At 53.6% G+C, this 138,186-nt stretch overlaps 5 protein-coding genes and 3 long non-coding RNA genes across 26 annotated transcripts in view; 3 read left to right on the top strand and 5 right to left on the bottom strand.

Annotated features, from left to right (window-relative positions):
* DDX24 (DEAD-box helicase 24) overlaps window positions 1-14,645 on the top strand; it is a 20,657-nt gene extending 6,012 nt beyond the window's left edge. Inside the window, 7 exon segments of the mRNA XM_038545607.1 lie at window positions 3,626-4,135; window positions 5,225-5,378; window positions 5,654-6,169; window positions 7,559-7,634; window positions 10,180-10,368; window positions 11,884-12,013; window positions 14,093-14,645. Of these exon segments, the coding sequence (XP_038401535.1) occupies window positions 3,626-4,135; window positions 5,225-5,378; window positions 5,654-6,169; window positions 7,559-7,634; window positions 10,180-10,368; window positions 11,884-12,013; window positions 14,093-14,364 (1,847 nt within the window). The 3' untranslated portion in view covers window positions 14,365-14,645.
* Window positions 14,646-18,968: 4,323 nt separating this feature from the next.
* On the bottom strand, window positions 18,969-35,604 carry OTUB2 (OTU deubiquitinase, ubiquitin aldehyde binding 2). 2 transcript variants are annotated; one of them, XM_038545617.1, is made up of 7 exons: window positions 35,579-35,604; window positions 26,891-26,981; window positions 26,390-26,485; window positions 24,871-24,989; window positions 21,012-21,096; window positions 20,206-20,400; window positions 18,969-19,228 (listed from the first exon to the last, which is right to left on the bottom strand). In XM_038545617.1, the coding sequence occupies exons 1-7, from the start codon at window positions 35,587-35,589 to the stop codon at window positions 19,022-19,024; spliced, it is 804 nt and encodes a 267-aa protein (XP_038401545.1). In that variant the 5' UTR covers window positions 35,590-35,604; the 3' UTR covers window positions 18,969-19,021. The 2 variants fall into 2 exon arrangements, with proteins under 2 accessions (XP_038401545.1, XP_038401546.1); XM_038545618.1 differs by lacking the exons at window positions 26,891-26,981; window positions 35,579-35,604 and adding an exon at window positions 34,988-35,155.
* A 2,313-nt stretch (window positions 35,605-37,917) lies between these two features.
* Window positions 37,918-56,073, bottom strand: CCDC197 (coiled-coil domain containing 197). Of its 9 annotated transcripts, none has more exons than XR_005363716.1 (9): window positions 55,734-56,073; window positions 55,096-55,345; window positions 53,819-53,901; window positions 52,012-52,190; window positions 49,950-50,060; window positions 49,002-49,121; window positions 48,623-48,739; window positions 40,960-41,117; window positions 37,918-39,641 (listed from the first exon to the last, which is right to left on the bottom strand). XR_005363716.1 is itself a non-coding variant. In XM_038545610.1 (9 exons), exons 2-9 carry the CDS (start codon window positions 55,188-55,190, stop codon window positions 42,696-42,698), a joined length of 888 nt encoding a protein of 295 aa, XP_038401538.1. In that variant the 5' UTR covers window positions 55,191-55,345; window positions 55,734-56,073; the 3' UTR covers window positions 42,171-42,695. The 9 variants fall into 9 exon arrangements, 8 of the variants coding, with proteins under 8 accessions (XP_038401543.1, XP_038401538.1, XP_038401541.1 ...); XM_038545610.1 differs by lacking the exons at window positions 37,918-39,641; window positions 40,960-41,117 and adding exons at window positions 42,171-42,793; window positions 47,867-47,951; XM_038545615.1 differs by lacking the exon at window positions 37,918-39,641 and having other exon boundaries at window positions 40,660-41,117.
* A 67-nt stretch (window positions 56,074-56,140) lies between these two features.
* On the top strand, window positions 56,141-66,800 carry LOC102152467. 7 transcript variants are annotated; one of them, XR_005363719.1, is made up of 8 exons: window positions 56,143-56,298; window positions 57,330-57,370; window positions 57,670-57,782; window positions 62,086-62,179; window positions 62,635-62,864; window positions 63,295-63,434; window positions 63,793-64,001; window positions 64,542-66,800. It is a non-coding gene; the product is annotated as an uncharacterized LOC102152467 (long non-coding RNA). The 7 variants fall into 7 exon arrangements; XR_005363723.1 differs by lacking the exon at window positions 57,670-57,782; XR_005363720.1 differs by lacking the exon at window positions 62,635-62,864 and having other exon boundaries at window positions 56,144-56,298.
* Window positions 66,801-74,407: 7,607 nt separating this feature from the next.
* Window positions 74,408-78,661, bottom strand: LOC106559134. Its single transcript, XR_005363714.1, has 4 exons — window positions 78,387-78,661; window positions 76,312-76,545; window positions 75,021-75,094; window positions 74,408-74,734 (listed from the first exon to the last, which is right to left on the bottom strand). It is a non-coding gene; the product is annotated as an uncharacterized LOC106559134 (long non-coding RNA).
* On the top strand, window positions 78,633-121,987 carry ASB2 (ankyrin repeat and SOCS box containing 2). 2 transcript variants are annotated; one of them, XM_038545603.1, is made up of 10 exons: window positions 78,633-78,772; window positions 91,073-91,366; window positions 99,261-99,350; window positions 102,389-102,555; window positions 103,351-103,506; window positions 105,510-105,755; window positions 108,892-109,063; window positions 117,150-117,714; window positions 118,733-118,882; window positions 121,314-121,987. In XM_038545603.1, the coding sequence occupies exons 2-10, from the start codon at window positions 91,161-91,163 to the stop codon at window positions 121,353-121,355; spliced, it is 1,794 nt and encodes a 597-aa protein (XP_038401531.1). In that variant the 5' UTR covers window positions 78,633-78,772; window positions 91,073-91,160; the 3' UTR covers window positions 121,356-121,987. The 2 variants fall into 2 exon arrangements, with proteins under 2 accessions (XP_038401531.1, XP_038401530.1); XM_038545602.1 differs by having other exon boundaries at window positions 118,733-118,886.
* LOC111097146 lies at window positions 99,754-100,816 on the bottom strand. The gene is made up of 2 exons (XR_005363715.1): window positions 100,499-100,816; window positions 99,754-99,929 (listed from the first exon to the last, which is right to left on the bottom strand). It is a non-coding gene; the product is annotated as an uncharacterized LOC111097146 (long non-coding RNA).
* A 4,145-nt stretch (window positions 121,988-126,132) lies between the features above and the next one.
* On the bottom strand, window positions 126,133-134,255 carry FAM181A (family with sequence similarity 181 member A). 3 transcript variants are annotated; one of them, XM_038545604.1, is made up of 3 exons: window positions 134,112-134,255; window positions 132,940-133,093; window positions 126,133-127,514 (listed from the first exon to the last, which is right to left on the bottom strand). In XM_038545604.1, exons 2-3 carry the CDS (start codon window positions 132,982-132,984, stop codon window positions 126,549-126,551), a joined length of 1,011 nt encoding a protein of 336 aa, XP_038401532.1. In that variant the 5' UTR covers window positions 132,985-133,093; window positions 134,112-134,255; the 3' UTR covers window positions 126,133-126,548. The 3 variants fall into 3 exon arrangements, with proteins under 3 accessions (XP_038401532.1, XP_038401534.1, XP_038401533.1); XM_038545606.1 differs by lacking the exons at window positions 132,940-133,093; window positions 134,112-134,255 and adding an exon at window positions 131,762-132,494; XM_038545605.1 differs by lacking the exons at window positions 132,940-133,093; window positions 134,112-134,255 and adding an exon at window positions 128,256-129,440.
* Between the last annotated feature and the right edge of the window lie 3,931 nt (window positions 134,256-138,186).

The following is a 138,186-nucleotide window of genomic DNA, read 5'->3' as shown; positions in this document are numbered from 1 at the left end:
AGCATCTGGGTGGCTTAACGTTGAGCATCTGCCTTTGGCCCAGGGCGCAATCCTGGAGTCCCAGGATTAAGTCCTGTGTCGGGCTCCCGGCGTGGAGCCTGCTTCTCCCTCTGCCTCTCTCTCTCCTCTCTATCATGTGAATAAATAAATAAATAAATCTTTTTTTTAAAAAATAGAAATGTGATAGCTTTGTATATTGACCTTATTTCCTGCAACTTGGTACCATCAAGTAGGTTTTTTTTTCCTTTTTTTTTAAGATTTTATTTATTCATCCATTTTAGAGAGAGAAAAAATGCAAGGACAGGAGGAGAAAGAGAGAGAGAATCCCAAGCCAACTCTGTGCAACACAGATCTCAATCTCACAACCCTGAGATCATGACCTGCACCAAAATCAAGAGTCAGATGCTTAACCAACTGAACTACCCAGGTGCCTCCCATCTAGTAGTTTCTTAAAGAGTACATCAGATGTTCTATAGTTTTTATCCAGTCTAGATGCCTCTTGTTTTTGTCTTACTGCACTAAAGCCTCCAGTACAATTTTGAATTGAAGTGGTATGGGGACAGGCACCATTATTTTGTTCCTGATCTTTGGGGGACAGTACTTAGTCTTTCATCATTAAGTATAATGTTAATTCTAGGTTTTTCATAGATGACCCTTTATCAGATTGAGAAAATTCTCTTCAGTTCCTAGTTTGCTGAACATTTTTATCAGGAACAGTTGTTGGATTTTTTGAAATGCTCTTTCTGCATTTATTAAGAGAAGTGGTTTTTCATTTAGTCTGTCAATATGGTAAATTACACTGATTTTCAAATACTAAACTTATATTCCTGGGATAAACCATATTTGGTCACAGTGTATTTTTCCACTTATATATTGGATTTGATTTGCTAAAATTTTGTTGATAATTTTTGAGTTTCTGTTCATGGGATATTAGTTTGTAGTTTTCTAGTAATGTCTTTGGTTTTGGAATCAGAGTAATGCAGGCCTTGTAATGACTTTTGAAGTATTCTCGTTTTCTGAAAGAGTTTGTACAGAATTGGTATTTTTTTTTTCTTCCTTAAATATTTGGTAGAATTCATTTGTGCCTGCACAGATGAATTTGTAGGATGGGCTTTAACTACGAATTTAATTGCCTTAATGTATTAGAAATATTTGTATTACTTAATTTTTCTTGCGTGATAGATTTCATTGCAGTTCATTAGTTTTTGTTTCCTGTGTTTTGAAGCTCTGTTATATTTAGGTGTATAAATGTTGAGGACTATTATATCCTGTAAATTAATTTATTCCTTTGATTACTAAATGGCCCTCTTTATCCCCATAGTATTTCTAAAATCTTCTCAATCTGATATTAATGTACCTTTTTTTTAAAGATTTTATTTATTTATTCATGAGAGACAGAGAGGAGCAGAGACACAGGCAGAGGGAGAAGCAGGCTCCATGCAAGGAGCCCAATGTGGGACTCGATCCCAGGACTCCGAAATCACACCCTGAGCTGAAGGCAGATGCTCAAGCACTGAGCCACCCAGGCATCCCCTTAATGTACCTTTTCTAGTATTATTTTGATTAATGTTAGCATGGTGTGTTTTGCATACTTGTATTTTTTCAGATTTTATTTTTAAGTAATCACCACACCCAGCATCGGGCTCGAATTTAACAATCCCAAGATCAGGAGTCACAAGCTCTATCAACTGAGCCTGCTGATGCCACTTATACTTTTAACTTACGTCATTGTATTTAAAGTGGGTTTCTTGAAGCTTCTAGGTTGGTAAACACATCTTTGTGCTGAGAGGGTGGTGTACCCCCAGTTCCACAGGGACAGAAGCCCTTGGGACCTTCCCAGACCTTGTCTTATGTGCCTCTTCATTTGGCTTTTCATTTGTATCCTTTACCATATGCTTTATATTAAACTGAGCCTAGTAAAAAATAAAATAAAATGGTGTTTGTGGAGAGAGCATAGGTTGCGTCTTGCTGTCTCATGATTCTGGCTGTTTATTATTTGTTGAGGTCGTTTCTATTTAATGTGATTATTGATAATAATTGAGTTGTAATTTGTTATTTTGCTATTCTGTTTTTCCTCTTCTTTGGACTGAATGTTTTTTATGATGGAATTTTATTTCCTTTATTGATCTTCTTAGTTGTAACTGTTACATCCTTTTAGTGTTTGCTTTTTAGATTCATAGTACAGATCTTCAACGTGTCATAGTCCATCTTCAAATAGTAATGTGTTATATTACATATAGTACAAGAATCTTACAAGACTATATCTCCCTTCTCCTTTACATTATGCTTTTTGTTCTACACTTTATGTGTTAGAAATCCAAAATACATTTTTATGTTTAATAGTTCCAAGGTTAAAAAAGTTTAAACTTAATAATATATTTAAGAAAAAGACATCTTTCATATTTACCCATGTCACTATTACTGTTTCTGGTACTCTTCCTTTGTACAGACATGGAAGTTCATCCAGTAGCATCCTCTGCTTGGAAGACTTGCTTTAGTACTACTTCTTGTAGTTCAGGTTTGCTGATGATAAGTGATTCAGCTTTTGTGTGGCCCTAAACGTCTTTATTTTGCATTTATTTCGAAAGGAATTTTTTGCTAAGTTTAGAGCTCTAGGTTGTCCAGTTCTTTTTTTATGTCTTCAAATAAAGATACTGTCTTCTAGTTTTGGTTTCTGATGAAAAGTACTGTTTTATCTGAAGTGTTAAGGGCCTTTGATCTTTTTATTTCTTATAATTCTTGTTTATAGTGTCTTGTGGGTTATTTTTTTACTGAGTGCTGCTCATTTTCCTTTGAAAATTACTTGTGAGAATTCTTTTTTCAATAGGTGTTTTGTTTTTTTAAGATTTATTAATTTGGGAGAGCACACACCAGCTAGGGGAGGAGCAGAGAGAGAATACCTCCAGCAGACTGCGCTGAGTGTAGAGTCTGACTTGAGGCTCAATTTCATGACTGAGATCATGACCCAAGCTGAAACCAGGAGTTGAGTCACCCATGTGCCTCTTGTGAGAATTCTTTGAGGCCTATGATAAAGGTTCTTCCACCAGAGATCATTTATTTGCTTTAGCCGGGAGATTATAACTTTGTAACTACTTTAAATTCTCAACTTGAGCTGTCTTGTTTGTATTAACCACCCAGAGGATGTGAATTTGGGCTTCATACACATTCAAAAATCAGTTTGAAAATGTTAAGGCATAGAAAGAAGTGTGGTCATTTTAAATTTTCTCAAAAACTAAGAAAATTGTCTTCTACTCCCATTTTCTCCACCAAAGGTCTTAGGAAACTATACATAGATTTCCATTCCCCACACCCTAATGTGGTGGTGTTTTTTTCAAAATAATGACAAAACTTGTTTAGATTTTTGGTGCTTGGACTTTGTGTATAATGCACATTGGTGACCTCAAGCCTCAGTGTTAGTCTGCTAGACTTTTTCTCAGGCTTTTAATTCCAGATGCCTTCTGCTTGCAGTGCTGTTGGGGAACCTGTGCTGAGTGGAGGAGCTTTGGGTTGGTCATGGTGGCACTTGGCTATCAGGTTCCCTTATTCTGTGTAAAAGAAAGATGCCTAGACAAAAAGTAAGTGTGTTTATCGATTCACACTTTTTTGTTTTTGTTTTACTTCTAAGGAAGTGGAAAAACTCTTGCCTTTGCCATTCCAATGATCCATACAGTACTCCAGTGGCAGGTGAAAAATAAACGTACTCCAGCTGTAAGTAACACAGGAGCATTACCTGGTGAGACCAGAACGGAGGCTAGAACTGAGTCTGAAGTTTTGCCTGATGAGATTGGAATAGAGGGTGAAGCCCTGCCCAGTGAAGCTGGAGTGAAGGCTAGAGCAACACCCAGCAAGGTCAAGACTTCAGCTGCTGTCTCAGACCAGATGCTACCCTTCTGTGATGATGATGCTGGTGAAGGACCTTCTTCCCTAATCAAGAATACCATCCCCAAACAGGATGAAGACAAAGAGGAAAAGCTAGATGAAGAAGAGACTGGAAGGTTGAAGCAAGAGTTGGGTGGCAAAATGACCACTTGTAAAGTACATCCAAAGCGCCCTCTCCTTGGACTGGTTCTGACTCCTACTAGGGAGCTCGCTGTCCAGGTCAAGCAACACATTGATGCTGTGGCCAAGTTTACAGGTGAGGTTTAATTCGATTTAATAAATACTTCCTGAGAGGATCCTAGATGCTGGGGTGGCAAAGATGAATGAGCTGTGGCTCCTCCCTTAAGGGGAAATCTCTCTTACCTGCCAGAGAATTAAGCCTTATAGAAAACTGTTTGAGTGACACTTTCTCCATTCTCCCAAGGATGACACATTTCTGTGCCATTCTAGATGCAAAGAAGTTAGTTCATTGGATGTGGTGGATGCTTAGGGCAGGAGTTGGCAAAGTACCTTTTTTTTTGTAAAGTGCAGCCACACCCATTTATTTACATAGTGTCTATGGCTATTGCATTACGATGGAGGAATGAAGTAAAGTTAGTAGTTCTGACAGGTTTAGCTCACAAGGCCAAAATGCTTACTGTTGACCCTTTAAGAAAAAGTTTGCCGGACATCTGTCTTAGGCACTAACATATATCTTCTCGTGGAATTCCTTCCTGGAAAAGCTGCTCCATAAGAATTTTAACTTTAAAGCAGCAACAGTTGCAACTTTATAGTAAGCAACAGTGACTTACCAAGCTCTTATTATGTGCCAGGCACTTTACTAAGTATTTTGCCTACATGATCCTGTGTTTTCTTTCCTCTTTGGATACCTTAAGAAGTCATCCCAGAGAACAGAACAGAACAGACAATAGGCATTAGAGGAGGCTCATATTAGTTCGAATTGAGGGAGATGGGCAGGACTTTCTAGGGATATGTGTCACAGCTGAGAGTGACATCATTTCCAGCATTGTGGTACACTACTGTTTTCCTGGAACTTTGGATGTATATATGCCTGGGTTCAAATCCAGCTCTTCTATTGTTGATAAAGGGGAGAGAATATAAAGAAATGAAGTTTGGGAACTAGGCAAGGCCTAGACCATAGAAGATTTGATTATGCCTTCTAGGAGTGGTACCAAGAGGCAGGCCAGGCTCGCTCTTTTGGCTCACCATCCCCCACACCTCCCAAAGAGAGGAGAGCTATTCTGGTGATTGATTGTCTCTGTTAATCTGGGGTTGCCTGTGTCAGCCATGGCAGAAAATAGGCAGCCAAACTGAATAACAGGGTCTTATATTTTGTGTACTATAGGAATTAAAACTGCTATTTTGGTTGGTGGAATGTCTACCCAGAAACAGCAGAGGATGCTGAACCGCCAGCCAGAGATTGTAGTCGCCACTCCGGGCCGGCTCTGGGAGCTAATTAAAGAAAAGCACCCTCATTTGAGCAACCTTAGGCAGCTCAGGTAAGTGACAATACCTCCCCTTCTCTTTCACTCCCTTTTCTATTGTGGGCCTGAGGTAACATGATTGTGTATGCACTGCCTTCTCCCTATCACTAAGTGCCATGGTGTAGTACCAGCCAGAGTTTGGCCTTCAGAATACCTTGCATGAGGGAGATTAATTGAGCCCCTGGTGGTGGTGGTGGTGTTTGTGTATTTCTGTGTTGAGGGTGGAGATGGTAGTTAAGTGTGCTATATAAATGACTCCTCAAGTTATGTGGATCTCTCTGGATCTGTAGGTGCCTGGTGGTCGATGAGGCTGATCGGATGGTTGAGAAAGGCCACTTTGCTGAGCTCTCACAGCTGCTAGAGATGCTTGGTGACTCCCAGTACAACCCAAAGAGACAGACGCTTATTTTTTCTGCCACATTGACCCTGGTACATCAAGCTCCTGCTCGAATCCTTCACAAGAAACACACTAAGAAAATTGACAAAACTGCCAAACTTGACCTCTTTGTGCAGAAGATTGGTATGCGGGGCAAGCCCAAGGTCATTGACCTGACCAGAAATGAGGCCACGGTGGAGACACTGACAGAGACCAAGATTCATTGTGAGACTGATGAGAAAGATTTATATCTGTACTACTTCCTGATGCAGTATCCAGGCCGCACCTTAGTGTTTGCCAACAGTATCTCATGTATCAAACGCCTCTCTGGGCTCCTCAAAGTCCTGGATATCATGCCACTGACCCTACATGCCTGCATGCACCAGAAGCAGAGGTTGAGAAACCTGGAGCAGTTTGCTCGTCTGGAAGAGTAAGTCAGGCCTGTACCCAGAACCCAGGTTCTAGCCATTAGGTCAAGGTTGCCAGGATGGTGGTGAGATGGTGGGAAGCTATAGAAGATAGCTCTTTTTTACACATCATGAAGCAGGCTTACTCTCATCTAATGCGTTTGGTTGCTGATAATGCTCAACAGAAACTTTCCTACCTATAAGTAATGATGATAATAGTACCTACTTTTGTGGAACATTTAACAATTGATTGAGTAAGTATCATACTGTCATTTTAGATACAGTACCACATTCATTCAGTTCTAACATCCTTGAGAAGTAAAATAGATTGATGGTTAAGAATACAGATAGGCACCAGACTGCTTAAGATCAGGGCCATGGCTGTGCTACTTCTAGCTGGCCAAATTACCTCAGTGTGTTTCAGTTTCTCATAATTGGCATAATAGTATATTGGTAGAAGCTAATGGAGAGGGTTGTTAGGAAGATTAAAGGAATTTATACATATAAAGCATTTAGAACAGTGTCTGGCCCAAGGTATGTATTTGCTGAATGTTAGCTTTAATACCACTTATCATTTATTGTCATTATTCTCATTTTATAAATTGATAAGCAGATCAGCTTGCCCACAGTTTCTCATCCTGAAAGTGACAGAGCTGGGCCTCAGACAAAGCAGTCAGACCCAGAGCTCATGCTTTGTCCTACCATGCTGTCATTGTGCATCTCCTTTTGGGTCAGACTGATGACCAGGGTCAGTGTGCATGTTTTCAGGATTAGGGCCTGAGAATTGGAGGTTAAGCCTAAGTTGACTTTTGTCCAGTATAATGTCAAGTTACAGGGTGATTAGTTTCTAGAACAAGTATCAGGTTTATCTCCCTGGGAATGTTGCTAGGTAGAAGTTAATGGTTTATGTGGTGTCTAAGTGGGGCATCTGTCTGATTAGGTGGGGGCCCCCAAATGTGGGGCAACAATCGGGGGGAAACCAATGGTGCAGGTGATGAAAGAATTCACCTGAGGGAGAACAAAGGCGATAGGAGTTTATTGAATACACCACAAGGGAGTGGGTGGGCAGGCCAGCAGAGGAGAGGCTGTCTGCAATGAGGCAGTAAGTGGGGATGTTTTTAAAGGGAGATGAGGAAGTATGGCCATCTACGGCATTCTCCCTTTTTCAGTAACTGTGCCTACTTGTAAGTAGTCTGTTGGTCACTTAGAGCCTATGGGTATGTTGGGGTGGGGTCACCTGATAGGTCTGTCTGTATTTAGCCACATGGTAGCGTGGACTCTGTATAGTTCATTTTTCAAGTCTGTTTACCTCTATGTTTTATTTGATCAGGATCAAATACTCAGTAGGTGTTAAGAATCTGATTAATGATAGCTATTAGTTATTATTAACGAGCTTTGTCTCTCTATCACAGTTGTGTTCTTCTGGCAACAGATGTGGCAGCTCGGGGCCTGGATATTCCTAAAGTCCAGCATGTCATTCATTACCAGGTGGGGGCATTAGGGATTTTTTTGCATTGAATGGGAAATGTTTTAAGCAAAGGTTTGGGAAGGGAGGAAAGAGAGGGAGGAGGAATTGTTGGCCTCAAGGCCTAATGCAGCAGAGTACCACTGTCGTCATCTCGTGACTGATTAGCTGCTGTCATTTTTGGAAAGCTCAAGAGATTTATTCTCAAAAAACCCCTTGGCACTTCTGATACCACATAGCCCCTCTCTCTTTGATTTGGGCAAACTAATTGATATTGGCAGGTTAGAGTCTTACTTTCTTTATGGAATGGGCATAGTAGCATGTGAACTGGTTACCCTGGTAGAGAGAAATAGAAGAGTGTGGTGATAGGACCTGCCTAGACTTAAATCCCTGTTGTGTAACCTTGAGCAAGCTGTTTAATCTCTTTCTGCCTCAGTCTTTGTTTAATGGAAGTTATTACAGTGTCTACTTTAAGTTTTTTTTTGTTTTTGTTTTTGTTTTTTTTTTTACAATTTGAGAGAGAGGTTGAGAGTGAGCATGAGCAGGGTGGCGAAAGGCAGAGGGAGAGGGAGAAGCAGACTCCCCAGTGAGCAGGGAGCCCATTGTGGGGCCTGATCTCACGACTCCAAGATCATGATCTGAGCTGAAGGAGACACAACTGATTGAGCCACCCAGGCGTCCCTTTTTAAGTTCTTATTAAGGTAAAATAAGTTAATGGGTGAACAGCTTAGACACCAGGCACATCCTGAGCACTGAGCACTTATTAAATGTTAGCTGCTCTTAATACTGACAATATTAGTGTATGCACCTGGCAAATCCTAACATAGAGTGGTGGTTAGGAGTCTAGGCTTCAGGGCTACCCTTGTAAGGTTCAAATGCTTATAGCCTGCTTCATAGTCTGTTAGCTTGGGCTGGGCTAACATCTTAACCCAGATGTTATGTTACTTAACATCTCTGGTTTCACTTGTCATTATTTGTAAACTGGAAGTGATGATGCAGCCTAACCTCTTGGGTTACCATGAGAATTAAATGAGTTCCTGCTGATGAAACCCCTCGCACAGTGTTAATTACTTAGGAAGTGGTAGCTATTGTGGTGTTATTATTTCTTCCTTCTGATTCTTCATGGTTTAAAAAATCTTTCAGGGTGTATGGGCACCAGGGTACCTCAGTTGGCTGGGCATATGACTCTTGATTTCAGCTCAGGTCATGATCCCATGGATAGTGAGATCAAGCCCTGTGTTGGGCTCTGAGCTCACTGGGGGTCTGCTTGAAGATTCTCTCCCTTTGCTCACTCCCACATGCATGCAGATGCACTCTCTCCTCTTTCTCTCAAATAAAATCTTTCAGGGTGCCAATTCAATTTAGCAGATCTTTCTTCTTCGTTTTTGGGGAAGAGACTGGGCCAGTCTTTGTGGGAAATATCCAGATGAACAAGACACAGTTTTGTCCCCTGAGAAATCTCAGACCCACTAAAGGAGAGGAGATGACTACAACCATAAATTAAGGCAGGAGATACTAGAAGGTTGCAAAATATGGGGGAGAATGGTAGCTTCTAGTTTGGGAAGTTGGAAAGGGCTTTCTAAAAGATGCTTTGCATTTAAGGATGAGGAAGATCTGGGCGTATAGAGGTAGAAGGGAAGGAGAAAGAATGGTGTGGAAGTGGGCAGTTGGCTACAAGTAGGGGTTATGTTGGGGAAAGAAAGTGAAGAATGTCTAAGAAACTGCATTTCTAGCACCATTATGAACAGTTTAGAGCAGTACTTAGAGCTTCATTGGAATTGGTAGTGTTATCTGGGTTCAGTGGAGAAAACTGCTAGATTAGTGGTATTTGCCATGGGTGCACGGGAGGGAGGCATTGTCAGCACCTATATCATATCTGTGAATAATATCCAGTATGTATTAGAGTAGAAGCAATGGAGCCTAGGGGTAAGCATGGTCTTTGGAGCTAGACTGCTTCAGTTCGGATACTGGCTCCAGTATTTAATTCTTCACCTAGGAGGAATTGCTTAACATCTCTGTCAGTTTTCTGGTCTATAATATGGATAGTCATGAAAGTATTTCACGTTCTTGTTTGTGAGGAGTAAGTGGGATAATACATGTAAAGTGCTGGAATTGCTTGGCCCGTTGTAATTACATAGTAAATGTTGGTTATGATTACCATGGTCAATCATTCATGTAGAGTTAATGAAGAATCAGTGGAGTTTCTTTAGTTAGAGTGGGAATTAAGATCAGAGCTTTGACTCAGGAAGATTACAGTGGCAGCTTTGGGCTGGGTCAAGGGGAGTGGGGAGGCCTAGAGACAAAATAAGTGACTCTCATTGTTCTCTTGAGTAGTCATGAGGGCCTGAAGCCAGGACCGGGGGGCGTGGAGGGTAGACCTAGTGACCATAGTGAACAGGCCTGAAACATGAGGGCTAAGGGAAAAGGGTTGGATATGTCCACAGTGCTGGAGAGGTTTCTGGCTACCTGGCAGGGAGGGAGAGAGACCCAGCATTGTGTTGCTGGCCCTAAGGAGAAGAGCAATGCTGGCTGATAACCATGCATTTGATTTCCCTGTTCCTCTGGCAGGTCCCTCGTACTTCAGAGATATATGTCCACCGAAGTGGTCGTACTGCTCGTGCCACCAATGAAGGCCTCAGCCTGATGCTGATTGGGCCTGAGGATGCGATCAACTTTAAGAAGATTTACAAAACCCTCAAGAAAGATGAGGACATCCCACTGTTCCCTGTGCAAACAAAGTACATGGACGCGGTCAAGGTAAAAAGAAAACTTAGAAACCTAGTACTGATGAGGGAAGGAATGTCCGCTGCACTTTTGCCTTGCTGTGAGGCCCTGGCAGCAGGACCCTTGAAAACTAATGATTCTGCCAACAGCTGAATAGGGAGGTCATAAAAACAAGAAAAAGAAAAAAAAAGGAATAGGGGTACTATACATGGCAGAAGGGTAAAGGTTTTTTTGAGTGGCCAAAAACATGAGGAATTTTCTTCCTGAGCCCTTCACTGCCTCCACCACCACCACCATCCTTCCCTCCGCTGGACAAGGACAGTGAGTGTGGCTACCTGGTAGTTGTAGGGAAGTAAGGTCAACTTGTCTTGCTGAGGCAGATACTAAGTTTTGTCACATCTGTAAAGCAAATGCCAGGAATTCCTACCATTGCTGGTTTTATTTTAACTCAGCAAGCATTCAGCGGAATAGGTGCTGCTGACTATGGGCACCGTGTGTTAGGTACCAAAACCAGGTGGATTTTCTCCATGGAGGTCCACTGGCTTGTGATGTAGACCAAGCCCATGCTGAAGTTCAGGTATAAATGGAGCACCATGGGTCTGGTGGGCATTATGGTTATATGGGTAGGAGAGGAGGTTTCTTCCAAGCCTCTTGCATATGGAGTGGTAGAGAGGAAAATAGAATTCCAGGAGTGGGGGAGCAAAAGCACAGAAGAATTCAGGGACTTTTGGCTCCTGTGGCTCAGAAGGAATGTTAGCTGTGTGGGGAAATATGGTGGGAGATGAGCTTGGAAGGATGAAGGTGACAGAATTCCCATTAGGGTTGAGAGCCACTCTTCCCATGGCTCCTTTCCCTCACACTACAAGATCTCTTCCATTTTTTCTGTGTTTACTGTCATTGTGGTCTGACTCCATCACCCATGAGCGGAGTTGAAGTGTTTTTGGCAAGAACAACATGGAAGAAAGGGAAGGCAGTTCTGTGAGTTTGTAGTCCCTCTGATCAGTCACAGTGGGGCCCTAACTCAGGGCTGTTGGAGTGTGTCAGGGTCCCTATGGAAGCTATCTGTGGTATCTGGGGAAGAGTTCCCTTGGGACACCTATAGACTGGCAGTCCAGCCAAGGTGAGCTTCCAACAAGTGGGGGCTCTCCTGATTTGTTGTTAGGAAAGCTAGCTCTTGTGATTTCATTTGTGCATACTCATGTGATGACTGCCCTCTGCTTTTATCAGGAACCAGAACAAATTCATTTTGATGGGAGCTAATCCTTTTTTTTTTTTTTTAAAGATTTTATTTATTTATTCATGAGACACAGAGAGAGAGAGAGGCAGAGACACAGGCAGAGGGAGAAGCAGGCTCCATGCAGGGAGCCTGATGTAGGACTCAATCCCGGGTCTCTAGGATCACGCCCTGGACTGAAGGTGGCGCTAAACCGCTGAGCCACCCGGGTTGCCCTCCAGAGTTTTTTTTTTTAAAGACACAAAGTATATGAGCCCTTGCTTCCCAGAGGCCTGAATGCTCTGTCAAATGAACACTCTATTCCTTTTCCCCAGGAACGAATCCATTTGGCTCGACAGATTGAGAAAGCAGAGTATCGGAACTTCCAGGCTTGTCTACACAACTCTTGGATTGAACAGGCAGCAGCTGCCCTTGAGATTGAGCTGGAAGAAGAGATGTATAAGGGTGAGTGGTGGGCTGGATGGGACTTGAAGAATACATTCAGTATTTGTTTTTTCCTTCAACTTTTGTCCTGTTGGAACTTTGCCACTACCACGGATCCTGTTAAAATCAGCAAGATACCTTTTCTGTTTTTGTGACAGGCTGTAGTCCCAGTTAAGCATACAGCCCTTGGCCTTTGTTCCTTCTGTCTTATTTGTCTGGAGCCTTCAGCTGTCTCCCTCATATGGAAAGGTAGTGACATGAGGGGTAGGCTCTGTGACCACCGTTGGTCCATTCCCTTAACTGGCTGTGTGACTAGCTCAAGACCCTTAACCTCTCTTCTGTACTTAGGGTGTCCTCATCTATAAGGTACGGGTCATAAATTCCTGCCTCATGGGGTTATTGCAAAGATGTATTGATTAATGAGAATAAAGTGCCTGTGCCAGTGCCTAATAATATTTGACACATCTTAAATTGTTATTTATGATCATTATTGTTACTCCTGCACCAGTCATCATCTCATGTGACTTCCGTAGTCTCGTGACATAAACAGAGCAGGAATTACTGTCCTTTTATATATGGAAACCAGAAGCTCACAGAAGAGCAGCAGTTTGCACAGGGAAATGGCTCCATTACCAGCCTTTCCTGAGCCCCTACTCTGAACATAGGCAAAAGCCTAAGGATTCACGGATGAATCTGTGTGGCCCCTGCTCTAAGAAAGCTCTTGAGTCTAAGAAGTGAGAGCCAAATCTAGAACTGACAATACCAGAGTTAGATCCAGTGTTCTTTCCATCCCACAAGTGTGGCATCTGAGTGCCAAAGCCAACAAATTCAGAGGCCAACTTAAGCTGTCTGCTTCTGTCAACACAGAAGCTGGGAACCAGACCAGTGGGCTTGGTGACAGTTAGCTGTTCCTCCTGATAGCTCAGGCTTGGGGCTTGAGCTTCACTTCCTAAGGACCAGCTGGTATGGAGCCCTTATGGGCACACCCACCTCCACAGGTGTAGTCACAGTGCTGGTAGTGAGGTATAGGAGAGCTGGGCTGCCGGATGGTGTTCACAGTCTCCTGGAGGCTTTGTACCTGTCAGGTCACCCTATCTAGCTAGCAAGTAGCAAATGGGTGAATTGTAGGAAGAAAACTGATCTTCAAGTCAGGAACCTTGGGTTTTCATTGCAGTTTGACAGCTAGCTAGCTAGCTAGCTCTGTGACCTTTTAGCAAGTGCTCTTGATGGTAAAATTGAGAGAATTCCTGTCTCAGAGGGTTTTTTTTTTTTTTTTTTTTTTTAATGGAGTGAAGGAGGCGGGTTCCACCCGTGGGGGCCCTGCTGTTCTGAGGACCGGATCCCTCCACGCCATGGCCTCTGGGTGGCCCCTTCGAGAACCACCTGTGTGGCGGGTGGACAAGGCTAATGGGGGCACTGCACTTGGTAGAAGGAGGTGCCCAGCGAGGCCTGGCAAGACTCCGCATATCTCAGCAGGAAAAAGAAGGGGGAGCCAGGCTCTGGGCAGCCAGGGGCTCTGCCCTGCCCTCCGGAGGGCACGGGCTCCCGCTCTGAGGGGATCCCCAGGCCACCCCAGGGGCCCCCACACCTCTGCCTGCCCCAGAAGTGGGGCTCCCAGGGACAACCCGTTATCGGAATTATCGTAGTAACAGCCAGGAGCCCTCCCCCTCCCCGAGCCGCCCTCGTTATCCGTGCCCTTCCTTTCCTCCTTTAAGTTGGCACCGGCTTTATTAATATTTGAATTCTAATGGCTAATGCTTTAAATTAAGGTAGCATTTATAAATACTTTATAGTCCATGAATAATTGACCAAATTTAGTATTGTCATAACTCATAGTAAATTATTGATCCACGGAGTAAATAAATAAATAAAAATAAATAGATAGATAAATAGATAGAGTGAAGGACCCAGTGGCCCCCCCCCCCCAGTATCCCTCTCAAACTGTGCTAGAAGTTAGCCAATACTAGCGTCTTTAGAGAACTTTTGAGCCTTGATTCCCCAAGAGTTCCAAAACATTTTTCATCACAAGTATCCATCAAGGGAAACAAAACATTTCTACAAATCATAGTAAATATGGTCTGTTTTGTATTGTGTTTTAAGGAAGAAAAACTGACCAGCAAGAAGAACGTAGGAGACAAAAGCAGATGAAGGTCCTGAAGAAGGAGCTGCGCCATTTACTTTCCCAGCCATTGTTCAAAGATGACCTGAAAACCAAGTATCCAACTCAGTCTGGCAAGCTGCCCACACTCATGTCTACCCCACGAAATGGTGAGTCTGCTTTGAGCTGCCTCGCTAAACAGAAGAAGAAAAAGAAAAAGAAGCCAAAAGAGCAGCAGCCGGAACAACCGCAGCCAAGTACAAGTGCAAATTAACTGCCCTCCAGGTCAGTCTGTTAGTGACTGCACATTGTTTCTGTGTTCTCTGGTTATACAGGAAATCTTCCCACTTTGCCTTTCACTCCATCATCAACCCTGGTTATAAAAATCTCCCTCTTCCATGCCAGCCCCCATCACAGGAGAGACTTCATGCATATTTGTGTTGTTTTGGAGTAAAATTTCTATGCAGCAGCTTATATATTTCTGTGTCCCAGTGTGTACAGACTTCTAGTATGTTCAGCTTGTTTTCCTCAATTAAAGACAGTAGTCAGAACCAGCATGTTATTCTTGAATTTTTGGCTGGAATGTATAGCTGTCCTAATCCTCCTGCAGGATGCATGTGGGGTGCATCTGATCCCACTGGACAGTGTGGATGGAGTGGTAGGTCTTCACTTGTGGTCCCACTTTTCTCCACAACCCTAATAGCTCTTTATCTCTCTGCTATTCACAGCTTTTGTCTTGTCTGAGCCACACTGCAAGATGGGCAGGGAAGAGATTGCCATCCTTGGGTTCCAAGAGAACACAGGCATCCTTAACATCATACCCACTTGTGGGGAAGCCAGTAACAGTATGCAGAGTCTGGCATTGTGAGGCACTTGGGGTCTGGCACTAGACAATTTCTCCAGCCTTGTCTCCCTTCCCCTCCTCTGTGTGACAGAGTGGTTGTTGCCCACAGTCCCACATGTCCTTGTCCTGAGCCTTTCTATAAGCTTTTCCCTCCGCCTGCTTGCCTTTTCCATCCTTGAGCACAGCTACATGTTCTCTAGGTCCCTGAAGGGGACAGTGTCCTCAGGTAGGCTCCCATAGTAGCTGTGCTTACCAACTCTCCATAACACTTGGCACACTGTATAGTCTCTGCTGAGCTCCTTGACAGCATAGGCTTTTAAATCACCCCTTAACAGCCCTGGAACTTACGTCAGAGCATGATATAAATATGTGCTGAGGGAACCAGTGACCTCTTAGTACACCCACCCCCCAGCTTTGTTTAGGTTAGTCTAGGTGAGTAGCCACAATTTGCCAGAGAAGCATAGATTTCTTCACAGCTAAGTCTGGGCTTCTACAAGGGTATCCCCTTGGCTTCATTGTTGACAAGGTTGGCAGGATGGCAGCAATGTTCTTCAGCCCCTCTGGGTAACCACAACAGGACAGCCTGACTGAACTCAGCGTCGGGTATCCTTGAGTGCTGACCAGATACCCAGCACTGTTAGTCATTTTCATCTATTTTATCATTTAGTTTCTAACAATCCTCTGAGATGCAAGTGCTAATACGTTTTTGTGGTTGAGAAGGCGGACACTTGAGTAGTTAAGACTTAATCAGGATCACAGAGCCACCAAGTGGCAGACCTGGGATTAAAACTGTGGGTATTTCCTTGTGGGCCCAGTGCATGTTCAGAAAACTGTTTCAGTTTTAAAAGGGTAGCATCATTGCCAGGAAGTATCTCCCCAGGGTCACCAGTGAACCAGGGAGAATGCAGTAGAAAACAATCCTAATCTGTGAGATGAGTTCTTGAGTGACAGCTGGTAGAAGATGGCAGGAGACTCACCATTATCCAAATGATACAGTGGAGCTTTGAGCAGCATTAAAGAACCTTAGTACCTGAGTAACGAGAAGCCTGAGGCTGCTGGCTACAGCCCAGACAGACCCACTGATGCCTGCTGACATCCTACCCTTGTCCTCCAGCAGCAAATTCTCTTTTTTGGTGGGGTCATGTGTTAAAGGGATAGGTTTTAAAAGATAAGGTTAGCAAAAATAAAGGAGGTTAGCCTCACAGGCAGTTCTGTGCTCTGACTTGATGAGGTAAAGCTTTGGTCATTCCTCTGGTTTCTTTGGTACCTCCAGCCCATGGGCAGAACTTCCTGAGTACGTAATCTTCCACTAACTGAGAGCCCACTCTCCCCTGCTAATCCATTCACATACATAAGCAGTGTGGGAGAGTGTTGATTTTCAGTGCATACTGGATACCAAATACTAAGAAACCAGGACAGAAGTTGTCATGGAAACCATTTTAATGCTAGGAAAATGTTCCCACCAACTGCTGGGAGAAGCAATGGGGCCTGGCCCCCCCCTTGACCCTGGGCAGCCACCCACTGAGCCATAGCTCCTGTCCCCATTTTGCACAGTGTGAGAATGGTTCTTAGACTTTTCTAACGGCCCCTGATACTTCCCCATGTGGGAAGCTACAGTTTCCTGCCAAGGTGATATTTGCCCATGTTGCAGCAAGTGTTCTGTTTCCCCACATTCAGAGCATTGGGTGTCAGGTCTCAGTACTCAGCCATAAACTTGTTCCACTTTAACCAATGATCCTGTGCTGCATAGGTATTGTCTCCATTTCACTGATGTGGGAATTGGGGCTCAAAGAGGTAAAAAGGTGGGATTCAAACCTAGGCGAGTCTGGCCCCAGAACTCCCTTTTGTGTTTAAAATAGGAACCCAGTCAAAAGCATGGACGGTTTGTTGTCACTAAACAGTCCTATTTATAAAGTTTCCTTTAGAAAGAAAATAATAAACATGCAGGTATAAAGATAGGCTCTAAAAGCATCTCTCCTCCCTGCTTTTGGTCTGGAATGAGATGGGTGGCTTGGTGAGGTGGGTGGAGAATTATCCAGGCAGGAAGTATGCTTGCTACAGCAGCCAGTCCCGCTGGCATTCAGTGACTTCCCCAGAGGACTTGATTTGAACAAGTTCCTGAATTCGGCCACTGCCTTTTCTCCATTTGTGTTTGCCCTCAGATCTGAGGGCAGATATCAGGGCAGAGAGCCATGGCTTGGATTTGACCAGAGATATTGTGGAAAAAAGGGGGAAGCACATAATTTGCCTAAACTGGGGGCCCTCCTCCCAGGAGAGATCCTAGGAGCCCTGGTGAGCTTCAGACCTGGAAGCACAGCAAGGAAGTCTGAGATGGAATTTCTCCAGCTAGTCTGCCAAAGAGAAATCTGCCTTTGTGAACACATGCTGAAAAGTGGCACCTGCTGCCTGTGCAGTGTGTGAGAGCCCAGCTGGAGGCGCAGGCCATCCTGCAGTGCCTTGGAGCAGCCAAGGGCATTCAGCCTCGTGCTGTGTTCATACCCTTCAGTTTGAAAATGGAGATCCTGATACATACTAGTCACATAGTGTTCCCCTCATCCTCCCAGTGTGTTACAGATCCTAGCACTCCTACCCAGAGCAGGGTAGGACGTCACCAATTTAGAAATCAAGGTCGCATTTACATTCCTGTGGAAAAGTGACATAATTATTGTGAGCCATTGGGTTTAAATTCCACCCAAGGCAGTGGGGAAACCTGAGTCTATGCCTGCCATTTAAGCACTCTAATACCTGTCTTCGCAAAGGCAGAAGAGTGATACAAATGTGCTGTGTACAAAGCCTCAGCAGTCTGCTTTCAGTCCCTGTGCATAGTCTGGCTGGCAGCAGACATCGCAGGGTAGATTGTCATAAGTCCCTGCAGAATGGAACCTATGAGAAAACCCCCTGGGTTAGGGAAGTATCCCATGGGCAGTTCCACACTTCTACATTCTCCATTTCCTCCCACAGAGGAAGAGAGCTTGCAAGCAGTACCCCAGATCAGCTGGTGCTCTTTGATGTCCTGGGTCACCAATGTAACAAGGTTATTAAGGGGCACGTTCAGGTGGATGAACAAGGAGGCTGCCAGCTAGGACTCTTGGCTTCCAGGCAGTTTCCAAATTCTCCCCCACTGCCAGTTTGCTTGCCTTGTCTCTGTTCTTTCCCACCTAATTTCCTGCCATCCCACAAAACCAAGCAGAAGTGGGGAAAAGGGAAAGAAGCCACAGACAACCTTGCAAAACTGGTCTGCCCTGCCCATCCATGTCTGTGGCTGCGTGTGCTATGTCTCCACCTGGAGGATTACCTGGGTTCTACTTCCAGGCTGTGTTGGGGATGGTGAGACAGCTTCCTGGTCCCAGGCTTCCTTGAGCCTCTGTTCAGGTGGGGCTAGCAGCAGAATCCTAAAGGGCCTGCCCAAAGGCAAGCAGTTCTGGCCCTGAGAGAGGTAGAGAGGGGCCACAACAACTTGAGCTTCGGTGCTGAAGGCCCCTTTCTAGACTTTGGCATAAAAGTCTCTATTTTGTCCTTAAGTTACGGTAAGAAAACACCCCCATCATCATGAATGTTTAGAACCACGCTGAATGAAGCCCTCACATTCAAGTTGGCCTCAACTGGCCAATGCTTCAGTCAGCCATCCACCAACATCCAGTCTAACAGCTGATTGGACTGGATTCCTTTTTGTAGAACAGGTAAGTCACAGACGACAGCTGACCTTGAGCTTTTCTTCCCCCACAGAGGTTCTGCCCCTGGTGAAAGGAAACCAGAGGGCCTATTTTTTACAGTAGAACGTGAGCACTGGCAAATACTTTTTCCAGATGAAGAAACAGGCCCAGAGAGGGGAGGTGACTTGCCCAGGGCCTCAGGGAACTGGGGGCAGAGCCAGGGGTTCTGGCTTTGTAGCCCTGAGTTAGAAAGCATTTGATCCTCAAATTACCACAGTCCATAATGGGTAGGCCTCATTCCCAGTGACTCTGCCCAAAAGGCTGTACATTTTCTAACTATAGTTTAAGTTGCTTAAAAAATTGAAAAGCCGGAATGTTCCATTTAGAATGCAGTCCCGTTAGGTGACAGGCTCCACTGCATGGCCTAAAATTAATCAACGTTTATCGGCTGCATAAAGGATGTTGTAGTGGGATGTTTTATAGAGCAGGTAAACGGAAGGGGTGGCAGCCTCGGGGAACACGTGGTGGTTCAGCGCTGTGTCCATCTCATCCACATACTCCACCTGCAGGGCGATGTTCAGTGCCTGAGACAGGGCTGTGATCTGGATGTGGTCACACTCCATGGCCATGGGCTCCACTTCCTGCCAAGGCCAGAATAAAAAAAAATCAGTTTAGGGAGGAGGCCTAGCAGAGGACACAGGAGAATCCCAGCTCTGGCTTTCATGGCCCTGGGTCTTTTAAAGCATCTATGTTGGGAAATAGTCTTCACAACAACTCATTAGGTAGATACTTCCATCCCCCTTTCTAGAGGAGGAAACTGAAACCCTGTGAGGAAGGGCAACCAGAAACACAGTAGAACTGCAAGGCTCGATTCGAGATATCTTTGATTCCCGACTCTAACTATATGTAAGAAGAGAACAACACTACTTTCAAAAACGGGGGTGGGGGGGCAGGAATATTTGAGCTTGGACTTATTAATGCACAGAACCAGAGAATCCCAGAATGGAAGAGGACATCAAAAAGGGATTTCAGAGGGCTAGGCGAATGAGTGAGTCCGAGAGCTGAAGAGGCAACAGAGAGATGGTGGCAGGCTGGCATGCGTGTCCCACATAACCAGGGTGCTGCTACTCTGCTCCTGCTGTTTGTTGCCATGCAGGAATAAAGCCCTGAGAGCTGGATCTTCTGAGAGAAATCCAGATAGGAAAGCTACCCAAGGTTTAAATGTTGGCAGCTCCGTTTCAGATAATTACCATACATCATAAAACACATCTTAAGACAGATGTGATTCTGGGGCTGCTACTCTGCAGTTTTGTAAACAGGGCCCTCATTTCTCAGATGGATGTACACCCACAGCCACACAGTTCAGGCAGCTCAAGTAGGATCAGTTTCTGGCTTGCTAATCTTATTCTTCAGATTACAAATGCAGACGTGACCTCAACTTCCCTGGCAAGGGATGATGGTGTTAAAGTCTCCTGAGAGAAGAGGGGCTTTCCTGGCACCTTCCCACGGCCCACACACCATCCTCCCCTGTGTGTACAATCCCAGGAGGTGGGTATTGATACAGCAGATCCCAGGGCTGGGAGCTAAGTCCCCAAAGCTTGAGACTCTGAGGACCTACATGAGTACAGAAGTCTTTGATGTCCATCTCCTCATCAATGAAGTGTCGGAAGAAGTCTGCGCGGTTCTTGATGAAGGCTGAGGTGAGCAGGCGCAAAAACTGCACGATTTGGTCCGAGGAGCTCTGGTCGTTGAACACCTTCAGCAGGCTGGACACTGAGCCATCCTTCTCTACCAGCTCTACCACACTGTAAAACTGCACTCCGCCAGGTGTCAGTCGAGGGAGGCACAGGCAAGACCTTCCCTCCCCTCCCTCCCCTCCTTCCCCTCCCCTTCTCTCCCCTCTCCCATGGGACTCTCTCCACAGGACCCTCCCCTCCATGTGTATTTCCCTTTTAAGTGCTCTAATTGAGGTACCGAAATAAATATCTGGGACCAAAGCTAAGTAGGAGGGTTAGAAATGCTCTGCAATGTGTACCTTAGCCCAGAATCCTGTCTAGGGCACAGCACTTTAGGGTCTCCTTCCATCACTGGTTGTTGGGATTCAGAACTGAATCCTCCAACCCCACCGGCTTCATAAGGGAGGGGAGCAGGGTGGAGAGGAAATGGATGAAGGAAACTAGGGGATGTTTCCAGCCTGAAAGCTGCCCCAAAGGAGGTGCCCCTTCCCAATAGGAGGGCAGGGCCCTGGGGTCCTGTCCCCACGTGCTGGAAGCAGCTGTCCGTCCTTCCCCCAGCTGGGAGGAACAAAAAGGGCATAACAGCAGAACCATGGGCTGTGAGGGGCTCTAGCCAGTGCCCATTCCTGTCTGCTCTGCCAGCATGAAAGGACCTGGACCCTCAGCCACCCTGCCCAGGTTAACTTACAGCATTAAAGAAGTTTCGGAACTTGTGCTCCTCAAAACCAGCAGCCAGGAGGTCATTTGGGGTCTGCAGGACACGTTCTTTGAACCTGAAGGGGAAAGGAAGACTGATGGCTCATGGAGAAATGATGATGGAGCACTGCTGTGACAGTCAGTGTCCTCCCGCTCACACCCACTGCCCCCCACACCTGAGGTTTGTGCCACTACCAGGTGACTGCTCTCCCTTTCAGAGCACTTCCCTGTGGATCACACACGGACTTTTCTATTCCTCCCCAGTGTATACAATCCCAGGAAGGGGGTGTTACACCCAGTTCATAGATTAGGAGGTTGAGGAAATCACTATCCCCTCCCAGACGTTGATTCTACCTTTCAAAGGTTTCTGAACTCTGTTCCTCCTTTTCCCCGTGGTTCTTGCCATGTGATCATCATTTCTGGCCAGGGCCATGCTCAGCCTTCCCATGCTCCCAGTCCCTTCTCCACAAGGACCTCTGGAGTGACCTAGCACAGTCTCCTCCCTCAGGACACAGCTCCTCAGCACAAACATCCAAGGGAGGGCCCCTGCCTAGCTCCCCAATTTCCTCTCCCTTCTCAGCCTCCCTCCCACCCACAGCCACTTACTCCCCGTCTGTGTTTCACTCCTTAGCACCCTGTCCCCTCAACCAGTGCCCTCTACCTATTCACAAGAGCTAATTGTTCAGTTTTCAAGATTTTGCCAGTCAGGGGTTAAACACCATTACTTGAATTATACAACAACACAAAGCTAAATATTTAAAACTCCGTTTCCTAATTATCTTTGCTCTTGAGGTTACATATGTCTGTCATGTGTGATGGTGGAGAGATGACTGGGCTGTAGCATATGTTTATCTCTTCCCTGATCCCTGCTCAGTGACCCCCATGATGGTGGCTTGAAAAACCAATTGTGACAGGAGTATTTAAACCACAGGATGGGCTAACACAAGTCAGGCCTCCCTGTCCCACAGCCGTTAAACCTTGGCCAGCACTGACCTCCTTTCACACCTGGTCCAATGGCCCTTGCTCTTGTCAGTGCTGGCTCAGCCCTATCTGCCTCCATGGCAGGCCCCTAACGGCACAGCTCCCTTCCAAGAGCAGTCATGGTAGTCGGAGGCCCGCAAGGAGTCCTATCAGCCCCTGGCCCCGAGACACAGTTAGCAGCTGACACGAGAGACAGAATAAGTGACTGGTCTGTGGAGGGGAGGGTAAGAGCTGGTGCAAGAAGGACCAAGTAGAGAGGCTCTGGGGGACAGCTGGCACTGGCTGAGTTGCAGTCCCTCCCCTGGGAAGGGAGGCTAGACTCCCAGTGGGGCACAGGCAGAGGGTTTCAACCAGGAACTCTAGGCCAGAGGGGGAGGCTCAGGTGCCTCCTTGCAGGAGAGGGGCCGGTGAGGAGAGGGGTGGTGTATGCGGAGCACAAACATCTAAAGCAGGAGGTGGAAGTTGGCTCTGGCCAGGGCAGGTGTGGGGAACACACCACACCGGCAGTTGGCAGCCCTGCTGTTCGGTTGCTCTCAGACTTTGGGCCCCCTTCTCCTCCCTGGCCTCCTCGGACCTCAGCAGCTGCATTCCCACACTGCTTCCTCCCAGTGACTGCTGACCCCTATACCAGGCGCTGTGGAGCAGCACGCGGGCCCAGCTACGTGAGAGGCAAACGCCTAGGCCAGAACTCTGAGCCGATGAGGCAAGTGAAGGGGAGGAGGATGGTGTTGGGACTTGGGGTAAGGCTCTCTGCTGTATGCCAGCTTTAAAAAAAAAAAAAAAAAAGATTTATTCAAGAGAGGCAGAGACACAGGCTCCCTGCATGGAGACTGACGTGGGACTCAATCCAGGGTCTCCAGGATCACACCCTGGGCTGAAGGTGGCGCTAAACCGCTGAGCCACCCGGGCTGCCCTGTATGCCAGCTTTAGGGTGACCTTGGGCAAGGCTTGTCACCTTCCTGAGGCTCAGTGTACTCAAATTGCAGCATGGGGTAATGCCAACCTCGCCTAACCGTGAATGAGTCCTGTTGATGCCCCCTCTACAGGAATCTGGAATCCAGTCAGTACCCCCACCTGCTCATGGCGGGAGTGGAGGGGTTTTGGTCACTATCCTCTCTCCTTTCCCTGAGCATGTTCCCTGCTCTGCCCACCCCCTCAGTCTGTCCTGTGGAGACCAGCCAGCAGGCCAGGCAATGCTCTGCTCAAACCCTCAGGGGCTCTGTCTCATTCAGGCTGAAATTCAGGGTCTTTATAGCTATAGACCTTACCTCCAACCCCCTACTTAAACACCTGGGGCAACACCTCCTGCCCCAGCCCTGGACAACTTGGCCACCTTCCCTGCCTGGTGTTTCCTACAACACTTATCACCACCTGACACCTCACATACTGTCTTCTCCTGCTAGCATGTCTGCTTCACAGACAGGGGGTTTTGTCTCGTTCTCTGCTGCATCCCTGGGGCCAGTCTGTGTGGTGCCCTGCTGGGTGAGGACTGCAGGCAGGGACACTGCCCTGGAAGGAGTGCAGGAGTGAAGGGAAATGAGCATGCAGGGCTGGTACAGACACATGGGCTGGGCTTTGTGAGCAGCACCCACAACAACACCTTGTGTATGCAAACTCACCCACCTTCCACAGAAACGGAGGCTCAGAGAGGTGGGGTGACTTGCCCAAAGTCACACAGCAAGTAAGCAAGAGAGTGAGGTCAGGCTTAGAGCCCTAGACCTCGACATGGCCCAACTCTGCGGGATACGGGTAGTGGGGAAAAACCCTGCCCAGGATTGTGCGGTCTCGACTCTGCAGAGCTGTGGGGAGATGGGGGAGGATGGTGACTACAGATAGGTGACTCTCCCATCAAAAGAGACTCAGCCCGTTTGTCATTCAGGAATGGTTCCTTCCAAATAAGGAACAGGTGGCCTAATTTCTGTCCCTTTTGAGGGAATCTACATTTTGAACAGGAGATAATGGCCTTAACCTAGCCGTTGTCAACCAGGGTTGACTTGCTCCCCAACCAAGGAGATATACCTGATTGAGTCCGAAGACATTTTTGATTGTCATGACTTGGGGAGAAGGATGCTCCTGGCATCTAGTGCGTGGATGCAAGGGATGCTACTAACCACCCTGTAAGGCCCCAGACAGCCCCACAACAAGAATGTGGGGAGTGCCGCTGTTGAGAAAGCTGCCCTTGCAGAGTAGTTCTGGCACCAGGGTCCAAGGATCAAGCCTGAGGGCTCTGGGAGCTTGGGCTACTCTGCTCTGCTCCCGCATGTGTGGGCGGTGGCCTTCATCAGATCCTCTCAGGGCAGTGAGAGCTCCAAGATCAAGAAGCACATCTCAGCTCCTTGCTGCTCACAGTGTGGTCTGAGACCCGGCAGTGGCGGCATCTCCCAGGAGCTCGGGAGGGACACAAAAGCCTGCCCTGGAACTGAATCGGGACCACCCTCACCAAGATCCAGGCGGTTTGAGCGAAGGGGGACACCAGAGAAGCCCTGGCCTAAGCCCAGATGCAGAGGCCTAAAGGACTGCTCCAGGGAGCAGCGGCTAGAAAGAGAGGAACCTTCGGCATCACGTCAAGACTCAGGTAGATGGGCAGATGCCCAGTTACACACATTCAAGAACAGGGGCAACTGAAATTATTCACAATGGGCAAAGCTTCATTTTTCTCCTTGGAGTGAGTCTTCAAAAAGTCAGCCAAGGCAACCCACCTAGGCGCACTCAGGCCAGGGCAACGGCATCCATGAGGTCACTGGTTCCATCCCCAACCGCCTGGCTGTCCCCTCCCCAGGTTTGGCAGGCTGTGCCTAGGAAACCCCCTCTGGGAGACTCCGCCGCGCCCCCCCCAGCCCACCCGGTGGTCCCACATGCCCCCCACTCACTTGAGGACCTCCCTGCTCTTCCCCAGCAGGGATTCCAGGTAGGAATAGCCCAAGGCCCGGTAGAAGCAGTTCCCATCCCCCTTGGTCTTGCGGATCCCGGTGAACCTTTTGCTGAGTTCCTGTAGGTCAGAGAAGGAAATGTGGATATCCGCAACACCATCACCCCTTAAGTCCTGTAAGGGCCAGGGCCCACCCTTCCCCCAGGTAGCACTTGCTCCCTGCTCTTGGGCCGGCTGACCCTTCACAGTCTCCCAGATATCCTTCATCACACAAATGTAAAACTGTGTCGAGCCTGTCCTTGTGGCAGCACCCAGTGCTGAACAAACAGGTCAAGGCTCACCCTCAGGTAGCCTACAGTCTGGGGAAATGGACCGTTAGACAATTAGGACAAGACGGGAAGCATGGGAGTGCCTTGGAACAGTGGCATCAGAAGTCTAGGAAGGCTTCCAGGAGGAGTAGCACTGAGAGGAGCAAAAGTGATGTGCATGGCGCAGGGGTAGTGGGGCTGAGCAGTGGGCCAGGAGTCTGCAGCCTCTAGAAAAGGACTCCTCAGACATAACCACGTAGTCTGGCCAGTCTTTCAAACATTGCTCAAAAGGTGTGGCCCTCCCCAGGCCACTCACCTCCACTCTGCTCCTAGCTGCCAATCTCTGCAACGCCCTGGAGTCCCCTTGGCTGCCTCATGGGGCTACCGTCAGCGTTCTGAGAGCAGAGCATGGGCATCAGGAAGTCCCTGCTCCCGTCACAGCAATGACAAGGCTTGGAGTTAATGGGGCCCATCTCAGGCCGGCCAACAGGGAAGGTCATGCTCCTTGGGAACCCCATCTTACCTCCTGAGAGGGTTCCAGGGTACACGAGTCCCTATGGCCCAGCCTTTGCTCCTGCCCCAGGAAGTGCTCCCTGTGGCTGCAGGAGATAGTCCTGCCAATGAGCAGAGGAAGCAGAGGTGTGCTGCCCCCAGAGATGGAGAGAGCCCAGGCTCCTCCTGCTGCCCCGGTTCTGTGAGCTGTCCCTGCACCCTTCTGTTACTCCTCTTTTGCATAGCTCAGCTGGAGTGGCTCTTCCCCACTGAGAGATGCCCTAGCACTGTGGTTCTGGATGCAGCTTAGAGATCAGGCTGCCTGTTCCAAACCCCAGCTTGTCCGCTCACTAGCTGTAGGATGGTGGGCCTGCTATTTAGTATCTGTGCCTTGGTGTCCTCAGCTGTAAAATGTGGATATAAAAGTACTGATTTGCAACCTTGTCATGAGATCTCAGTGAGTATATGAAGCATTTAGCATAGTACCTAGCTTTAAAAAAATCCTATATAAATATATAGGTATACATATATTTTTGACAATTAAAAGATTTCTCATTAAGGCAAATACCCAACATGAAAATATTTTGGGATCCCTTTAATTTGCCCGGGAGCCTGGCCCCAATGCTAAGCCACTCTGCCTTCAAAGTGGTACCTTTGACTCCAATCCCAGCTCCAGCACATTTGCTCCAAGATCCTATCCCCTGCAAACCTCCATCTCACCTGGATTTTCCTCTGGTATATCCTGTTTTCAGGATGATCCCGAAGAATTGATAGAATGTCACATTTTTCTGATATTAGGTTGAAAGATGTTTCACTCTGAAAGAAAGGGAAGCAAAGCTGTGTGACAATTTCAAAGCAACTGATGGGCTTCCACCAAGTAGAAAGCCTCTGAACTGCTAGTTACGTGACATAGTGAATGTTACCTATCCACAAAGGTCACACTACCAGTTATCTTGGATGTCATGTTCCCTGGTCAGGATTGGCCCCATCCTTTAGGGATGTCATCCTGTAACTTCCGAATGGACTCACTTTAGGATATAAACCCCTCGAACCTAGTGAGCCTTCATGCTGGAGTATGAGGTATCCCCTTGTCTCCTGCCCTTCCTGTCTCACTCATTCATTCTTTTACTTGCCAACAATACCTAAACTTCCAGCCTGCACAAACCACCTTTTGACAATCTGGAAATAGAGGTTAGAACATCTGGTGGATGTACCACCTACCGGCCAAAGTCCATATTGCAGCCCAGCTGGAGCCTGGATCCATTCCAACCCAGAGATAAGCTTCCTGGCCCAGAGGCAGGGCTCTGGAGGGCTGAGAAGAAATCCACAAGGAGCAGGTCATGGCAGGAGGTGGCTTCGGGGCCAGGGAAAGGGCAGGAGACATCTCTGTTCTAACAGCCAACTCCCTACCAGCCTCCTCTCTGTCTCAAACTGTTCCTGCCCAGTGCCCAGACAAATGGCAGATGCACCCCTGCCTCCAACCCATCCCTAGAACAGCTCTGATCACAGCATGAAAGCAATGGAAGAGAAATTGGCATTAAAGCCACATGTCATTTAGTTTAAGAGAAGTGGCTCTGGTGTCTGCACACAACCCAAGGAGACAGTTATTCAACACTGCACAGCTGTAAGGTTGGTGTTATTTGGGATTTTTATGAATAGAAAAGCTTTCCATCTATTGCTATCATTTTTGACAGAGTTGTCAGAGCTCACCACTTTCAGTTTATGCCTCTGACCACACGGGCCTTTCCTGGGCAGCCTCTCCACCTCCTCACAGACTGAGGGCTAGGGCTGAGGGCTCACAGAGGAGCCTTGATGTTACAAGCTCCTTTCCACCTGGAAAAATGTCTGGATTTTTTATGATTAGATTTCACCAAAGTTCATCACTGGAAGCACAGAGCTGGACCACAAGATCACACAATGAGGTGTAAGTGACTTCTAGGGCTGCCCATCTCTACATTGGACAGACTCAAACTTATATCTGACAATGAGCTTCTTTGCTCCGATTCCTGTGCCCAGCATCCAGGACAGATGAGAGGAGCTTTGACTGGGAAGGGGGCATTTCTGGGGGGTTGGATGCTCCCTGCCATCAATGTCACCAAAGCCATGCTGGCCTCCCTCGGCGCATTACAGCTTGTCACACTACCGTGGCCTTCCATTTACTTGATGCCCCAGGGCCCATTATAAGGCATGGAAGAGAGCAGAGGGTGAGAGATTTGTTAAACAAACAAAAGCCACCATATCCACGAGGACTCCCTGCTTGCCCCACCCCACCCAAGTCAGGCTTGGGCTCTCCCCTGAACTCACACTTTATTCCTTTTCTCCCTTTCTGGTGGCCCCAAACATGCCCTCTCCTGAATTTGGGGGATTCAGGCCAACTTCCCAGAGAAAAACCTGAGTGGAGAAGGATGAATGTATCATCCTAAGAACAGGAGGAAAAGGCTTTCTAAAAGAGGGAACAGGGATGCAAATGCTTGTTGGTGGGGGAAGAGATTCTGGATTTCATTTCTGGAAGCTTCCACTCCATACTCAGCCTTCTCTGCAAAATTAAGTCAGCCTCCTTCCTCACTTCCGCTTGGACATGACAAGAGCAGGGAAAAGTTAACATGTTTTGATCTTTGCTAAATCATGGAGGATTTCCATTATCGTCAGAACAACTGCTGGTGTGCAATTTTGCACTCCTACTACTATGTGCTAGTAAAGCAGTTACCCACAGGACCCCATAAGTTTCATAATAAAAAATCCACTTCTGCTGCTTTGAGGGAAAGGCAAGGGGACACTCAGGTGTGTTTAAACACAGCAGGTGCGCCCGCTCTACAGAACCCTCTAGCTCACATTCACTTCCTTCCAGGGTCCCATTACCCACCTCACTAACAAAAGTCTCGTTTTATAGACAGTGGACTGCAAACGTTGGCTTGGGTCTCTCTAAACATGGATTAAAAAGCAGTACAACTGGTATTTAACGCTGCTTATCCCTGGCCTGCCCCAAACAAAACCCAACCAAACAGTGGGGCGGGAGGACATGTAGTTAGGTATATTCAGTTGCTTCAGAGAGGATATAGTGGAGGCGTGGAAAGGAGTTTAGGGAATTAACCCGAATGATGTAAGGATAAGTACTTATGATAGAAAAGCACCATTAGCAGTCAAAACGAGAATGTTAATAGACAGGGACACCCACCTTGGACCAGGAAAGCCAGTTTAGGTTTTCCACTTGCCATAATACAAACTTGGCATTTGGGGCAAATTTCCTTAGGCTATTAAATTTATAGGAAAAATATTAAAAAGCAGCTCAGGGTGCCTCTCAGCCACTGAGGGTGGCGCTCATCACACTCGGGGTTCGAGAGCCCAGCTGTCAACACTGGCTTCCCTTCATCCCTGTCCCCGTGCCCCACCCTCTATTGGTAGTCCCTGTGGTACATGTTTCAGTGTGTACCTGTCTTTTCATTGAGGTAAAATATAAAATATACTCCCATAGCCACTTGTAAGTGTACAGTCCAGGGGCATTAAGTACACATACAGTTGTGCAACGATCACCCAGCTTCTGTCCCCAGAGCATTTTCATCACTCCACCCGCTAAACATTAACTTTGCATTCCCCACCCCACCCCCAGACCCTGCAACCACCGTTCTATTTTCTCTCTGAATCTGCCTAGCCTAGGGACCTCATGTACGTGGAATGTACTGGTCTTCTTAAAACTACAGAGTTGTTTTACGTATGCACGTGTTTTAAATGCGCATTACATACTATTCTGCAGATATCATGGCCTTTTTATGTTGCTTCACTTAATACTACTTTAAGATTTACCCCTCCTGATAAATGGTTCCCCTGGTTGGCTTCCTCCACCCCAGGTGCCGGCAGTTCCAAGGCCCCCTTAGTGGTGGCAAGTGTACTTATGGGGCTGGGGGAGGGGTGGGGGGGGACAGGATTTCCAGAATGGTCCAAATCAGCTTGAGGTCCCTGTCCTGGTCCCTGTCCCCAGCAGCACAGCCCTGGTCACAGCTCTGGGGGAAAACGAGGGTCTGAAACTCCACGGAGAACCTGGGCACGGCCTCAGTTTACTGGCCCATAAATCAGGTACAAGGCTTTCTGGGTTTGATATTGGCTGACTCTAATTGGTGTTGTTTTATTTTATTTTAATTGTGCCTGAAAATTTCCAGGATGTTATGTTGAAAGGACAAGCCTGACAATGCCCCATTGGCCCTAATCAGGCCACCTGAAAGGATTTTAGTCTTTAATTGCTGGTTTGCAAATAGATGCTAATTAAGTCAGGCAGCTGGCAACTCTGCTTGGAAGGGGCATTTAGCAGGTTAAGTCGAGGCCTATATTTCAAAGTGAGAAAAGGGCCTTTCTTCCATCCCTAGCAATCCTGGGAACTAGCCCCTTGCACTAGCAGGTGGGCTTGGCATTCAGACCAGGTTTGTGTCCTCCTCCTCCTCGCTGGGAGCCTGGACTGCTTTCCTACCACAGCCTCAGAGCCAGGGCAGGAATCAAAGCACTTGGTGTGCTGCAACTGATCCCAACTCGAGTCCACACCCGCTCCAAATGCAGGAGAGTCAGATTCCCAATTTCCTCTGGTAGTCTCTCCAAAGTCTCTCTGCAGACCCGTAACCTGGCCACGTAGCCTCAAGCATTGCTCCACCAGCCTCAGACCCCCAAACGCCAGGCTCACCCAACCCAGATCCTTCTGGCTCCAGGCAGGCAAGACCAGGGCTGGAGCCCCAGGAAGCCTTGGGAAGGGACAGGGACCTTCTGAGAGAAGATGGGAGATTGGCCAGGTTCTGAGCCCTGTCGGTGGGTGACCCCTGGAAGCTCTGGACTCTACCGTGAAGGAGCTGGTAGCCTGAGGTCAGACCACGCGGTGAGTCGTGGCTTCTTGGGTACTGGGCCTGGTTAACGAGGCTGACTCAGCCTGTGGTCAGCCTAGCTGGTGGAGCTGCCTCAGAGGGAGGTAGGCTGGCCGAGGGCTACATTAGGAGAGGATGTATAGAATACAGGGATGGATAGGATGATCAGTTTTTTTTACTGATGAGTGATCAAAATGCTTGGAGGCAAAAGATCTTGAAAAGACCTAGTGCCCTGAACTGGTTTCCTATTGGGGCTATAACAAGTTAGCACACACTCGGTGACTTAAAAACAACACAGATTTGTTACCTTGCATTTCTGGAGGCTCCAGGGGAAAACCCCTTTCCTTACTTTTGTCACTTTCTAGAAGCTACCTGTGCTCTTTATTTCATGATCCTTCTCCTTCCAGGATCACAGCTCCTCACTTTAACCCTCCTGCCTTCTCCTCCTCCTCCTCCTCCCTCTCTTTCTCCACCTCCATCTCTTCCTCCATCACCACCACCACCTGCCCCCCCTCCCTTATAAGGACCTTTGTGATTACATCATTGGGCCCACCTGGGTGATCCAGGGCCCTCATCTCAATAACCCTTAACTTCACCACACCAGTGAAGCCCTTGTTGCCATGTAAGGGACCTTATTCACAGGTTCTGGGGATTAGGTGTGGACATCCTCAGGGAGCTATCAGCCTGCCCCTCCCCACCACATGCCCCTTCTGTGCCGTGCAGCTAAGGAAACCGGGAAGTCCCTGCATCTGGGCTTCCACCCCTTTTGGGTCACAGTTATTGGCTAGTTTTGCAGAGACTCTGAACTCAGATCCCAGCCACCTCTCATTTGATGTCTGGACTCATACAGCATCTTCTAAAGGACCCTCTGATTTTCATCTCTGGCCCTAAAGCTCTCACTTTTAAACAGCCACCGGGATGTCTGCAGCATCCCCCCAACTATTATGCCCCAACTGCTCTCTTGCTCCACACCTGCCTCCTCTCCAGCTGTCTCCAGCTCCCCAAAAGGCCCCTCCATCCAGTCAGAGCTCATGCCAAACGCAGGACCCCTCCTGCACTCCTCTCTTCTCCATTGACTCTGCTCCTGGGTCAGGCCAGAGTCGCCACCCTCTGCCCTCAGGGAGCCTGCAATAGCATCAGCCCAACCCATCTCCTGGCTTCCACCCCTGCCCCCCTTCCTCACCATCCTCCACAGCAGCCAGCACAGGCAGCTTCACATAAGCCAGAGGAAGACACAACTCTTCCATTCCTTCCAGTGGCTCCCCTCACTTAAAGAAAAGACTCAACCTTTTGAAGACAATCTCTCAGGTTCTACGACATCCAGCCTCGCTTACCTTACCCTCCCAGGGCACCAGCCACGATGACCCTCTTTGTGTTCCTCCAACAGGACATGCCCATTTCTACCTCAGGGCCTTTGCACATGCTGCTCCTGCTGCCTGGGATGCTCCTCTTAAGACTCAGGTGGCATCACCTCCTCAGAGACGTCTTCCCCGAGTGCCCTGTGTAAAATTGCCCCTCCCCCACTACCTTGACTTGCTTTATTTCTTCACATGGGCTGCCATGAAGGTTCACTCATTTCCTTGCAATCTCTGTCCCTCTGCTAGACTGTCAACAACATGAGGGCAGGTATTTGTGCATGCCTGTCAAGACCAAATCCCCAGTGCTTGGCACACAGTAATGCTCCAAAAATGCATACTGAGTGGATGGGTGAATGAACAAATGCATGAGCCAGTCTCATCACCCAGCCTGGCCACCTCCAACCCTGTGTCCACCAAACTGCCAGGGAGATCATCCAAGTCAACCACTCCGTACTTGTCAGAAGTCTGTTACAGTCCTTATCCCATCCCCACCGGCAGGATAAAATTCAAAGCCCACAACACAGCATGTTGAAGCCCTTCTCAGCACATCCTGACGCTCCCTACTTTTCTAGACTCATCTCCCCTCCCTCCTCTGAGCTCCCTGCATCCACACAGACCTTTCCCAGAATATTCCATTCTTGACCCTGTTTCCAGGCCTTTAAGCACACTGTCCCACCCTGCCTGGAATGCACCCTTCCTCAAGTCCTTCCTGAATACTCCTACATATGCTTCAAAACCTCATTCAAAAGACTCCCTCATGAAGCCTTCCCTGATACTCCCTGCACCCTCAGCGACTACCAGCTTTCTGCTGTGCTCCCCAAGCCCTCAGTCAGGCCTCTTAGGCCATGATCAGTAGCTCAGGGATTGCTTGCATCCAGCTCTGTCTTGACCAACAGGTATCAAGCTCCTAAGCAAGGTTAGGCCCCTCACCTTTCTCATCACTGCCCATCATGGGGCCTGATGACTAGGGGCTTGTTTGACAAACAAAAGAACAAAGCACGGAAGGGCCCTGTGGTTTCACTATTCACTTCTCACACTCATGTGTTCACCAAATGTTAACTGGATTTTGAGTGAACACTTATTACCTACAGCCCAGCCAGTGGCAGCCCCTGCCCTCCTAGGGGGTCCTGTGCCTTCTCCACAGGCCTCTAGCTTAGCCCAGTGTCTTTGAAATGGAAGAGGAAAGAAGATGGTGTATTTCCCAAGGACGTTCCTCTCCTCTGCTGCCCCCGCACACATAGCCCCATTCACACCACGCAGGAACATAAAAATCGCCACATAGCACAGTGTGTGGCTAACAGTAGGTGCTCAGTAAATGCCAGCAGACCCTGTGCAGCCCTGCCCCACCCCGTGATTCCCAGGCAGACACCCTCCTCAGTGCATTCACCACTTCACCCCTCTCCAAGACCCCCAAGCCTTCCCTGACCCCATCTGCCTTCTGACTTCTGGTCTTGAGAGTCCAGGGCAGTGGGGAAGGTGGAATCAGAGGCCTCACTGTCTAGCACAGAGACCAAAAGTTCAGGTCCTCGTCACCACCGTCCTTGCCCTGTTCTCAGCTTCCCAACGGTGGCCTCCGGCTCCAGGGTGGCGTTTTGAACTCATTATTACCCCAGCTCCTGCCACTCCGTAGTGGGTGATAGATGCAGAAACACGTGGGCCCCCTTCCAGGAGCAGCAGAGCCAGGGAAACCTTGGGGCACTGGGTAGAAGCAGGAAGCTGATGCTTCCAGATGCCCCAGAGGCCCTGGGCCACACCCCAGCAGCCGGCTGCTTTGTCCAGGGCAGCCCTGACTTAGCTGCCCTGGCTGCTCGTGCCACACTCAACGTGCCAGGCCGTGACCAGGCTTTGACCCATGCGCCAGCCCAGCAGCGTCCTGAAGGGATGGACCACCTCCCCGCGCAGACAGGAGAGGGAGGGGACCAAGAAGAACTGGGCATGCGTGTGCACCCACTTCCAGGACCCTGGTACCACAGGAGCAGCCGTAGCTGGTTACCTAGGCCGGGCGCTCCACAGGTGTCACCTCATGTGGCCCTCACAGTGCCTGCTGTGCAGATGCGCCAAGTAGTGCTAGGGGTGGGGGCCAGCCCAACCAAAGCCTCTTGGCTTTCCAAGGGGTGGAGATGGCATCTGAACTCAGAGCTGTATGACTGCAAGCCACCGTAAGGGCCACGAGCCCTTACACTCTACAGGCTCCCTGGAGCAGGGGGCTAAGGATTAAAGGGTTTCAGGCAGTCGCCACACCAGGTTGCTTGGTTGCTCGCAAGGTGCCCGGCCCCTCCCCCTACCACCTGCAAGGTGGTCTGATGTAACACAAGGAGCACTGGACTGGGAGTCCAGAGGCCTGCATTCAAGTCCCAGGTCTACTACCACAACCAGTCCCCGCCCTTTGCTTATCTGGGCCTCAGTTTCCCCTCCCACGCAAGTTCCAGGGTCGTCCTGGCCCAGGGTGGCTCTGGGGCCGTTTCTGCTCCACCCATACTCTGAATCAAGGGTTCCCCTGGCCACCGCCGTGGCCCCCTAACTCATGTGCTTGCAACTTGAGGCGCCTCTCCATGTGCATCCCAACAGCACACACCTCTGTTGATCCGCGGGATGGAGAGGACGTCCCCCCCGCCCCCCCCCCCCCCCCCCCCGGGCTCCTGCACCTCCTGGGTCACTTGCGGGGCTTGGGGAGGAGGCGTGGCGCCGGGAGCTGCCCACTGCGCGGCTACTTAACAAAGACGGCGACCCGCAGCCCCGGGGCCTCTCGGTTCCCGTTCCGTCGAGGGCGCCTACACTGCGCCGTCGGGGCGACACCCTGGGGACACGGGGGCGAGCGCACCACGGACGCGGGGCCCGGAGCCCAGGCTGGGTCCCCGCGCCGGGCGTCCATGGGGCACCGCGGGGCGCGCCTCGGGCCTTGCAGGGCGTCCCCGGGGAGGACGGGGACCCCCCCTCCTCCCAGCACCCGTCGCGGCGACTCCCCGTTCCCAGGGGTCCGAACGCCCGGGACCCGCGCTGGGGGCTGAGCCCGGCGCCCGTGCCCCGACCCGCGAGCGCACAGGCGCCTCGGCGGCGAGCCCGCCCCCCGCGCCCCCCGTCCAGCTCCCCTCCCCCCGCCTCCCTCCACGACCACTGACCATAGTGGCCGCAGCCGTCGGGCCAGGTCCCGCCGCAGCGGGCAGCGATCCGGTGCGGGAGGGCGCCGCGGGAGCCACCGGCTGGCTCCGCCGTTGGGCCGGGCGGCGGGGGCCTCGAGGGCGCGGGGGCGAGCGGAGAATGCACCCGACCGCTCCGCAAACCTCAGGCTAGACCTCCACTGTGTCCCAGCGAGACGCACGCCCCGCGATTGACGTCTGAGGCGGGCAATCAGCAGCTGGGACGCAGGACGTCACAGAAAGTGGGTGGGACTCCACGCGCCTTCAGCCTATGCTTCAGGGTTTATTTGACAGGGCACCGCCCCCTTTTAAAGACACAGAAAGCTTTTAACTAGCAAAGGAGTTAGCCCGACCCAGAAAGGCAGGGCTTCATTTGTAAAGGCTGAAGGGCTTTTGACCAAAACTGCAAATTGAGGCCTCCTGAAAGATTAGTCGGCTCTCATTAATTTCTCAACAAGGCCACGTAAGTATAGTTTGCTCCAGATCAGAGGACAGGTGCTTGGGGAACACGTGCCCAATAACATCAAGTTACCTGCCTGCCCTTGTGTAGCTTCTAAATAATGTTTTACCCACTTCCAGCTCATGAATCAGTCGGTTAGCAGGCACCCAATTAATGGTTGTTGAGTGAATGAATTTCCAGGATTGTTGATGCTGTGCCTCTGGAATCCTAAGGCTGCATACGTGTGGCACAGACGTAAATCAGGTCTGGTGACTCAGCCTGCATACAAGCTCATTATTACGGAACATCAAACACAGGAATATGTATCATTCAAAGATTCATTCACCAGCCCTGCCCCCCTTCCCCAGGAGATGCTTCCAGTGGGGGAGGGAGGGTTTCTGGGGAAGGGGGTGCTCCAGTGCATTGCATGCATCAATTTACAGGTGTCAAAACTCCCAGGTCCGTGTGTTAAGCAATTGCCCATTCCCATGCTCACTGTCCTGCCCCAGGCACCAGGCTTGACTCTTGGATAAACAAACATCTGTGTCTTCCAAGTGCACATCATTTACTAGGTGGAGAATTTAGGCTTTAATCGTGGCTCGAGGAACAAGAACAACAAAGATGAGTTTTTATTGAACACTCACTGTGTACTGGGCGCTGTCCTCAACTCTCAACCTGTATCATCCTACTTAATGTTCTGACAACTAATTTACAGGGATAGGTTGCCTTATTATCATCCCTATGATCCTTGTTTTACAGATGAGGAAACTGAGGCACAGAGACATTTAAGGTACTTGCCCAAATTCGCCCACCATACAGTGGGATTCGATCCCAGGCAGCCTGACTCTGGAGCTGGTTCCAAACTCATTCTGCTGAGGAACCATGCATGTGATGATGAGGGTGTGTACCACCACGCCCCTGTTTGCTTTTGGAGGGCTCTGCTCCTTGTTTTTTTTTATAGCCAAGGGAGTCAGAGAGGTAAGAGAAGCAGCCCAGTGCTGCTCAGCGACAAAGTGGCCTAGCCAGGCTGGTTCCCCAGACTTTTGACTCCTCGTCCGGTGCTTGCTGAAAGCTGTGCTGGGCTTCACTCTGTGTGGGAATACCTGAGCCAGGTGTACTTCCACGGAGAGCGGGTGACAAGTCTTTGCTGGGAAAGGGAGGGCACAGGCTTAGCCCTGATCAAGCTCACAGCTGAGGCATTGAGGGCCTCCGGGAGGAGGACCCCGAGTGGGCTGAGGCTTCTAGGAGCCCTGTGTTGAACCATACTAGACCTCGAACCCTTGGTCCACTTTGCTCCCCTCCCCAGGCCACAGCAGCTCCAAGCTAAGCTGGTATCCCAAGTTTGGAAGGAGCGTCGGGCTGGAATTCCCAGGGAACACTGGGCTCCAGACCGGCTCTAGACTCTGCCACTCACTGCTGCATGGCCTCAGACGACTTCCAGGCCCTCTCTGGGCCTCTGATTCCCCTCTTATTGAGAAGGTTGGACAATTGGAGCAATTTAAAAAAATACTTAAAAAATATTTTTAGTAGTGTGTCTTTTAAACAAACAAACAAAAAATCTTACCCAGAATCTCCATATATGCGTAATGGACTCTATCCTTTACTGCAGCTGGAATGAGCAGGGAAAACTATAATCTCCTGATTCCTAACCCATCTAAGCTCTCCAAGGAAGAAAGAGTCTAGCTGGTTTTCAGGTGGGGTCTGAGTTGAAAATGTGAACAGTCCTTTCAGGGCCTGCCCCATGGAGCCCCTGTCCCTGTCCTTCTATGGTGCTGTTCCCTTGTGGCTGTGACTTGGCCGGGGCAGTAGGACATGATAATTACAGGTGTGGGCAGTGGCATCAAGAGTATTTGTGTCACGATTCCCATGTAATAGCTTTTGAGCAAGCCACACCTCCTTGTGCCTCTGTTTCCTTGTTTGTAAAGTGGGGGTGTTGGTACCTACCTCAAAGGTCGGTTGCAAAGACTCAATGAGCTGACCCTGAAAAGCACTTGACACTGTGCCTGGTATCCAGGAAGTACCCAAAATATGTGGGCTTTGCAGGGGCCTGAGTCTCATTCATCCTTGTGGGATGGAGCCTGAGGGGGACAAGGTAAGAACTCGCATGTGGCAGGGAGGAGTTCCAAGGCTGTTTGTGCCTGTGCACCTGCAAGGGGGGGGGGGGTGTCTGCCTTCTGCTAGATCAGTGAGACAAAGCTGGGACCTCAGGTGACTACACCGTGCCGCCAGGAGCTGGTGGCAGAAGCCCATCTTTCTGCTGCTCTTTACACTGACCACACACTCCCTGCCCCGTGAGCCCCGGCCCCAGCGCTGTGCAGGGGAGACCAGGACGCCGGGCGACCTGTCAAGTGCTTTACTTCCTTGCACAACCCAACGCTGCCCTCCGGGCTGGTGCCACCCCATCGTTATCGTGCAGAGCCTGTAACTTTGAGCTGGAAAGCTTGAGGTGCAAACCTGTGTGTTGTTTCCCTAATGGGGGAGATCAGGAAATATCAGAGCTGGACTTAGTCCCGTCCCCTCCCCCACGCCTGTCCCCTGGGAGTTGCCGGCCAGCCCTGGAGGTAGTGGGTTGCCCTGGTTCCCACTCCCAGGGGCAGGAATGAGGAGGAACCATTTATTTTTCAGAAAAGGCATTTCTAAGAAAAACAATGAAAGTTGGGAGAGTTGAGAATGGGTAGGCAGGTCTGACTGAATAGGGAGAGAACATTCTGGAATCTGGGAAGCGGTGGAAACAGGTGTCCAGAACAAGGGGCGCTCTTCACTCTCCTGTCACCTGTTGGCACCGCCCAAGGGAACACAGGATCCCGACCTGGCAAAGATCCTTTCTGTGCCCTCCTTCAAAGCACTGTGTATGTTAGGTCGGGGGCAAGGGAGGGTGCAGGACCCAAGGCCATTCATTCAACACTCAGCAAAAATTTACTGCACATCTGACAGGCAGATGCGTGACTGGCACCGACTATGCACATCTGTGCACAAAAATGACAAAACTTGCTGCCCTCACTCAGCCTCCATTCTCACGGGGACGTCACCACCAATGACTCTGCACTGAACCAGTTGCGCAGGACCACACAACCGCCAAAGGGTTGGCGGAGGATGGAGAGGGAACCCCGCAAATGTTCGAGATTTAACTTTCCACCAGGCAGCCCGGGGAGAGGGGACCCACGGTGAGAGCTAACTCGAGTTAGACCACAAAAAGCATGTGGCCTCTCTTGGACCCTGCAGGAGGGTTCCAGGGAGCCAGTCCCACGACGGGCTGGTCTGCCTTCCCAAATGTGAGACAAGGAAATCTAGAAGAGAAATCCTTTTGTGAGGCTGGGTTCCCCCAAGTCTCTGCTCACTGTTCAGATTAAACACGGCCTGCAGCCCCCGGAGAGGAGTAGATGGGCCAGGTTTCCAGCCAGCTGCCCACCGTGTGCTTCCCCAGGCCTGGGCTCTGAAAGCTAACATGTCTTCAGCTCAGACAGCAAGTGTTGTACCCCCGCAGCCTCGGGGGGCTGGGTGGGAAGGGCTCCCTGCTGCCATGGGAGGAGAAAGCAGTGGGTATGGTTCACAGGAAGCTGAGGCCAGGGCAGGGTGGGGGCCCTGGGCTTGGTGGGCGCTGCTGGTCCCAGCCCTGTCCTCACCATCCTCGGAGGGGGCAGAGAGCCCACCTCCTGGACGTGTCCTAGTTAGGAGACCTGTGGCAGGTCTGTGACCTCTGTGAGAGGCAGCCTCTAACGGCCTCCAGCAACCTGCCTCTTGTGTTCACACCACTGTGACCCTCTCCCCTCAAGCGTGGGCTCGACTTCAGTGGCCAGTTGCCACCTCTGAGAGTAGGACTGTGGCTTCTGTCCTGCTTGCTCCCCCTTCTCTGTCATCGGCCACCTGGTGGTCCAACAGCCAGCAGCCAGTGAAGAGCTCAGGCCCCCAGTCCCACAGCCTGTGAGGAACTTTTCCCAATGGCTACTTGCATGAGCCTGGAAGCTGAGTCTCTTCTGGTCAAGCCTTCAGACGAAGCCACAGGTCTGGCTGACAGCTGGACTGAAGCTTAGTGGAGAGACTGGAGCCAGAGGACACAACCCCGCCCAGATGCTTGACCCCAGGAATAATAAGGAGGTAATAAATGTTCATTATCTTCAGCAGAGTTTGGGGGTGACTTGTTACGCAGCCTCTGATGACTAATACAGCTTCTCTTGCTCTTAGCCACAGTTCACTTTTCTATGAAATGAGATTAATGATACTTGTATCTCTGGGGAACCGTGTGGGTGACCCCCCCATCACTTCCTCAGACCCCCGTTGGAGGCCCAGTGAGGCTTCCACCCCACCGTCTTCTCTATTGCTTTAGCCACACAAGACAATGTCTAATTGCAAACTCTGGCAAGTGCTGGAAAGAAAGAGGATAGCGTACGGTGGGAGCAGGTAACTGAGGGCTCTGGCCTTGTCTGGAGGTGAGTTTTGAGCTGAAATCTAAAGGATGGGTTGGAGGAGGTGTCATTTGTCCTCTTCCCTGCCCCCAGCATTAGTCTCTTTCTCAGCACTTCATGACTCCCGGCCCACCCTTGATCACAGGGCATGACTCCTCCTGTGTGCCTGCCTTGGGTAAGGTCCCAGAGGGCAGGGACCAGGTGACCACAGTACACTGAGCAGGGGGCTCGTGGCAGGTGTTGCTGTGGTCCTCCGGGCCGGAGACGAGCGTGCAGGGACTAGGGCAGGGCCCATAGAGCAGGGAAGTGTGCAGTGTCGGGAGAAGGCCGTATGGACAGGACCTGGTGGCGGGCTGGGTGTAGAATGGCAGGAGGGAGGGTCCAGGGTGACGCGAGGTCTGCTGGCCCAGGGGACAGGTGGGAGAGCCGGCAGGAGACAGCACGGGCTGTTAGCAGAGCTCGGTGCCCGAACAAATCCCATGAATCCCATCTCCCAGGACGTGAAAAATGGAAAAGTTCAGGGCTCTGTGATCCCTGGAAACTCCTTAGGCCTCTGGGGAGCCTGTGCTTACAGATAATGGAGGTGGTATGGGGTAAGTGCTGGCTCCCCCACTCTCCCGGCCCCTCCCCCCCCAGAGCTCCATCAGCCAGAACTGGAAGGACAGCAAACACACAGAACAGCTCCCTGGAGCATCTGCTGTCCTCAAAGATATGTTGTAGGTAGAAAACATGATTATATATATATGAATAACGTATTATGAAACACAATGCGAATCAGCTTTTAAAAATTTTTCAGATGAAACAAAAGTGCATAGCTGCTCTGTTCCCCTCAGGCCTGAGCACCAGGTTCCCGAAAGTCTGGGTTCACTCTCCTCTGCCGTTAGAGGAATTTGGGGGAAAGTTCTAGAAACTTGAGTTAGGAAAAGTGCCCTAGCTTTGAGGTCAGCCAGGCTTGGGTTCCGCCACTTGTTTGCTGTGTGACCTGGAGCCAGTTACTGCACCTCTCTGAGTTAAAGTATTCATTTCGGTTGTCTTAGAAAAACCCTGTCCCTCCCAGAAGGACTTTGAGGACATGTTCCTCTCGGACCGGCTTTCCGACTCATGATTCTTACCTTCTTACTACTTGCTGAAGGAGAATGAAAACTCGTTCATCTTCTAGGTGGCAGCTCCATTTGGAGCCCGTGGACTGGGGCTAATGTCCCCGCTCCTCCACTGAGCGGCTGTGTCGCCTTGGGCCAGCCACTTAACCGCGGAGCTGCAGCCTCCCCTTCTGTAACATGGAGCCAGAAAACTAAGGCTAGAGACCAGTGGAAACTAATTCAGAGCCAGAGTCCCCAAACGCGGACGAAAGGCAATAGTCAGGGGGCTGAGAACACTGGCTTCAGTCCTGAAGATGGTCCTGCAGGTGAATAAATTGGCAGGTAGCCTTTTTCTCAGGGACACCAAAGGGAGGATCTGTGAGATGCCAAGAAGAGTTAGTTTCCAATTAATCTTCCCAACTTTTCAATAAAGCTTTCTTTTTCCAGTTATAAAAGTGCACCATGCTCACTGCAGAAACTCCAGAGAATACACCAAAGTGTAGGGATACACCAAAGTGGGGGGCTCAGCGGTTGAGCGTCTGCCTTGGGCTCAGGGTGTGACCCCAGTGTCCTGGAATCGAGTCCCACATCAGGCTCCCCGCAGCGAGCCTGCTTCTCCCTCTGCCTGTGTCTCTGCCTCTTTCTCTCTGTGTCTTTCATGAATAAATAAATAAAAGCTTTAAAAAAATTATATTGGAATTTGAAAAATTATATAAAAGAGTGGAAGGATATGCACTAAACCAGTGCTTATCGGTGAGAGGATCATGATCCTCGGGAGGAGGCAGGTGTTAATAGCCACCTAGTGCAGCAGATTGAATCAGGGGTCCCAAGTTTTCACTGTCCCGCGGTGGTGTCCACTTCCACGCACTTACCGGAGGCTCTTGGTGGGCATCTCTCTCTCTCTCTCTCTCTCTTTTTTTTTTAAGGTTTTATTTCTTCATGAGAGACAGAGAGAGAGATGGAGAGAGAGAGGCAGAGACACGGGCAGAGGGAGAAGCAGGCTCCGTGCAGGGAGCCCAATGCGGGACTTGATCCCAGGTCTCCAGGGTCATGCCCTGGACTGAAGGCGGCGCTAAACCACTGAGCCACCCAGGCTGCCTTCCTCTCCATCTCTTGATGATGGGTTGGCCATGTGAATTGCTTTGGCCAATAGGATATTAGTAGGTTATGACATAATCAGAGGCTTAAAACATGATCTCCCCTGGCACCCCCCACCCCCCGCCACGGGTTTATCATCAGTGAGCTCTGCTATGGAGGGAACGTACCCCTAAGAACCCCTTGATTCTGGAGGGATAAGAAAAAAAATTTTGTGGCTTTCATGCTTCCAAAGTGCTTCCTGACCGAAGAGCAGGGCAACATAGACCAGGTTTTCTTCTTTTTGGGCATTTGCATACCCGGTATTTCTCACCCTATGCTGGGAGAGCCATCTCATTGGAACTGCCCAGTTCCTGCCTGGAACCACCTGGAACTGCCATAGCAACTGCCTGGCTATGAATGCAAATTTCTGGGCCCCACCTCAGAACCAGCACTTTCCAGAATAGGTTCCAGGCATCTCCGTGGTTAGCGACTGTCGTAGTAGTTTCAATGATGTGGAAGTTGGAAAGCAACCACTCAAAGGAACTGGAACGTCCCACTGTGTATAGTCTAGAAAGAGGACGTAATTTTATTTTCCCACCAAATGTCCAAGCTTTTCAGCACCAACCATTTGCCAATAAACCAACTTTCCCAGGATGGTGTGGAGGAAGAATTTTTCTCACACTTGAAGTTACTTAAAGCTGGAATCCGTTGGCAGGTAATGAGCTCACTGTGTCACAAAGTGTCCAAGCCCTGGACCACCTGGTGTCTTGGGGTCTTGGGGTCTCAGGATCTGATCGGGCAATCAGATGAGATGACATTTCATCAGGTACCTGACCCCTGCTTTTTTCTCCAAATGCACTTGAAGGCCTTTCTCCAGCTAACATGAAACCCAAGAAAAAGCACTTTAAAGGTACAGGGTTGGGGCTGAGATAGCTTTCTGTTTGACCACAAAGACCAGAAAGGATAAACCCCGGCGTTCTAGTACCTGCCTGCAGCAGCATCGCCAAGCCCAGCACCCTATCCGTCTATTTCATGACCCAAGCCCCTCTCAGTGGAGGCTGGGAGCTCCTGAAAGACCTGGCTGCCCATTGCAAATGTAGATTGGTGGCCAGGCCACTGCCACCCCAGGCACCTGTTCTGATCATCCTCTTCCCTCCCTGAGGAGTGTGACAAAATACCTGAAGTAGACCTCCAAATGCACACCCAGTGCCCAGCGTGCGGATGGCAGGGGGCAGGAGGACAACAGCCCCCCCACCCCAGGTGTCCTCACACCTGGAACAGCCAGGAAGCCAGAGAACCATGCCCTGGGCCTATAAAAAGGTATATGTCCCCTGCCACCCGGGAGGTTAGACAGGGTGGGGATGGTGCTCCCATGCTGCCAGGTCCAGTCTTGTCATGCAGATGGGACACTGAAGTCCAGTCAGGGGGAGGAGCAGAGCTGGCTTAGGCATTTGGGATTTGCTATTCCTCCAAAGCAGCAGTTCCCAAAGTGATCCCAGCACCTACAGCATCAGCATCTCTTGGGAATCACATTAGAAATGCAAATCCTCAGGCCTCTAAGACCCCAGGTTGTTCGATCAGAAGCACCTGGAGTAGGGCCACGCTCTGTGTTTTCGCAAGTCTTCCCAATGAATGTTGGAATCGAAGAACCATTGACCTAGCACATGCCCGCATCACAGGGGATTGATGGGATGCCTTAGATCTCTTTGGTGAGCAGACTGTCGTGGCAGAGGGAGAACCGGGAAAGGTTAAGAAGGTGGGAGCCTCCCTGCGAGGGACTGAGTACTCGAGTCCTCCCATCCCAAATCCACGTGATGAAATCCCAACCTCTGGTGTGTTAGGAGGTGGAGCCTTTGGGAGGTAAGTAGGTCCTGCAGGTGGAGCCCCCATGAGTGGGATTAGTGCCCTGCTAAGAAAGACCCCGTAGAGCGCCTCGACCCTGCCACCACGTGAAGACACAAGAATACGGCCATCTGAGAACAGGGAGTGGGCCCTCGCCATGCAACCAACCCACCAGTGCCTTGGTCTGGGACTTCCAGTCTCCATAAGTATGAGAAGTAAATGTCTGTGGTGTGAAGCCCTGGTCTACGGGCTTCTGGGATAGCAGCCCGAGTGGACCAAGGCACCCCTACATGTGGCCTCCAGACCCAAGCCCCAACCTTGGAGCCCGGTCCATGGACCCCATGAGGGGTCTACAGTCCACCTTCTCAGACCACCAGTCAGGCTCTTCATGCTCTGGCCAAACTGGAAGACCCTCCCCATTGTGTTCGCTTGACCTTCAGAGCCGTCCCACCACCTTGGCCTTCTCAAACCTGACTGGAGCCCGACCTGAGACGTTCACTTTACCCCAAAGGCCTGTGAGGTCAGAACTCAAAGCAATGGTCCCTCCTCGGCTCTCCTTTGGTGAAGCTGCACGTAGAGACCTGGCCACACTCAGTCTTATTATACGTACGTAGCTTCCCTGATTGACTTGGCAGCTACAACCCATTCAAGCTCCCACCTTCCCTCCCTCAGAGCTTCCTGACCCCTCTCCCAGCAACCCCTGAGAAACAGAGACCTTCTGTGTTTGTTGACTGCATAGCAGCATCTTTTCTGAAACTCTTCTTTGAAAGTCAATTTGCTGACCACTGTGGCAGCTCATCAGTTGCTCGTAACTGGCCCCTTTTACCCAAACCGATAAACCAACGCAGACTTCCAGAGCTAACTTCTTTCCAGGGCTGCAGGTGCTGCTAGGAGGATTTTACACCAGTGACACAGTAAAACCAAACCAGTGCCTTCCATGCAGACCCAGCTCTTCTGACACTGACCTAAAAATGCAGACTGGGGAGAGGGACTCCCTTAGACACTCTCTCACCCAATCCTACAGGTGGCAAAACCAGCCTGGGGAAGGGCTTTGCCTGGCCAACGTCTACCTGAGAGCAGCATTCACTTTAGGCAGCTCTGGAACTCTCAGGAAGGCAGCAGATCTGACTCAGGTATTCAGCTTCTGAGAACCAGTGATGAGATACCCCGAGCAGAAAATTCAGTCCCCCATCTACTGTGCTCCCCAGGCTGCTGTGGGCAAGGCCAGCTCCCATGCATCCTACGGCACTGGGTGGCTCTGTATGAGAGTGTCTGTGATTTGGATATCCCTAAAATCTGGGCATCTATCTACAACTCTTCTTAGACCCACTGATCACTGTGAGCATGTGACCTTAGCCCCCAGGAGTAGACCTCCCACCTGGCTGCTGGGTCCAACCGGGGAACACCCCCCCCCACACACACACACACCCCTTCCTCATTCCCAGCCTCCATGCCTGCTAATCCCTCAGGACAGGGAACAGCACCCACCCCCACCCCCAAGGCTGACTCCTGCCCACTTGGAGGTGCTGTGATGAGAAAAGAAGGTTGGACAGGTAAGAAGATGGTCATGATGCTGGCAGGGCTTGCATGGCCACTAGCTGGGTCAGTGCAGGCTGGAGCAGTCTGAAGTCTGGGTGCCTGGAAAAGGGGTTCTGGGAACTGAGTCTTGATCCCTTGGGCATTTCCCGAAGGATCTGGGGTATCTTCTGGGGTCCTTGAGACTGTCCCCTGACCAGCATACTCTGGGTTCCATGAGCAGTGAGATAAATCTTATTGTCTCCATTTTGTCCAACATAAATTCCTGGGAGGAAAACGAGATCTCTCTCACCTGCTGGTGCTTTGACACCCCTTCCCAAGGACCAAAGCACCATCAGAGGTGACCTACACCTTGGTTAACTTTCACAAGCATCCTGCAAAGGGTATGGTATCAGTGACACTTGGCCAATGGGCAAATTGAAGCTCAGTGAGGTTAAGCGACTTACCTGGAGCAGCACAGCCCACGGGTGGCCAAGCTGGATGGCGGAGTCCAAGTTCTGGTGTGGTTTCCTGAATGTGGTTGCTTGCCTCTTTTCACTGCTTCCTCCAGGAAGCCCACCCTGACTGCCCTCAGCTTCCCTCTCTGAGAGACATTCTTTTCATAAGGACCTTCCATCTCTGACTCTTTACCTAGCACAATGCTGAGCGACTCAATACGTCTTAGTTGCGTGATTGTTGCAGGAGACCCAGGGCACCCCTTGACATCACCGTGTAATTTCTTCCCTTTTCTTGGGAGGAAGATGAAATTAATGCACTGTGACTACTTAGACAAATGTGCCCCTATTGAAAACTACATCATTCATATCACAATGTGAATATGAATAACATGAGTTGTGCCCCAGGGGATGCCAACGATGTGAATGGTGTCCCCTGGAACCATGCCGCGGAGCAGCCCTGGTGCTGTCTGAGAGCTCGTGAGAAGTCCTTCTCAACAGAGATGCAGGCTTGCTGACTGTTGGCTGTTGCTATGACAACCCTGGGGCAGGGACACAGCCCCGCGTGTTCCAGAGGAACCGAACATCCTGTGTTTGAACATCAACACTGAGCCTGTGTCAAGTAAGGAGAGCAAATTGAGACCTAGAATGTGAAGCCAATATTGAAGTCCACCAACAGCAGAGTATGGAGAGGATGAGTCCCAGGCCAGCCAGTGAGCCTGGGTCACACCATGCCTGAAACCCACCCAGCCACTGAGCTTCTGCTTATGATGCAAACATACCTTAATAGAAGAGTTGAACCACCTCAAAAAAAAAAAAAAAAAAAAGAACAAAGTTGGAGGACTCACATCTCCCAATTTCAAGATTTACTACAAGGCTCCAGTAATCAAGACAGTGTGGTATTGGCATAGGATAAACATTTAGACCTATGCAATAGAATTAAGAGTCCAGAAATCTACCTTCACATTGGCAGTCAATTAATTTTAGACAAGGCAGCAGAGATAATTCAAGGGATAAAGGATAGTTTTTTTTCAGCAGTTGGTATGGGGTCAACTGAGTATCTTTATGCAAAAGAATGAAATCCAACCCCTATCCCATACCACAAACAAGTTAAGATGGATTGTAAACCTAAATATTGAAGCAAGAACTATAAATTTCTTATTAGAAAACTTAGGCGTATAGCTTCACGACTTTGGATTATAGCTTTTGCAATGGTTTCTTAGATGCAATGCCTAAAGACAAGTAGCCAAAGGATAAAACAGCTCAACTGGATTTCATCGAAATTAAAACCTCTTGTTCTACAAAGGGCACCAAATGAAAGGACAACCCACAGAAAGGGAGGAAATATTTGAAAACACATATATCTGATAATATTTATATCTAGAATATATCTTAGCACTCAACAATTAAAAAAAAACAATCCAATTTAAAAATGAGCAAAGGATTTGAACAGACATTTCTTCAAAGAAGAGATACAAATAACCAATCAGCACATAAAAGATGCTCAACTAAAAAAAAAAAAAAAAAAAAAAAAAAAAAAAAAAAAGATGCTCAACAACATTAGTCACCAGGGAAATGCAAAGCGAAATCACAGTGAGATATAACCTCACACCTCCTAGGATGGCTGAATTACAAAAGACGGATGATACCCCGCGTGGACAGGATGTAGAGAAACTGGAACCCTCACTTCATCATGGGATTGTGAAATCGTGCAGCCACTCTGGAAAACAGTTTGGCAGTTCCTCAACATGTTTAATATACAGTTACCATACGATTCAGCAATTCTACTCCTGGGTATCTAGCCAAGACCACTGAACTCCTATGTCCACACTAAAACCTGGGCACAAACATCACAGCAGCATTACTCACAATAGCCAAACACCCCCAAACAACCCAAACGTCCATCAACTCATGGATAAAGGAAATGTGGTGTTTCCATACAGTGGAATATTATCCAGCCCCCAAAGGGAATGAAGTATTGATTCATACTATGACATGGATCGACCTTGAAAACATTATGCCAAGTGAGAGAAACCAGATGCAGAATGTACCTTTTTGGGGTGAAGAAATGTTCTGGGTAGTAGTGATGGTTGCCGGGTTCTGACTGAACCAAAAACGCAAACGTGGAGGTTTATGCTTTAAAGGGAAAATGAAAAAAATAAAAATAAAAAATAAAAGGGAAAATGGTATGGCATGTGGATTGTATCCCAGTAAAGACATTATTAAAGAGAAAAGAAAGACATGCTCTGTGGTCAGTGGAAGCCAGTGTGACAACATGTCCCCTGTACCAAAGCATCGATACAGGGCAGGTGGGGGCCTGGTCCTGGGGGGCAGTGAGACGGGGAAGCCCAGGGAACTCAACCGAGAGTCTGAGCCTTCAACTGAGGACCCTGCAAGAGAGAGGCTCCCTCAGTCACAGAACTGCGGTCCTCCCAGAGCACACATGGGAGTGTAAATGTGGGGCCATCCCCGTGGTATCTCAGTATGTTTGTCTGCAGGTGCTTCACATGTATTGTTAGGTGTACAGAGAGTGCACGAATGTCCATGTGTGTGATGTGCAGGGTGTGGCCACAGAGAAAGGCCAGGCTGGGCAGCAGTTCCTTTGCACCTCCCTTTGATCCTCCACCAGATGAGAGCTCACTACAAGTTTGTTGAGTGACTAATAGAGACCTCAAGAGCTACTGCCCCAGGAGCCCGTGTAGCCATGGAGGGACTGGCTCCTGGGGGCTGAATGCGAATGCACCATGAGCTGAGCCCCAGGATAGGCCGAGGTTGGAGGCCAGCCTGGGGCGGCAGGGAGTCCTCACCTGAATCAGGTCGAGCTTAGAGAAGAGGCCCATGGTCCTGGGCGTGCTGCGGGCAGAAGGGGAACACTGCCGGACCATGCTGTCGATGGCCATTTGCACGTAGTTGAGCAGCTGGTTCTGCAAGAGGAAGAAGAGGAGCAGGAAGAGGAGGAGGAGGAAGAGGAGGTTCTGGTCCTCTCCCAGCATCCCCCTCACCCCCAGCTTGCTCAGGCAGGAGAAGCCACCTTCTCATCCCAGTCTGTGCTCTCCCCCCACCCCGCCCCAAGGGCCTTGGATGAGTCCCTCCCAGGTCAGGGCCTGAGCATTCTTCCCAGCCATGAGGGACATTGAATGACCTTCCCAGGGGGTCCTCCTGGCTGGAGACACCTGTGGTCCACACCTGGGGCAGGGGCTGGGAAGGGTCATGGAGGAACCCGGAGCCCCTCACTCTGGGCAGCACTGGAGGCCTAGACTTCAGGTCTTCAGGGCTGTGTTCAGTGGTGGCGGCCTTGCTTCCCATCTTGAAGAGAAAGATCCAGAAGGGGCTCTATAAACAGTGGCCAATCCACTCCGTCTCTAAGCCCCTTGGCTGGAGGTCGGCAACATGTAGACCCCAACCCCCTTGTCTTCCAAATTAGGATCACACGGGGACTGAGAGGGCCTTGCATTTGCTGCCCACATTCTGTCCCGGTGGAGTGCACCCCTGGCCTTGGCCCTGGTGTCTTCCCAGCAGCCCCTGGGGCTGGGAGGGCACAGGCTCTGGTTTAAGTGAGGACCCAGGGGCCAGAGGGTAACTTGTTCCCATTCCGAAGGCCAGGAAGGAGCAGCTGGAGAGTTTAAGCCCAGAAATCCTGGCCCCTGGTCATGAACTTTGGCCATGACTTCCCCTTTGTGAACATTACTTTTCTCATCTGTGAAATAGATAACAGGTAAGAACCCACCCACGTTGAGGGGTGCCTATCCCAGGGTAGGCCCTGGGCTAAGCTCTGCCGGGTGATGAGCACAGAGACTTAACCATTACTGGCGATGGTGCATAATAACCACTCACTTAAATGCCACTGTCCTATCATTAACCACAGGAGGACTGGGTGAGCACCCAGCATACGCCAGGCTCTGGGACTGGGCCGGGGGATCCCAGCTCTGGTTCTTGGCAGAGCTTGGCTCTAAACTCTCTGTGCCTTCAGATTTCCTAACTGTAATCTCTGCCCCATCTTAGAGAAGCCCCTTCAAAGCAGTCACCAGGGCGAGGCAAGCGGGGTGTGTGATCTGCGTGTGGTGGGGGTGATGCTTCTTGAGGAGACAGCAGCCCCCAGCCCTGCCCCACCGCCATCCCGCAGACTGGACTCACACTGTAGCTGCCCATGTCTTTCTGGGAGGTGACACGGTGTTCCAGTTGCAGCCACTGCTTCTGCTGGTGGTGACACCGCTTCTGCAGCTGACACAGTTGGATCTTGAGGCTCTGCGATGGGAGAGGTTGGGTCACCCGGGCACAGCTGGGACATCTGCCCTGGGCCTGGTCCCGCCGCCCCCACCCAGGTGCTCACTGCCCTGGGGAGGTCTGAGCCATGGTGAGGGTGGGCAGAGGGGAAGTTCTGGATCTTCCAGCTGTTCAAGGCATCAGGAAATACCCGACAAGGCATCCAGGCTGACTGGGGTTTGCATGTTGACTCGCTCCCCCAGAGCCCCCTTTCCTCCCATAACCAGACCCAAGGGTCTCCCCCCTTGTGGCCTTGGGGGGCTGCCCGGAGGGTACCAGCGAGCAAGGCTGTGGGTGGCCTCCCATGGCTCAGCCTGCTCTGCACTGGGCTGTGCTGGCTGCAACCCCAGTGAGGCCCTGTGGGTGGGTTTGGACATGGGACATACACAGGTGTCCTCACTTCTCCTCGTCTCAGTCTCCTCCCCTGGAAAGTGGGAAGAAGAGTGCAACTGCGTCTAAGATGCGAAATTTAAGGTGGTATCGAAAACCCAGCTTATGTTTAAAACGAAGATAAATTAAGATAAATCATATTTTAATCCAACATTTATTTAAAAAAATCAAAGTTAGGGTCGCCTGGGTGGCTGGGTTGGTAAAGTATCTGCCTTCGGCTCAGGTCATGATCCTGCGGTCCTGGGACCAAGCCCCATGTTGGGCCCCCTCCTCAGCAGGGAGTCTGCTCCTCCCTCTGCCTCTGCCCCTGCTTGTGCTCTCTCTCGCTCTCTCTCTCCAATGAATAGAAAAATCATAGTTTTTAAAGACTCATAGTTAATACAAAAATTCCATGAGGGACAAAATATTAACATTTTAAATAAAGATGGGATCCAACGAATGCTCCCCTCGTCTCCCCTTGTCTCAGCCCTAAGAATTGAAGCACTTATCTTCAGGTGCTGGGGTGAGATAGATTTATTTATTTATTTATTTATTTATTTATTTATTTATTTATTTATTTATTTATTTATTTATCTTAAAGATTTTATTTATTCATGAGAGACACAGAGAGAGGCAGAGACACAGGCAGAGGGAGAAGCAGGCTCCATGCAGGGAGCCCGACGCGGGACTCGATTCCGGGTCCCCAGGATCAGGCCCTGAGCCAAAGGCAGACGCTCAACCGCTGAGCCACCCAGGCTTCCCTGGGGTGAGATTTAAATGAGGCAAAAAAGCAGGTAAAGTGCATCTCACCCTGCCCTGCCCAACCCTAAAGGGTCCGGGTCTCCCAAGGAAGACAGGTGCAAAGTGCTGTAGGTGTTCAGTGCGGCCACCAGGGGGCAGAGACTCGCCGCAAACATCACGAAATGGCCCTTGGCAAGAATCCAGCCACCCTCAGCCTGCCTCTCCAGGTCCCCTTCCCCTCCGTGGTGGTCCCAGGCCCCAGTCGCAACACGCAGGGTCATCCTGCCAGGCCTCTGCCTGGGCAGTTTCTCCTGGCTGGAATGCCCAGGCCTCCTGGCGAAAGTTCTATTTATTTTAAGATTAACCAAAAAGGAGAGAGGGGGGACTTCAGGGCACCTACTTGGTACAGCTGGTGTTCAGTGCTCATGGCCACCTACTAACTAGGTTGCATTGCCATGTGACAGATAGGGAAACCGAGGCTCAGAGAGGGTCCACACTTGCGCAGGATCATGCAGCTGGAGACCGAAATGGAACGCGAACTGGTCTGTTTGAATCTAGGACTCGGGGCTTTTCTACCACCAAGAACACCTTTGAAACAAGCTAAGCTTCTGGAGAAACCCCGAGCCAGCCAGCAGACAGGGAAAGGAAGGGGGAGAAAGGGCAACAGGACAAGGCTCTGGAGTGTCACCTCTCAGCCCCACCCAGACCCTCTCAGCAGCCCACCGCTGCTCCAAGGCCTCCCTGGGGTGCAGAGGGACGGGCCACCCTCTGTCTCCAGTTCTATGGCCTCAGGGCAAGGGACCAGGCTTCGGAGAGCTGTTACCGGGATAAGAGCCCTGTGGCTCTCCTCTAGAGACTCCAGCCTCTGGCAGATGACCTGTTTCATCTCGGAGAGGGCCTCCAGATGCTTCTGGACGTCCTGGCTGACTATGAAGAGCTTCTCGTAATGCTCCACCATGGTCCCCACCAGCGCCTCATCTGGCTCCTCCCCTTCGTAGTGACCTGTGGAGACAGGGCCATGGCGGGATGGGTGGTGACAGACAGCCCAGCCCTCACCTGCCCCCTGCAGGGGTGATGCCCACGACGTGGATGAGACCTACGTCCTGAAATTCCAGCTGGAGCCCACAGTTGAGAGGTGCCAGGCAACCCATGCAGGCCTTACCCCAGGACAGCAGGACCCGTCCGCGGCTGTTCAGCACCATCACCACCTCCTGCCTCTTCAAGAGAAAGGCCACCTGGCAGCGGAGAACCCAGATTCTAGAGCCAGGATGCCCAGTGACACGGTCCCCAAGGAGAAAGTGCTAACCGCGGGAGCCCGCAACAGGAATTATTGCTGTCGTGAGCGGCAGGGTCCCCAGCTTTGGAGGAAACCCATCCTGGATGGGTTGAGCAGGGTTGAATTGCCAAATTAGGAAGCCCCCTGCCCCGTACTATGAGGTTGCCTTAGAAGCAGCCCTGAGTGCCGAGTCTGCTTCAAGCCCCATGCTGACCCGGAGCCTTCACCCCTCCTTGGCTTGGTGCTCAAAGCTTCCTGATGTTAATCAAATCTCCCAGCACCCCTGCCAGGCCCTGGTGCCCCACTGGAACTCGCCATCCCTCAGTTCACCACGCAGGGCTGTGGCTCCGGCCTACATGTGTGCTGTTCCCTGCGCCCGCAATGCCATTCCCCTTCGCTGAACTCACTTGCGCCCCAGGAGAGGCCGCCTCTTCCATGAAGCCTTCCTGAGCTTCAGGACAGAGTTTTGGGGGCTCTCATCTCCATAGCACTTGTCACAGCGGCTCTGAAGTCAGACCAGAGTCAGACCCAGCGCCACCACTTCCTGGCTGGGCATTTGGGGCAAGTTCCTTAGCCCCTCTGAGCCTGGGTAACACAAGGCTCAGAAGCTCATACAAAGGGGTAAAAAAATATTTACTGAAGAGCTTAGCCACAAAGTAAATAGTTAATAAGCAGGAATAGTTATTGTTGATGATGTTGAGATAATGATAATAAAAATAATATTTGTGGGCAGCCCGGGTGGCTCAGCGGTTTAGCGCCGCCTTCAGTCCAGGGCGTGATCCTGGGGACCCGGAATCGAGTCCCACGTCGGGCTCCCTGCGTCTTCTCTGCCTGCGCCTCGGCCTCTCTCTCTCTCTGTGTCTCTCATGAATAAATAAATAAAATCTTTAAAAAAATAATAATATTTGTTCCCCTGCCCTTTCCTAACAAGTTTCTGGCACTGACAACAGCAGGCTCCGGGACTAATCAAGATAAAACAAAACACAAAGCCCATTTCTGGTGTCCGTGCAATTTTTGTCGATAACGGCAAAACAAAAAACAAAACCAAGGACACGCAAAATCATAGCAATCATGGCTTGCACTCAGTGGGTCGTGATCCACAGCACGGACTTATGAAGGATGAGTTCGTCCGACCCGCACAACAGGTGCTGCTCCCCTAGTCACAGAGCAGGAAACCGGGACCTGGGGAACTCGCCACAGGCCCCCCCCCGGCAGCGCTGGTGGCTCGCTCAGCACCTGTGCCCCTCAAACCCCCGCGGCATCGGCCTCCGTGGGTCTTCATTCTGCAGACGGAGTCTGGGCTCACTCTGGTTCCAAGGCTGGAGCGGCAGCGGAGAGGAAGGGCCATACGTACCCTTGGGGATTTTCTCAAGGACCTTCATCAGGTAGTCTTCAAAAAGCTTGTGCTTCTCCACCTCTCTCTCCAGCCTCCTCTGCCTGCAGAGACATCTCGTGACAGCAAGAGGCAGACCCAGGAACGTGGTTTGGGGGCTCCCAGGCCGTGACCTCTTGCAAGGCCACTCTCCGTGGATCGCCTGCGCAGACCTGCCCTGGCCGGGCCTCTAACCCTCACCCCCGGCCGTGGACCGCTGACCTAAGCCTCTCCACCCCATTTCCTGCCGAGTAAACTGAGCCACAGTTCGAAGGAAGAGCTGCCATCGTCAGGCCATGAGGAAGGGGCACGGGGAGGGTGGAGTCCAGCCCTTCGGGTGGGACCTGGCCAGAGGCCTCACCCCTGTGCTTGGGTCTGTAAGGACAGTAAGGAGAGCCCCTCCCTCTCAGGCTGGCCCAGACCATGCACAGGGTGCCCAGGACATAGTGAGCCCTCGATCCGAGGTGGGGGGGACCAGCACCCCCGGAGGGGGGACGACTGTGTGCTGCTGCCCAGCCGTGCAGGCCCAGGCCAGCCCCCGAGCAAGCTGAGTCCCCGCTGGGCCACCTGTTCTGAGTTCAGTCAAGGGCAGCGGTCAAGGACCAAGGCAGAGCAGGACCCGCCCTGGCCGGCTGGCTGAGCCTCCAGGGAAGTGGGGGGTGACTGCTCAGCACCCCAAGGCAGGCCTCTCTGCCTCTCGGGCCCCACTGGACTGTACCCATTCGGTCCTGGAGAATGCCGGGAAAACCCATCTTGCTCCACAAATACCATGTGGACCCTGCACACCACGGTGCTAAGCCTCAGTGGGGTCGGAAGCCCTACTAGAATCTGATGGCAGAGTTGGACCTTTTCTCCATAAAATTGCTCAGAGACACAGCCTTTTGTATCTGATTCAGGCTTTCACGGGGAGCCTGAAGTTGACAGGCTGCCTGAGGGGTGAGGACCCAGGGGTGGAGGGGGGACAGCCTCGCGGGTTGACTTTAGAGGGGCTGAGCTGACAGGTGCAGGGGAGGGCCACCGGCAGGCCTGCCTCCGTGACAGGAGACTAAGCCCACAGGGTCCGAGCTCGAGGGGCAGGAGCCCAGCCGCCCACTGCCCTCCCCACCGCTGTCCCTCCTGTTTATGTCCAGGGATCGCCCCCTCGTCGTCCCCTCCCTGCCTGGCCCCCAGGTGCGTTTGCTCCGTTCCAGCCCCTTAGCCCACTGTGGGTGGTACTGGGCCTGGCGCAGGGGCACAGCGGGGCCTGGCTCGTCTCGTACTTTGCCTGGAGCCGCCAGAGTTCCTGTAACAGCATCTGCAGGTCCCTGTCTTTGTCGCCGGTAGCGCTGGGGCCAGCCCCCTTGTTGGTGTCCATGGCCACGGCGTCGCCCCTCACCACCGTCGTCCCGCTGCAGGACAAGGCCCACGTGGGCCAGGTGGGAAGAGGAGGGACAGCAGTGGCAACCGGCAGGGTGACAGTTTCTCTCCTGATCTCCGCAGTTGTCCCCCGGAAGCCAGGTCACATCCCCACTTCATGGAAAAGGAAACAGAGGCTCAGAGGGGGCTGGTGACCAGCTCAGGGACATACAGCAGGACTGGATATGGACTTGAGGCTCACTGAGGCCAATGTCTGGGGTCTTTGAGCTACGGCCCCAGCCCTGGAGAGGCCGGATTTGCCTTTGTTGTAGTGGCGTTATTGCGCTGGCCACCCTGTAACTGGGACGACCCCATCACCACAAGTCCTAGGGGCGCCAAGAAGCCCAGGACTTCCAACAGGTGATTTCCAATAGTGTTCCGGAGACCGTCCCAGGGCCAGGGCTGGGGGCTGGCTCCGAAAGCAGCGCTCGTGGGGAGGAGAGCTTCGTCCCTGTCCTAGCCCCGGCCTCCACCCATTCGTGCATTCAGCAGCATCACATACTCGCGTGTGCAGAGCTCGGCAAAGCTGCGTGGGGGCCGAGACAGACGCTTTGAATGAGCTCGTGGTCCGGCTGGAAGGTTGCCTACCTAACGGCTGGATTCCGCACAGCCTGGCAAAGAGCTCCGGGACCGCTTGCCTACGTCTGGTTCCCAGTTATGGCCCAAAGGAGAAGGAAAGTCTCCCTAGGCCTGCCATGCACTGGCCACCTGCTAGACCAGCACAGGGACAGAGCAGAGAGAGGAGGGAGGGGCTGCACGGTCAGCTCTGGGTCCGAGCATCAGACCTGGGGACACGAGCACGGGGAAGGAGCAGGGGCCCCACTTGCACTCACTAGTGGCTCCAGGAGCACAAAGCTACCCCTGGGCTGTGACCTCATAATCCTGGCCTCCGTCCTTGTGACGTGTCCATTACAGGATCTGTCTGCGGGTGGAGGGCCACCTCTCTGTGGCCTATCCCTGGCCTCCCTGGTTCAGTTCCCAAGGACAAGGGGCAAAGGCATCAATGACCCTAGGGGAGACTCAGGCTATTTTTGACCTTTCTTTCAGGCTGGTCAACTATAGGCAAGGTAGGGAGCTTTTTTTTTTTCTTTTTTTTTTTTTTTTTTTTTTTTTATTTATGATAGTCACAGAGAGAGAGAGAGAGAGAGAGAGAGAGAGAGGCAGAGACATAGGCAGAGGGAGAAGCAGGCTCCATGCACCGGGAGCCTGATGTGGGATTCGATCCTGGGTCTCCAGGATCGCGCCCTGGGCCAAAGGCAGGCGCCAAACCGCTGCGCCACCCAGGGATCCCCGGGAGCTTTTTTTTTAAGATTTTATTTATTCATTTGAGGGGGGGAGCACTTGAGTGGGGTGTGGGGGCAGAGGGAGAGGGAGAAGTGAACTCCCTGATGAGCTGGGAGCCTAACAGGGGACTTGATCCCAGGACCCCAGGATCCTGACCTGAATCAAAAGCAGACACTTGACCAACTGAGCCACCCAGGTGCCCTGGTAGAGGTCCCCACTGTGTGGGCTGCCCACATCCCACTGGCATGTCCCAGGACTGTCCCTTTTGCCTCCTTCTACCTGATTGTGGGTGGCTGCAGCGCATGCCCTTCCCCAGCTAGGACACCCAGCAACCCATAAAGGCTCAGCTCAGCCCATGGCTAGAACCATATCCGGCCCAGGGCAGGGGGCAGAGCAAGGTGAAGGAAGCTTCAGGTCCTCAACTTGGGACCTGCCCTTGCCTTATGGCTCGGCCCCATCCCCTGCTGGGTCTGTGGCATTTGGGGGAGCTGCCCACCCCCTGATGCCCCAACTATAAGCTGTCCAGGCTCCCCCCCCAGAAAGGCCCCCATTCAGTCAGGGCCCTACAGAGGGCAGCCTGGGGAGTCATTGCTTGAGGCAGGGGTTTCACTGGGAAGAAGGCTGGGGCAGAGAGGGACCAGGGTGAGGGCAAAGGAGGAGGGAGGAGTCTGGACAGGGGCTGGGGTCATAGGTGAAAGGGCACCGGGTAGGGGCAGGGATTGGGGCTGATGCAGCGGCACACAGGCCCCGCCGGCCCAGGAGTCCCCGAGCAGGTCTCAAGGGAGCTGTGTCTGTCTGTTGTCCATGGTTCTAGAGCCTCTCAAACTTCTGATGAGCATCAACGGAGAGACGAAGGTGAGCGGGGCCTGGTTCTGGCCTTGGCTTCACGCAGGGGAAATGCCTGGTCATAGGCACAGAGGTCTGGGGTCTGGGCTTGCCCGGAGAGTCAGCAGAACCAGCTTCCCTACCCCCAAGAATCTGGGCCTTAGAGAAGGCAGCCAGTTGGCTGAGCCTGGTCATGTGCCCGCCCCCTGGCTTGACCGACAGTCACATCTTAGGTGCTGCCCTGGGGGCTGGAAGTTGCCCAGAGCAAACCCCAGCGGTGGATGGCGGGAGGCTGGGAAATGGGTGCTGAGCAGGTGCTTGGCTCACAGAGGCTCAGGGAAGCCCAGGGAGCTTGGACTTTATCCTGAAGACGACAAACAGCTGAAGGAAGGAGGGGCACGGTCAGATGGGCGTTCTGGAGGCAACTCCGGGCTCAGTGGAGGTGAGACTAACATCTGTCAGGACACTCCTAAGGCTTTCCGTGCAGGGCCTAATGTCATGTGGCATGGCACGAGGCCTGAGCTGTTCTTTCACAGTGGGGAAACTGAGGCCCAAGAGACACCTGCCCACCACCTCGCTGTTGGGAAATTGCTGAGCTAGGAAGGCAGGACTCCAGAGAGTCTGGGAGGTTGGGTTGCTGGGACTTGGATACCGATCCAGTGGGGATCCCCCAAGCCAGGACATGGGGCGAGGGGGGCTGCTCCCAGAGGGACGGGACCCCATTAACTCTCTCTGGGCGCCATGCCTTCACTTGTGAGGGTGACAATTGCCCTCCCCTGGCCCTAAGCAGATGCAGGAGCTGCCTGGCCACCTCATCTCTCCCCCAGCTCAGAAACCCTTAGGACCGCTCACTTAAGGCTCTAAACTACTTGACCAAAGATGGCCACAGGCAGGGGGTTGTGGGTTTGATGGAACAATTTGCTTCCCGTAAGGATTTTATTTTTGGCCTCAAATGTCCCACACCCACACGAGGCTGGGAGACAGACTGCCGGGGCTCTGGAAACCTCTCTCCCTGTCAGGCCCCAAAGAGCAACTCTGCCATGATGACCAGGGAGTGAAAACTATCATGGATTTACCGCTGCCTGGTGCTTTGCTGGGAGCCTCTCACTTCTCAGAAAGATCCTCCAAGGGGGCACCTGGGTGGCTTAGTGGTTGAGCATCTGCCTTGGGCTCGGATCGTGATCCTAGGGTCCTGGGATCGAGTCCCACATCGGGCTCCCTGCATGGAGCCTGCTTCTCCCTCTGCCTATGTCTCTGCCTCTCTCTCTGTGTCCCTCATGAATAAGTAAATAAAATCTAAAAAAAAAAAAAAAAAAAAAAAAAAGATCATCCAAGGCACTAGCAGCATGGCTCCATTTTGCAGAGGCCAACACTGAGGTCTCTGAGGCAAAGGAACTTGCCCAGGCTCATGGCTAATACCTGGTGGCAGGGCTGGCTACATGATTCATGGAGCCTAGTGCGACCTGAAAGGGATGGGCTCCTTATTTTAAAAAAGTAAGAACTTCAAGACAGCAGCGGTGGAACACAAAACCAGGGGTGGGCTCTTCTGAGCGCAGGCCCGTGCGTAGGCGCTCGGCGACAATTTGAACTCATGTCTCGAGATTCCAGCACCTGTTAGTTAACTCCACCCCCAGCCTGCCTCAGCCTCTGCTGGGCTCTGGCTCTTCCTCTTCTCCTCCCCACCTCTACGCTCACCCACAGGCTGCAGACCCCACTGTTCCCTGATTAGGGGCAGATTCATGGTGCTGCAAGGAACTTTAAACCAGAAAAGAGGATCAAGGTGGAGAAAGGCAGGGACCCCCCCCACACACCTCCTCTCTCCCCTGTGCTGTAGGGAGGAAAATCCAAGACAAGGCTGTCTGTACAGATAGCTGACGACCTTGGGACTGGGGGTGCGCATTATGGGCAGAACCACAGTTAAATGGCAATAGAACCCCATTTTTAAGGCCTTAACAAGGACTCCTGCGGCTGGAATTTGACCCCAGGGCTTGAGTCTCCCAGGGCAGCCAAAGGGATGGCCAGATCAGGCCTCCCGCCCAGAATTCCAACCCTGCCTGCCCTATAGCCCCAAATGCCCCCAGTAGGGACAAGACCAGCCCTTGCCCAGCCGTGCATGGGTGATGCTCAGGATGCAGACTGAGGCTGTGCAGCCAAGCAGGGCTACCACCTGTGTGGCCTTAGGAAAAGCACACAACCTCTCGGAGCCTCTGGTTTAAATGTAAAGTGCAGAGTCGCCTTGGGGTTGAGCATCTGACTCTTGATTTCAGCTCAGATCATGATCTCAGGGTCCTGAGATTGAGCCCCACCTTGGGCTCCACGCTTAGCATGGAGTCTGCTTGAGATTCTCTCTCTCTCTCTTCCTTGACTCTCCCCTCCTCCACCGTTGTGCCCTCACTCTCAAAATAAATAAATAAAATCTTTAAAAATAAATAAATAAATAAGGGCAGCCCGGGTGGCTCAGCAGTTTAGCACCACCTTCGGCCCAGGGCGTGATCCTGGAGACCTGGGATCGAGTCCCACGTCGGGCTCCCTGCATGGAGCCTGCTTCTCCCTCTGCCTGTGTCTCTGCCTCTCTCTCTCTCTCTCTCTCTGTCTCTCATGAATAAATAAATAAATACAATCTTTAAAAAAAATAAATGTAAAGTGGAGATAATTATAGTACCTAGAATGAAATGACATCATCTACATCGAACAGTTGGCATCATCTCATTTTTGTCAAAACAACCTATGTGTGTGTGCATGGAAGAAAGTCTAGGAGGGTATAGATAAGATTTTTAGGGCTTATTTTAGGGGTAGGAGGTGAGGGGAAATTTTTCTATGACCGTAACTCTGAGAACAGCAAGCAGCACAGTGCCTGCACAGCACATAGTAGGTGTTCAATCAGCCTTAGTTTGGCTCCTGTCCTTCCCTTCTCACTGCCTCCAGGTTGTGACAATGGTGGCGACCCCCTAGCACAGGAGTCTTTTCTAAGAGCCTTGGGGCCGGGGTTGGCTGGCAAAGTGGCTTCAGGGAAGCTGTGGAGTGTGCGTGAACCTGCATGGCTGTAGGGTGGAGCAAGGAAGACAAGCGTGGCCTATTGGTTTTGCCTGAATTTTGCTAAGACCTGGCTCTGCTCAGTGTCCCACTCCCCTACTGAGACAGGGTCTCTGAGATGTATTCCTATCCCCGGCCTCCCACCCGAGGTACTGAGGAGAGAAAAAACCAGAGTAGCCCAGGGCCCAGGAAGCAGTGCTATGACGGCTCCTCCTCTGAGGCCCCCAGCCTGGCTTCCGCCCTCCTGCTTGCCCGGCACCAGGGCAGGACCCAGGTCCCTGAGCGGGGCGGTCACCCCCAGCAGGTCCTGGGACCCCCCTGACACCGTCTCTGGGGCAGCTCTCTGAAGGCTGGGCCCTCTGAGGAGGGAGGACGCAGACCCTGGCCGTGGCCCCTGGGTACCCAGGGGAGGCTGGACCTTCCAATGTCTGTGATGCTGACACCCGGCTCCCCTCACTCCCACCTGCAGCATCTTGGAGGAACCGCCCTCCCGAGAAGAGGTGTGGGGAGGGGCTGCTTGGCCTCAGGCACCTGGCTCTGCCGGGCAGCCAGGGATGTCCTTAGCTTGTCCTCTCAGCCCCCAGCAAGAATCTTTATGGCAACGCAGGGAAACACTGAGGCTCAGGGGACGGAGTAGGCCTGGGGCCCGCAGACCCGGATCCAGTCACACCTCCACGTCCCTGGAGCGCCACTGGCCGGGCCATCTCCCTGCTCTGAGCTTCGGTGATGAGGGTCCTGTCAGCAAGGCTTATCGGATCTGCCTCCAGAATCATTTGAACCCATCCGCTGGCCCACCCTGGTCCACACCCTCCTCTCTCCAACGTGGATGGACGCCCAGGCCTTCCTTGCAGGCCATCCCGGGGCTCTGTCCCCTGCAGGCCATTCTCCACCCAGTGGAGGGCGCCCCTCCAAAGGCAAACCTAACCTCCCCATTTCTCTGCTCCAAACCAGCGCTATGCAGGCAAAAGTTTAACTCTGAGCCTCCCAGGGGGCAAAGCTGGACATTTGCTTGCCAATTTCCATGGTGTAAACTACTCCCTCCACCGCTGATTTTAAGCTGCGAATAGTTAACGGTCCTGCTTGCAAGAGTCCTGAGGATTTAACAAGTGGCTCTCCAGCTGCTACGGGTTGGTTTAAAGCTACCACTGCTTTAAAGTCCTCCAGGGTCACCTGGGTGGTGCAGTTGGTTAAGCATCTGGCTCTTGGTTTCGGCTCAGGTCGTGATCTCAGGATCAAGCCCTGCGTCAGGCTCCACGCTCAGCAGAGTCTGCTTAAGTTCCCCTCTCTCCCTCTGTGCCTCTCCCCACCCACACACACTCTCTAAAATAAATATATTTTTTTCTTTTAAAGGATTTTTATTTAGCTCTGAGAGACACAGAGAGAGGCAGAGACATAGGCAGAGGGAGAAGCAGGCTCCAAGGGGGGAGCCTGATCTGGGACTTGATCCCAGGTCTCCAGGATCATGCCCTGGGCTGAAGGCAGGTGCTAATCCACTGGGCCACCAGGGCTGCCCAATAAATATTAAAAAAAAAAAAAAATCCTCCAACAACTACAAATGAACTTCAAACCTTGGCTGACCAGGTCCTAAATGGTCCCCTGTGGCCAGTCCTCCCACATTGGACTCACCCCAGGGCCTTTGCACCTGTGGTTCTCTCTGCCCAGAGCGCTGATCTCCTAGCCCTTGAGAGTGCTTTCTCCTCCTTGCCTTTCAGATCTAGCTCAGGTGCCACCATCTCACAGTGACCTTCCCTGACTGTGTTGAACAACCCTGACTCCGGTGGACCTCTGGTCTCCCCCTCACTCTTGGTAAGTTCGATTTTAGTTCTCATTACTCTGGATCGTCTGTCCTGGAGTGTGATGTCCATGGGGGCTAGGACTGGTGGGAAAGTGTCCCCGCTGGAGCCTCAGGCTCTAGAGGAGTAGTACTGGACACCCGGCAGGCACTCAGGAGACCTGTGGGTATAAGTAGAGCTCCCCACTAACCACCTGCAGAGCCCTCAGGGAGTCACTTAATGTCCTGGAGCCTTGGTTTCCTCATCTACTAGTGGGGACAGCAGTACCTAAGTGACACAGCTATTAGAGTCTGAAGATGGCTGAGTGGAAGGCACTCGGTACAGGGTCTGTTATTATCAGGGCCTCAAAAAGAGAGTGGCCTCCTCACTTGCATCTATCTGACGACAAGCAGCTCATCCCCTCCCAAGGTAGCCCTGTCCACCTCTGGGCCACTCTGACCACCAGAACATCCGCTCTTCCTTATGCAGGATGCACACATGTGTGCCCCACAGCGTCCTTCCTTTGGTCCTGCTTCAGCCGCTCCCCACACAGTCCCTTGGCTCTTACAACCACGTTAACAACATTGGAGGACAGATGGAGCCGGTTGTCAGGAGCCTGAAGGAAGGCCCCAGCTCTGCTCTACGCGTGACCTTGGGCAAGTCCCTTAACTTCGCTGAGCCTCTGTAAAATGGGGTTACCAATGGTACCGACCTCATAGGTACTTGTGGGAACTAAATAAGCTGGTAGACACACAAGCTTAGCACGTAGAAGGTGCTCAAACACCAGCTGCCACTACTGTCACTCTGCCTGGGGCCCGGCCACTCCCACATCTGGCCTCTGTGCTACTCGGGGCCACAGCCATTTCTGGTGAAGGCCAGGCCCTCTCTTGAATGCGCTCCAGCCAAGCTGGAAAAAGGCGCCAGCCTGTTTGGGTCACCCACCCCATCTTCACCCCCAGCCATCAGAGCTGACCCTCCCTGTGGACAAGACCCAGTGCTTTCCAAAGTCCCCCCAGGGGGTTACCTGACCCCAGGGCAGTGACTCCATTTGCTGAGCTTGGGAGTCAAGGCCCTAAGCCTCTGTGCCACGAGCTGCCTTGGAATGGGGATACTGAGTGTCCCCGTCTGGGGCGTATCTTTTTTTTTAAGGGAGTCTTGATGTTCATAAAAGTGCTGACGGTGGTGGAGGAAGGGGAACATGGTGCAGGAGACCAAGCAGGAGCAGCAGCGAGAGAGGAGGAGGTGGCGGCCAGGACAGTGCCACGACCTGAAAGCAAGGAAGAAAGGGGGTAGGTGGGGAGGGAAGGGGGAGACCAGATGGTGCTCTGGGCCCACAGCCCAGTGCTGGGACTGTGACTATGATGGGGTACCCCCTCGTAATTTTGCAGACGTAACTAAGACTATGATCGGTGGCCCTTGAGACAGGGGAGGCTCCTCGGGGGATCCCATCTAATCACAGGAGCCCTGGAAAGCTTCTCAGGCCCCTAGAGGAAGATCCCGAGAGATTTGCCGTAGGAGACAGATTCAAAGTGAGGGAGGTCCTCACTGGCTGAGATGGAGGGGTCATGGAGCAAAGACCAGGGAGCCCGGACAAGTCCCGGGCCAACAGGTGACAAGCAGATGGGACCTCAGTCCTGTGGTTTCCAGGAACCGACTCTGCCAGCAACCTGAACAACCCTGGAAGCAGGTTCTTCCCCAGCCGCGCCAGACAAGAGCCTGGGCCTTGAGTTCAGCCTTGGGAGATGCCGAGAACCCCAACTTCTGAACTACGGAACCTCTGGACTGGACAGGAAACATCATACGAATTTGAGGCTGGATTGAGGGGCATTCAGGACCTCCCAGGCATGAGGAGGAAGGTCAGTGTGGGTTTCAAGGCCGTCATTCAACCTACCAATTCCAGGCATCCCAAAGCCTGGAGAGCGTTTCCAGATGAAATCCCGGGGGCTTTCCGAGGAGGGCCATCCATGAGCCCCGCTGAGCACGCTGGGGCCCTGGGAGCTTCTGGATGCACAGAGGCACCTCATTTGAGCAGCGCTTTCCCGGGGCAGGGGCTGGTGCGGGGCTGGGCAGCGGGTCCCCAGGCCCTGAGAGGCCTTCCCAGTACCGGGCATCCTCGGGCATCACGAACGCAGCCCGCAGTTCTCAGACAGCCTGTGCCTCCCAGCCCTGAGGCTGCCAACCCCTCTGACCCGGGAACAGGGTGGCTGGGCCTTGGCCAAGGTCGGAGGACCAGCTGGCCATTTTTGAGGACGGACAGTCTGACCCCAGAGTGGGGCCAGGACTCGGGGCTCGGACTTAGGGCGGGTGCCACTAATCCACGTGCTCATTCAGACTCCTGCTCCCCTCAGGAGCCTCTCCCACCCCAAACTTCACAGTTTACAAATGCTTTTTTGCAGCAACATGTCACGGAGGTGCAGGCGCGCAGGGGCCCACGCTCAGGGATGCTTAGTCTCGTGCTCTGCTGTTGCTGCCTTGCAATCTTGATGACTCTGAACACAGGGCTTGCATTTTCATTTTGCACCAGGCAATATACGGAGGCACCCAGCTATCTCCCCTAGCCAGAATCTCAGCAGAGAGGCGGTGAGCACACCCATGTTCCCGGCGGAACCTGGGGCGCCTCCAACACGGGGACCTGGCTGGAATGCACGCCGTCCCAGCCGCAGGCAAGGCTCTGGTGAGATGCTCTGTTGCAGAGGAGCACAACTTGCCCTCCAAGCAGTTCTATCTGCTTTTCAGACCCCACCCACCTGTTTTCCTAAAAAGCAGCCGCAGCACGGAGCTGTTAAGTACCTGTGAGCCATGGGGGTGGGGTGGGGGGGCTCAGCGGTGTCCTCAGAGTCCAGCACACTCAAGGCCACATGTTCAGTGGGTGCCCCAGGAGTGTCTTTAAGTGAAAACAGAACATAGACTGGACTCAGAAGAGATGACGTTCTTGCCCAAGGCCACGAGCCAGGAAGCAGCCTACCTGGGTCAGTGGACTCCGAGTCAAGTGCTCACCCCTTGGCTACACCACGTCTGGGAGCCAGGGGACCAGGGTGCAGGTGATGGACAAGGTTGCAGGTTGGGAGGTGACCATTGCCCCGTCCAGGGGCCACTTGAGTGGAAATGGCCCTTGTAAACTGGCGGAGGTTGCAGACACGGTGGGTACCCTGCTTGGGCCCCCCTCTCTGGCCACTCCATACACGCCTTGACCCTCCTTTTCTGTTTTGCTCCCCTTCCCCCCCTGCCCCCGGCCAGGTTTTGTGCCCTCCCTCCCCACATACACCGTGTAAACTCGAAACCTAGTTGGCACCAGGGAGATCCAAAGGAAGAACCACGGCCTCATTTCTTTGGGGCTACCTTCTCCTGGGGCCTCCCTGCAGCCCCCCCACCCCGGTGTTGTCAGTTGTATGGTTTCCCGGGGCCAGGAAGTGGGGGGCCGAGGCTGCTGGCTATCACAGAAACTGTTTCCCCTTCCTCCTGGGAACAGAGCCAGAAAACATTTCCCAGCCCGGCTGAAGTGACAAGAGGCCGGGGACCGAGGGCTAGAGGACAGCACGTGAGGAGGAGTGTCTGACACTTCCAGGTCCAGGGGTAGAATGTTCCATGTGTCACTTTTCATGCCATCTCTGCTTGCATCTCAGTGCGCATGCGGCGGGGATGCGTGGTGGCCGGGCCACCTGCAGACACGGGTCTGTGGGTCCCTGGGTCCCTGAACCACCTCTGGGCAGAGAGCCGCATGTCGATGAAGAGTAGCGGCTGCGTGTGGATTTTCAAGAGCAGGGAACACACTATTGTGTGTGAGCCTTTGTGTGTTTTGGGATATGTTACGGCAACAACTATTGACTAATTCAGAGGACGAGAGGCTAGGCCTGGGAGGTGGGCCCTGACCCTGTCTTTCGCTGTCTGAGGGCCATGAGCAAGTCCTTAATTTAATTTCTAGGGAGCTGAGGCCCAGAATCACAGAAAGGGCGTTCAAATCCTGATTCCAAACCCACTCGACAGTTTGCAGGAGGACTCCAGGTCTTTCTAACGGCTTCTCTCCCTCCAAATGTCCTTGTCCCGGTTGCCAACCTCCTTGGGGCTCTGCTGTGACCTCAAAGTTGCTGAGAATCGGTCTGTGTCACTGCTAATGGCCAGGACCTGCTCTTGGGAGCAAGGACCTGGATGCCTCTCTGTGCTCCTGAGGATGTTTTAGGGGCTGATGCCAGCAAGTGGGGAGATGTCTGGGTCGATCTCATCTTTAGGCTACATTCTGGTCCCCAGGGCAGCCTCCCACTGCCCCAACTTGACAAAGAAGCAGCCCCTAGTCCCGTCTCTGCATGGTAGGGTCTAAGGGGTGCAGACTCACTTATTCCTCTAGTTGGGGGGCTAGAAATGCCCCCTTGACCTGAGGGACATGTTAGTGTACCAATCAGGGGGCCCTACAAGTAGGATTTTTTGGAAAGAAAAAGACAAGATGTACATACAGCTCGATACGAATTTCTGATAAACAGCAAGGAATTGTGTAGCGTAAGTGTGTCCCACGCCGCATTTAGGACATACTCCTGCTAAAAGTATTTGTTGCTTATGTGAAACTCAAAGGGAAGCTGATGACCCCAACTGCAAAACTCCGCAGGCACAAGTGTAAGATAAGTAAAGAGAAGGGAAAAAAAAAAAAAAGTAAAGAGAAGGAATCCACTGGTGAGGTGTGTGCAGCGTCAAGGACACCAGGACAGAGCAAGGCACCCGGAGTCCAGCTCGACAGGTGCCGCATCCTGCAGGGACAGGATGGAGTCCCTGTCAGAACCGTGGTGCCAAGCGGGGGGGCGGGGGGTGGGCTGGAGAAATGATTACCCTGCGCTCTGTCTCTTGTCCTGCCCACGTGGCCTCCCACTGGCTGGACTCAGTCAAAAGCCAGAGGGCAAGGACGCTTGGGCAGAGCTGCCAGCCTGCCGGGCACGGAGCTGGGCACAGGAGGCAGAGCAGACCTGACCGCAACCGAGGAAGCCAGCTCAGTCTAGGAAAAGGCAACTAGGGTTTCTTAATCTCCCTTGGGCTTTGTCCCCTTGATGATGTTTTCAGAGGCCACTCCTTGCCAAGATGGGCAGGGACAGGGACAGAGTCACAGATACCACACACGGGCCCCAATCCTCCCTCAAGAAGCTCTGTTAAGAGTCCGGCAAGAGGCGCAGAGTGGAGGCCGAGCACATGTGGCCAGATGTCCGCGGGGCCTCTCAGCTGCATGGCGTGGCCGTGACTGGCTCCAAGCTCATGGGATGCTCGGGACCCTTGCATCCAAACCCTCCCCTGAGATTTCTACCAACTGTGGGGCCCGTGCTCTCCCACCGTCCAAGCCCCCTGCCATCTCCACCTGACTGGACCCTGCCCCCAGCAGACCCAGCACCGTCCCTCCGGGAGCCCAGCTGGCCCTCCTGGGAAGTGCAGGCGGGTGGAGGGGCACCTGTGCAGGCTGGTCCTGCACACCACCTGTTCCTGTGGCCCTCCTGCCTCCACCCTAATTCTCCACTCTGTCCTGCAGAGGTCCCCTTCCTCCTCCTCCCCCTCCTCCCCCTCCTCCTCCTCCTCCTCCCCTCCCTTCTCCGAAGGTCCGAAGGCTGGAGTCACTTCCACCCCACACTTGTACCCAGATATTTCCCAACAAAGACAGCTGGCTCCCTGTCCCCCCATCTCTCCCTCTCTCACTCCCTGCATCCCTCCCCCTCCCTCCTTTCTCAGCCCCCACCCCCCCATCCCCCATTGCCTTGTACTGGGCTGTAGAAATGAAAGGAAAGACACTCATTCCGCACTGCTTCCCCGACCTGCTCTTGCCAAGTGAGGGTAAAACGAAAAAGCACCCCTCCACGAGCTAGGAGTGGGGGCCCCCTAGATGTGGGGCGGCCGGCATCTGGATCTTGGTCTTCCCAGCCCACAGAATTCTGGAACCCATGGCAACCCTGCCTCCAATGTGCGGACCGACAGTGACAGGCTTTAAGGAGCAGCTGGCGACCTGGGAGCCGGGGCACTGAGCCGCCCGCCAGCCTGTGCACTGACCTCGGGCTGATACATGAGCCAGCGGGAAAGGTCTGTCTTTTGTAGGCAGAACAAAACAAAACAAAACCCCAAACCCCCACTTCCACTTGTCTCTCCCCTGCCCCCCATACAGTCCAAGCCCTTGGCATGACTCACAAAGCTCTCCTGCTCCAGCCCTGCCAACGCCTCGAGCCCACGCTCGCCCTCTCCCACAGCCCGCACTGTGGCCATTTCCGTCTCCCGTGGTGGCCAAGCTGGCCACGGGCTTCAGTGCCACAGGCCTTGGCTCAGGTGGTCCCCTCTGCCTGGGTGCCGGGCACCCACCTGGGCACTGCATACGCTTCATCTGCCAAGAGTCAGGACAAGAGGCATGGCCTTTGTTGGAAGGCCTCCCTTACCCCCTCCTCCCTGCCCCGCCCCTCCTCCACTCCTCCTCCTTGATCCATCCCTCCTCCCACCCCTCTTCCCTGCCCCATCCCTCCTCCCTGATCCACCCCTCTTCCTACCCTTCTTCCCTGATCCATCCCTCTTCCCACCCCTCTTCCCTGCCCCACCCCTCCTCCACTCTTCTTCCCTGATCCATCCCTCTTCCCATCCCTCCTCCCTGATCCATCCCTCTTCCCACTCTTCCTCCCTATCCATCCTTCTTCCCATCCCTCCTCCCTGATCCATCCCTCCTCCCACCCCTCCTCCTGGCCTCATCCTTCCTCCCTGATCCATCCCTCTTCCTACCCCTCCTCCCTGCCCCACCCCTCCTCCACTCTTCTTCCCTGATCCATCCTTCTTCCCACTCTTCCTCCCTGATCCATCCCTCTTCCCATCCTTCCTCCTTGCCCCATCCCTCCTCCCTGATCCACCCCTCTTCCCACCCTTCCTCCCTGATGCATGCCTCCTCTCACCTCTCCTCCCTGCCCCCATCCCTCTTCCACTCCTCTTCCTTGATCCATCCCTCTTCCTACCCCTCCTCCTGGCCCCATCCCTCCTACCTGATCCCATCTTTCCCCTCACTCCTCCTCCCTGCCCCTCCCCCTCCCCCACTGCTTCTCCCTGACCCCACTCATCCTTCTACCTCTCCTCCTTGCCCGGCCTCTTCCCCCCACTCCTCCTCTCCACCCCCTGCCCCGTCTTTGAGTCTGTGCCTCCCAACAGGTAGGGCTTGTACATCCCAGCAGCTGACCCTGCTTCTGGCTCTTAGTAGGGCTTGTGGCATTTAATTTGTGCCTTGAGGATGGAAATAGGAGTCACAGTTACTAAGCACTTGCCTTGGGCAGCCACTGTCCTAGGCTTTCTTGGTGAGTCACTCATGTCAGCCTTCTGCCCCCGGAAGAAGGTTCTAGTAATGACTCCCAAGGGACAAGTGAGAAGGGCCTGCTGGGAGAAGGGGAAATCGGCTGCCTCGTGTGCATGACGCTCAGCGGGGCCTCCAGAGCACCACCCGCATCGCCCGCACTCCTGCTCTGCCCCCAGCGAACGGGCGTTCAATCCGAGAGGGTCCAGGGGCCCGAGTGTGCCGACAGGTGGGGCGAGGCTGAGGGCATCGAGCGAGGAGAGCGGCCGAGGAAGGTGTGCGAGGCTGGTCACTGGGGCCTCAGAGGCCCCATCAAGACAACCGAGCAACAGGCATGAACTGGGGCCTGTTTAGATCCTTCGGGATCTGCCTTTCTCCCAGGGGGAGCCGGCCAGAGGAGCCCGGCCGGCCGTGGGCACCGTAGCCCGCAGAAGATTCTCTGCTGGGGCGCAAAGCACAAGACACCCGATCCTGTCGGGCCAGGCTCTGCCGTTAAATATAGGCCCAGGGGCCCCGAGGGAAGGGCCAGCTGGCCGCCTGCAGGGGCCACAGAGCAGGCCCTGCGTCAACAGAGAAGTCGGCTCCGGGCCCAGGCGGCCAGCGCTGGCGGTGCCCTGTAGCTGAGGCCGCCCCCACCCCGGCGGCCGTGGGGTGTGCCTGGTCACACGCTCTGCAGGGGCCAGGCCAGGAGCTATGACAGTGCAGTTTGGGGCCGATGCTGGCCGGCATCAGGGGTGCCAGGGAAACCAGGAAGTAGGGGACAAAGGGAGAGAGAGAGAGAGAGAGAGAGAGAGAGGAATTTTGAAAATCTGAACCCTGTACTGAGTGACTGTGGGAATGTGTCTTAAAGTCTCTGAGCCTCCACCTACTTAGCTGTGAAATGGGGACGGTCACCCCCCAACCAGGGTGTGCGACAACTCACACCCTCCTTCCCAGGGTCTGCTCAAGCCAGGGGTCCCCAGGGGATCTGGGGGCGGGGTCACGTCCAACACCGTGAGTGTGCATGAGTGGGAATGTGCCTTTGTGCAAAGACCAGCAGCAAACACATTAACTAAACTCCGGCCAACAGCCGTCATTGGAAATTACGTGCGACGAGAGGAATCCCAGGACTCAGAGACCTTCCAAAATCATTCTTATCCCGGTTTTTATTCCTGTTTTGAAAATCCGAATGTAGGCTTGATTTGAATTCCAAGTGACAAGTAGAAATCTTGATCCCAGAGAACAAAGATAACATGGGTGCACCGACTTGTCGCTGCCCATTCTGGTTTCACAGACCGTCCAGAGTTGGGAGGGGCCTGTAGCTTAACAGCACCTTTTCTCCCATTAGGGTTCCAGAGAGGGGAACGATTTGTGTAGGGTCACGCAGAACTTTCCAGAAGAGCCAAGCCCAGCATGCTGGTGGCTAGGTCTGAGCTCTTTTCACTGTGTCGGGTGCCTCTCGCCCCACACATACACACGCACACACACCAACAAAGATATGGACCGTATTTTTAGAAAACAGGAGAGTTCAACAGTTAATTAATATTTTTACAGGACTAGTTCATTTACCAACTGTGGTGCCAGCGGGTGGATTAAGCACACCTCTTTTCTTCACTTAAAGAATGTGAGCTCTGTGGGTGTAGCATGCCTGTGAGCTGAGCATCGTTGGCACACCTGCGTGCGTGTGTCTGCTGGCACCAGCCGCCAGCAGGAGTCTGGCTGGCAGAGCTGAGACCCACCTAGGGTTCCCCCTTTCCTGCTAAATGGAGAAACTCCAACCTCATCATGATCACCAGGGCTGTTCCTTTTGCTTTACTCAAGCTGCAACTGCATTTCCCTCTGCTGGTGATCTTCAGGGCTGGTTTACGAGCCCATTTAATGCACCATTCCCATAACAGTCAAAGGCATTTGAAATCCAAGCCCCCGACCCTCTTGATGGCAGCTATTCCTGAAATCCAAAGCCACCCCCAGGAACGAAGGGGGGCCCCCTGCCTCTTCCCCTCATCTGCTCAGTGCAGACCCACTGGCTTTTTTTCCATCAGGCTTTCTCCATCACAGCTCCGCGGACATTTGGACTGTTTTTTTTTTTTTTTTTAAGATTTTATTTATTTATTCATGAGAAACACACAGAGAGAGGCAGAGACCCAGGCAGAGGGAGAAGCAGGCTCCCTGGGGGGAGTCCAATGTAGGAGTAGGACTCCATCCCAGGACTCCAGGATCAAGCCCTGAGCTAAAGGCAGACGCTCAGCCACCGAGCCACCCAGGCGTCCTGGACATTTGGACTGTTAACTCTACATTGGGGTGACTGTTCTGTGTAGGGTGCTTGTTTCTTTGTTTGAATGTTTATGCTTTGTAGGATGTTTAGAAGCATCCCTGGCCTCTACCTGCTAGATGCCAGTAGCAATGCCCCTTCAACTGTGGCTACCAAAAATGTCTCCAAGAATTAGCAAATGTCCCCTGGGAGGAAATTGTCCCCAGTTAGGAAGCACTGTTTCCAGCCAACCGCCATCCCCTCTGTCTCTACAAGGAAGTTTAAATTAATAACAACCACTAACATTTATAAGTCTTCTTCTAAGAAAGATATACTTTCTTATGAGATTTGGGTACTGAAGGGCACCTGGGTGGCTCAGTGGTTGAACATCTGCTTTCGGCCCAGGGCATGATCCTGGAGACCCAGGATCGAGTCCCACGTCAGGCTCCCGGCATGGAGCCTGCTTCTCCCTCTGCCTGTGTCTCTGCCTCTCTCTCTCTCTCTCTCTCTGTTTGTGTCTCTCATGAATAAATAAATAAAATCGTAAAAAAAGAAAAAGAAAAAGATATCTGTACCGTCATTTTTCCTTCATTTTATAAATCAGGAAGCCAAGGCGCAGAGAGCTTAAGTAAGCTGTCCAAGGCCACACAGCCAGCAAGGGTGGAGCTGGCGGACGACTTCAGAGTCTGGATCTCGGCCACTGGGCTCTGCCGGGAGATCTAGGGCAGTCACCTTACAAGTGGTTCTGTGCTGGGAGTGGCCCCAGCCTGACCCCTTGGAGTGGGAACAACAAGGCGCAATGACACAGACACCCAGACTGCCCGTGCTTGAAGCCACTGGCTGTTCACTGGGGCTTGTGGTCTATTATAAACCACATCCTCCTACCCGAGCATTTCTGGGATTCTCCAGGGGGCAGCAGGCAGCTTAAATGTGCTCATGAGGAGGCCCAGCCTGCCTTCCGGGCTCGTCTCCCTCTGCTGTGGCCGGGTTCCTGCCCATTTGCCCAACAACTTGGGTGCTAGTGTCTGCAGCACAACGTGACCGTCAACCGCTAAGATCCCACTGTCAGCTTGGGAGGGAGGTGTGCGGAAGCCGGGAGTGGGTTTCTGGAAGCTGTGGTCTCCTCAAAGCCTTGGCAGCTCCTATGGCTCTCCAGCTCTGGTTTCCTAGCCTCAGGAAAAGGGTGCTGGAGCAGAGGAACTTCTAGGACCTTCCTGTTCCAACATTCTTTGCTCTTCTCTTTCAGTTCTGTGTGGGACAGGGGCCAGCAGGTGGAGGTGTCACCGTCACCGAGTTTGGGTAAGTCCCAGGAGGGTTCTGAGCCCCCACCTGTGACAGTGGGATGCTGGCTCTTCCCTCAGGGGCAGCCGTGCAGCGGGACACCAGGTCCACCCCCTGCCCACCAGCTCACACCCGTCACACCCACCAGCCCTGCCCTCCTCCTCACAGCAAACCCAGGAACATCCCCAGAGCAGCGGGGCTGGCTGACACCCCTGTAATGTCACATCACTGGCCACTTTGGATTCCCCAGGGAGCAGGGCCGGGGTGAAACCGATGCCTGGGAGCAGGCCACTGCCCTTCAGCAGCCAAATCAGTAACAGCTGCATGTGTGCAGCAGCCACCGCACTCCCCGTGAGCTCTGCCTCCAGAGTGGCGGCACCAGGGACTGCATTTGAGAGGCATTTGCCTTACCCTCTTCACTGCAGTTATAGAAGGAATGGGTCTGAGATCTGGCCTCAGCTCTGGCCAGATGATGAGGGGGCAGCCAGGAGCTGCTGCGGCCAGCAGGGCATATGACGCCCAACACAGCCAGTGGCTCATCCCTGGGAAGGAGGATGGGTGGTAGGGTCTGCGTGCTGGTCTCGTTTGGGAGAGTCCTTTCTCTCCTACCAAAGGGCGATAGGAAGCTCCCAGCCCTGCTATGGATACAGTGATGTTCACAAAACACCTGCTCCCAGCAGCTCACTCGGGTTTACCTTTGTTTCTGAGTTCCCAAGGGCGACTCAGGCCCAGTGAGACCAGGCTCTGGAGGGGGCCACGTGACCTGACCAGCTAATAGGGCCAGCAGCCTCTGGGATGGGTCAGCCCAATGAGGCCCACCGGCTGCCTGAGCTCATCTGGCCATGGGAGATGCCCTCGCCTCCCACACAGCCCCCTGCAGGTAGCAGGTACAGAGGAAGAAGTCCTAAGGACTCATCATCTCCTGAGTCCTGAGCCCCAGGTGAGCTCTTTGAGCCCCGGATCTCATCTCACCCCCTAATAGCCATTGGAAAGTGGAGTCATCTCTCTCATTTTTCTCAGAAGATGAAACAGATTCAGTGAGGTGTGGGGCTGTGGCCAGGATCCCGCAGCAGGTGAGGAATAGGCGGGGATTATCTGGTACTGGTTCCCATGCTAGAGACAGGATGGTGTGGTGCTAACTGGGATTGCATGTGGGTGGCATCTCCCAACAAGGAAGATACCATCTGCACAAGGTTGGCCAAGCAGATCCCAGCCATTTGGGACCGACCCTCTCCTACCAGGCCCGGGACACCCTCTGGGGGTCAAGACATCCACTGGAGAAAGTCAGAACCCTCACCTCGATGGTCCTGGACTCCGGGGTTTCTGCAGCCGATGGGTCTTTCCCAGGAGCTGAAAGCCAGGAGGGTGCAAGATGGCCTTACTCTGCACTTCTTTTTTTTTAAAGATTCTATTTATTTATTTATTAGACACACACACACACAGAAAGAGAGAGAGAGAGAGAGAGGCAGAGACACAGGCAGAAGGAGAAGCAGGCTCCATGCAGGGAGCCTGATATGGGACTCGATCCCGGGACTCCAGGATCACGCCCTGGGCCGAAGGCAGTGGTAAACCACTGAGCCACCCAGGGATCCCCTTACTCTGCACTTCGGAGCAGGAGTAGCTCAGCGCCGCCAGCTGGGGATGGTCGCTGGTTTGCACGAGGGGTTTAGAGCAGGGAGCGGTGAGGCTGGCTGAGCCCATGGTCCTGCCGTTTCTTTCTGTCCTGACCACTCTCGTGTGAAGGATCAGTTGTGACTCAGGTAGGCCCCAGCCGGCTTCAGGAGCACCGTGTCCCAGGCCTGGACTTGTACCACAGATCCGCTCGTTTTGATGGGAACCCTTGTAAGATCCCACGATTCCTCCCCTTACATGCATTTGGGGCATTGGAGAGAATAGGGCTGAACCAGGCAGCCGCTGACTGGTCCCTCGGGGCCCTCATCCTAGTGGGTGTCACCCCTATGTGTAGGGTGTTGATAGGGCATGAGGCTGGCCTGCCCCTTTCTCCTGAGGGGTAAGGGCTCTGTCCCGACGCCACTCTTTAGAAATGGGAAGGTGGCCTGTCTTCTCTCCCTGGAGCCCATGTACCTGGGAGGGTGAGGGGATCCGGATTGGTCCAGAGGAAAGTACAACCTGCCACACATCAGAGGACACGGTGCCCACTTTAAAGAAAGGAAGAGAAGTTGGATGTGGCTCTGCGTTCTCCTTGGTCCCTTCCTTCCCTTTCCATAGATCTGCCTTCTTCCCTCCCGGGACTTGGCCTCCGTGGGCCCCCCCACCTCACCCCCCCCCACCGCTCTCTGCCCTTTGTCCACCCCTCCCATTTAGGATGCTGTCCAGGTTGAGAACTGGACTCTTGTCTGTTCCTCATCTCTTGAAACCAAAATAAACTAATATCAAGAGGCAGCCAGGGCAGAGGTCCAGGATGCCAAGGCCACGGGGGTGTTTATTTTAGCAGGTGATATTCCATCGCTGGGTCAGAGCTGTCCCAGGACTTGGCACTGACCCACATCTCAGCTCCCTCCTCTCTACTTAGCTGACTCCTCCTCTCCCCACTCTCTCTTTCTCTCCTTCCTGGAAGAGGTGTCATTGTCATAGGGAAATGTGCTGGCATTGGCGTCCTCTCTGGGCCCTGCTAGGTGTAGGGCTCTATGAGCGGCCTCCCCATCACATGTATACGCACACGTGTGTGCATGCCCGCGAGCATACACACGTACACATACCTCTATTTATGGGAATTCAGATTAAAATAAACAAGGAGAGAAGCCTGGAAGGGATAGGCCGTGTGTGTGTGTGTGTGTTCCGTTTGCAAAATTCGACTGAGCTGTACACATAGGTACACTTTTTCTGTGTATGTAATGCTCTAATAAAAAGTTTTAAGAAATCAGTAGTGTTCAGGCCTTGACTCAGATGAATTCATAAGAATGTCTGGGGTAGAGGGGCGCCTGGGTGGCTCAGCCCGTTAAGTATCTGAGTCTTGATTTCGGTTCAGGTCACGATCTCAGGGTCGTGGGATTGAACCCCGTGCCAGGCTCTGCACTCAGAGGGAGTCTGCTTAAGATTCTCTCTCTCTCCCCTCTCCGTCCCTCCCCCCACTCTCTCTGTCTCCTCTCTAAAAAATGAAAATAATAATAATAGTAGTAAAGAATCTCCAGGGTAGACTCCAGCAGATGCAGGTTTAATAGGATTCCACTACGCAGCTCCAGGCAGGAGCTGTCGCGTCAGCCCAGGCTGTTTGTTCCGCAGAGAAGCAGCCTGTGGTGTCAACAGACAGGCCAACCTGCCTTTGGCTTGGGCTTTGTGGACTTTGACCACAGCATCAAGCCTCTCAGCTGGGATGAGTCAGGATCAGGGTAAAAGCAAATGTTCACCAACCTACCTCCGTAACGTTGTGGAGTTAGTTCCTTGTTCTGCTCCAACATGCGGATTCCCCGTTACACGGGGCAGGGTGGCCGGGGGCGGTGGGTGGCTGTGGCTAAAGGCACCGCTTTCTGTATTAGGCAGTTGCGGTTCAGACCTAAACCGTCTCTTATACATCATGAGATTACGGACAAGTTCCCCAACCCCCTGAGCCTCAGTCTCCGCATCTGTGAAATGGGGGTGATGACAGCACCTGCCAGGAAGGTTGTGTGGGTACAGAAAAATGATGCCATTTTTTTAAGAATGTATTTTTATTTAAATTTGATTAGTTAACCTCTAGTGTATCATTAGTTTCAGAGGTAGAGGTCAGTGATTCATCCATTGCTTTCAGCACCCAGTGCTCATCACATCACGTGCCCTCCTTAATGCCCGTCACCCAGTTACCCCATCCCCCCACCGAGCAGTGATGCCATTTATTCGTGGAAGCGTGCCTGGCCAGCCCCTGCCCCTGCTGGCCACACCCAATGCACTTTCTATTCCCTGTGACTCTCTACCCACAATTTAGGCTCTTGATGTTCAAAAACTGATTGAAGGCATAAGGCAACGGGATTTGGACTGTGAGTTTCTCTAGCTCTCTCGACCATAAGAGGTTTGTCTGGATTGGGAGGGAGAGGTAAGGCAAGGGGCCACCTGAGAAGGGATGCTGTGCCTGCCCACTGCCCACCCCTCCCAGGCCAAGTCTGGAGAGGGGGTCTGGATAGAGAGCAGAGGGACCTGTGCCCCACCCCCGGCGGGGAGCCCATGAAACAGCAGGACCACAGGGATGCACTCCACGGGATCCACTGGAACCTCTAGCTGCCGAGGAAAATCCCCAAATGGTAGAAAGAACTGGGTGGCCCCTCATTGCCCTTCTCTCACACCCTCACCATGGCACAGGGGTCTGGCAGGGGCTGAGCATGAGCTAACCTTGAGGGGCCACCAACCTCAGCAGCCTGGGGGGTGGGGCAGCTGGGATGATGCATAAGTTGGCAGGTGCCAGAGCAAGTAACTCTCTCCCGAGACAGCTCGGGACTGATCGTGTCCTCCAGTCCCCAGCACCAGGTCAGACGTCCAGAACCTCCACCAGAACCCAGGGTACCCTGCCTTCACTGAGATTTATTTCTAGGTGGAATATTCCAAGAGGCTGTAAAGGCATCCCGAGGCTCTCCCGAGTTGGACTTGATAAGAAATCACGCTATGGGATCATAAACCCAATACCCTCCATGGGGAATGGGCTTTTAAAATGGAAATTATTTTCCATTTGGAAGAACAGACCAGGTGGCATTCCCAGCCCCCTCCCTCACCCCAGCCTGTGGGGCTGCAAGTGTCTGGCAGCGTGCCAGGAGCATCCTGGATGCCCAGTGAGTGTGTCTGCGGGTGTTGTCTGTGCCCCATGGTGACATTTTGTGCCATTCGATCTATTCCGGAAACAGGGGCTTTCTTCCCTGGCCCTGGAGGAAGGCTTCCCTCCGCCGGTGCGGCTGCCAGGGCTTGTGCACGTGCTGGTTTGTCTGTCTGCTTATCTGTCGCCTTGCCTTTTGCAGCGCAGCCCCACCCTGGCATCCCTGGCATCCCTGAACCTCCAAGCAGGCTCTGGGGGGGGGGGGGCACACTCAGCCGGGGTCTGCCCAAGCTGCTTACCCTCAACCCAGACACGCTCCCCTCTGGCTCCTTCCCTCTCCTCCTGTCCATCCCCTGCCTCCCTGCCCCCCCCCCACCTTCCCCTGGCCTCCCTCTTCTGTCTCTGCGTTCCCACGCTCCCCTTTCCATCCCGGGATAATCCCAGGGTCCCTCTCCCGTTGCTGCCCTCTTTTCCCCCATGATCTCTTCTCTCCTCTCGCATGCATGCCCGACGCCCGCCCCTCCTGCACCTCTGCCCTTCCTTCTCCCTCTCCATCACCTCTTCGCACCCTGCTTCTCCTGCGCCCCAGCATCCCCCGCTCTGTCTCCTGGGCTCCCAGCTCCGGCGGCCCACCCTCCCTCCCCCTCTCTGTGTCTCTCTCCCTCCCATCTCTCTCCTCTCTCGCTCCCTCCCGGGGAGTTCCAGAAACATACCCATATATGGCCTCCGTGTCAAGGATCACGGATGAGGACGTCACGTGAGGGCCGTGCTCCGAGATGCTCTCTGCCGCGAGGTCCCTAATTGACGCACCGTGGAGGGGCTGCGGGCGGCGGGCGGCCTCCCCCGGGCGATCTCCAAACAGGACATTCGAGATGCACAACATCTTATAGTTTGGCTTGCCATCGCGGGTCATGCGGTGGGCCCGAAATAAACTCCCTGCTTCAAAGGAAAGCATTTCAGAACTGCCTGGCAGAGGAGCCAGGAGCCTCAGGGCCAGGGCAGAAGGAAAACTCAGGGAGCATGTTCTGAGTTCAGACACCCTCAAGAAAACCCTTTTTAGTACCCCTGAACTGTGTGCCCCTGTTTCAGAGCCTAACAGGTAATGCATGCTTTCAACCTTCTTCCACGGACTTCGAGAAAGATTGTTTGGCTGGGACTTAACCACTGCACTGCTTGTCTGTGACTCCTTATCGTCAAGACTACTTGCTTGCACCTTTCTCTCTCTCTCTCTCTCTCTCTCTCTGTCTCTCCTGTCTCTTGGGTTATGAAGCATGCTGGGGGGACACTTTGGACCTGGGGGGGACAGAGAATCAGCCGGTACGCATGCACTTATGCATTCTCCTGGAGGACGCTCGCCTCAGAATATCACCCGCTGTGCACTTCTAAACATGGAAACGGGACGGGTTTAGCAGTGGAGCTCTTGTGGGTTCCGTGGGCCTTGGGCAGTATCTGAGGGGGACAGGTGAGTTTCAGGAAGGCTCTTAGGTCAGGTGAATAGGGAGCTAGGTTTATGCACGTGGGCATCAATGTGCTGCGGTGTTTCTGGAGTGCGTCTGCGTGCACAGTTTTGTGGGGCGAGAGCAGCCAGGTGCGTGGTGAGCTGTACCTGCAACTGTTTGGGGCTCAGGGGAGGAAATTAGTCTGCAGAGACTGTGACACAATGTAAAGAGTGAGAGACAATGTTATGTAACAATGCGCTTCGGGAGGGCCCGGATGGGAGACCAGCCCCTGTGCGCATGTGTGCGTGTGTGTGCATGTGCATGTGTGCGTGCGTGTGTGTGTGTGTGTGTGAGAGAGACAGAGACAGAGAGACAGAGAGACAGAGAGTCCATGAGGACATATCCAGGGAGGAGATAGCTTTTGAAAAGCTGGGTGGATGTCCCCAGGCGGAGTGGCAGAGAAAGGGCCCTCCAGGTGGAAGGGCAGCTTGGACAAAAGTCAGCAAGTCAGGGTGGATCTGGGGTGACAGTGGAAAATGCACAGTGGCTATAACAAAGGGTCATGAGGCTGAGAAGTGGGGGCAAAACTGGCAGGGAGAGGAGGGAAGCCAGAGGGAGATGCAGCTCCCACCAGGCCAGGCAAGAGGATGGAACACTTTTGGATTGTTTTTGAGCAAAGGGGGTGCAGGTGGGATCTGACTTCAGGTGGCTCCTCGGAAACCAGGGGAATGGCCTGGAAGGGGGTGGGGGAAGAGAACCAGACAAAGGATGGAGACATGAGGCGTGGGGAGGCCAAGCCCCCCATCCCACCCCCACCCCCCACCCCCGCCGTGCAGGAAGGACAGCACAGCTCTCCTCACATAAGGGAAAGCTGGGGTGTGAGACAGGGGTGGAGAGAGCCCCAGGGCACAGGCAGAGGCAGCTGGGGCCAGCAGAGCAACCACACTCCCTGCCCTCTGCAGCGGAGGCCGGGGGCAGAGCACAGCCAGCAGCCAGCGGCAGATGCTCCAGTCACTTCCAAAACAGTTGGATGGGTCCCGACAGCTGGTGGCAGGCCTGTTTACAGCTCGGCCTCCCCCGGGAGCTGGCAGCGGCCCCCGCCTGGCGCTGTTCTTGTTTGCATCATCCACTCTTGCACAAACAGACCCGGCTGTGAGTCCTGGGATACTCTGCCCCCGGGGACCTTACAATTCATAACGTGGCCATCAGTCCCCGTGAGCATTCATCGGGCAGTGACTGTGAGGCAGGCACTGGCCCCGTGCTTCAGGCGGTTGCTCTCGTGGACTCTTCTCAAGGGTATCCTGAGTTAGCCGTGATCGTTACTCCCACTTTCCAGATGTGAAAACTGAGTTTCTGAGAGGTTCAGGGTCTTGCCTGGAGCCAGACAGCTAGGAGGTGTTGGGAGTTGGGGATCAGATCCTGGCCTCTTGGCCTCCAGCGTCCACACTCAAGGCCATGGCCCCCTTGGGGCCCAGCCCAGCAGTAAACAGACCTGTCCCTGGCACAGTCAGGGTATCATAAGGTCCCCGCATATTGTGGACAGACTAGATCCATCCAAGAGAGTTTTCCCAAAGGAGGCACAAAAATATCTCTGGACCCGCCCAATGTCCTTCCCACGTCTGAGCTGCAGGGGGGTCAGGCTGCCCAGAGGAGGTGGTGGTCACAGGCCTGGTTTTTCTTATTATCCTTAACCCCTTCTTTGGACTAATTAATGTCCAAATATCAGTTAATGTCCGGGAATATCAGTGAGGCCCTTACAAGTGCTGCAGCTGAGGGAAATGTTCTGGAGAAGTGGTGTTGATATAAAAGTGAACTGACTCCTAATTTGCCTGATTTTTTTAAAGAAAGGGACACAAAGGAGAGGGTTGGAAAAAGAGGGAGGAGAAAAAGATGGAAATCAAGGCAGGAGACAGGGGGAAAAAACAGAAAAGAGAAAGCTGTTGGTGTGATCCCAATTCAGAGATTTCCAGCCAGTCCTGAGGTTGGGCCCAGGTGAGAGGAGCCAGGCCGGAAGGACTCTTCTGTCCTGCTAAACCTTCCCACTTTGCAGCCTGGAGCTGGAGCTTCCAGAACCCACCTGTCCTGGTGCCCAGGGAAGGGAGTGGAGGCTCAGACCTGCACCAGACGCCCTGCCCCTCCTTACGCATCCCCCAGGCTGCCCCCACAGATGACCCCCTGGCATTCAGCAAGCCCTAGGCAGAAACTGGGACCTGGAATCCGGCACCTCAACCTGTATGTGGCTGAGCCCCAAGCCCCGTTGATGGGCCTGGCTAACAGCAGAGGAAGGACAGGGAGAGAGGGTCAGGAGGGGCGTGGAGGGGCGGGCTGGGCAGGAGGTGAGAACCCTCCATTTGGGAGGCTGAGGCACCCAGACCTGGAGTTTCAATCACTTGGGGCCCAAAGCAATAAAATAGAAGTATTTGTTGATGCCTCTCGGAGCAGCTGCTCAAGGCACTGCCTCAGATCGCAGACCTTTGGGCCTGCGTGGGATTGACGTGTCTCCCTGGGAAAGAGTGTTTTTCCACATTAAAAAAAAAAAAAACAGAAGAAAGATTTTTTCCCCTTGTTTTTCCTACCTCCCTCCTCCTCACCCTCTCTCCTCCTGTTTTGGGTGGCTCCTTCAGTGATGCCAACACATCAACTACCTAGAGACTCGCTGCCAGGGTCCCTGGAGCGATGCACGATTCAGAGATTCAGGTCAGCAGGGGGTAACTCACCTCCACTACAGATGCAGTCCCAGGCGCCCCCAACCCATCCCATGTGCAGAGTCCGGGGGCATGGGCTGAGGGGGAGCACAGCCAGCTTTGGACAGGTTCAAATCTCCGTCCTCACCTCCCAACTAGGTGACCCTGAGCCAGTCCAGACACCTTCCCTGGGGCCTCAGGTTCCCCTCCATACAATGGGGAGAGTGCCTGTATTGGGGGGTGGGGGGTGGCTGAGGACTGCTGCTTGGAGCAGTTGCCCTCAGTAACTTCCAGCAATCCTGGCCCAACCTGGGAAGCCTGAAAGTCCTGGCCTGAGGGAAGCCAAGGAGCTTGTAAGCAGGCATCAAAGGGTCTGGGATTAGCAGAGCTGGGAGGGGCTTCTTCGAATCTTTAGAGCCTGAACAAAAGGGCCAGACTCCCAGCAGCTGCGGGCCTGCCAGCACTGCCCCACTGCAAAAACCTACCCTGGGGCTTTGACCTGAGCCCCCCCTGGGGCCCAAGCAAGGTGGTCTGGATTCCACTCCCCATCTCCCGGAGGCTGCTCACCTCTTCTCCGGAGTAAGTGACCCCTGGCCACTGCCCTGAATATGCGCGTCAGAGGGTCTGATGAAAACCGGCAGAGGCCCGAGGCCCGTTCTCAACCCACCAAGCCAATTGCAACTCAGTCTTTCCATCTGCACAATGGGAAGAGTCCTACCCCAGCCCCGCCAGTACTGAGAGGGTCAAATGGTGCAGTGCAGGAAAAAGACCACAAGTGCCAGATGTTTTTATGGTTGGGATCTTAAAACAGTAAGACCCAGGAAGGGGAGAGAACATTTTAAATGGTTCACAGCCACGAGCCCTCCAGCTAGACGTGTTTCCATAGATTTTCTAAGGCCCCTCTGCAGCCTGGGGGAACGGCAGATCCGAGAGAGAAGTTTTGACAGAAACGTACTGGACTTTGCGAGGAGGAGGGTCAAGCCTTCAGTGGGACTCGGGCCCTTCCTCAGACCCACAGAACCAGCCCAGGACTCTGCTGTCGGTTACATGGTGTGAGGACGGGGATCAAGTCAGAGAGGCAGCCCCTAGTCTCCTCCTTGTCAGTTCTCCCCTGGTATGGCTCAGTTTCCTCATCTGTAGAATGGGACCAAAACCCCTACCGAAGATTTGTCTCGTGCCTCAAACTAACAACGCATGTGAGACCATAAATGCTTCACGAGGGAAGGCGGCGGTGTGTGGTGTTCGGCAAACACCCATTGGGACCTATGGTGATAGATGGGTCCGAACGGCAGTGCATCATGTAAGAGCTAAGCTGAATGGTCCACGCTCCCCTCCCACACCTGAGAGACCCACGTGGACCCTACCTGGAGTACTTCCGTGGCACCTACCGCATGCCTGGAGCTGGTAAATGAACTAAGTGTCACTGAACACCCACTACTATCATTCGTAGGCGGCCCCCCCCCACGTATAATTCAAGCCCGGGACTAATCCAGACCAGGACAGTGCACGGATGGGTTGTCACTCCTTCCAAGCCCCTAGGACAGCAGGAGGCGTGAGCAGGAAGAGAGGAGGGGGAGGGAGGCCCCGGGGAGCAGAGGTGTGGCATTAGGGGGCAGAAGCCATCCTGCACCCAGGCTGCTTTGGGGAACACCTGGAGACCCCTCCCACCCTCCCCCTCCTTCACTCCCTCCTTCCCTCCCAGCGCCTGACCCCATTCCTGGCCCCTGCTCAGAGGGGTCTGCGGGGTCCCAGGGCACCCCCCCAGGACAGGCTGGGGACCCCCAGCCACGGCTTCACCTCCTGAGCCCAGCCGGCAAGAGAAGGCCAGCTTGCTGTTGCTGCCTCTCTTTTCAAACGGAGGAGAACGTAGGAGAATCGGAGGAGAATGTAGGGGAATCCAAACCCGTGAGGAGGGAGCCTCCTGGGAAACCGCCGGCTGGGAGGCTGGGAGGCTGGGAGGCTGGGAGGCTGGGAGCGAGGTCCAAGGATGGTCCCAGCAGAGGTAACTCAGAGCAGAGAATCACAGTATCTTGAGAGCCGTTGCATGACATTAGCTGACTGTCATGGGCCACTGGCCACGTGCCGAGGGCTGTTCTCCACTGTGAATGTGTCACCTCATTCAGCTGGCGACAGTCCCGCGGGCTGCGTTATCTTCCCGTCCCCATTTTACAGATGCGCCAAGTGAGGCACAGCCGGTAGGGGGCAGAGCCAGGGTCAGACCCAGCCAGTGGGACACCAGAGCTACACCACCTGCCCGGCATGGTGATCTTCTCCATAACAGCTGTGCTTCCAAGGTTTGACATTCATTCATTTGCTCACTCATTCACTCATTCATTCATTCAGCATTTAATATACATCTACTGTGTAAGGGGCCTTGGGTTGTATCCTGGGCTCATGACACGGATTGTGACACAGTCCTGCAACTTAGAAGTTTCTGGATTCTGTGGGGGGGGGGGGGGGGATAGGCCCAGAGCAGGCCTCAGACATCAGATCAAGGAGGCTTCCTGGTGGAGGAGATGCTGGAACTGCATCTGGAAGAATGACTAGCCAGGTGACAGGCAAGAGGGATGGGAAAGCAGATGAGCAGCGCTCCGTCCACACACAGCCTGAGGACAGGAAGGGGCTCGTCCAGGCTCACTGTCTCGACCCAGGTCCCTGGCTAAGGGGGAGCCCGGTGTGCCGGAGGACGGCCGTCACTTCTCCTCCTTGCCTCCTCCATGCCCTCCCAGCCATGCCCCCACCATCAGTTTTCCCATAAGACATTCTGGGAGCCACTCGTCCCCCTACAGCCCCCAGAGAGCCCTAGAGACCCCACCCCATCCATGCACAGGAGCCTGGCCCCACTGCCGTCTTCCAGGCAGACCCTGGCTGTCAGCCTGGCCAGGACTCGTGGGAAGGGAAGGAACCAGGCAGTAGGGGGAGGAAGGACCACTTTTCCAGTGCTAATCCTCGGCACAGCCCTCAAAGGGCCCAAGTTTCCTATGGCCATTTCACAGATGTAGAAACTGAGGCCCAACTTAAAGGAGCATTGACTCTGGATAGACCCAGTACTGCTCTGTGTGTTTCGCCCGAGCTAACTCAAAGAACTGTCACAGTCACTGTTGTCCCATTTTACAGAGGCCCCCTGTGGGGACGATTCACTGGAGTCAATGCTTGGGACACTGCAAAGGAAGTAAGGGTGGAGCCCCCAGAGGCCCTAAGGGTGGCCCTGGTCTCCCCATTCCAAGCGGGCCTTGGACTTGCTGCCCTTGAACTCTGCTCCCTCTGCAGGCCCCCCGCTTGCCTGGGCACAGCCACCGGCCTCCTGCTTTCTCTGGGAAAGGACTATTTTTTTTTTTTATCCCATTCAGCCTCCTAAAGGGTCCCTAGGAACTGCTGGCCTCTCTCCAGGACTCTGGCCTAGAAGGTGGCCCAGCCCCAGGCAGAGGCCTCAGAAATCAAGCTGGGCAGCGTGCAGAGCGTGCAGAGGAGGGAACTGAGGCCAAAGGAAGGACAGGGCATCGCCCAGGATACCGCCCCTCCCTCTGACATGACAAAGGCAACCTCACTATGTCCATTTCATAGATGGACAATCTGAGATTCTCCAGATCACAGAGTGAATAACCCGCAAAGCTGGGACTTGAACTTGGTCAAGCTGACCCCACAGGCTGCTTTAGAACTGCCCCTTGGGCTGCGACCAGACAGCCCCAGCCACCTCCACAAGAGTTGGGCCCCTGTGTCCCTGGCAGGTGTGCCCGCCTGTGAGTGTACTGGCCCAGTGATGGGGAGGCCCCTCGTATCACATACAACTGGTCGGACCTGGAGCTCACCCTGGGCACACCTGAGTCCTTGATTCTACTTACTGGTGTCTCCATTTTGCACATGTGGGAACTAAAGATTCACGACTCACCCAAGGACCCTCACCCTCAGTGGCCGAGGATCTCAGTGGGAAAAGCAAGAGATGCCTGGTCTCACAGCAGGGAGGGATAATTCGCCCTCTCCAAGGCAGAGACCCTCTCCCTCAAGGTCTCTCTAAGGTCATCTCCCTCCCTCACCTGTCTGTGTGCACCTTCCTCTGGGTAGGACTCAATGGGGACTCAGTGCACAGGTGAAGGCCAGGTGGCCGGGCTGGCTGAGGATGGCAATGGTACCCCTGCCCGCTCAGAGCCCAGGTGTGGGCCAGTTGCTTGGATTGTTTTCCTGGAATTCCCAGAAGGAGCCCTGGGGTTCCAAATCCCAGCTTTCCAGCTCTCTGTCCATGTGCAAACCTTTCCCTTCCCCTCCTCGAACCCTAACTGCCTCCTCTGTAAAATGGGAGCAATCACATAGGGGCATCAGGTCCTCTCAGAAGGAGCGGAGGTGTAGAAGAATTAATGTCAATTCAACAGAAAACAATCCTACCTTCTAGAGCTGTTGTCAGGGCCGTGCCATGAAATGACTGACAAGCAGGAAAGTCTCTGGATGCCCTCAGACCCGTGGGGCAGGGCCTGCTGAGTCTGGAATTGTAGGAGATTGACTGTTACCTAGTTCCTCCCACAGGCATCTGGTCAGGGAAGGGGCAAGGTAGCCAGTGCTGTCCTTATGCCCCTGATCAGCCCATGCCAGCCTGCAGGGCCAATGGCTTCCTGGGGGTGAGGGGCAGGAGGGGTTCCTGTCAAATGCTTGCTTTACCTCCTACCCAGCCACTGCCTCAGGGCACATATGGCTTCTGCAACCTGGTCATGTGGGTTGTCTCATTCCCATTTTTACTGATAAAGGAACTAAGGCCCAATAAGGGGAAAAGATTTAACCTAGGTCACGTAGCTAGTAAGTTGCAAATTGAAACTAGACCTTGGGCTCCTGACACCTAGATCTGAGATCCTTCTACTCCCACCTGGTTCCTTATTCTCCCATGACTAACGCTAAGTTCTCTGCATGTGGTAGACCTGTTAGGGTGGCTATAGGGCCCTCGGGAACAGAGAGTTTGAGGTTTTATAGCACAAAGATAAACCAAATGTCTCACTGAGTTACAGAAGCTAAAGAACTAGAAGAGCACTTGGAAACCCCAAATCTCTTTTTGCAATGGGACAACTGAGGCCCAGAGAGGGGTATGGACTTGACCAAGGTCACACAGCACTCTAGCATCAACGTGGACACTATAACCCAGGTCTCTGCCTCTCTCCAGTGCTCTTCCCCTTTTGCCCCCCACCCCCTGGCCTGGAACAGATGCACTCAGATGGGGGCACCATAATGCCAGGCCAGGCACTGGACACCAGCACTTCTGATAGACATGATATGCTCTCAAGATTCTTGACCAGACCTGAGAATCATGTGTTAAGATGATTTTGACCACATATGTCAGAAAACCCAACTAATACTGGCTTAAACCAGAAGGATCTTCAGTCTCTGCCTAACAAGCAGGCCAGGGTCAGTGGACCAGCTCTGGTTCAGCAGATCAACAATACCGTGAAAGACTCCGAGGACCTACCATTCACTCTGTCAGACTCATTGTACCAGCACTGTTCCTCTGCGCCAAGCATCAAGTCCTCCAAGTACAAAGCAGGGGCGTAGGCAAGGACTTATTTTCTTCACTGTTCTCTTTTATTAGGAAAAGGACAGTTGTTTCTAGGAGGCCCCAGCAGAATTTTCTTTATGTGCCTTTTGGACAAAACTAGGTTATATAACCACCCTAAACTAGTCACTGACCAAAGGGGTGAGATTGTTCCAATGGGTTTGGAACAATCATGATTCGTCCATGGGAGAGGACACAGTCTTGCCTGAACAAAGCCAGGTTCCACTGTCTTTGGCTGTTGGGTGGGGGATCCAGGGCGTGCGGTAAACTTTAACCAGGCGTTCGCCTCCCTACGCCTTAGGAAGAGGACCCAGGGTCAAGTGCACATATGAACTACTGACCACAGCCCAGAGGGAGAAGTTGTAGCAGCAGAACACTTCTTGGAAGATGTTCTGGAAGAGGATGAACTTGCTCTGGGCGTTGGGGAATGAGAAGGGATTCTGAGAGTGTCGAAAGGAAGGAGACAGGCTGGCATAGGACAAGCAAGGGCACTGAGGTGGGAGCTCCAGGTGGGTTGGGGGAAAGGTGTGTCTTTGCCTTACCTGGAAGATCAGGTGTGCGGGGGCAGAGGGTGAAGCGAGAGTGAGAACCAGATTCAAAGGGCCGGCGGGTCCAGACAATGGGCGCAGGCAGAGGAGGGGCTTGGTAAGGTCTGCGGTGTCGGGCACAGAGGGGACAGAGGTTGGATGGGGCTGGGACATCGCATGGAGGCCTCCGCTGAGGGGGGCAGGAGGAAGTTCAGGCCTGAGCCAGCCTGGGCACAGGCAGGGCACAGAATCACCAGTCCCAGACGCCCCATGCTGCTGATCCGCTGTCTTCAGACCTGCAGCCTCCTCTGGCCGTGTTTGGAAAGCCCAGATCTGCTTAATAATAACTCGGCTGGTGCCTTATGGAGCAAGAGTTGCCGCTCTTAGGGCTGTTACCAGAATTAGAAGAGTATCCACCAAGAACTTAGCCAGGTGTCAGGTCCTGCCCCTTGCCCCATCCCCACACAACAGGTGTCCCACCTCTACTCCTGCTTTATGATTGATCCTCCTCAAAGTGGTGGTTTCCAGGCACCTGCGGAGCTTTTCAAAGAGCTGTAGTAGGCTGGGCCACACTCCCAGAGACTCTGACTTCATTGGTCTGAGAGCGGGTCCAAGCACCAATGCCCTTTAGAATCTATTTTATGTAGTTTTTAATTATTATTTTTAATTTTTAAATTATTATCTCTAAGTAGGCTCCACACTGAATGTGGGGCTTGAACTCACAACCCCGAGATCAAGAGTCACTTGCTCTACTGACTGAGCCAGCCAGGCGCTCCTACTTCTTAAATAGGTGTGTTATTGCAGTATAAAGCGCTCGTGGAGGAGTGTACAAATCATACCTAACCATGTATGATTTGGGAGCAACCTTACAAAGGGAGCCAACCAATCATGTAACCACTTAGATCAAGAAATACAGCATGACTGGCTCCCCAGAAGTCTCCCTCATGTCCCCTCCCAGTTAGCAACCACCTAAGGTCTGACTCCTACCCCCTTAGCTTCACCTGCCTGTTCTGGAACTTTATATGAATTGAATCATGTGTGTATGCTCCTTATTACCCGCCTTCTTTTGCTCACTCTGGTGTGTGAGATGCATCCTGTGAGCAGTGCTGGTTTGTCTGTTTCTCTGGTGCATACTATCTGTCATGTGACTATACCACAATGTAGGAATCCATTCAAACGTTGATAGACATGTGGGTAGTTTCCACGTGGTTTTATTATGAATAGCACTGCTATGAAATATTTTTGAACTCATCTTATGGTGAATACATGTACATGGTTCTCTTGGCCACGGGGTTGAGTGGAACTTTAGGGTCACGGGATGTGTTTGTTCAGCTCTAGCAAATGCCATCGATTTTCCAAGGTGGTTGTACCATTTGACATTCCTACCAGTGGTAGTGAGTCTTCCAGTTGTTTCACATCCTCCCCAACACTTGCTATTCCTTGTCTTTTCCACTTGAGCCATTCTTTTTTTTTTTTTTTCTTTTTCCCCCCCCCCCGAGAGCAAGTACAAATGGAGGCAGGGTCAGAAGGAGAGGGTGAGAGAGAATCTCAAGCAGGCTCTACGCCCAGCCAGGAGCCAGACTTGGGGCTCGATCTCAGGATCCCGAGACCATGACCTGAGCCGAAATCGGAGTCAGACGCTCAGCTGGCTGAGCCACGCAGGTGCCCCTCCACTTGAACCAATCTGTTGAGTGGACACACAGTGGTGTCATATTGGGATCTTAATTGGAGTGTCCTCCTAAACGGTTAAAAAGTCAAGCGTCCTCACATTTGGTTGTCGGCCATTTGGGTATCCTCTGTGAAGTGCCTGGCCTAGCGTTTTGGGCACAGGTTAACTAGAGCCACAAGGGTACTGTGTAGCAAAGCACCCCCAAATAAGCATTTATTGTCATGATTTGGGTCTGCGGGTCACTGTGGGGGTGCTGACGTAGGCTTCAGCTTGCACGGTCTGCCAGGTGGGGCTCCTCTGTGCAGGTTGGGCTCAGGCTGCCCCAGGTCGGTTCACTCTGAGGCCCAGTGGTTCCAGTGGGGAGCTCTTCTCCTGGCGATGCAGAAGAGCAAGCCTCACTGCACAAGCACATATCAGGGGGCTGCTTTATCGTGCCCCCAACCTTCACTGGCCAGAGAAAGTCACATGGCTAAGCCCAATCTCAACGGGAAAGGGAGTGGAGGATACCCTGCCTCCAAGGAATGGGGAGTGAAAATTTGCCAAACAAACCAAATTATAGCACTGGTATTTTGGGTATTTTTTTAATGGCCTCATGTGGTTCTAATGTCCTGCTAGGGCTAAGAACCATTGACCTACAGTCACAGTGCGTGTCAGCCAGTCAAAACAAAAACCAGGCTTAGTTGAGTTTACCTCATTTCCTAAAATCAGCGGATTCAACCAAAGTTCATTTCTCCCTGAGGCAAATTTTTTTTAAAGAAGGGAGTCTTTGGCATTATTAACATGGCAAATTACTTTAACAATTGATTTTAAGTAGATCGTGCAAACTGAAGCGGCTGGCTCGTGTCTGATTTATCTCTAACATTCTTAGCCCTAGCACAGCACAGAGATGAGGAGAAACGCTAGAATAGGACGTTGCTGGATAACTGGAGAAAGGAATGTAAGCATTGTTGTGTAAGCGCCACGAAGACATGGGATTTTTGTCCTTTGGCATCATTATTGTATCACCAGTGTTTAGAGGAGTGCCTGACGCATAGTAGGTGTTCAGTAGGTAATCTCTCAGTTAATGAAGCGTGAACACATGTGTAGACAAGCTATCTGGAATGGCAAAAGGAATGGTGGATGAGCAGATGGTTAGTTGGGTGGTTAGAGGTATGAGTGGATGGATGGGAGGGTGGATGGATAAATGGACAGGTAAATGGGCAGATAGATCAGGGGTTGGATGGATGGATGATCAGGTCATTGGATAAATGGACAAATGTGGATGGGTGATTGAGTGGATGGGTAGACAGATGGACACAAGGGAGAATGATTAAACGGACAGATGGGTGAATAACTGGATGGAGGGTGAGAGAGATGAGTATGGATTGATGAGTAGATGAGTGGATGGATAGATGTGTAGATAAATAGGTATTTGGATGGATCAAATGACAAAAATGAATGGATAAAAATTGATTGTGAGCTTGCCAGAGGAAAGCACAGCCTTCCCTGATGGTAAACCTAACTCCCTTACAAAACTGTCAGTGACCAAGATGGTTTTGGTCTCCTCGCAGGGCCTTCTGATTTGCCGCTTCCTCGCCCCCCACCCTCCCACCCCCACGGAGTGCCTCTTCTGGTGGCCGAGGTGGGAGGCAGAAGAGGATGACCACAGAGATCAGTGCTCGGGGCAGGCAGCGTGCCATTGGGCATGAGGAATACAGCCTGTATAGCAGCCTGAGCGAGGATGAGCTGGTCCAGATGGCCATTGAGCAGAGCCTGGCTGACAAGACTTGGGGCCCGACCACAGCTGAGGCCACTGCGTCCACATGTGTCAACCGCCAACCTGCCCATTTCTACCCATGGACCAGGTGAGCAAGGAGAGGCCAACTAGGACACCTGTGAGATGTAGATCCTGAACACTGCTCATCCAAGACCAGAGTCTCCTGGTCTGTAAGGGTGCATGTTTACACCTTAATGACTTACATTTCTTATCCAAACCATCTGAGCTTTGGTGGGCCAAACACCGCGGTAGGTGCTCTACTCGCTTCATCTTGTTTAACCCTCTCGAAGACCTTCCAGGAACCTCTATGCTATATTCCCATTTTGTAGACAAGGAAACAAAAGCTCAGGGCTAGGAGCTAGTCCCAAATCGCACAGCTAGTAGATGGTGTTGCAGAGATGGAAACAATCGGGTTGCATCGCCCACGGCTTTGCTTTGTACCACTGGCTTTATGTTCGAATGCGGTGGAGCTGATGTTCTGAGTCCAAGCAGAGCTCTCAATCCTATCTAGCAGCCTCCCTGGGAAAACATGTCTGAGAAGCAGGTGACATCTGCCCAGGCAAGCCACCCTACCTCCTTGCTCTGGCTCCCCTGTCTCAGCATGACCTCATCCTCCCAGTGGCAGGACCACCTAGGGCAGCCCTGTGTTGCGCCCCTAAAGATAGGATGCGAGCCATACCTGGAGTTCCATATGTGCAAGTTTGAATATCCTAACAGCCACACTAAAAAGTAAAGACCAACAGGTGAAAGTAATTTAGGTCTCAACTATTCTCATTTTCCGCGTGTCATCAATATAAAAATTATGAATGAGGATTTTATGTTCTTTTTGTCAAATCAAGTCTTTGGAAGCCAGTGTGTATCTTGCACTCGCAGAACATCTCAATTCAGACTAGGTGCATCCCAACGGCTCTCTAGCCACACGTGGCCAGTGGCTACCACACTAGACAGCACAGATCCAGAGGGTACCTCCTTTGTAGGAGGTGGAAGCCAGAGAGGCCATTATGCATTGGATCTTAACGTGCTCTTAGAAAGGAAATATATAAATTTAAAAATGCTTTTGTTCAGCGCTAAGTCCAAGTCAGGTATGTATGTGGGGGTGGGTGGGCTAAGGGGTGGGCATTGCTGAAATGATGGTGTTGTGTGGCCATGGAACATGCCTCAAATCTCATTGTCTCCAGGGGTACCTGGCTGACTCAGCCAGTGGAGTGTGAGGTTCTTGGGGTTGTGAGTTCCAGCTCTTGGTTGGGCACTGGGGGCTGCTTAAAAAAAAAAAAAAAAAAATCTCATTGTCTCCAGCAGCCAGCTGATTGCTTTGAGGCCTTGGGCAAGTCTCTTAAGCTTTCCTGGCAACAAGAGATAGACCATCTCCAATGTCCAGTCCCAGCTGGCAGGGATGAAGTGGGTGGTGGTGCATCCCAGCCCTGTCCCCTGATGATAACCACCAGGCGCTCCCCAAGTGACTTTGGCTGTCACTAAGGCTCGACCTCCTCTGCCAGGCAGATGAGGCAAATATCTGGAATGCCCCACACTGAGGAGCCCCTTCCTTTTATTTTTTTTTTAAGATTTTATTTATTTATTCATGAGACACACACAGAGAGAGGCAGAGACACAGGCAGAGGGAGAAGCAGGCTCCCCATGGGGAGCCCGATACAGGACTCGATCCCAGGGCCCCAGGATCATAACATGAGTCGAAGGCAGATGCTCAACCACTGAGCCACCGAGGCGTCCCTGAGGAGCCCCTTCTAAAGGGGAAGGCAGGCGGCCTCCTCGGGCGGCTGGAGGAAGTAGGAAGAATCCAGATTATGGAGTTGGCCCCAAGGGGGTCCCATTCTGGAACCCAGCCTGAGAAACAGAAGCGAGGACTCAGAGCAAGGACTCTTCGTGGCCGGTGCTCTGGGAGGCCCTGGTTCCTGTTCCGGCTGGTTCAGCCCACGCCAGACCACAAGTTCCTCTTTCTCAGGAGGGGATCAGATAGAAAGAAGGGCATCCCCCCACCCCCGGGGCATCTGCAGCCTTCTCCTTAGTGTGGGAGCTTTCTGCGGAGTTCTGGGGACACTCAAAAACGTTAGCACTGAGTTGGCTCATGGGGTCCGGGTCCTGATCTCCTCCTTCCTCCGGTGGGTAAGGAAGCAGAGACCCACCATGGGACACAAACGCTGATCCAGCCTCCTGAGAAAAAGGCTCACAGAGAAGGGAAATGACTTACCCAGGGTCATGCAATCCTCACCTAAATTCCAAGCACAAGTAATGTAGGGGACAGGGTTCAGCCTGCATCCGCTCACAGTGGATGGGAGCTAAAACCTCCCAGATTCAGTCCTTCCCTTCTGTCTCTGGAAGAAGGGCTTGGGTCCTGCTGGGGAAGCCAATCCTTCCTCCCCCAGATGCACCCTGAGTGTTTCCCATGTGGCCAGCACACAGCCATTCAGTTAATCCTTACAGAAGCCACGAAACGAGGACATTTTTGTTTTTTAGCTTTTGTTTATTTATTCACGAGAGACACAGAGAGAGAGACAGAGACACCGGCAGAGGGAGAAGCAGGCTCCTTGTGGGGAGCCCGATGCAGGACTCGATCCCAGGACCCCGGGATCATGCCCTGAGCTAAAGGCAGATGCTCAACCACTGAGCCACCCAGGCGTCCCACGAGGACATTCTGTACCCGTCTTACACACCCGCTAACTCAGCAGGGCCAGGAACAGAGCCAGGTTCAGGCACGTACCCAGCTCTGCCCATACTGCAAATGCCTCTTCTCCATCCTCCTCCACTTTGAAGTGGGGTTTGGGTCTCATTGCAGCCTCCTCGTACCCACAGACCTTCAGGGTCCCCGGGGACAAGAGACACTCCAGCTCGTGCTCACATTCCCAGTCACGGCCTTTCAGAAAGTACAGGACCCAGTAGGATCCTTTGTTTCCATCCAGAGACCCGGAGCAAGGTTTAGGAACACGACATCACACATGTCCCCAGCACTGTCGCGGATTGAAAACCACCTCCTCAGCAAATCCCGCCTGAGCACCCTCCCAGGTCACGCAGGTCGCCCCCTTCCTTGCTCTCGACGTTTCCTTCATCACCCTTGACTGCTACTTGAAGTTTCTATGTATTTGTTCTAACCATGAGGACAGGGCCTCACCCATCTTCCTTCCTGTGAAGCCTCCTGTCTAGCACACAGCACTCGCCCCCCACAGACATCATCAAATCGCTGTCTGTGAGCGAATAATGAGTGAATAAAGTGAATGAAGAGGCAGCAGAGTAGAGTGGAAAGAGAAGTGGGCTTGGAGGTTCGAATCCTTCCACTGTCACCTACTGGCTGTGTGACCTCGGCAAGTTACTGAGCCTTGCTGAGCACCGCAGGCTTATCTCCACGATGAAACCTTGCCTAGCCCAGCTTGCAGTGTTGTTCTGCAAAGCAAGTAAAATGTTGGCGCCTTCCTCACCTCCCACGGCTTGAATCGGCCTCCCCCCACCTCCTCCCTGAGCCCCCGGAATGCCCACCTCATGACCGCCTGTTTCGTGGGCAAGCCTTCATGCCACTCTAAGGGAGGCATTATCTGGCCTCCTGAGACTGTCCCCAACTATACTATATGACCTCTTCGGGGACAGAGAGCACATGTTGCTCACTTTTGCAACCTCAGTGCTTGGCAAAGAGCCTGGATCATTGTAGGTGCCCGAGAAATGTTTTTAGGCAAAGAGATGCATTTTTGAAACCAATAAAATGCTCTACAAATACAACTTATTGTTATCATCTCGTGACCAAAATGGCAGCTGTGGACATAAAGGTCAACCAAGCCTTGGGGATCCTAGAAATGAAAGCCCCATCAGCGACCCGGAGAAAACAGAACGTGCCCTTTTAAAGCCATTTCTTCCAATTTGCTTCTCTCCTACCACAATGTAAGGGATGAAACAAGGCTTGGCCTCACACTGAGGGCTCCCTGAAAGGCAGACCCAGCTTCCCATCCCAAGGAGAAGTAGGGTTTTTGCAGTCATGAAACAGGGAGCCCAAGGGTACGTTGATGGACCAGCCAGAGTGGGCCCAGGAAGCTGGGTCTTCCCAGTCTTTAAACTTCTGAATTTTTTTAAAGTTATATAACTAAGAAGACAAAGGAAGAAAGCACAAAGTAGGAACTTGTTTGGGTTGGTGAGTGCACAGCTGCAAATAATTCACATTAAGCCACCCATACCTAGCGTGCTCTTCCGATGTGCCCGCTGCCTTCTCATAACCTGGATGTGAACCAGGCCTCACCCCTCCCCTCCCCAAATTTGCAGTCTAACGGGGTCCCAGATGTACATAATGACCCAGCAGGAAGGGCGCAGCAGGGAGGCCTGCCTTCAGTTTCAGAGGGACACAGAGAGGATCGACTCGCTTAGTGGAGCAGGTGGGCTTTGCAGGATGAACAGGAGTTCGCTACGCGAGCTAGAGGAAGCAAACCTCTGAGCCTCAGTTTTCTCTTCTGCAAAAGGGAGCCGGATTAACTCTCCTTCACTAAGTGGACTCACAGAGGAGGAAATGAGATGCTTTGTGCCATGTGCCCGTGTCACAAGGCTGGACACAGAGCAAGCACTCAACAAATCTCGGCAATGGGTGGGAAGCAGAAGTTGCTGCAGTTTGGAATTCACGTTCTCCTCTACATGGGACTCCTCTCTGGCTGCCCCAGAAAGAATGGATTGGCCCGTGGGTAGGAGGCTGATTTCAGAGACCGGTGGGAATGGGGGTGGAGGTGGCTAGACCATGTGAGCTCTCCCTCTCTTTACCCAGGAGGGCTGGGGGCTGCTTCTCCTGGAATTTGACGTCCTGCCACGGCACCCCACAACACCAAGATTACCAGCTGGGATGTTACCCTTTCGAAGGCTTTTGTTTGTTCTGTTTCATTTATTTGAATGTATCCAGCGCCTGCTGTGTGGCGGGCACTGTCCTCTGTCACCCGTATTGACATAGGCTTAGTGTGAGGACCGGAGGAGAGGACAAATAGAGGGTGGCGAGCGTGAGGTAGACTCGTGTCCCTTAGCTCTCATCCCCCATTAAGAGGCTTGCTTGGGACGCCTGGGGGGCTCAGTGGTGGAGCGTCTGCCTTGGGCTCAGGGCATGATCCCGGGGTCCTGGGATCGAGTCCTGCATTGAGCTCCCAACAGGGAGCCTGCTTCTCCCTCTGTGTCTCTCATAAATAAATAAATAAAATATTTAAAAAAGAAAAAGAGAGAGAGAGAGACCCGCTTGCCTCCCATCTTCGGCCAGGTCCAGCCCCATGTAATGTCTGTCCTTCCAGGGGCCAGCAGCTCACTGAGAAATGAGGGGACTCCCCACGTTCACCGAGCCTGACCCACATCTGAAGTAGGGGCCAGCGGGACTCCAGGACAGGGCTGTGGGGAGCTGGGTGACGGTGATGCACCCCTGACCCCCTCGATCTGCCTGCCCACATGAAGGACAAGGGCCCTACCTGGGCCTCTTCCAGGGCATGACCTGTGCCCACATCCTGCCAGGTTCTTCTCACCTCTGATGACTCAGCCGTGGTGGTTTTCTCTGCTGGGAATCCCCTGCTCGGGCTGGGGGGATGAGGGGAAGTGGGGTCTGCAGCCTGGACCGGACTAGCTCCCCCTCCAGGCCCAGGCTCGGCACTAGGGCTGCTCTGGGCACCCGCCCTGGCTGCCCCTAATGCCAAGTTCACCACCAACTGCAGGGCTCTCAGGGGAGCTCCTGTTCTCTTCCCCCCTTCCCTGGTGGCCCTATGGCTGGCTGTTGGCCTCAGACATCTTGGGGATCAACCAAAGTGTCCTACTGATTTGCATCTCAGGCGCTAGCATAGGGCAATTCGGTGTCTGCTTCCACCTCTGGGAAGCCGGAACAATACAACCCCTGCCTCCATCCAGCTGCTGGGCAGCATGCAAGTGAGGCGATGCCCTGCACAGTCGGGAGGGACATCCCCGCACCTTGGCTGCCACCCCTACCAGCCTCACTGGCCTGGTCTTGCTGTTGTTATTTTACCCTCAGAGATAGTCCTGGTTTTAGGGTAGTGGGGTGGGCTTTTATCGGTGTTTATCACCTTGCTAGTAATATCCTAAAAAGAGTAAGTGACAGGAGGCCACACACATGGGCCATGGTGTGGGCGGCCGGGACCCCAGGGTCCTGTGAGGACTGAGACCCAGAGCTTTGTCGAGACCACGGGGTGGGGACTGCGAGCTGAGCCTGGCCCCAGGCTGCCTTCCACCACCCTGAGCATGCTCCCCTTTCCGGGTGGAGGAGTGGGGCCTCACTGGGGCCAGGCTTTGCACCCCCTTCCCAGGATGTGGTCTCTTAAATCTGTTTGACACGCAAAGTTCTCGCGTGAGCTCATTTCAACAAAGGCTCCACGGTGACAGCAGCAGTGATGAAACCCTCCCCCCCCGTCCTATCTCCTCGCCCTGCAAAGGGAGAAACTGAGGCACAAAGCAGGGCAGGGGCCTGTTCACAGGTGCAGGGCCTGCCGGAGAGGAGGCCTTCGATAAGCCAGAAAGAGGACCAGGAGGCAGGAGGACCCCAGGCCCGTGGAGGAGGGGACAGCATCAGGAGCTCTGCAGACCGACAAGAGTGTGCTCTGCTCTGCTCCCTTCCCAGCTGCAGCTCCATGTGAGCCCAGCGTGGCCACCCACCTCGTGGGGCCTCAGTGTCCCCCATCTATAGAGGGCAGGGACACCGGCACCCACTCCAGAGGACTAATAAATGAGCCCATGCAGGGCATGTTCAGGCTCATGGTGCTCAGGAGGCGGTGGCTAGCGGCAGGGGACGGAGAGGGGGACAGAGGAAGGCAAGGACACGATGCCAAGGATGGTGACCTGGCGGTCCCCCTGCCCCCAGGTGGCTGAAGCAAAGCAGTCGGTGTTCTTTCCTGCTCTCTGCCCACTCAGCCCTTCCCCACGACTCGGCCTCGCTGAGCATAGCCACAAAACCTGCAGGTTCTGGCCCCTCCAAGCAGCGCCAGGGCGCTGGTCCCCAGTAGCAATGTCCTCCTCCATTCCACAGGGCAGGAGGGGCACAGGACACCAGGACAGCAGGCCCGCAGGGGTGTCCAAGGCACCAGGGCCCGAGCTGCCAGAAGTGTGGTCCCATCTGCACGGCCACCCTCATCAGTCTGATACGTAGAGTGACCACCACACCTCTTTTCACCCCCTCCCATCCTTACCACAGCCCAAGGGGGTGGGAAACAGGGTCACAGAAGCAAAACAACGATCCAGTCAATGGTGGACACGCGCTGCGCACCCCTGTGCCCAGACCCCAGCTAAGCTCACTGGCTCCAGCCTCTTCAGTCTTCCTACCCTGGGCCATGCAGGGAACTAAAGCCCAGAAAAGTTCAACCTGTCTGATGTCACGTGGCCAGAAAGTGCCAGAGTTCAGATTTGAACCTGTGTCATCCTGATTCCTCGTTCTGGCCGTGACGGCCTTGTGCTCTAACTTCTGAACTGTTACAGTTCCTGCCTCTGGGACTGCAGGCCCCTCTGACGAGGACCCAGCCAGGTGGAGGTGGGAGTACAGACCTGGTTTGGCTTCCCAGCTATGCTCCCCTGTCCCCCCACAACCTCCAAGAACCTCTTGTCCATCCCCGTTGGGACCCAGCCTGGCCGGCCGGACGCTAAACCCCTTTAAACCCCTTTCATCCAGGGACCTGCTGCTGACCCCTTCTCACATCCTCCCGGGTGAAGAATGTCACCTTGCTTCGTATCTGCCTCCCGCGTGGTTGGCTGGGGAGGGGGCCTGGGGGTGGGGATGAGGTTAACCTCATTGTTGTCTTATATGGTCATTTAAATCTCCCAGGGCTTCCTCCAAGGGCCAAAAATAATCCGGAGACACAGCAGCTGTGTCCAGCACACAGAGAGGACCCGGCCATCTGCTTTGGTTCTGAGCCCTGTGTCTGTCTGGTCTCCCTTCCTAGCCCTCCATCCCCGATCCTGCCTCCGGCCATGACCCGCTTCTCATATGCAGAGTATTTTTCCCTCTTTCACTCCTGCCCTGCACCCTCCAGGTCGACGGTGCCTCCCGAGAACCCACCCGCCTCGGGCCCCAAGGGGCTGTTCCAAGGGGTCATGCAGAAATACAAGAACTCCCAGCTGGCGTAAGTGACCCCCCGGCCCGGCCCCCCGAGACCTTCCAAGTTCACCCTTCCAACTAGGGTTTGTGGGGGGCGGGGAGTGGGACGCAGGCACGCAGGGCCCAGGAAGGGGGGCGTTCTGGAGGGACCTCCCAGGTGTGTCCCCTTGAGCCCCAGCTGCTCCTGCTGAGCTGGGCTCAGCGCTCACAGACTCAGTTCCTCAAGGTCTGTGATTAACCCCTCCATGCCCCGGAGTGGGTCCCAGGTGACGGAGCAGCCCCCCGGGGAGACGGCCCCGGGATCGCAGAGGCCCAGAGGGGCTCGGGGCTGAAGCTGATGAGTCAGCCATGCCTTCCCTGTATCTCAGTTTCCCCCCGTGCGTCACCTCGGGGATACGGGGCATATCCACAACGCTCACACCCATGGGTTTTGTTTTGCCTCATTGCTTTTATTTGCTCCACGCCAGGTGGTAAAATCCAGAATTAATCCAAGCTGCAGGAGGGGTTCTGTTTGCCTCGCCCGAGGGTGCTGGGCTAGGTGCGTCCTTGGAAAAGAGATCTGTGCTTGCCCTTCCCGGCTCCCCCATATGGACTCCAAAAGCAGCTAAAAGCAAAAAGAGGGGCCCCCTCTTCAGGAACCCCCATCTCCTTGCTCCAGTTATGTTAGAGAGAGAAGGAGGCAACTGGCCAGTGCTTTGCGTCTCTTCCCAGCTCTTTTCAAACCTTGTCACCCCCACTTCCTTGGTGCTGGGGGTAAAATTCTGAGGGTCTGAAAAGGGGGACCCCAGGCTCTGGTCTCTGCGCCGCTGCCCCCTCCTGTGTGGCTGCCTGTGAATCGCTGTCCGTCTCTAAATCTCCCCTGTCCGTGAAACAGGGTCGCAGGGGACAGAGTGGCCTCCCGGGTCCCGTCCGGCTGCTTGGTCTCCAAGGGTCTGACACCCCCGGCAGCCTCCCCAGCCCTCGGGGCGGGGCTTTGGCTGAACTCAGGGAGCAGCGGCCCCGGGTGCGCCCGAGAGCTTCAGGGTCATTGTGCCACAGCTGGACCAGACCCAGGCTGGGCGGCAGGTCCTGGGAGTGTTCTCGTGACCCCGCGCACCCCTCAGTCCAGCCCTCCTCTCTTCCACTTCAGCGGGGGTCCCACAGGAGACCTTCTGGGGGAGACGGGATACCTACCCCACTGGGGCTTTTCCTGACACCAGCGGGGGCTGCTCTGGCCGCTCGGGAGAAGAGCTCATCAAGGTGGTAGTGAGGGCGTTGATGGGGACTTCAGGGCTTATCTGGTAGTTACCCATGGTGCTCGCGGGTCTGTAACTTAACCAGCCTCTGTGCTCTGAAGCTATTAATAACCAGAGAGGCTGAGAGTCAGGCGGAAGTGCCGCTCACAACGGAGGAAGCAGCTGGGAGGGTAAAGGGGCTGGCCTGACAAACCCTCCGAGCCTATCCTGGCCCCTGACGTGGGTGAGAGCCCCGGGAGCGACACCTGCTCCAGCCTCACCTTCTCCATCTGGGAAATGGGACCACTCATGCAGCACATTCGCCAGGAGTAGATCTGGGAATGACAGCAGTCCTGGTCCTCACTGATTCAAGGATGGGGGGTGGGGGGGAGGCAGCTCAGTGCATGAATGAACAAAGTAGCAAAGAAGCTATCATTCACATGAGCCCCGAAATCTTTTCAATATTCAGAAGTTTTTTATTTATTTATTTATTTATTTATTTATTTATTTATTTATTTATTTATTTATTTATTTTTGATATTCAGAAGTTTTAAACTGAATTCAATTTTTATTAATCCTTCAAGTATGTAAGTCCTTCAGCAGCTAAAGCATCTAGGGGTGAAGATGAAAGCCGCAGGGACCGAGGGGTTCCCTAATTCTCTTTTGGCCACCGAGGAGCTCTATCTAAAAGAGACCCTCAGTTTCCATCTGTGGAAGTGAGTGAGCTTGCCGTGTTTCACCCCATTTCTTGCAGTCTTTCCCTGCAGAGTGCCCGCTTGGAGCTAAAGGCATGAAAGTACCCCTGGTCCATGGGAGTTCACAGGGGCACTGAACACTGGCAAGGCTGGATCAGGGCCCGCACGGTGGCTTTTAAAGGCCAGTGTGTCCTCCAAATGCTCAAAGGAGGCTATTGCAAAGAAGGTTTTGAGCAAGATATTTTTCAAAACTCCCAAAGAAACAAGCAAAATGCTAATAGGAGAGAGGCCATCTTTTTAGAAATAGAAGGAATGAAGGAGTGGAAATAATTGCTGGGGATCCTAGGTTCTGAATTTTTCCCTCTCGCCCATGATTTCTTTTCTTTTCTTTCTTTCTTTCTTTCTTTCTTTCTTTCTTTCTTCTTTCTTTCTTTCTTTCTTTCTTCTTTCTTTCTTTCTTTCCTTTCTCTTCTTTCTTTCTTTCTTTCTTTTCTTATTTCTTTCTTTCTTTTCTTTCTTCTTTCTTTCTTTCTTCTTTCTTTCTTTCTTTTCTTTCTTCTTTCTTCTCTCTCTCTCTGTCTCTCTCTCTTTCAACAAATATTTATCGAGCACCTATTATGGACCAGACACTGAGCTGGGCCCTAAGAGTGAAATCATGAGAGATGAAAGAAAATAAAGAAATAAAGACACTGTTCCCGTCTTCTTGGAACTCACAGTCCAGTGGGGAGACAGCAGTCAAGTAGCCATTCAAGGACATGTACAGGCCAGAGGTTACAGGAGGCCTTATGATCAGAGGCAGCTAGAGGCTGACCTGGGCCTGCAGGCTGAGGCTGACAGGCCTGAGGAAGCAGTGATGGATAGCTGATGGACGGATAAGCTGGAGGGGCCAAGGTCAAGGCCAAGGTTGGGGCTGAATTCCAGGGTACACCCACATGGGTTAGGAAGGATTATTTTCCTTATTGAGGAGGACACTGGCCACGGGGGGCTGTGCACCTGTTCCAGACCAGCAGGGACAAGCAGGACCACGTGGTCCCACAGCTAGCATCGCCCCCGGGGCCACCTGTAGCCCTGCTTCCCCTCTGGGAGAGAGGCTGGCCCGCCCCACCTCTGCCCTGCTTCGGTCCTGAGGAGTGACCTGCCACTTGCTGTCACAGGCCTGTGGACCCTGTGCTGAAGGCCATCAAGGAAGGTGATGAAGAGGCCTTGAAGGCCATGATCAAGTCGGGGAAGAATCTTGCAGAGCCCAACAAGGAAGGCTGGCTGCCGCTGCACGAGGCGGCCTACTACGGCCAGCTGAGCTGCCTGAAGACCCTGCAGCAAGGTGAGGCGGCAGGCAGGAGCAGTGAGGGGCAGGACAGGACTCAGAGGGCAGCAACTCCTTCCTTCTGGAGCTTTGTGTTCTTTGCCCCTCAAATTCTTAGAGGGCGGGGTACAAGGCAAGATTATATCACCCCAAGCTGGGAGAAGGAAGTGACTTGTCCCCACCCACCCTGCTGTCACCTCTCTAGGCCTCTTGGGACAGGAGAGCCTAATTCCTAGAAAAGGAATGAGGGAGGGCTCACTCTTTTGGGAGACCCACTGCCAGCTTGTTCCAGAATGTTCCGGGGGCTGATCTGGTGTGGAAAACACCACAGCTGTGCCTATGCCCTGCCAAGGCCATCCCCACCCCGCCCCAGCTGTGGGAACCTGGGCAAATCATGCCTCCTCTCTGAGCTTTGGCTTCCCCCAAGCCAGATGTGGAAGGGTAGCACCTGCGGACAGGAGCTACCTCTGCTCTGTCCTGAAGCAGCATGAACCACAGATAGCCCACCACACGCTAGGGCAGGCACAGATGTATGAGAGAGACCTTCTGGCCATGGCTGCTGGGGGTGTGAGGGAAGGACAGGGTCATTCACAGAGGGAGGGGCCTCCACCAGGGAAGGCTTCCCGGAGGAGGCGGCATCTGAGCTGAGTTAATACGACTGGGAAGCTGAAACAATCCTGTGAAAGCGACTGAATCCAGGGCCAAGAGGATGGATGGTAAATTTTGGTGGATGCTACACAGGTCTGTCATTGGAATTGGACAGGAGGAGGGGGTATCTTCCCCCTTTGTGAACTTCCCATCTGTTCTCCCCAGCGTACCCGGCAGTCATTGACCAGCGCACTTTGCAGGAGGAAACAGCTCTTTACCTGGCGACGTGCAGGGGACACCTGGACTGCCTCCAATCTCTGCTCCAGGCTGGGGCTGAGCCTGACATCTCCAACAAGTCCCGAGAGACACCGCTCTACAAAGGTGAGCCCGCCAGGGTGGGCTTCCCTGGGGAAGGGCCCAGAGAGTAGGGAGCACTTGCTCCCCCCATCCCAACCAGGGGTCTCCTCTGAAGGGGCAGTCTTGTTCAGGCATGTAACTTGTATAATTGAGTCGTTCCTTCATGCATCTGTTCTGGCCATACTTCCCAAGTCCTCCCATGAGCCAGGCCCACTGAGGAGCGCCGAGGGCCCAGAAACAAAAAGATATGATTGGTGCCCATGCGCTCTCCCAGTCCAGTGCACACAGACACACAGACAACATAACAGCCAGCTAATGGCAGCAAAGAGCTTGGCATGACACACCTGGGAGCATGGGGGAGGGCTCTAACACTAGGGGTGAGCCCCCACAAAAGGGGATGCCTGAGCTGAGCTGGAACAGGAGGCAGTTATCAGCTGGACGAGCAGAGGGAACAGCAGAGGCAGAAGCAAAGAGGTATGAAAGAAAATGTGTACCTCTGGGATGTTTAAAAAAACCTAGAAACCCCTTGCTCATTCAATATATCATGCAAGGACATTGGCATCTCTAGCAAGTGCCCAGAGTCAAAATCTGAATAATCGTAATAGCCGGCATTTACGGAGTTTTTATTATGTGCCAGGCACTGTTCTTTAACTTAACTCTAATATCCAACTACGTATGAGACAGGCACTACATAGGAAGTATCCCCATTTTACAGAGACACGAAACGGGGCACCCAGGATTTCACATATTCCAGCAAGGGGCAGACCCAGGATTTAAGCTCAGGGAGCGAGTTGCCAACAGCACATTCTGAACTATGACATTATAAAGCATTCGGATCACGCCTACATGCTTAAGCAATCGGCCTTGGGGCTTACAAAGATGATAGGACCTTTACACTTTGAAAACCGACAGAAAGCCCCCATTTCCCAGGTGCCTAGTATCCAGGACCTGGAATATTCCATGGGAAGCAGGAACCCGGTAGCTGGGTCTGCTACACACCCGTGGTGGAAGTGTCTCTTGAAGCCACATCTGCCTGGGCACCAGAGCCATCGCCTGGAGACGCAGGTGTCCCAGAGAGAGCTCCCAGAACACTGGGCAATGCTCAGCCACAGCTTTGGCCCTGGTGTTGCACGCACTCCTCCCATGTGCCAAGCACCATGCTAGAGCGTCCCACGCACCCGGTGCTCCCACAGGGTCCTCTCAGGAAGGTCTCGTGATCTCTGGCTCGCAGACAAGGAAACCACGACTTCGAGGGGGGTAGGGAGCTTTGCTGGGGTCCCTTCTCGCAGTCACCCCTGATCAACCCAAAGAAGTGGTTCATCTGGACAAGAGCCCAGCCTCCCTGGTGATAACCCTGGACCGGAGCAGGTTCTCGAAAGCGATGAGCTTAACAGGGAGGTCTGAGCAGGTTGAGAAGACTTGATGAGCTGTCCTCAGAAGACATACCTGACTTCAGTTTAAGTGAGGGGGCTTTGGGGAAGGGTTTTGAGCAGGAGTATGACCACACTCCTCCTCTTCTGATGCTGGCAACGTGAAGAACTAAAGCAGGAAGCGCTGCAGAGGGAAACGAGTTAGGGATGCCCTGGAATCTCCCAAGGGACAAGGACTCTGGGCCCGAGTGCCTGAGCTTCAATCCCTGTTCTGACACTAGCTGTGTGACCTTGGGCGAGTCACTTAACTTCTCTCTGCCTCATTTTCCTCCTCTGCGAAAAGGGATAATAACACTACATCCTTTAAGGGTGATTGGGAGAATTCTGTTAGTTGGTCACGTAAGGTGCTTGGAACAGAGTGCCTGGCCCACAATCAGTGCTATATACCTCGGCAATTACTGCTATTAGGATTACTATTATTTTAGGTGTATATCCCAGGTAAAATGCAGGGACTGGACCTCAGTCTGGACCCAGTGGGGATTTGTTGAATGAGTGGCTGGTGGATGAATGGGGGAACGGCCAAATAAAGGAACGAAGTCTCGGCCGCCCAGGTCCTGCCAGGGCCCCGCTGACCATCTGGGTTCTCCCCGGGCACAGCCTGTGAGCGCAAGAACGTGGAGGCAGTGAGGATCCTGGTGCAGTACAACGCGGACACCAACCACCGCTGCAACCGAGGCTGGACAGCTCTGCACGAGTCTGTTTCTCGCAACGACCTGGAGGTCATGGAGATCCTGGTGAGCAGAGGCGCCAAAGTAGAATCCAAGAATGCCTACGGCATCACCCCCTTGTTCGTGGCTGCCCAGAGTGGGCAGCTGGACGCCCTACGCTTCCTGGCCAAGTACGGTGAGTGCTAAGGGTCCCTGGGTCATGTAGCAGAGTGGAAGGGGCACAGAGGTCTCAGGGGAGGCAAGTTTAGGTGTCGCCTTGCGGACATACTCTGATCGAGTGATAGTATCTCCTGGGAGCGCTGGGGTGAGGATTCAGAGGCTGCGTCTAGGCTCAGTGGGAGACGTGCTGAGATCCACCAGCGACGCCTGCAATTAGGCACAAACCTGGGGTGGAGGGGGGAGTGGCACACGTGCCATATGTTTTTGCCTCCTCTAATCTAGCCCAACATCCTCATTTTACAAATGAGGAATCTGAGGCCTAGAAAGGGGAAGTGACTTATTTACAGTCACGTAGCAAATTAGTGGTGGAACAAGCCAGACTCTTAGGCTCCTGACACTTCTCCTTCCACCATGTCACACTTTAAGGCCAGAAGGAACCTCAGGCAACGTTTAGGTCACCCTCCTCATTTTACAGGTGACGAAACCAGGGACCGGGGATGGGAAAGTGATTTGTCCAAGGTCACACAGTGAAGTAGCGGAAGAGTTGGGATCTGAACCCGGATCTTGGCACTCTTTGCCTGGGGAAAACATCTTAGTCACTTAATGGGAGAAAATAAAATACTACTGCCTGCATTGCAGAGACCCCGTGACAATGGCAGACATTCTTCTGGCTAAAGAGCATCATTATTCTGTTCTTCCCCAAGAACACCTTGGATTTCTTCTTTCTCTATCCATGGGGAGTGAGCCTCCCTCTCTAGCCACAGAGAGGCCAGGGGTAAACCAGACCGTCCGGCTGAGTTTAAGGGATTTGTTGAGGACCTACTGTGTGCCAGACACTGTGTTGAGCATGAACATGGACTAAGCCAATGGGATTTTCTCCATAGCTGTATGAGGTTGGGGGGGGGGGTCCTCATCCCATTCGGGAGATGAGGAGACTGAGGCTCAGAAAGGTTAAACGATCGGTCACAGTCAGAGCCTAGACTGCGACCACAGCATCCGACTCGAGGCTGCATGCTTCTTGTGTCCACCGCAGGCCTCGAGAACCACCACCGGGGGACTCCGCTTGAATAAACATCCATTTACTCAGCACGTGCCTTAACAGATGGGAAAACAAACCCAGGGCACTTCCTAGCAGCCGGGGACACATCTGGACTGACCAGCTTGAGAACAAAGGGGCAGAGGCAGGGTCCTGGGAGCCCAGGCAAGGAGGGTTGGCAGAGGGCAGGATGCTCAGCCAGCAAGGGGCACGGGCCAGCTCCGAACATCTGTCCGGCTCTCCTGCCGACAGTCTGAGTCAAGGTCTGCTCCCTCTGTGGGCTGAGTCCCTTTTCAAACCCAAATATTTTTCTTGGGAGAGCGGGTGGCTTTGCTGGTGGGGTCCAGGCTTCCAGGGAGCCTGACCTCAAGAGCTTGGACCTGGTGGCTGACTTTCCCTCAGGGTGGAGAGCAGAGCCAGCCTCTGCGCCCCGCTCCCCCCATCCTGGAGAACTGGCATTTGCTGAGCACCTTCTCTATGCCAGGCACCGTGCAGGAGATGGTCTTGGTCTGTTCGTGCTGCTGTCACAGAGCACCGCGCACTGGGCGGCTTAGAGACCGCACATGGTTATTCCTTACAGTTCCAGAGGCTGGGAAGTCCAAGATCAAGGTGCCAGCAGATTTGTTGCCTGGTGAGAGCCCATCTCTGGTTCATAGACAGCCACCTTCTCGCTGGGTCTTCACATGGTGAAAGGGGGCTAAGCAGCCCTTGGGGGTCTCTTTCATAAGGGCATTAATCCCATTCAGATGGCACCTCCACCCTCATAACCTTCGCACCCACCTCCTTACACCATTGCACTGGGGATTCGCTTTCAACATATGGATTTTCAGGGGACACAAGCATCCAGCCCACAGCAGATATTTGCATATTTTATCTTATTTACTCCTCGAAGTAAGGTACTATTTTTTCCAGGTCAACAGATGGGAAAACTGCGGCCCCTGAGGGCCACCCGAGGACCACAGGGCTTGTAAGCCCTGAAACAGAAACTTCAACTAGTTCTTGTTTCTTGCAAAAGCCTGTGTGCACTTTCCACTAGACCAGAAGCCAGTTACCAAAATTGAAAGCTACCAGATAAGCAGAAAGCCCAGGCGGAGCGGAGCTGTGGTTAAAATGCTTTGTGATCTCAGCTCTTACTGACGCTTCGGTACTGTCTCAGCTCTATCTCCTTCCAGAAGAAGGAGGGACTGGTGAAGAGACCGTACCTCTTTTTGCAGAGAAACCCATGGGTCTCTCCCTTACCAGCAGGAGATGGAGAAGATGTAGGAGACGAGGCTGATGGAGGGTGTCCCCGGTCGATTCCTTACCTCCCAGCATGCTCTCATGCTCTCCTCTGCGGAGGAGACCCGAAGCAATCCCTCTCTTACTCCTTGCCATGAAAGGCAGAGAAGAACAAATCCCTATTAATAAAGTTTTGGGGGCCTTTCCTTCCTTATTAGGGGGCTCTGTGTGCTCCTAGAGCCCAGGGGCTTCCTCAGGACAGGCCCCGGATCACTTTGACGTGGAGAGCAAGGGTGAAGAGCATCATAGCCTCTGCCATCAGACCATCTGCAGGGGCCTCTGCTGTCAGGCCATCTAGGTTCAAGTTTTGGCCCTGCACTTATGAGCTGGGTGGTCTGGGGCAAGTTGTGCAGGTCGCCTGTACTTCTGTGTCCTTGTCCGCCACACGCAGACAAGAGTTGTGACCAATGCATGAACTCTGTTTTTGTTTTGTTTTTTTAAAAGATTTTATTTATTTATTCATGAGAGACACAGAGAGAGAGACACAGAGAGACACAGGCAGAGGGAGAAGCAGGCTCCCTGCAAGGAGCCCAATGTAGGACCCACTCCCAGGACCCCAGGATCATGCCCTGGGCCCAAGGCAGGTGTCAAACCACTGAGCCACCCAGGGATCCCTGCATGAACTCTCCTGTGGACTCAAAGAGAGAGCACCACGTAAAGCATGGTGCTGGCTTGGCACATAGTAAGTGCTCAGTGAATGGCAGCATTTACTGAGACCCCCTGGGTCTCCCTGTTGCAGACAGGAGTGGTTCTTACGCGATCCGATGCATCACCGTGGTTGGCACAGTGCTGGACGGGACCGCCGCACTCACTCCTTGATCTGCCTCTCCTTGGCCAGGTGCTGACATCAACACGCAAGCCAGTGACAGTGCGTCGGCCCTCTACGAGGCTTGCAAGAATGAACACGAGGACGTGGTGGAGTTTCTACTCTCGCAAGGGGCCGACGCCAACAAGGCCAACAAAGACGGCTTGCTCCCGCTGCACATCGCCTCCAAGAAGGGCAACTACAGGTCAGCCCGGGCGCCGCCACCTGTGCTCCGTGGCTCCCCGCCACACCTACACTGCTGGTGCGGCCGGGGTGGGGGGGTTGCTGCAAGCGTCCCTCCCACAGGGAGGCCCAGGAGTGGTGAGGGGCACCTTCCAGGTAGAAAGGAGGAGACTCTCCAGCAGGTGGCAAGCTAGAGCACGTTACATTCTTAACTTCCTTCGCCCTCTTGACCACTCTACTGTTAACAAGCCTTTTAACAAGTCTTTGGAGGTAGATACTATTCTCTTCATCCCTTCAAATGAGAAAGCTAAGACACAGAGAGGTGAGTGACTTGCCCAAGGTCCCACATCTTGTAGACGGCAAGAGCTCACCTGCTACAAATGTCACATCTACAGGAACTGCACTCAGGGGGGCCAGAAAGGAGTCTGGACTAGCAGCTATTTCTTTGGGGGGATGCAAAGATAACCACTCAGGCAATTAGCTAGCATGCAGGGGATACATAGAATATTAGGAATAGTACCAACCATACAATAACACAAATAGTGCCAATGATAATAGCTAGATAGCCTTTACTGAGCACTTACTATGTGCTGGGCACTTTGAGCAAAACAAAAGAAGCTTAAATCTCGGGGGGGCGATCTGGTGGCAGGGAGGGAGACAGAGACACAGGCACATGAACTCATGACATGAAAGAGCGTGAAGAGCTGAGCTCTGTGGCAGTCCTAGAGGAGAGAGACTAGTGGGGCCTGGCAGCAGAGGTGTGCTGGAGCTGGCTCGTCCCAGCTCACGGGAGCCGACTGTTCACCAGGGCAGCCTGATGCTGGCCATAGCGAGAGTATTCACGCCACGGAAATTGGTGAGTGCAACATATCAGGGTCCCCTTTGCTCCCGAAGAGCTGGTTGTTAAGCATACCCCAGCATCGCCACTAGCTGGTGGGCTCAGAGAGGACTCCCTGAAGGACGCAGAACCCCAGCTGCTCTTGAAGGATGACAGGGCTCTGTAACAGCCACTCCACCAGTGCTTTCCAGACTTTGACCACTCACAGACCTCATTCCTGATTTTAGGCACCTATACGTTCACCGCTGGGTGTTTTCTTTTGAAGATATGTTTACATAAAATGAATTTGGTTTCAAAAGGAAACATTCATCACACGGTTAAATCGCCACAATTGCCAATTTACGATTAATAAGGAAAGCTTTTCACATAAAACTCCATCCAGCGCACCCCAGATGACACAGTCTGGGCAACACCTGCCCATCTACCTGCCATCAGGTAGAGAGAAGAGGGAAGAACACAGATTGTACACGTTAGGGGGTGTTGGCTGTGTTTGCTAATAAGGCAGATGGAAATAGGGGTGAGAGTGGCATCCCGCAGAGAGGAATGGAGACAAAGAGAAAGACCCCCCGGAACCTCAGGCCCCGCTCTGCAGGCTGTCTGCACGTATGGCCAACCCAAGATGCCCTGCCCACAAGCCCTCCCCGAGGTTACATGCACAGAGGAGACCCCGCCTTCCCTGAACCCTAGAGCAGGAGGCTGCAAGGCACACGGACCTGGGTTTGAATTTCCCCTGGTTTGAAGCCATTGGTCACATTGCTTAAACCCTTCTGAGCCTCAGTTTCTCCTTCTGCAAAATGGGGGACAGTTACACCTGCCTCATGGGGTTGTTGTTAGGACTGTTAGCGAAGTGGATATATACGGCTAAGGAATGGAAGTAAAGCACCCCGCAGACTGCCCGGCACACAGCAGGTACCCCGCAGGTCGGTGCGCTCACGCTCTCCTAGGTAGGAAGAGCACGTTCCCTCATTTTTCCATTCAGCCAATAGAGGGAAGAAAGCACCACGTCAGGCAGTGGTGCTGGGCAAGATGGATTCTTTCTCTTCAGCCCCAGAAAGATCCAGCATCAGTCAGCAGACGTGGTTTATCTCAGGCATGACCCAGAGGGAGAGATCCAAAGAATGAAGGAGAGGGAAGGGGCTGGCCCTTGAAGTCTCCAGGGTCCCTGGAACCCCACACTTGCCTGTACAGCACCGTCTTTCTGGGCTATTTGTTAAACGACGCATCCCAGAACCACTAAACCAGAATCTCCAGGAGGGAGGGGGCCTAAGCCTCTACCTGTGAAGAGCTCCCTGAGCCACGCAGATACAGCCATCCACACCTTCGGGGGAATCACTGACGTAATACAGGCCCTGATTTTGCAGAGGAGAGAAATGGGAAGTGGCTTGCCACAGAGTGGCAGAGCTGGCACTGTCCCTTGGCATCCTTTGGTCACACCCGGATGCCTCACATGGCCCCTGAAGTTAGCAGTCTGGCCCCAGCGGGAGGGTACGCTGAAGGAGCACTGGGTGTGCCTAAGCTTGGCCAGGGAGCTAGGCTGGTTCTCTCTGGACAGTTTGTGTTCCTCCAAATCTTCTTTGGATTCATGACTCTCAACACGATTTCCCTGGTCGTTCACCTTCCATTCCCAGGCCCCACTTCCCTTTGCTCCCCAAGACTGAGAGGGTGAGAGGGGCCAGGCCTGCACTTTTGAGGGCTGCCCAACAAAGGATTAAAGCCGGGTTCGCAGCAGCTCCTGCCACCTGGCAAGGCCCACGGCCAGGCAAGCCCTGGGCACTTCACTCCTCGGGCATGTGGCACTAATGGCCCTGTCCACGCTGACCTCCCATAGGCTGCTCGGGGATTTGATGTGACATTCCATAGGCGTTCCACACTCCGCCACCTGCCAAAACACCCTGCCTGTCTAGGGCGTGGAAAGCAGCGCCCAGCAGTTGGTCTCAGGGTTCACCAGATGGTGCCATCGCTACAGCACATTTAACCAGAGGGTGTGACATTCGGGCATGGCTGAGAAGGGAGCCTAGAGGACACCCAAGTCACCTCCAAGGCACACCTTACCTTGTACTTCATTTCCAGTTTAGCAAAGGCACAGTATGAGATTAAAACCCAACATCAAGCATAGATTTGTTAAGAAACTGTGTTGGACAAGACCAGATGCCCCATGACTCCTTTCAACTAAATTTAGAATAGCACCAAGACCAGGGATTCTTAGCCTTGGCTACACACTGGAAGCCCCACCACCACTGCCAGAGGCTCTAAAACTCTTAATGTTTGGCCCTTACTCATCTTCAGAGATTCTGATGTAAGCAGTCTGGGCTGGGGCTGGGGTTTTGGGGTTTCAGGGTCTCTAAAAGCTGCCCAGATGATTTCACCAGGCAGCCCCATAGAGAACTAGGATCTTAGAGTCTGTTTTGTGCCTGGCATGTAACAGAGACTGACTGGCCTTTTGGGCCTCATTTCTGACGTCCTAGTTTTCCACTATAGTTTTTCTTTTACTTCTAATTTATATCACCTTTGCAAGCCACTTTAACACTTGTTTTGGAGAAAGGGAGAAGAAAGAACAGTAAACACAGTAAGTTAAAACGCAGTTTACAAAGCACATTCACGAGCTAGTTAGTCTCCCCATTGGCTGAAAGGGAACCTGAGGCTCAAAGCTTGAGGCCTCCAAGAGAATCAGAGGGGGAATTGTGGGCACAGGACCCTTTACCCATGCCCATCCTGCAAAGGAAACTGGTTTACTGCCTGTATCTTCTGGAGGAAAATGATGAAGGTCTGCATCCAAGTTTCCCAAGGGGGGCACACGGGTCACCTGCAACACCTCCTGGGCCCCCTCCCCAGACCTGCTGAATCAGGCTCCGGTTGGCAGAGCCCAGGAGTCCGCACTGTGGGGCCTCCCTGAGCCGTCCTGAGCTGTGACGAAGCTGGCGGTTTGCAGCCTTGGCGAGGTTCCAGTCTCTGAAGGCCCAGAGAGCCCTCGGCGCACCTGTTCATGCAGCAGGGCACCCAGTTCTGCTGTTTGGGCTCTTCCTCCTTCACGGAGAAGCTCCTCCCTTGCTCCAGCTCCTAGGACCTCTGGGAAAAGCTGCACACTTCCCCTTAGAAGGATCCCTCATGGGCAAGAGTCCCACTATAGCCCTGGGAAGGCCCTCAGGCAGATTCTCCACGGTAGAGCCTTTTCTGGCTCCAGCAGGAGCATCACCCAGGCTCAGAGAAGAGGTAGTCTCTCTCTCTCTCTCTCTCTCTCTCTCACATACACACACACATGCACACACATGCACACACACATGTGCATGGCAGGCCAAACACAGTGATTTTGGCAACCGAGCCATCTGTGGGTGACTGGTTCCCTTGTGAAGGTCTAGTCTGCAATGGAATTTCCACCCAGTGCTGACAAAAGTCACGCCACCATGACCTTGTGACCCAGAACGCCTGCATGTCTGGTGTAGCAGGGGAAGCGCGCTGCAGTCACAGTGGTGGTCAAGACACCGACAGCCACCGCGTATTGGGTGCCTACCATGTGCCCAACAGCGTGACCTCATTTTATCCTCAAAAGCAGCCTCGGCGAAAGGTATCATTAAATTGTATTTTGTAACCTGGGCCAGGCCGCCCCACGCTGCTGGGCTATTAGGAAGAGTGAATGAGATAAAATACTTAGCTCACAGGGTCCTTTCCAGGATAAATGAGGTAAACGTGTAAAGCACTTTGGTGCCTGGCACAGAGTAAACGCTCAGCAATATTATTCAGGAGCGGGGAGTACTCGCAGCAATTCACAGGGACTCCCTAAAGGGTGGCCACCACCACCACCACCATCATCATCACTCTTGTGATAACGACCCCTCTGTTACAGATGTGGTTCAGAGAGGTCGAGTGACATGCCTCAGATGGCTCAGCACTGAGAGACCGTGCTGGTGGTGTACCCAGGTCCGCGGCCCCATGCAGGGCCCCACACTGCTCAGGACAGCAGTGTCCTTTGACTCAAAGCGCTCTGCTCTAGTCCTTCTCACTGGGCTGAGTGCAGGCAGGACACTGGAGCCAGGGCTACAGGCTTGAGGAAATCAGGATCCTGGGTAGGGACCTGGGGCCTAGAGAAAAGAGAGTGAGGCTGCCTGGGACAGGGAAAGTTGGCTTCAGTTACCGGTGTGTCCCAAACACAAGGCAGGGGCCAGGGTCACCTGCCCAGCTGCTGCTTGAGGCCTCCCTGGAAGAGCCCTGCGCTGGGCCTGCTCTGGTCTGGGGGTAGGTGTGGCCCTTGTGCTGGGGAAGGGGGGGGGAGCAGGGAGCCTGGCAGGCACCAACGGTCCCCCTGGGCAGTGGGCACCTTCGTTTCTCTTCATGAGGGACACTTTGAGTGCTGTGGGCCTAGGACCTGCCGGTGGGAGGAGTAAGGGAGGCTCCAGCCCTTCTCAAGGGGTCACCCTCTCCTCCTCCAACCTTCCATCCCACATCAAGGGCTGGGGAAAAAAGTGATGATTTGTGGCAGGGCGGCCAACATGGTCCCTCCCTGGGGCCAGGGTAGTGGAACATCACAGAAAGGCCCGGCCCTGCACGTAGGTTCTGAACACCTACACCCTGCCCTCGCTTTGCCAACCACCTCCAATCCAACCTCACTCTCTTCCCCACCCCATGCTGGGCCTCAGTTTCACCCCCCTAGAAAATGCGAGGGCTGCACGGACTGATCTCTAGATCCTGTCCCGCAGGGCACATTTATTTCCAGGTCGGGAAAATCCTACAGACGTGCACAATGGGATGATTTTCCTGCGTTAGTAGGATGATGCTTCTGGGACCTGTAGGCAGCATCCAGTCATGTTCCCACATTCGTGCCACTTTGCCCTGGTTGGGCAAGGGATCTCTGGAGGCCGGTTGTGACCTGCCAGGGATACCAGGCCCCTCTGGCCAGCAGCCCCAGGGCAGTCTCTCTTTCGCTGTTCTTTCCAGAGCTCGGGCATGCCACGGCTGTTAGGGAGCATTTGTTGGCGATGGCTGTGGTCCAGGGTGAGGCCCCAGCCCTGCCTTTGACCAGCACCTCTACAGAGCGGGGTCAGGCCTCCTGTGTCTGCACAAATAGAAATTAGGAGGCAATTAGCCCCCCTGGGTGTGTGAATTTCCTTTTGAGGTTTTAGAGGCAGATTTTAGGCAAACATAGCGTCACTAACAATAATAAGACTTTCCACTGAGATCCTAGCAGGAGGTCACTGGCATAAGATTTCCAGGAAGCCGCGAAGCCAGCATGCCAGGAGGCAGAGAGGCGTGGGAACAGGCCCCAGTGGCACCTGCTTGCCCCACCATGGCCACCTCCTTTGAGCCTGCATGGGGCCACAAGGTCACCTGTCAGCAAGGATTGGATGGATTAGGGTTTGGAGTCACGTCAGTGGCAGGGGTCTAAGGCAAGAGAGCAAAGACAAGGTGTCAAGAGCCCCTGGAACTGGCCCCCTAAAATTGCTTACTACCTCTGATGAGTTGCTTCCTCTCTCTGAGTCAACGTCTGTTAAAAGGAAGGCCACAGAGCTGCTCCGGCCACCCCACAGGGCTGCAGGGAAGGTTAAAAGGGGCAGGCAAGTCAACGCGTTACAATGCAAAACCCTGTGACATTTCAGCTGTCATCCTAACTGTCACGTAGGACAGTGGTTGAGAGTGTGGCTTGGGGAATCGGGCTGCCGAGGTTCAAACCCTCGCTCCATCACTTACCGGTCCTCCTACAAGTCACATACCGTCTCTGGGCCCCATGTTTTCTCATCTGTAAACGAGGACAGCGCAATACTACCTCATAGGGCTACTGGGAGGACATGACAGATTAATGTGGATCAAGTGCTGAGAGCAGGAGCGCAGAGCCAGGGCCTGCAGGCATCTCCAGCCTCAGGAGTGGCTGCTCAAGCCTCCCCGGGCCATAGGCAAGGCAGAGAGCCTGGGGGAGGCTCGAATCGGCCTTCAGGCAAAGAGGCGTCAAGACTCACAGGAGAAGGGAGGGCACTTCGTGGTCACCTAGGGCTGCCTGGGGCCTAGAGCAGGAGTGGTTGGGGTCGGATACATCGGCGCCCTCCTATCTCCCCGGACTGGGCAGCTCCACAGAGATGAGGGACAGCACAGCCCTGGAGTAGGAGGAGGGCACATTTCTTGGTTTGCCTCTCTCGATACGTGGCCTGGACAAGTCCCTCGACTTCTCTGAGCCTTGAGCTTCTCATCTGCACAATGGGAATGATGAGACATACTTCCTGGTTGTTGAAAAGATTCAGCTTAAATGTGTTTGTAAATCCTTTACATGTCTCCTGGCACATAGCCAGCTCCCCCCACCCTGGAGGTGTCTCCTGGCACATGGGGAGCTTCCTCCACCCTGGAGGTGTCTCCTGGCACATAACAAGCTCCCCCCACCCTGGAGGTATCTCCTGGCACATGGGGAACTTCCTCCACCCTGGAGGTGTCTCCTGGCACATGGGGAGCTTCCTCCACCCTGGAGGTGTCTCCTGGCACATGGGGAGCTTCCTCCACCCTGGAGGTGTCTCCTGGCACATAGCAAGCTCCCCCCACCCCTGGAGGTGTCTACTGGCACATGGGGAGCTCCCCCCACCCTGGAGGTATCTCCTGGCACATGGCCAGCTCCCCCCACCCTGGAGGTGTCTCCTGGCACATGGCCAGCTCCCCCCACCCTGGAGGTGTCTCCTGGCACATGGCGAGCTCCTCCCACCCTGGAGGTGTCTCCTGGCACATGGGGAGCTCCCTCCACGCTGGAGGTGTCTCCTGGCACATGGGGAGCTTCCTCCACCCTGGAGGTGTCTCCTGGCACATGGGGAGCTCCCTCCACCCTGGAGGTGTCTCCTGGCACATGGGGAGCTTCCTCCACTCTGGAGGTGTCTCCTGGCACATGGCCAGCTCCCTCCACCCTGGAGGTGTCTCCTGGCACATGGCCAGCTCCCCCACCCCTACTCCGCTTAGGCAGGGCAGGTGCCAAACTTCTACCTGCAAACATCACCACGGCCCCGCTGCCTCCTGCACTGGGTGTGTGGGCCTTCCAGTCAATTCCTCCATATCACTGAGCTGGGAACAGGCAACACTCCTTAGCCTGAAGTTAGGTGGCCCCGAAATTCTCGCACCCACAGTCCAGTCCCGCCGAAGTACCGCAGAACTAGGACCCCGGAGGCCACGGAGGCCACGGAGGAGGCTCGGAGGCTCGCGAGGAGGGTTGGGCCCAGCTGCAGCCACTGCGGGCGGGCGGCGTGACTTGGGGAAGGCGGCTGGAGCTCCCGGGGCCTCAGTTTCCCTGATCTGATCGCCCCGCCCGCAGGATCGTGCAGATGCTGCTCCCGGTGACCAGCCGCACGCGCGTGCGCAGGAGCGGGGTCAGCCCGCTGCACCTGGCGGCCGAGCGCAACCACGACGCGGTGCTGCAGGCCCTGCTGGGCGCGCGCTTCGACGTGAACGCGCCGCTGGCCCCGGAGCGCGCGCGCCTGTACGAGGACCGCCGCAGCTCGGCGCTCTACTTCGCCGTGGTCAACAACAACGTGCCCGCCACCGAGCTGCTGCTGCGGGCCGGCGCCGACCCCAACCGCGACCTCATCAGCCCGCTGCTCGTGGCCATCCGCCTGGGCTGCCTGCGCACCGTGCGGCTGCTGCTGGACCACGGCGCCGACCTCGACGCCCGCATCGCCGCGCACCCCACCGCCTTCCCCGCCACCATCATGTTCGCCATGAAGTACCTGTCGCTGCTCAAGTTCCTCATGGACCTCGGCTGCGACGGCGAGCCCTGCTTCTCCTGCCGCTTCGGCTCCGGCCCGCACCCGCCCGCGCCGCCGCGCTCCAGCCGCTTCAGCGACGCGCCCGCCGCCGACAAGGAGCCCGCCGAGGTCCAGGTGCGCGGGGCGGGGCCGGGCGGGGCGGGGCAGGGGGACGGGGAGGGGATGGGGGGATGGGGGATGGAGGACGGGGGTGGAGGTGGGATTGAGGATTGGATGGAGGGGATTGGATTGTGTTTTAGACATTTTCTTTTAGGGCTGAGTGGGTGGGGATTTATATGGTGGGGATGTGGGGATGGAAGGGTGGAGGGGGCCTGGATTTCGGGGGATGCTTATTTCGATGGGATGCGGGGCTCATGCCCACCACCACCACCCCCCCACCCCGCCCCGGCCCAGCGCCCTCGGAGCGGGCGCACCTGCAGGCCGCCGAACCGCATGGCTAGCGTGCCTTAGAGGCAGCAGAACTTAGCGGCTCGAGGACCCATTGCGTCCTTTTTGGGGCCGCCCCGTGGTGGGGAATGTCAGGAACTGACAGTGAGGCAGAGGAGTAACGGGGAACGTATAAGGTGTAAGACGCGGGGGTGCGTCACCCGCGGCAAACCTGCACCTGGAATATGCCGCTGAAAGATGACCGGGATAGGGATGGAGGTGAGGGCAGATTGGCTAAGGTCCCATGAGGTGCAGGGCCACCCAGAGGCCGGACCTGCCCGTGCTGAGGACTTTACAGGTCGGATCTGTAATAGCTAATGGGAATCATTTAGGGGCCATTTGTTGCGTGCAAAGGGGTTTATATGTTCATATATTACCTTAATTCTCATTTGAAGAAAAAAAAAAGAGAGAGAGAGAACCACCCTCCAGATGTCATATTCCCATTTTCTAGAACAGGAAGTTGAGGCTTGGAGAGATGATGGTCAAGCTGCCCACCTCCCACTTTCGGCAGCAGAGGCTATGTGGATGGGGGGGGCGGGTAGTGCGTCTGTAGAACTGGATCCTGCCATGAGTGTGCCCAGTCCTCGGTCCTCGGATCCCTCCCCTCCCCTCCCGGGCCTCAGGTTCCCGGACAGACGAGCCCCCCCCCCCCAAGGCATTGCCTTTGGTCCGGGGAGCCCCAGCACCAATGCGTGATCTCTTCCAGTTCTGCGAGATCCTGTCCACCCCGGAAGTGAGCCGCTGGGCAGGGCCCATCATCGACATCCTCCTGGACTATGTGGGCAACGTGCAGCTGTGCTCGCGGCTGAAGGAACACATCGAGAGCTTCGAGGACTGGGCCGTCATCAAGGAGAAGGCAGGTAGGGGCAGTTGCTGTTGCTCCTGGAAGGTCCCCCTGCCTGATTCAGGCCCAGGACTCACAGTACGTGCCACCTACTAGCATTTGATGAACACCTACTGCGTGCCAAGCTCTGTGCCACGTGTCGCATACGGTGTCTCCATGACACTGCTGTAAATGAGAAGCCTGACCCTCCAAGAGATGATGTCATGGGAGACAAGGTCTCACTGCTATTTAGTGGCAGAGCTGGGATTTGAACCTAGGTTTGACCAACCCCGGAGTCTCGCTGCCAAATCTTTCCAGGTGTTTTAAATGGCTCCAGCTCGCTGAGGGGTGTTGGGACTTTTGGAGTAAGTTGCCTATGTCTGTGGGTCACTGAGAGGTAGTGAGACCGGGTAGAGGAGAGATGGTGGTCTCAGGCATTTCAAACTGGAAAGTGCATACAGAGCACCTGGGCATTTTGTTAAAAATGCAGACTCTGATATAGCAGGCCTGGGGCAGGGCCTGAGAGTCTGCATTTCAGCACGCTCCCAGGTGGTGTCCGAGCTGCTGCTCCCCAGACCACACACCGGGAGCAGCACTAGGCCGAGAGGCAGACCTCTGGAGCCAGGGGCTTGCTGGATGACCATCCACAGTGGTGTCGATGGGGCAGCCTGGCCGAGTCAGGCCGAGAACCCCTCTTGGGCATTACGGAGCTCACCTGGGCAGGTAAAGTGTCGGAAGTAATCAAACTGGGTGCTGCCACTGGTACTGAGAAATAAGCATCTGCCCAGAGGAGATCCATTTACCCGAAGGGTTTCTCACACTCTGAGGGGCAGAGGCCCATCTCTGACCAAGTGTTTGTCAATCATGGAGCCAAGAGACTGACCCACAGCAAGTTTCTATTATGTCACCACTGCTGCTGTCCCAAGATGGGTCTGTGCCACCCTGTTGCCTGTCCCCTGACTATCCAGGTGCCCATGCCCCAGTGCCCCAACTCTGACTTGCCACCTTTCTCCTTGATCCCTGTGCCCCATAGAACCCAAACCTACTATAGGATTTCTCATTTGCACAAATGCCTGGGAAGCATTTGAGTTAGACCTTTGATAAAGTTATTGAGGCAGCGATGGGGGAGGGTGGTGGGGACTTGCCCACTCACCCGGGGCATAGCCCGAGAGGCTTGGTGAACATTCACCACATTCATGAGTAACTGGTTGCTCTCTCCATGACCCTTTGCTCCGCAGTGGCCTTTGGCCTTCCTCCTCTCCAGCTTAGTCTTCACTTGGGCTGAGAAAGGGACTGAGCTTCCCAAATGGGAGGTCTGTCCTAAGCAAGACCAAGCAGTGAGAAATGCAGCTGGGTGGCACTGCAGCCACCTGCCATTGCTTCCACATTCCCTCCGCATCCCAATCTTCCAGATTAGCCAAGGGCTCGTTGGCGTGGCATAGCCACTTGCCCTGCTCAGAATGCCCCTGCCTCCCTTCTTCACCTGGCAAACACCTGCCCACCTGTCAAGACCCTGTTCAGGTGGCACCATCTGGTGTAAAAGCCTTCCCCAAAGTTCTGGGTAGGCATCTCTGTATCTCTGGCCTAACACGGGGCCAGGCAGTGAAAGGATCAACATGTGTGTGTGTTGAGTGAATGAATGGTGTTGATTCAACAAACACCCCCCCGTGCTAGACCCTGAGCCCAAGGCTGAAATAAATTACCCTATTACTAGACACATCAATCCCTGTTCCTACCACACCTCCTCCCCCTGAGATGAGAAAACTCTACTGTATGAGGTATCCCAGGAGGGCTTCTGGGGGGAGGCAGCCCAGTGGGATCTTGGGATGTGTGGGGAGGTGTTCCCCATCCCTGCCCACACCCTGGCCTCTCTGCACCACCAGAGCTCAGGGCTTAATTCCATTTATGGGGGCACTTAACAGGTGGAACTGTCTGACCCCTTTGCTAAGGCTGTGTTGGCCGTCCGGGCTGTGTATATAGAGGAAGGAGCACAAGAAGAGGGGCATGGCAGCTCCGGTTCCGGGTGTGGGCTTCACTAGGTCCTCACCTGTGAAATGGGTTTGTACCTGCCCCATCTACTTCCTTGGGCTGTGCAGATCAATGAGGGGCTACAAGGAGGAAGCCGCTTTGCCAGATCTTTTCAGTTGGCAGAGGCTGGGATTACAGAGCCCGGGGAGGGGGACGTCCAAGCACCCCTCCCTCTCTTTTTTAAAATAGGCTGCATGCCCAGCGTGGAGCCCAATGCAGGGCTTGAACTCATGACCCTGAGATCAAGACCTGACCTGAGATCAAGATTTGGATGCTTAACTGCCTGAGCCACCCAGGTGCTGCCCACCACCGCCCCTCCACAAGCAGCCTCGTCTTAGGTCACATTGACTGGGTGTCTCCTGCCTGCCAGCGGGCACAGGTGCAAACTCTTTGCTGGTTGCAAATAACACATCAGGATTTCTCTTTCTCTCCCCAGAACTTCCCAGACCTCTGGCTCACCTGTGCCGGCTGCAAGTGAGAAAGGCTGTCGGGAAGCACCGCATAAAACTCCTAGACCTATTGCCGCTCCCGGGCAGGCTGATTAGGTACCTGAAGTACGAGAACACTCAGTAGCCAAGGCTTTGTGGAGGAGCGGCTCCTCAGACTGTTTCACTAAAGCCTCAGGACGGCAGTGTCCCCAAATCCAGGGGGACCTGGGGACAGACCGAGCCTGTAGGCTGCCTCCCTGTCCAGCTGGGGCAGCTGCCGTGACCTCGCCGGGTCTCTGGGCCAGAGCTTTGCCCGGACCAGAGAACAGAATGTGTCCAGTAGGAGAAAAACCGTGTTTGTTTTCAAACTGCTGAGTGGATCCCAGACCTTCTCTGCCATTGGGAACAGCAGAGCCTCCATTCCTGGGGCTGGGAGAGGGGGCAGGGCAGACCTTGGGGTGGCCTGGGGAGGGTGGGAGCCAGCAGGGAAGCCCCGACCCCAACGCTTTCAGGGATGAGTTTGCCTTTCCAGTTCAACCCGGCTGCCGGGCTGTCCCAGTCCCCTCCGCCTGTGCTCCATAAAACTCTCCACGTGACTTCTGAGCTTTCTTCCCGGGGATGTGGTCTGATGGGGATAGGTGGGAGGTTCACCATAGGTACAATAAATGTTACACGGATGACACCTTGCCCAGCAAAGTCCCTCTCATCAGACCCCCCACCCCAGCCCAGGGCCTGGAGTCCTCGGCCTCGCTCCTGGTGGCAGCGGGCATGGGGCCGGTTCTGGGATAGGGTGCACAGATCCCTAGACGTATCCCCTTTGGGCTTCTGAAAGCCAGAACAGAGCTTGCAGCTCAAGGAGAGGGGCAGCTTCCTGCCCCGGGAGCCTGGCCGCTGGGGTTGCTTTCTCGCTCCTGCTTCAATCACCATGGAAACCGGAGCTCCATCCCAAACAGGGCCTGGTGTCTACAAGTCTCCTGACACCTGGGGTTGCCTCGCACACACATGCTTCCTGGCACTCTGTCTTCAGGTCCTGCCCACCCTTGTTTTGCTACAGAAGTTGAGATATGAGGAAGGAAAAAAAATCTAAATGCTGACCACCGTGAGCCACGGCACTGGAGCAGAGGCCGCCGTCAACTCCTGCAAAGGCATCAAACCGGGGACATGGGGTCCTGTCCCCTCTTTTGCCTCTGTGGGTCCTCGTGTGGCTCTGTGGGACGCACCAGGCATTTTCTGGAGCTGCCAGCCCATGGTTCAAACGGGCATGGTCGTAGCACCTTCTTGGGCTCTGTGGCCTGGCACTGAGGCCGCTGAACCGTTTCCATGAAGCTGCAGTGACTCATCAGCATTCCCTCCGAAAGAAGCGTGATGAAAGCCATGGGAGTCCAGGCCAGTCTGCGGTGACACGGGAGAGGTGACCTTGCCTAGAGCCTGCACCTGCCCCGCCCCAGATTCTGGAAGAGTCTTAGGTGCGATCAATGTCCGTTTCTGGGTTTGGCAAAGTAAGCAGCTGCCTGGTGGGGGAGCACAGCTTGGAGGCCCGGCTCTGCCCTTGGCATGCTTCTCTGGGGCCTCAGCTTCCCCATCGTGCGGTCCCCAGCAGCCTTGCCAACCCCTACACACTGGCTTTCCATGGAACCAATAAGATCTAGTGTCTTCATGAAGAGGAAAAGTCTGCCAAGCAGCACTTCCAGCCACAGATCAGAGGAACCCAGTGCATCTTGCCCACTCCTTCATGGTCCTGATGGGAAAATAGGCCCAAAGAAGGGAGAGGACTTGCCTGGACACACATCGCAAATCCCTGGGGTTTAACCCGACAGTGCTGGGCCAGGGTCCCATGTGGCCTTGCTGCAAGAGATCCTCAAGAATTCCCCACAGAAACCTCCACCCTGGAGATGTTCTACCAAGGGGCCCCGGGGACGTGGCCAGAGAGGGCTCAGTGCAGTCAGTGGAAAACCCTGTCAGAAAATTGTCCTTGCTCATCTGGCAGCTGGAGGGAGAGCCTTTATTCTCAGGTGGTGGGGAAGCGGTCGGCCGTCCACGATGAACCAGAGAAGAAAGATGCGTGGGTGCACTGGGGCTGGGTATGGGGCACTATAGCATTCCTCAGGTCACCTGTACCAGTATTAACTGGCTGTGGCCACTGGGGGCAGGAGGTGGGGGGGAGGACGAATCCAGTCTGAGGAAGGTGCCCCCCTGGAGGAGAGGAGGTTGAGAAGGTAGGTGGGAGGGGTGGGGCAGGAAGGCTCAGTCTCTGCATTCATTAGCACCACTGAATGTAGGATGTGGGGTACCCAGGGCTGGGATGCACCAGCATCGCGCTGGGTTCTCAGAATACTGATGCTGGTCCACACTGTAGGTCACAGGCACTGGTCAAGGCCCCTCCTCCTCAAGCGTCTTTCCCACCCTTGGCCTTCTCAGGTCCAGGGCCCCCCCCCCTCCCCACAACCCAGAAGCTGAAGGGTTAATGCCTGGCCTGGAAGGGAGGGGGCGAGCTGCTCTCCAGGGTCAGTTCTGATTGGTCGGTGCTCAGGCTGTGCTGGTGGTTGCATTTGTGGACCACCACCGCTCCCCACAGGGCAGTCTTGACCCTCTGCAGAAACCCCTTCCCCCAACCCCCAAACTTTGGCCTCAGGGTAGTCTCAACAGCATCACCAAACACTCAAAATCCTGGAAGTGGTTCCATTTCACGGGCAAGAGCACAGTGCTGGAGATCTCAGGCTAGGAGATGGGTTACTTTGTCTCTCTGTTTCCCTTTGAGCCTGCCTAACTCATTTTTGGGTCAGAGTCATCTGCGGCTACTACTGCAGCTGCTTTTTTCTTTTTAACCACAGCTTTTTTTTTTTTTTTAAGATTTTATTCATGAGAGACACAGAGAGTGAGGCAGAGACATAGGCAGAGGGAGAAATAGGCTCCCTGCAGGGAGCCCGATGTGGGACTCGATCCTGGAACCAGGATCACGCCCTGAGCCAAAGGCAGACGCTCAACCGCTGAGCCACCCAGGTGCCCCAAATCACAGCTTTCCTAGATGTGTTTTTCCCCAACTTGCTTCTTCCTGGGGAGTCATGCTGTCCAGCTGCTTCTTAGTAAAGATTTCCGCTTCCGGATGAAGCTTCCCTGTGTTTGAATTCATGCATCACTAGGTGTCCCCTGGGAAAGGAGCCCAGGAGGGGGTGAAGGGACCCAGGCATGGTGCACTTGGGCAGCCCTCTGAGAAAACATGCCTCCCAGAGCTCGGATCCTCCAGGGAGTACAGTTAGGTGGCCAGATAACTAGGAGAGGTGACTTTTGGTCGGTGCGGCTCTGTCAGGTGTGTAGCCCTCAGAGTGCCAGGTGCACACATCATCCCCACAACCACCTGTGAAGGTCCATTTTCGACCACATTTTTCTGATGGGAAAATTTTGGCACAGAGAGGTTTAAAGTAACTTGCCCAAGGTCACACAGCTGGTAGGTGGCAACGCCTTGCTTGGAGCTTTTAACACCCTCCTGTACAGGGTGGAGGGGCTGGGCCTCAGTGGAATGGATCTGGAGGGGCCTTTGTGATATGCAGGGGGAGAGGAGGTAGCAGACCAGAGCAGCCTGATGGGGAGGGTCCTGTGTGCTAGATAATTACTCTGAACAACACTGCCCATGCCACCTGGCTTCCATGGCTCTCAAGTCCTCCAAGACCATCAGACAGAAACTGCCAGAAATCCACTGGCTTCCCAGTGAGCAACCTGCCCTCGCATGAAGATGCTCCAATCTGCAGGAATCCTAGAGTAAAAACAGGTGGGGGGCAGGGGGAGGACCCTTAAACAATCACCAGCCATGGAACCTTGTGTTAGGAAGGATTCTGAGGCCATGTCTGGCCCCGGAAGGAGACAGCCTGCAATTAGTTGAAGGTATTTGACTTGGGTGCAGAACTGGTAGGCGCATCTGTTTGCAGTTGCTCACCTAGTCCTCCACTGTACCGACGGGGACACCAAGGCACAGAGGGAGATTAACTTTCCAACATTATGCTGCTAAGTTGGGCCCTGTAGTCCCCAGCCAGGGGAGAACCGGGCTTGGATGACACAAGCAGCTTGGCACCCCTGGCAAGTCTGTGTGCTCCCATCCATGGAGCCACATCTGCACAAAGCAGAACAAATCCCAGGCCGGTGTGGAGGCTCACACCTCTCCAACGGCTGTGCCTGTTGGGCAGCATCTGGGCAAACCCCAGGGTGACTCCCTGCCACCTGCAGCCCCTCTGTACATTGTCTCAGACAGAGGCCCTCATCACTCATTGATGGAACACCGGTGTGAGCCAGGCACTGCACCAGGCCCAAGAAGAGAGCTATCAGCAGGTTAGCCAGAAATCTGACTTAGCTAGAGATTTTTTTTCTGGTTTGTCCACAAGGGGCCAAGCTCCAATTTGTCTTGATTTTCCCTCTGCCCAAGGTTGGGCATGACTGCCTAGGCCTAGCCTCTTCTCTGAGGCCATAATCAGAGTGGAAGGCACAGAGAGGGGGACCACTCTCGTCCCGCCCCTCATGCTGCAGGTGGGACAAGGAGGCCCCAAGAGGAAGGGTCTGTACCACATCCCGTTGAGACTACAGCTCCGCCTCCCCTGGTACCAGCCTCCCTAGTCTCGAGAACACTTGGGACCTTCGGGACGTTCAGGCCTCTGCCACCCTCTGCTCTCGGACACGGGCAAGCCGAGCATCCTCCCCTGGCCCACAGTGCCCATTCTCTGAGGTCTCAGGGCCATCCCTGGCCTCCCCCACAGCCAGCTGCCTCCCTCAGCTGCCCTCTGCCTGGGCCCAGCCAGCATTTCTTAGCCTGGGGACTATCCAACTTCATGACATCCAAGATGTGGAAACTGCAAAAGAAATGTCTTTATTCTTTTAACTTTCTTAATATTTACCAAAAAACCCAGAAAGAACAGAACTGAGATAGTGGCTTACACAGTGGGTGGCAGATGAACAGATGTGTACCTCTGGCTTCTGGAGTGGCTGGCAGACCAGGGCAAAGCCCCACTGCCCAAGACCCGCACAAGGACAATGGGACTCTGGTCTGGTCGGGTAGAGAGGCCAGCAGAGCCCAGCCCCACAGCTCCCAAGGCTGCAGAGGCTGCCCCAGCCGCGTCCTCCCCCTCCCACCCACACACAAAGGAAGGGTCCCGAGAGACCACACCACTGCTCAGCTGGCTCTGCACATGGAGCGCTCCCGGGGGGCTCCCCAACACCCCCGCGGGCCAGAGGTGGGAGCCGAGGCCCTGCCAGCCAGGCTAGAGGTAGCCGAAGACATTGAAGATGGGCGGGGGCACAGCGGGCTTGGTCGGGATGGGCTTCAGAACCACGGGTCTGTACACTTTCTGCCCTGGCCCATCCACGTGCTTGCAGAAGTGGGCCAGCTCCCCGGGGGAAGCGGGGCTTTTCCTCCACAGGCCCAGGCCGGGGACCGGGCTCTGAGGCAAGGCCCCTGGAGGACCTGCGTAGACGGGCTGTCCATGGTACTGGAAGGGGCAGCAGCTCCAGGCATTGACTCGGCCCACCAGGGAGACCCCAGACATCTTGAGTGGCTCCTTTTCAGCCGGTGCCCTTGGGGATGTGGGCACCGGGGCCGTCTCAGGATCCAAGGGCTCCAAGCCTTTGCAGTGTTTCTTACTCTCATAGGGAGGTCCCTCCCTGGGGCCCAGCCCCCCCTCCAGCCCCAGGGGGTAGCTGTGGGTGGGCCGAGGCTCTTCCCAGAAGGAAGCAGGCAGCTGTCTTTTCCTCATGGGCACCTGGCCAGGCCTGGCAGCTTCTGGGTTCTGCCTCTGTAGGGTCTGCTCCTTAGAGAGACATTCCTCCCTGTAGGGGTTCCCCAGAGCTTTCTCCTTGCAGCCCCCACCCTCACCGGTACTGGAATCGTGGCCAGAACCGAGGGGCAGCCTCCCGGGCCGGTCCTCAGCTCCCCTTTTCAGGTGAGGCTCGGCCCCTCTGCCGGGGAGGCCCCGAGGAAGCCGGGAGTACTTCTGGGAGAAGCGTTTAAGCTGCTTCTGTAGGTACTTGCGGTGATCCACTGAGCGGCGGCAGGGCGCAGACTTGTCCAGGGCTGCCTTGATGTCGCTGGACGCCAGGTTCACAAAGTTCAGCAGCATCTTCACGTCACTGTCGGATGCCATCACCAGGGGACCACTGCATGGGGCTTTCCATGAAGAGGGCGGGCTCTGCTGGTGGCTGGCAGCTCCGGGGAAGGGCACAGAGCTGACCTGGGGGCGGGGACACGCAGGTCGTTGGCGGTCCCTGCGAGCACCCGCACCCAGCCCTCCCCACGGGCTGAGGGGCTGCAAACAGTGGCTCCGGCCCCGGGAGCCCTTGACCCCGAAACGGAGTCCTGGGTGGCAGGCCACCGGTTCAGGCCGCTGAGGGTTTCCTCAGCATCTGCGAGGGCACAGGCAAGCAGCAGTCGGCCTGAGTCCGTTGCCCTTTACTTGCAGCCCATGCTCAGAGAGGCTGGGCGACTTGCCCAAAGCGGCCCAGCTACAAGTGGCATTGCTGGGGCCCGAGCGCAAGGCTCCGCGGGCCCAGCCCACCGTGGCTCCCACACACCACGCTGCCAACGTGCACCACTTGCCAGCAAGGTTTTTATTTTCTGAGCCGGGGCGACCACTCCACTTTCAAGCAAGGCCAAGCCCCCTCTCTCCCTGGCGGTGCCCTCCTCCTCCCACCCCCGCCCCCAGCCCTGCTATCACCCCCCCCCCCCCCGCCAGTCCCCACGCTCCACCCCCAGCGCTCACGCAGGACAGGCAGGACCCCTGTCTGGCACTCAAGCCTCGGCCTGCCTGGCGGGCTGATCTCAGACTGCGGGCAGCGGGACTCCCCCGTAGAAGCATCTGCAGCGATTTCATGCCTCCTGGGCCACCACCCGAGGCACCTCGCCCCTCCCCCAGGCCCCAGCCCGCCCCACGCCCCCACCCAGCTGGCTGGAGCCGCCCGACCTCCACACTGACCGGGGGTGCAGGCCGGCCCCGGGCCCCGCCGCCGACGTGGCCTGGCAGGTTCCCCGCCGCAGACCTGGGCCAGGCCCGGCGTGGCCGGCGAGCTCCGTGCGTCCGGCTGGAAGCGGTCGTGCAGCCCTCGAGTGGGCTGGATGGAGGACGAGTCCCCGGAGCTGGGGGGCCCCTCAGGCCAATCAGGAGCGCCTCTCCAGATACAAAGCATCCCAATCAGGCGGCAGCGCCCCGTTCCCACATTCTTTGCCGTCACAAATTGTCACCATGGGGACCGTCACAAAAAAGACAGCTCCCAAATGCAATCATTTCCCGGTAAATTTCTACCCTTCAGCCCCTCCTCCCCTTGACCTCGGTTCCCTGGTTTCTTGAGGGGGCAGTGTGTGTGTGTGTGTGTGTGTGTGCGTGTGCGCGCGCGCGTGTGTGTATGTGTGTGTGTGTATGTGTGTGTGTGTGTGTTTAAAAAGTCCAGGAGTGAGGAGGGGCTGAGCCCAGAAGAGTGGGGTTTGCATACCTCCCCTAAAGACTCCAGGCCTACAGCTGCCATGCTCCAGTGCAGACAGACAATCGGACGGGGTAAGCCGGGGCGGGCTGCCTTCCCCTCTGTCCTTGAGTGTTGAATGTCTCTCCCTCTCTCTCCCCCTCTCTGTCCCGGTCTCAGTCTGTCCCTCTCTCCCTGTCCCCGGCCCTCACCCGAGGCACCGGGCACTGGCCAGCCTGGGAGGGCAGGCAGCAAGCACGCTGGTGTCCGGGCAAGGTAGCCGGGGAGGGACTCTAACGAGGTGCTGGGATATCCATGGGAAGGGAGCCGGAGCTCTCAGGAATCTTGTCTTTATGTTTGCTTCCTCAATTGAGCTGCACAAAGCCTGAATTGCCCATTCAGCGCGGCCGGACAAAAGGCTGGCGTTGCACGGTCCCCTTGCATTTGTAGTCAAACAGTTAGGGACTTAAATCGAGTCGTCATGATGGAGAAAGAGGTGGACAAAGCCCATAGAATTGCCATCAGCAAACATTTTCCTGTGTCATATTAGCCAGTCTCCATGGCTCCCCCTGGCCTGGGGACAATGGCACAAGTTTGCACACTTGGCTACTGTCACCGTGCCAACGCCGGCGGGGCCGCAAGCGGGCCGCTCTGAGTGAGCAAGGGAGCCCCGAGCCGGCCGCTGGCCCTGCCCACTGACTGGCCGGAGGGAAGGTGAGGCCGCTGGCGGAGGGCGGAGGGGGGCTGCCTGGGGAATGCTGATGGGCGCGGCCTCCGTGCCAGCCGCTGGTGGCCCGCACGTCCTGCCTTCCTCCTGATGCTCGGCCTCCTCTTCCCTGTCCTTCCCTTCCTCGGCCATTCCCTTCCCTCCCACCCTCCTCTGCCACCGTCTTCTCCTGTCCGCTGGTCAGCTGAACAGTTGGTGGCCTGTACCCCAACCACACCTCCATGCCACCATCTAAAATCCCAAGGACTCCCCTCTGAGGTCATGGGAGCAGGAGCTGGGCAGGCCCAGGGGACTCACCCAGGAGGATGGTCCCAGCTCCTCCTGCTGGCTAATAGGCAGCTGCTGCCAGCACACAGTGGCCTGGTCTCAAGCCACCTCCCTCTGTGGCCTGAGGGTCCCTACAGCAGAACGAAGGCTTTGGAGGAGAGGGCCCTGCACCCATGAGCTGTAACTCAGTCTAAGCATTTAGGATCCACTGCGGTATTCCTCGTTGGGGGTGCTGGGGAAGCACAGGCTGACACGGAGGTGTCCTTGGGCTGGAGCATCCCGGACCATCGGCCATCACAGGCCCCTGGACAGCGACTCCTCTCTGCAGCAGTGTGACAGCTAAATTGCTGTGGCTTTCAGCCCCTGAGGTTTGGGGGTTATCTCCGCAGCAGAACCTAGCCCAGCCTGACTGGTAGGGGCAGGAAACATCCTTTTTGCTCCAAACCAGCCCTTACACAGGGCTGCGCAAGGTCACCAGGTTGGGCTCCCTGCTGCCCGCTGCTTGGGGGCCAGGGTGCACAGCTCGGCCAGTGTTCCGATTCCTCCATAACCCAGCGCTGGCCCACTTAACCACGTTCTGTGTCATCCTCTGCCGGGGCACTGGCCCCATCCCAGCCCGTTCCCACCGCGGCCTCCTGCATTCTCTGTGTCAGCTCGTGTGCTGCAGCCTACCTGGCCTTTCCTGCTGGTGACGTCATCCCCTCGCTGCTCACACAATAGCCAACCCCCAAGGTCGGGGAGCTCTGTGGGGTCCAAGTCCATAGCTTAAAAAAAATCATTCCATAGCTCTCAGTATGGGCTGTTCTACCCATGTGTTCTTCCCACTTGCTGAGGAAGGAGGGAGGGACGGAGGGAGAGAGGAGGGAAGGATGGAAGGGACGAAGAGTTGGAAGGAAGCGGATACTTGGGGGGCATCTCATAAGTGCCAAGAGCTGCAATCAATGGTTACACGTGGACGATCCCGCCTGACTCCATGACAGCTCAATGCGTCATTTACCGTTGCCATTTACTCAGCAGGAATGGGAGGCGGAGCTGCTTTCCCAAGGCCTCGCAGCCAGCAAGTGGCAGAACTGAACTTGAAGCTGCGTGCACAGCCCGTGTCAGTCCCACCGCGCACTGCTTCCCTGAGCGCCTACCGGGGACCAGGCACTGATTAAGTCCTGGGCTGTCGGGTTTGACGGCATCGAAAACCAGATTTTATATGAAAGTCCTGGGTTCGTCTCTTCTGTCCTCTGTCAGACTGTGACTCTTGACACCTGCTTTAGGAGTACGGAAGCTGCAGCTCTTTGACATCAGTCGAGGGGAAAGAAGGCAGCCGTGAAGAACTGCGGCCTGAGGTCCAGATCCGTGGCCCTACCGTGACCTGGCCACACCTGGGCCTCCGGAGGCCTGCGACCCAGGCTGGGGAAGCTCCTCTGGGTTTCTCTGGTAGGTCATACGGACAGATGGAAGACATCCATAATACTGACTCTGCCTTGTTCTAGGGAGACTTCCTTTCACAGCACTTCTCTCATGTGGCCCTGCATCTGGACGGGGTGGGACTCTTTTCTCTGTGTACATTTGGTAACACGCCCAAAGACAAGCCACCCAGCTCAGCACTACTTAGCCAGCACTGTCCTCTTGGCATTCTTCAAGGTCCAGCTCAAACATCCCCTCCTCCAAGAAGCCTTCCACCAACTTCCAGCATTGCCAAAGACACCCTCTCCCATCCCTGTGTATATAGATTCAAAATGAAGTCGATCCTCCTTGGCTTAACACAGAAAGCCTCTGGTAATCTGACCCCCAAATGGGCCCTGCACAGAATAGTTTCTCACTAAATGTTTCATGAATTAAATATTTTGCCCATTCCACTGAATAGAATTTATCCTGCCGACTGGAAACAACTGCTTCCTGCATTTGTTTGTTTGTTTGTTTACCATTTGCCCCACCCACCTCCACCCGGGTGAGCTCCATGAGAACAGGGCACAACCGCTCTCATTCATCGCTGTATCTCCATGGACTAGAATGGCCTTGGCACAGAGCAGGACTTACTCAAGGACCCTTGTGATCGCTGTGGCTGCACTTGACAACAAATCCTCTGTGCTCCTTTGGGACTCTAAGGCATCTCCCTGCCCCAGAGAGGGACACCCAAGTATCTGTTAAAGGCAAGTGAGTGGTGCTGGCTTGCCCTTGAGAGTCCTTCCTGGTCCTCTGCTGTCATGAGTGCCTGTCTCACACCACTGAGAGGAACACCCTAACTTTCCTGGGTTTCCCACACAAACTACCAGGGGCCACCCATCCGGAATCTCTGGTTGTCATCTGATGTAACCCACTTCTAGAATTTAGCCAACACAGCTGCTGATTGTGCCCAAAAGTGAGAGGGGACAGTCGACAATGACATGCACCGACCCAGCCAGAAGGGACGCGGTATGTCATCTGGGGCAGTGGGCTTTCAAACTGCGTTTACGCAGAGAAGCCCGTTAAACAGCCTCGTATGGGTGCCCAATACATAAAACAGTGACAGCGACAGGCTAGGAGGTCGGATCTATTTTACGCAGGCAAATGCATGCTTCCCGCTGATTTTGCAGACAGCAGATTCAGATGAGGAAGATGCTGAAGATGACCTACAACTTTGAAATCAGGGGCTGCGGATTACGGTCTGCCACCAGCCATTTTTTTGCTTTGGTTCCAGAACCTATAGAAATCTCAAGTTAGGGATCCCTGGGTGGCTCAGCAGTTTAGCGCCACCTTTGGCCCAGGGCATGATCCTGGAGACCCGGGATCGAATCCCACGTCGGGTTCCCTGCATGGAGCCTGCTTCTCCCTCTGCCTGTGTCTCTGCCTCTCTCTCTCTCTCTCTGTCTCTCATGAATAAATAAAATCAGAAAGAAAGAAAGAAAGAAAGAAAGAAAGAAAGAAAGAAAGAAAGAAAGAAAGAAAGAAAGAAAGAAAGAAAGAAATCTCGACTTGAAAGACATAAACAGCTAAAATGATCACTTTTTAAATCTACCATACAAGCTCAGATCATCATCCAGTCAAAACCATCCACCCAAGAAGCTTCATTATCTAGTCCCCTGAGGTGTTAACCAGTAACTGCCCAGCTTACCACACCAGTCGCCAGCCTAGTGTGTTGGCTTGCGAGCTCTGACTCATTTGAGTGTGTTTATTAGTGCGGTTTTTAGAACGCAACATTTGCAATCACCAAAAATAACTTTGAAAGGAAACTTTACCTTTCCACACCTCTGTAGAGAGTTCTGTTCCAAAAGATGGGCCATCTTCTCACTTTAGACGTGAAGTAAACGAGGCCCAGACTGGGGAGCCGATTCACCCAAGAGCCAGGTGGAAGCAGGACTACGATGGCAGCTCTGTCCTGCAGCTGGCCACCTGGTCACAATAGCAGAGAGCTCAGAGCTCAGCCCTGGCCTGCACTCACCACTCGATCAACGTATGTAATATGTACTAAGCCACTTGTTCAATGGATGAGAAAATTGGCCCAAGGTCCTCCGGTCAGTAAATGGCAGTGCCAGGAATGGGATGTGGGCAGCCAGGCCCAGACGCTTGGTGGTGACCATCGTATGATACCGCTCCCTAAAGACCCTTTTAACCAACGGGCTGGCCCTAACTCCCTCCTGGGGGCATTGGTAACCCAGAGACCCAGATGTGCCCCTCCCGGCCCTGGAGAGTTAAGTCTGACCACCTCAACGCAGGAAACACACGAATGCCACCGCAGAGGCACAGAGGCTGGGCCAGCACTTTGTGGACGCATGACATCACAAGATGACTTATGTAACCCCCTTACGTAATGAGAGTGTTTCTATCAAAGACCTGCCGAGGCAAGCTGTCAGCTGTAATCAGGACAGACAGGCTTTCCACTCTCTTGGAATGGGAGGCGTTGGGGTGAAATAAATTCCTTTGGCTGCCAGGCCGGGGGCTTCCTCTGCCCTGGTGACCTCCCCTCACAACCAAGGCTGAGCACCGGCATGGCTGGAGACCTCATGATGCCCCGAGGAAGTCACAGCTCAGCTGGCCTGTCCCTGCACCACTACCCGCACCCCCGCCACAGCCCAGCTGCAGTGACAGAGACAAGCATCAGTGTGACCATCTTTAAGGCGGAGCTAATCGTAGCTCGCCGGCGGGGTGGACAATGAGGATTAAGAGAAATCATCTGTGACAAAGACTAGCACAATGCCTGGCTTGGAGTCAGTGACCTTGCCCCAGCTCTTCCCCTCTGCGCTGTGTCCACAGCTGCCCAGGGCGCCCCAGCCTGGGCACGTCTCACCCATAAAGAGGGGCTGATGTGGCCAGAATGACACAGCAGTCGTGCCTTCGTGCCCCTCTCGGGCCACCCCCATGAACCACCGCCTCCCCCGTGGTCCCGGCTACCAGGCCGCAGGTCCATCACCTGGACTCTCTCTTCAGGAGCCTTTCTGGTCTATCTCTTCACCTCACCCAGGGCTCAGCCAGGAATGAAAAGTCCGTTTAATCTCAACTGCCAACTCGGGTTTGATTGGTGATGGCTGGCAGGTGCCCTGTGGAAAGATTCCGAGGCTCCAGGGACTCAGCAGTTAGAATGGCCTGATCAGCTAGTCATGTCTTCCGTGGGCGTGGATGGAGATGGGCTGGCTGGTGCCAGGGGTCCCTGTGTCCAGCTCCCCGCTCACAGGCTGCAAAGCCAGGGGTGCAAAGCTTGGCCTTCTGATAACCCCTGGGATTTCAATCAAGGGAACAGAGTCCTAGAGAATGAAAAGTGACTCCTCCAAGTCCTCAAGTGCTCCTCCCACTTCCCAGACCAGAGCTCACTGATTCAGTTCAGCAAACCAAGACCAGAGAATGGAGAATTTTGGAGAATGGAGGCAGTGAGAAGTTTAGGATGCTGGAGAGGAGAGGGCACCACAGGGAAGGGCCAGATGAAGTCAGGAAGAAGGGCTGAATCCTCCGTGTATTTTTGCAGGCAGGAGGCACATAATAAATGCTTGTCGAACAAACCAGCACATGGAGCAAAATGACCGATTGGTTTCTAAGCTATCTTGGGGGCTCCGGTTGCCAATCACACAGAGAAGGCAGGGCTTCTGATTTGTCCCCTCTGGCCTCACAGCCCGGCCTCCACCCACTCCCTGGATCACCTGTCCCAGTTTGGTAAGATACAGGGAGCAACCTTTTGTCATCTAATTTTTATTTCCTGATCTCCGATCGCAATTCTCTCTGTAGCCCAAATCCAGTCCAAAACACACATTTAAAAAATTATCTGAATAAAGTCTTGCCAAGAGAGGGACATTTGCACAATCAGCGATTCCCGGGCTCCCCCACATGGTGCTGGTCAGGTCAGAAGAGTCACTACAGTGAACTCAGGAGCCCCCTCACCTCCAGCTGAGCAGAGAGGCTCAACTCCACAGGTCAACATCGTCGAACATCACCCCCTTGGATGGCCTTCCAGTGCTTGGCACGTGGTACGTACTCCCTGGAGCACATTCGTCACCTGGAAGCAGAGGTAATGCGTGCATCTTAAGAGTCAGGCAGCCATGGGACCCCTGGGTGGCTCAGCAGTTGAGCATCTACCTTCGTTCAGCCCAGGGTATGATCCAGGGATCCTGGGATCGAGTCCCACGTCCGGCTCCCTGCAGGGAGCCTGCTTCTCCCTCTGCCTGCGTCTCTGCCTCTCTCTCTCTCTCTCTCTCTGTGTGTCTCTCATGAATAAATAAATAAAATCTTTAAACAAACAAAAACAACAAAAAAAGAGGCAACTATATTCCTGTCCTGCCTCTGCTAATCTGGACAAATAATTTCCCTTCTGGACCTCACTTTTCTCATCTGTAAGATGGGGGCAATTCTATTTACCCTGCCGGCTTGCTGGGACCATGGAGAAAGACTTGGGTCGGACCAGGCTATAAGATCTGCCAAGGGGTGGTGGAGGGAGAGAGAGAACTCCAAATAGTGCCCAAGGGCTTGATCACATCTAGTTTCAAGTTCAAAGGAGTCTGTGAGGGGCTGGCAGTGACAGTTCAGTCAGACTCTGAATGAGGACCAGCACTTCTGGATGATAAGGGTGATGGAAACAGGGCCCCAGCTCCACAGGCTAAAGGATGAGTGGGGTGGCTTTGGCTCTGTTGGGATGGAGTGGAGGGGATTCTAGTGGGGGAGAGGGCAGGTAGAGGAGAGAGGTAAGAAGTGTCAGATGTGGGCTTTCGGGCAAGTTCCAGCGAATCCTGTCCTCCTGTCCAGAGCAGGAAGCAAGGCACCAGTTGTGAGTTCAGCATGTGTCCAGGGAAGCCTGGGGCTGGGTCTTGAGCCACAGCTCCGGGATCGGGTGCCCCTTCTCTCCTTTTCTGCGCCCACTGCCCAGGAAACCCCGTGGATCTCATGAGCCTTCAGGACCAGTTCTGAACTGATTATTCCTGTTTCAGGCTCCTGCCTGGATCTCTCTCTCCCCGAAACTCCAGGGTCCTTTCCAGCAGCTCCTTAGCCCTCTCCCCAGAGATCTTCAAGGTCCTCTCCCCAAACTGAGCTCCGGATTTTCTCCCTAGGTCTGTTCCTCCCACAGCTTTTCCATCTCAATAATGGCAGCTCTATCTTTTCAGGTGCTCAGGCCAGACCTCGGAGTCATCCCTGACCCCCCTCTCGTGCTCACCCATCGGCGCACCCTCTGGGCTCTGCTTGCCAACTACCTCGAGAATCCGACCTCTTCTCCCCAGCTCCTCGGCTCTACCCTGGGCCCGTCATGCACCATCTCTCACCTCACCTGGATGGTTGCCGAGCCTCCTAACTGGGCTCTTTGTTCCCCTCCACACACATAGAAAAGTTTGCCAACCTTTGCCCTGGATATAATGTTAATTTAAATATTAATGAACAAGGGCACCTGGGTCGCTCAGTCGGTTAAGCATCTGACTCTTGGTTTCAGCTCAGGTCATGGTCATGGGATTGAGCCCCAGGTCAGGCTCCATGCTCAGTGCAGAGTCGGCTTGAGATTCTCTCTCCCTCTCCGTGTGCCCCTCACCCAGCTTATGTGTTCTGGCTCTCTCTCTAAAATAAACAAGCAAAAAAATAAAATAAAATAAAATAAAATAAAATATAAAATAAAATAAACAAGCAAAATCTTTAAGAATTAATAAATAAATATTAATGAACAGTTCCCAGGACGACACAAGTGAACATTGGAGAGTCACTCTTTCCCCCTCTCCCTTCAATTCTGTTAAATTATCATCTCACTTGGAGGGAATGTCCAAAGTCTGGTCCAAAAGAAAAAGTATAAAACTTCAATTGTGGGACAGGCTTCTAACTCCCATGGGGAATACCCTGTGGCAAGGCAGACAGGCACCTGCCACAGCATCGTCCTACCCTCCTCATTCCCACCAGGCCCTACCCTTGCCAGCCCTGAGGAGCTCCTGCCCAACGCCCCCATCAGGAGACTGGGAGATGCTCTCTGAGACTGGTAAGCACTGGCCAGCACTTTTTATGTTGCAAAGAGACACACGGGGGCTCAAGCTCACTGTCCAAATCCTCCAACCGTATTATGGGGCTCCTCTGAGTGACCCCATTTCACAGAGGAAACGGAGGCACACAATGATGTGCTCAAGGTTCACTCAGCTAGGAACAGGCCTGAGATCTGAATCCAGGCCCGTCTGAGTTGGGAGGCTCCTTATTTCTTCTCATTGGCTTCTTCCCTAGAACTAGCCCTATAGAGATGTGTCAGCCCAAGAAACAAGTGAGAGCAACATTTATGAACTTCTCAGATATGCCCAAATCACCCCACAAGGGCCCCATCGCCTCAACCTGACCCCTGAGAGGCAGGTGTGCCAGGTAAACTGAGGCAGCATGAGGCCCTGGATAAATGCTGAGCTCTGGGGTCAGCCTCCTGCTCCTGCTTAGGCAGCTGGCCAGGAGAACATTGTTTTGATGGCTAATTGAGAGGTGACCTATTCCCCTTGAAAGGCTACATTTTATAGATGGGGTCACTCTTGGCCATATGCCTGTCAGCTGACTCCTTCCTTCCTGTCTAGGCCGCCAGCAAGGATCTCATGGCTCCTGGGAGTGTTTTCTCTCCAGCAGCAACCCCCCCACCGCCCCCGAGCCACCGCAGAGGTGGTGGGGATCTTAGAGACCCTGAAAAACAATAGGGAGTCAGAGGAGGGGACACACTTTGGAGTCACAGACCTGGCTTCAGGTTCCAGCGCTGACACGTACCTGCTGAGTGACCAAGGACAGGTCACTTGATCTCTCTGAGCTTCAGCATCCTCCAGTGTCGGGCAGCTCCCAGCTGCCCAATCCTTAGAGGAGGCCAACGCGACAAGCGGGAGTGCTTCCCACCCCCACCTGCCCACCCCACTCACCTGTGGTCTGCATTTCCACTTGCGAGAGCCATTCATTTCACGGGTCCCCTTATTATCAGATGAAGAAACTGAGGTGAGATTGCCCAGGCAACCTGGGGAGTTAGTGGTCTGTCGGGACAAAAGTCCTGACTGGGGCCAGAGCTCCCACGGGGT

Source organism: Canis lupus, chromosome 8 (assembly GCF_011100685.1).
Source record: "Canis lupus familiaris isolate Mischka breed German Shepherd chromosome 8, alternate assembly UU_Cfam_GSD_1.0, whole genome shotgun sequence".
Classification (NCBI taxonomy): domain Eukaryota; kingdom Metazoa; phylum Chordata; class Mammalia; order Carnivora; family Canidae; genus Canis; species Canis lupus.
This window is presented reverse-complemented; position numbering and strand designations above follow the sequence as displayed.

Excerpts from the sequence above, each read along its gene's own strand:
- OTUB2 (XM_038545617.1), bottom strand. Across the intron at positions 21,097-24,870 it reads AAGAGCAGGGAGGTCCTCAA|GTTCAAAGAACGTGTCCTGC; the intron begins GTGAGTGGGGGG and ends TTTCCCCTTCAG. Across the intron at positions 19,229-20,205 it reads TCAAAGACTTCTGTACTCAT|GAAGTGGAGCCCATGGCCAT; the intron begins GTAGGTCCTCAG and ends TGGCCTTGGCAG.
- CCDC197 (XM_038545608.1), bottom strand. The coding sequence starts at position 55,190 with ATGGACACCAACAAGGGGGCTGGCCCCAGCGCTACCGGCGACAAAGAC. Across the intron at positions 49,122-49,949 it reads AAGACATGGGCAGCTACAGT|ATGGGAAGCAAGGCCGCCAC; the intron begins GTGAGTCCAGTC and ends TTTCTCTTCAAG. Across the intron at positions 48,740-49,001 it reads CTTCCCAGCCCCTGCCCCAG|AACCAGCTGCTCAACTACGT; the intron begins GTGTGGACCACA and ends TTCCTCTTGCAG.
- ASB2 (XM_038545602.1), top strand. The coding sequence starts at position 91,161 with ATGACCACAGAGATCAGTGCTCGGGGCAGGCAGCGTGCCATTGGGCAT. Across the intron at positions 103,507-105,509 it reads AGAGACACCGCTCTACAAAG|CCTGTGAGCGCAAGAACGTG; the intron begins GTGAGCCCGCCA and ends CCCCGGGCACAG. Across the intron at positions 105,756-108,891 it reads ACGCTTCCTGGCCAAGTACG|GTGCTGACATCAACACGCAA; the intron begins GTGAGTGCTAAG and ends CTCCTTGGCCAG.
- FAM181A (XM_038545604.1), bottom strand. The coding sequence starts at position 132,984 with ATGGCCCATCTTTTGGAACAGAACTCTCTACAGAGGTGTGGAAAG. Across the intron at positions 127,515-132,939 it reads CTCTACAGAGGTGTGGAAAG|GTCAGCTCTGTGCCCTTCCC; the intron begins GTAAAGTTTCCT and ends CCCCGCCCCCAG.